The sequence below is a fragment of the Mustela erminea genome, chromosome 16, assembly GCF_009829155.1.
Source record: "Mustela erminea isolate mMusErm1 chromosome 16, mMusErm1.Pri, whole genome shotgun sequence".
NCBI lineage: Eukaryota > Metazoa > Chordata > Mammalia > Carnivora > Mustelidae > Mustela > Mustela erminea.
The window spans coordinates 56,625,068-56,769,246 of NC_045629.1; the positions used below are offsets into that span (position 1 = coordinate 56,625,068).

At 40.7% G+C, this 144,179-nt stretch overlaps 1 protein-coding gene across 1 annotated transcript; it reads right to left on the reverse strand.

Moving 5' to 3' along the window:
• Nucleotides 1-791: 791 nt before the first annotated feature.
• SYBU (syntabulin) lies at nt 792-113,563 on the reverse strand. Its single transcript, XM_032315824.1, is given in 9 exon segments — nt 792-2,873; nt 4,401-4,550; nt 6,065-6,268; nt 12,493-12,595; nt 49,480-49,677; nt 72,317-72,451; nt 72,454-72,517; nt 74,242-74,322; nt 113,462-113,563. Coding segments are annotated over 8 exon segments (1,983 nt in total). The 5' UTR covers nt 74,266-74,322; nt 113,462-113,563; the 3' UTR covers nt 792-1,768.
• Nucleotides 113,564-144,179: the final 30,616 nt, after the last annotated feature.

Sequence of the window (144,179 nt, forward strand, 5' to 3'; positions counted from 1 at the left end):
CCCCTGTCACTCTTGGTCAAGACACTTTATTTGCTTAGAGGTACTTACCATCTAAAATGATTTTCTTCATTTGTAGGCATGTTCTGGGGCTCTACAGACAGAACCTAAGCTCCCTGGGGGCAGAAGATTTATCTGCCTTCTTTAGTACTGATGGCAGGTCTGGTAAAGTGCCTACCACCCAGTAAGTATTTGTTGGATGAATTAATTCATTCAAAAGCTATTTTTAGAACCCCTACTATGCGCCACATACTGTTCTATGTTCTTGACATACATCTGTGAACAAAACAGAACACAGATCCCCGCCCTCAGAAACCTAATGCTTTAGTGGGAGAGATGGGCAATAATCAAGTAAATCAAGTAAAAACACAGTATATTTAAAAGTGGTAAGTGCTAGAGAAGGAGAGTTTCTGGGTGCAAACTTAGTCTATTGCCTCATCTCTTTTTCCTTTTACAGTGGAAAAAAAAATTTGCTTTGCAGACACTTGACATCTGGCTTCTGAGGTGAACCAAGGAATTGTGAGTGGTTTACCTCATTGAGATTTAACTCCCTTACCTGTAAAACAGACTAATACCCACCTCACAAGGTTAGTGCGGGGAATAAATAAGGTTATAGAAAATCAAATATTATCTCATCCTTCCTAGCCACGAACCCACCCTCATCTTATCATTCCAAGGGGAGGAAGCATACGGTATTAGCATGTTCTCCCTCTCTATATCCCTAACATACTAAAAAAAAATCAACCCAAACTTTTTTTGCAAATACTCAACACATCCTTGGGAAATAAATATATGACCAAACAAGTGTATGGGTAATTTCAGAGCAAACAATCAAAGCTACTTTTATTCCGAAGCAAAGTTTTTTTAAAGACAGTAGGAAACCCTCACCTTTCTTTAATAATTTTTCCCATCTTTCTCACTCCTTAATTCCATTTTATAGACCCCTATTGTTAAAGAAGAAAGGACCTATCCATTTAGTCTTTCTTACCATATACAGGAGTAAAACTAAACATAATTATTTTACAGGAGGATAAAACATTTATTTAAATGGAAACACTAATCTTTATTTTCATCATGCTGAAGTGTATGGTTACAAACAATTCCCAATAAAACACTATATAATAAGCAAAAAATAAGTTAATACATTGTGAACTTACATACAGTCTCATCAATTAACAGGTTTAGGAACAAACAAGCCATTTTACAACTCTGGAGCTACATTTAGTAAAAAACCCCAAACACTCAAACCTTATCAACCCCAAGTAAGACACTAAGGAGCTATTCAAGACTTCTTCAAACCAATTACACGAGTACAGTTTTATTTTTGGTTACAGTCCCCTGCTGCGCACAAGACCACTGGAATGCTGTAACAATTACACATTTTTAAACGGCACAAAGCGAAGCAAGGAGCGAACATGCCGGCCTTACAGAAGCTGTCTTGAAAGTGCAAACTCTGCATTTTCTCTTCCTGAACCATTAGGAGAAGCACAGGTACCTCGGACGACACGGCAGGGTCAGGAGCATGCTTTCTCTACCACTGGTGGGACATTGAACTTGAACCACGTCTCCATGCCTTTGAAGATACCTCTCGTTTCAGACAGCGAACAGGTGTCAACTAAATATAGTGCAAATCAAATACCGAGGAGCAAAACGACAGAGCACAGACCGCCACAGGTTGACCCGCTGTCTCCCCCCATCCTCCCCTCCCCCACCCCCCGCCCCAGGGCAGCACGGGACACGGGACAGACTGGCACAGGGCGACAACTTCTCTTCAGGTTTTGATGTGAAAGGCGGTGCGGCGGAGCGAATGCAGGGCGACCACGCAGCAGCCCCGCAGCAGCGCCCCGATGTTGTAGACCGGATCTGTCCCCCCTCTCTGAGTACTGAAGGCCCACAGAACCGTGGGGACCACGGGCGCGGCCACGGCCAGGAGATCCACCAGGAAGCTGCTGCTCCAGTACTGCCTCCCGGCGGCCCCCCGCGGCAGCGGGACGACCACGTCCAGTCTCTCCTCCACGGAGCCTGCAAAATCCAGCTCTCTCATGAGGCGGTTTGCAGGGGCCGCCGGACCCCCCGCGGCGGATGGGGTCTCCACGGGAGACAAAAGGATGGCGGAGTTGGGATTTCTTGGCGTCAGATCAACCAGGCATGCCAAGAAGGACTCCGGGAAGCTCTCGGTCGAGTCAGCCCCGGACTCCTCAGGAGACGCCGGGCTGGAGGGGCAGGGGTCCTGGAGCTTGAGCACGTGCTGAATGAGCTCGAAGACCGCGGGGCTGTAGGGCACCACGTCAGTCTGCACGGCCTGCTCCACCAGCACGCCGCCCTCTTCCTGACCCGCCGCCAGGGGGAGCAGCTCCAGGGCCTCGGCCCCGCGCGCGCAGCGAAGAAGCTCCAGGTCGGGGGCCTCGCCGGGGGCGGCCGTCACCATCCCATCCAACAGATCTGCGCCCTCGGCCCTGGCGCCTCCCGCCAGCAGCTCGCGGTCAGCCCCTTCCTCCACGACCTGCTCTTCCAGAGCCAGCCCGTCCGCCATCTTGCCAAAAGCGGTGCCGAGGGGCAAGCTCTTCCTCGGCGAATCGCAGGGGAAGTCCAGACACAGCTCGTCCCTCAGGGAGCCGCTGTGCGCCATCTCCATGCTCTGAAGCAGAGACTCCAACTTCTTGTTCTGGATGTTTATGTCCACGAAGTATTTCTGGATGCCTTTATCTTTATCAGCCAAGCTGCTCCGCATCGTTTCGATGACCTGCCTGAGCTGCTTGATCTCTTTCCTGGCTTCCTTCAGGGCCAGCTGCGCCTCCACGCGGTGGCACTCTTCCTCGATCCAGTCTTCCCTCATGCGGGCCAGCTGCGACTTGAGCTCCACGATCTCGCTCTCCCTGCGGGGAGAAGACAAGCGGGGCTCAGGGAAATGTCGGCTCTCAGCCGGGCAGACAGACGGCCATGCCCACACTCGACCAAGAGCCCGGGCTCTTCCCCCTTGAAACGCAGAGGTTAAATCAGTTTTGAGGGTTTTTTGTTTTGTTTTGTTTTGTTTTGTTTTTTTCCTCACAGGTATTAGTCTGGAACTGAATCAGAATAAAAAATGGTTTTTCTTTCTGAGGGCTTACGACCTGTCAGGCGGTGTGGTAAGTATAAGCACCATCCTCTGTTCAGTACTTAATATTTGAAATTTCGTCATAGGAATGCATTAGAGCTTCTTTGCCTGCTTGTCCATCCATCGCCTACCCTTTCCTACGTCTACACTGTGTGGAAGGAAAGTTCGTTTCACTTTTGGTCATCCACCACAGACACAAGGCAGACTGGTTAAGTTTTTGGCCTGCAGCCTTGTTCTGATCATAGAATAATCTGAAAATTTTTTAAATTAAAAAATGCTGCATGTCGCAAGGACTTTGTGAAACGCTGATTATTCTGACTCTTCTCAAGGGAAGAGGATAGGGGAGCCATGCGACACTGAAGAAGATCCATCCCACTGTTTCAGATCCTTCACGGGACCCTATCTCTAGATCTTTGTCGAAAAATTCTTCCTGACCTCTCATTTCTTCACAGTCAATGTAAATACAAGTCCTCAAAATCTCCGTGGATATGAAGACCAGGCAGTCAGGATCATGATCTGTATGAAGGGATGGCGTCAGTTTTGCTTCTCTAAATTCAGATTGGACTATTCTCTAGTTCCATTGCCTTCCCATGCTTCCCTGCCATGACTGCTCAACCCCTTCAGTAGATTCCCCAAATCATAAACAAAGATTTCCAGAAAGTGAGTCTGACTCATGCTACCCTCACCATGAGTTCACAGCTACCCTGGTCAGAGATTGGTGTGGCTATGCCAGAATGTTCCAGGGGAAAATCATTAAGCAGAAAATCTGGCCTGCCCCAAGATATCAAAGGTCTTTTCTGAGATAAGATCTCTTAAGCACGGGCTGTTTTTTGTTTTTTTGTTTTTTACCTTAACACTTAGCCAAGAATAATGAACCTCTTCCTTCAGCACAGAAATAGCCTGCAGGAATCACAATACACAGGCCATCCACCCTCTCAGAGAGAGAAACAGGGCTTGAGAGGGGCCCCTCTGTGTGACCCTTTCTGCTGGAAGTAGGGGACTGTTCCTGCCAGTGTTCCTGTTCCTGTGTAAAAATAGCCACGCACACGCCCAACACTTCACATCAAAGCTGTACACATGTAGAGAAAGCAGGGGATCCCCTCTAACCTGAAAGGGTCCCTCAACCTCCTGAAGGAGTAAATCAGGCAGGAAAATGAAATGGCTCTTTTGAAAGACCGATTTAAGGAATTTGGCAAAAATTCAGTGAAATCATCTTTCTTCTTGTCTATTTCTCTAGAGTGTGGGCTTGGATTTCACTTGATGGGAAAAGAAAGTGTCCCGCATGGGAGTGAAAGGCGCGCAGATTCACCTTTCATGAAGCCGCCGCTCAGATTCCTTCAGCTTGGTCTTCAAGTGCCTCACAGTGACCTCTTTCTGCTGCAGAGGCGTCAAATACTGTTCTGGGTTTGGAGGCTTGACACCGTGATTTTCACCACAGGACATGTACCTTCCAGAGCGCCTGAAACAATCCAAGCAATGAAATGTTCCTTCTTCTGTGAGAACAGTTAGGGCACAGCTAACAGCCTGAGAAGCTAACAGCCTGAGAAGGAACGGCAGCTGTGTCCGGGAGGTCTTCAACCTCAGTAAAGGTCCTTCACTTGGGAAGGGGGACTGGAACCTACCTGCCAACTTAGGACCTCACATTTCTTGGGAGACTGTGGGGAGGGTGTTTGTGGAGAAGGTGGGGACAGTGGAGAGGGAGGATTCTCTATGGCTTAGGGAATGAGCTCATACAAAATAATGCACAATTGTGCACGGGCCTGCCTGTGGGTTCAGAGTAACCCACTGTTAGATGAGAGGACAATGCGTGGGTTGGCGGGGGGGGAGGGAGAGTGAGATGTCCTGACTTTCCACACAGTGTGCCACTGCCTAACCATCCTGATGGTTAGGAGCTGGATTCAGATTGTTTCTATATCAATCCCTGGTGTGAGGGTGCCGATCTGCCGATCTGCCGATCTGATTTTTACCCATTGGAAGAAGTTTCCTTCTTCCAATGGGTAAAGGCTACCGCACTGTCACCAGAATGTGGTTTGTAAGAGAGGTGCCCAGGGTTCGAGAAAACTTCCTGAGCTGGAATGTCAGCCTCTCTCAGGCCTGGCCAAGCTTGGGGCATCCCTGCTGTACCAGAGCGATGAGCGAGAATGACCACCCAGAAGGAAGAAGACGAGGGAGGAAAGTTGCCAGCTTCTGCCCCGACTCTGGAACCCGTCCAGGCCGCTACACTTGCTCTGCTCCCCCGAGCATGCGCTCCGTCCAAGATGACCCGTGTCCAGCTCCCAACCTTCTAGCGCTTCTGTTGTGGCCCCTTAGCTTGCATAGGTCCTTTTTTCCAGAACCTCCTGCCCCCCAACCCCCACCCCCAGACTAATTAATTCCTTGCTTGACCTTCAGATTGCATTTCAAAATTATTTCCTCAGGGAGGCCTCCTCTGATCCCTCCAGACTGAGCTGGATCCCCTCCTGACCTCTTAAAAACACATACAGCAACCGGTACTTACAGGATAACCTTAAATGTGTTTTTGTCATTAAATGAGCAATGTCTTTAGTGTCCTCCGGGCAGTAGGCCCAGGGACCCTCTCTGCCATTCACTGTCCCGTTCCCAGTGCTCTACACAGTGCCTGGCACAATGTGGTACTCAAGCCATATCTGATGTTTGAATGAATGAACCAACCCCTGAATGACTCTTTCCTGTTCTGAGGGAAAGACGTCGGTCCCCCCTACTGCCCTTGTGTCATTTTCCTCCCTGGCCTGTCACTCCTCAGACTGTTAAGCCTTAGCAGAAACTATGCTTTGTGTTCTTTCTGCAGCTGCCCTTGAGGGATTAGCTCAGTTGGGGAAAGGAAAGAGAAGTGACTTTACTACAGAATAAGGCTCAAGAGTTGTATACCTTTTTTTTTTTTTTTTTTTCAAGTTTCTAAGTTTTTGCAAGAAAACTTACCGAGGAGGGCAAATTCAGACCCCGGAGCCCACTCACCTCATGACTGGGCTGCCGTCGCTTCCTTTGTAGGAGCCCGAGTTGCTACTACTTGGGGAGGAAGGCGCGTAACTGGGATGGATGTTAACGGGACTCAGCTGATTCCTGCACAGCATGGACAGAAAGTCCTTCTCCCGTGGGGAGGGCGGGCTGTTGCCAGACTTGTGTGACGAAGCTCCATTACTCCGCCCATGGGGCCCTCGGCTGGGAGAAAAGCATGTAAAATGTTCACATGCCTGGGGCGACCAGTGTTCCAATGCTAGTTACTACTAAGGAAATTCAATGCATAGAGTTGAAAGGGCAACATAATTACTAGCAAACTGTCCTTCTGAGCAACCCTCTTCCCACCTGCCCGAGATTTCTTTCCATCTGCCGTTAGCATGGACAACCTCATCGCCTGCCTGCCATTAGCACGGACAACCTCATCATCTGCCATTCGCGCAAATAGTTTCTGACCATAAAGCTTGCTTTGGATTAATCCCAAATGGCTGTTAAGAGCACACCCCGCGTCAAATATTGATTTGGTTGAGGTCCCCTCTGGAGGCTGTGCCAGGACACCTGTTTTCAGCTTCAGCATGTTTGGGTTTGGTTCATATTGGGGTAAGAAAACCAGGGTGGTTCATTTGGAGGATAAAGAGAAAGGGGATTGCCCACAGAGGAGGAGGAGAAAAGAGGACAGATGAACACAGCCCACACAAATGTCTCAAGTCTATAGTTTAACCACCTATTTTCTTTCCTTTTCTTTCCACCCCCAATGACTTAACACAGCCTTTATCATTTAGCTGCTGGATTGGAACAGCCCTCTCCTGGCTTCCCGGCCTGTCGTCCTGCCCCCTCAGCAGCTGGAGTGGCCTTTCCAAAATGGAACTGGATTTCACTGTTCTCAATGGCTGTCATGGCTGCCCCCATGCCTCATGAGGTCCAATCCCACCTCCCTGTCCAACCCATTCTCTGCACTCCTCCCTCCTCCCTCTGTATTCCAGAAGTCCAAACAACTTACAGTTTCCTGATGATCCAAGCTCTCCATCACCTTTATGTGTTTGAACTTACAGTTTTCTCTGCCTAGAATGTCCTCCTGCTCCCTACCCTAAGCCTTGGGATATCTCCAACTTCGAGACCAATGGGAACCTACTCCAGGCAGCCTTCCTGGATTCTTCCTTCTCTAGACTTGTGTACATGGGGCTCCTTAGTGGTCCCTAGTACTCTGAAATTTATCTCATGGCATCACAACCACACACTGTGTATCCTTCCTGCTAGACGAGGGCGTTCTGAGGGCCGGAGCATAGTCTTTTCTGTCCCCACTACTTACTGGCACATGGTGGGAGCTCCTGAAATAATGACTATTAAATGAATAAACTGGGTTGGAGCCTTGGCACTGCCACTTACTAGGAACTTAGGCAAGTAAGCTACTTAATACAAGGGGATCTGTAATAACCTTTCTTGCCTCCCTCGCAGAGTTGATGTGAATCAAAGAATGCATGCAAGTGCGTTTGATAAGATGTGAAGGGCGATTCCGCTGCAGGATAGTATGACAGGATCAACTTGTTTGGACTTCCCTATTCATTTACTTCCAGAGATTTGACACCCACTATGTAAGGAAGCAACTTGAGAATGTTGAAATTACTTAAATAGGGTAACAGTTCGGTGTCAGGAATATTTCTTGATGACATTACAAGGAAACAGAAGAGAACAAGATACTTTCACACAGAAGTACTGCTTTTTGACCATGCCCCCCCGCCTTGCAGTTTCGATTACAGCTGCACCCAACGGACGCATGTCAATGAGAAACGTGTGTAAATGTGCGTGTGCGTGTGGTAAACTTGGCTCCGAAACTGCACTTATTTAAAATCAAATGTAATTTCAACTAGCTGTCAACCCAGTAAATCACATATAAATGAAACATCACCAAATTCTAAAGTTAAAAAGTTCTTTCCTTTTGAAATCATCCAGATAGACTCTGCCTCCTTTTCGTGAGAAGGGGACACTTTATATGGAACAGATGGACTGATGGCTTTGTGACAAACCAACTTCAGCAGCCCAGGGGTGCTGGGCTGAGCAGCAGAAAAGAACACGGGCTCTGGCTTGGATCCGCTTCTCCACACTTCACTTCTGAGCCTACTCCAGCTGGCCTGACTATTTCTGAATGTGACAGTAAGAAATATGCAAGATTAACCACTACAAGCCAGGGCTGAAAGTAAAGAGCTAGCCCTGAGTTTGACCTGGGCAATCCCCTTCTGAGTCGACCTTCACTAACGACCTTCTGAGACCCTAGCCCTGTTCCAGATGCTTTGAGAGCACAGTTTTACTTAATTTCAACCACCATGCTATAAAGCTGGTACAATTATTACCTCTCATTTACATTACATTAAGTATTCAGTTATGTGAAATAACTGTGGTTCAGGGAAAAATCTGGTCCAAAAATGCACAGCCGAACTAAGATTTAAATACAATTTTTTTTTTTTTAAAACTCTGAAGAAATGTCTCCTTACTTTACACAAATAGAATATATTGTCTGGGGCTTTTAAATGGTATGTAGGTACTGGCTATGGATGTGGTTATTACCTGAAGAATTCACCACTGACTTTTACTGCAGAGCAGTCATTAAGATACAAATGAAATTAGATGGGGATTTTGAAGAACTCATCTGGTATACTGAATAAAGCAAAATCCCTTCAAGTACTAAACACTACTAAAGTACAATTAAATCTTCAATTATATTTCAGGAAATGAGTGGTTAGAATATAATAGCTAACTTATAAAAAAGAAACTATATGCTTAAAAGTATCAGTCTTATTCCTTACATTTAGTTCAGTTCAAATGCTAACACATGGAGGTACAAAGTCATGGCAAAACATTTTCAAGGAGAGGCCAGGGGTCCATGTTTGCCATGGCCATGGCCGGGAAAATGTGATGCTACTTTCCTCAGCCCACACTAAATCCCTTGGTGTGGTGGACAAGAAGAATGCAGTCCACAAGGAGGAGACAGAATTCTGCTGCCCCTGCCCCCTCCTGCACACCTGAATACAGTGATGGAAATGAAGAGAAAGAGAAGAAGGGAACCTCACAAGGGACCAAGGAGAATGTCTATTCGCCCGATGTTGTCCTTTACTCCACGGCAACATTACTATCATCGTCATCACCATGGTCACTGTTATGGGCTGAACCGTGCCCCACTCCCAATTCATAATATAGAAGTCCCACCCCCAGTCCCTAAGACTGTGACTGTATTTGGAAATCGCTTTTAAGAAAGGTAATGAAATCCAATGAAATCCTATCCAATTCGACTAGTGTCCTTATAAGAAGAGGAGACGTGGACACAGGCACAGAGAAAGGTTCTGCTGATGAAGCAGAGGCAAGATGGCCAGCTCTAAGCCAAGGAGCAAGGCTTCCAAAGAAGCCAATCTTGCAGACACCTGGCTCTTGGACTTCCAGCCTCCAGAATTGTGAGAGGGTGACTTCCTGCTGTGTGAACCCACAAGTCTGTGCTCTTTTGTGACAGTAGCCCAAGCAAAATAAGACCATCATCACCACCACCGTCATCATTTCATCCTCATGGCCATCAATATTATTCTTACCACTACTGATGAAAATATTCACTTATGGCCCTTTTACAAAATTCTGGGCAGAATGTTAAGCACCCATACGTTAGTTCAATTAACTCGGTGAGGTAGATGCCACTATTACCCCATTTTCCAGAGCAGTAAGGCTCGGAGCTCTGGCTCGTGTGCCAATAAATAATGGTGGCTAAACTCAAGCTATGTCTCTCTGACTCCAAATTCCAAACTTTATTTTTTTTTTCTTTCTCACTTCTATCTGCCCTTGGCCAGATTAGGATTTCAGTTTAAGAAAGAGAATTCCTCAGGGGCACCTGGATGGTGCACTCGGTTAAATGTCCAACTCTTGATTCGGGCTCAGGTCATGATCTCAGGGTCATGGGACTGAGCCCTGAGCTCAGTCTGGAGTCCGCTTAAGACTCTCCTTCTTCCTCTCTCCTTCCTCTCCCTCACCCTCTCGCTCTAAAATAAATAAATAAATCTTCAAAAAAAAAAAAAAAGAGAGAGAGAGAAAGAATTTCTCAGAAATGTCAGCAGAGTTGGCCTTCTGTAAGAAGAGATCATTTGTAAATCCTTAAGTCTTGTTTTTAAAATCCCACCAAAAATATTCTCACCAGATCCAGCTGTTGCTTACTTTTCCCACCCCTTCACCACCCAAGTTTCTGCTCACCTTCCTCCCAGAAGCTGATTCTCCACAGAGAAAATTCATTTATTATAGGAGGCACAAGCCATTTAAAAGAATCATAAACTATTACAAGGTTGACAAGGATACCCAACCCATCTAGGGGAGTTGTCCTTGATGCACAGCCCTGGAGAACACAAAAATTACGTGAAATGTCCAAGATACCACCTCACAGAAATCTACTGACTATGCTCTGTGCCTGGGTCTGATTAAAAAAAAAAAAAAGTGAATATAATGGATAGAATACTGCCAATTCCAATTTTCCATCTATTAAGCATGTATCTGATTTGCACATAATTCTCCTTAGCTATTTTAGGTTTCGCGTTTCAGTTTTCAGTCACTTGGAGAAACCACAGATTCCAGACCAGACAATTTTCTCTAAGTCACTCAGTATTGTAGACATTACCTTGGAACTTAACCACGAACACAAATTCTTTTGAAATGTTTAATAAAATTGGCTTCTTTGACAGGCCATTTCTTTTTTCCTCTTGTTCTCTGCTCTTTGAGACTTGTTCTATAGGTATGTGCTAATTTTCTTGAATGGGTTAGATAAATGGTTTATTCTCAGAGGAAGCCACAACTGATCTATACAGAAAATGTTTATATTCATATTCTGTGATCCTAGAGGTACTTTATTTCCAAAATAGATTATGTTTGGGGCTAGAATAACTGTGCTTTTTCATTGTGGACTTAACTCTTCTGTCACAGTTTTTTATCTGGCTTCAGTTTTGTTTTTAACAGTAAAACTCTGCACTATGGTGTCTCAGAGGTCCCTTTATAAACATCGGCTAAATGTTTTGCTCACTGAAGAGAAATGGGAAATATTTGCTTGCTGAATCCTGAGAATGCAACTTTTTAGTAACTAATCAGTTTTTCTCCATGAAGGAAGGGACCTTAAAAATTATGTGGTCCAACCCTCTTTTTACAAACTTGGACACTGTGGCCCACGAAAGTGAAGGGATTTGCCTAAAATCTAAAGACAAATCATCCTCAGAGGTCTTGCTGCTCACTCCATTGAACTGTTTGGGTCCCTGGCTCAGAGCTCACCGTATCACAGAGGTCTCTTGGAAACACCCCATCCTAAAGATGCCATACATCCTATTAGTCTCAGTGGCCTTTCTCTGTGTGTTTTTTAAAAAATGATTTTATTATTTATGTATTTATTGTCTTTCTTTTCCTACTAGAATGAATATAATTTCCATGAAGTTTTGTTTATTGCCCTATCTCTAGACCCTCATAGTAGATGCTCAATAAATACCTATTGAATGAATAAGGTCACTGATAGTAGGAGAGAATCCTAGGCTGACCACTTTTCCCGCCAAATGTGAATGGTAGCTCATGACTTCCCACAGCACCTCTCTTCCCGCAACCCAAATAGCATCCATGGTGAACATCTGTTGATGCTTGCTACGCTCTAAGCACGGACCCACACTCTACATGTATGAACTAATTTAATCCTAACAATAAACCCTACGAAGTGGGTATGACTGTAGCCCTATTTTATAGATGAGGAAACTGAGGCAAAGAGAAGTTAAGCAACTTGCTCAGGGCCGCACAGCCTGTAGGGGGTGGAGCGGGCCCTCACACCCAGGCAGCTGGGGCTCCAGAGCCCACATCTGTAGCACTTCTGCTCTCACGCCTCTTGTGGTGATGGCCACCCACGTCTATGAACTTTATTCTCTTTTCACCCCTTCCCCAAGTGAACGCTGGGAGTAATCAGGGCTCACTATGTCTCTTTCACGAGGATAAAATGCAAACTCAGCTAGTGGAAAGACATGGTGAAGTTAGAGGCTTCAGAGCTAAGAGATGACAGATTCATGAAGGGGAAGCAGGTAGGAAGTGGAACCAGGTAAGTACACAGTAGATACTCACCTGTGTACTTCCCTGTGAACCAGGTAAGTACACGGGTGAGTGAGGGAAGGGGAAGGGAGAGAAGGGCGAGTGGCCACACAGCCAAGGCCTGGATGAGAGACGGCCACGGGCAGACACACCCTAGCTAAGCCCTGTGACCGCTGCTGGGAAGACAGTGAAAAGTTCCAATTTCAAATCATTACAGAAAACAAAAACTGCTCACTGAGTATAACAAAATACGAAATGACAGTTCATCCAGGTGGTTCCACAGGAACGTAAAGGACAGGTAAGTCACCTGTGTAAAGCATCTTAATAATTACAGAGCAGGAAACTGTGCCTACTTGCGTGAAAAAGAGGACCGCTTGCTTCCCGGGGCAGACATATGGACCTCAGGAGCGGAAATGCTGCCCGTGCTGCTGGAGGAGCTAAAATCCGCTTCACTACCTGAAAAACAACAGGGGGCAGAGAGAGAGGCGTGAAGGAAGGAAACCTGAGAACAGGCTGGCCACTTCCCTGCCCGGCCAGGCCCCCAGGTCCCCAGCAGGGGCACACTCCAGCTCAGCAAGTGGCAGGATTCCAGACCTTCCCGGCTCTCAGCCCGTTCCTCAAAGCAAATAAGAGAAGGTGCGAGAACGAGGACAATATTTCATAAACACAGCTTAGAAGCCCAGCGGGGCTGGTTTCATAAAGACCGATCTTCCTGCGGACACTCCCTGGTGGCCGAGGTGGGGACAGACACGCAGCGCTCTTCCTGTGCGTCCTCAGCCCTCCCTCAGCCACAGGAACGTTCCGGCCCAAACTTCAGGCAGAAGGAAGAGCATGTCTGTCAGTCGCAGAGTCGTTTTTCCAGGAGAGTGTATCTTTGGGCTTTTGCAGTCAGCTAGCTGTTCCTGAATCTGGCTCTTTTAGGTCTGGGGAGAATCAGCAGGAGGCAAGCAGCGGGGAGGACAGTGAGGAGGGCTCCAGACAGGTCCTTGAACCTGCTTTCTGATGAGTGACTCTGACTGCTCTGATGCTTTTCTTTCTTTTTTTTTTTTAAGGTTTTATTTATTTATTTGATGGATGGAGATCACAAGTAGGCAGAGAAGTAGGCAGAGATAGAGGAGGAAGCAGGCTCCCTGCTGAGCAGAGCCCGACCCTGGGCTCGAACCCAGGTCCCTGGGATCATGACCTGAGCTGAAGGCAGAGGCTTTAAACCCCTGAGCCACACAGGGGCCCCTGCTGCTTTTCTACTGAGAACACAACCTTCACGGGGGACCTGGGTGGCTCAGTCATTAAACGTCTGCTTTGAGCTCAGGTCATGACCCCAGGGTCCTGGGATCAAGCCCTGCATTGTGCTCCCTGCTCAGTGGAAAGCCTACTTCTCCCTCTTCTCCCTCTCCCACTCCCTCTGCTTGTGCCTCTCCCTGTGTCTCTGTCAAATAAATAAATAAAATCTTAAAAAACAAACAAACAAACAAACAAATAACACATCCTTCACAAAAAGCCAGAACTGAACATTTCCAAGCAGAATGAAGAAAGTTCACAGCAAAAGTGATGGAAACTGGGGTTATTATAGGGATGTGTGACATTGTAGTTGGGGGAGGGGGAGGGAAATTGTTGATTAGTTTACAAAATCACGTTACATTTTGAGTACAGACTACGGATTGTTATGTAATTAGAAACATGTTGTGTGGCAGAATAATTAATATAAATTCATTTCTAACAAAAACATACAGAGTTCTGAAATGGTAATCATAGAACTATTCCATGGATTGCCTTGGGGAGTGAAGGAGAGTGGAAGAGGCAAAAAAAAGAACAAATGGGAAGAAGGAAGAGACGATTTTTTTTTTAATATTTTATTTATTTATTTGACAGAGAGAGATCACAAGTAGGCAGAGAGGCAGGCAGAGAGAGAGAGAGAAGCAGGCTCCCTGCTGAGCAGAGAGCCCGATGCGGCACTCGATCCCAGGACCCTGAGATCATGACCTGAGCCGAAGGCAGCGGCTTAACCCACTGAGCCACCCAGGCGCCCCAGAAGAGACGATTTTTTAAAAAGGTAAAATTCTATAGGCTTTTGGAAAAATAAATCTAGGTATACAGTTTTATTTGACCTTATCTCTCAACTCCTACAACAGTTTGTGACTCTTGTGGTCTAGAACCAGAGCCAGCACACATTTCTGGGTTGAGAAAAATAGGAATGACCTAAAACCTTTGAGTTTCTTTTTTTTTTTATTTTTTACTTTTCAGTGTACTAGAATTCATTGTTTATGCACCACACCCAGTGCTCCATGCAATACGTGCCCTCCACAATACCCACCACCAGGCTGACACAACTCCCCCCCCCCCCGCCCCTTCAGAACCCTCAGATTGTTTTTCAGAGTCCGTAGTCTCTCATGGTTCACCTCCCCTTCCAATTTCCCTCAACTCCCCTCTCTTCTCCATCTCCTCATGTCCTCCGTGTTAAAAACCTTTGAGTTTCTAACAAGCCATGAGCTATAATTATCATCACAATAATAACTATTTATTGAGTGCCTACTAGGCACCAGACCCTCTAGGACAAGTTTTCTATTCTTTGTATCTGTTAATCTTGACAGGTCTGTAAAGCAGACGTCAATCTCGCTATTCTACTACTGAAGAAATTCAAAACTGATTTGCCCAAGGCTTGTGGGGGACAAATCCTGGTCAGGACCAAGTCTCCATGCCACTTCTCCACACCATGCTGCGTCCTCAAGAAGGCAGTGGGAAGAAGGAGGGCGCAGAGGAACTTCCTGGATACACTATATAGTCCTGTTTCCCTAACAGCCAGGAGGACCACTGGTACAAGATGCAGCCAGACTGGCCCACTGGTGAACAGATCCTCTCACTGACAAGTTGTATTAATTTTGCTAGAAGGAAAGGCAGGGCAGAGACAGAAGTCCCTTCCTGGACTCCCAGCACCTCTCTGGAATTTCATCTTCTTCTGGAAAAGACACCAAAAATGGCTGCTTAGCACAGTTAATGGCAGTGAATCCTAATTCCCACCAGAAGTCCAGGAGAATTAGTCAGTTTATCAGGACTGAGAGTGGCTATTCCTTCCGGATTTCAGAGACTCCGTCTAATGTAATGGGCTCCCCAAATGTAATTAGTTCCCTCTGCATAATGCACTAACTAAACTGCAGTATTTTACAGTCTCAAGGATTCATGATTATTGGTAGTGCTATCCGGCAATATGCTAGTCCTGACCTCCTAATTCCACCAGTCCTGTCTGCTAGTAAATGCTGCTAGTTAGTGACTAAGTGATAAAGGCAGACAGTTTTCAAAAAACAGATCCTGGGGGTGCAGCCACCAGGCTCAAGAGACGATTTTCTAACGTAAGATTATGACTCCGAAACACCCAATTTACAGCCCTTAAAAGAAACGCATAATCCCACCAATTATAACTTAACTGCCTGAATAAAAACAGAAATTCTACAACAGAAACAGACCAGACAACTGCTGAAAATCCATTGTCTCCTCAAGATGCCTTTGATCTGTGGTAATTATGTACTCTGAACTGGAGGGACGAGTTCACTCTCCACCTCACTGCTATTGGAACTCGACATATTGACTCCTAGGTATGGGCGGGGCCCACGTTTGTTCCTATACTTCTCTATCTTACCTTCTGGAAGAGGTTAGAAGATTCATGAAGGGTACCCAGTGGCTGCATGCAGGACTGAGTAAGAGGATAGAGAAAAACATCGACGCTACTTAACGCCATTTCACTTTGATATATTTTAAAATACATTTTCAGTTTGGTTAATGCAAGGTAAAGTCAACACACTCTTCTTAAGGGATACGCGGAAAGGTCAATTGTACTACATTATCTGATACACAAACTCTTTCCATTTACTAAGCAAGATAACTGAGAGGAAGACTGGAGATCTGAAAGTCCCCGTTTACCTACCAGCTGGCAACAAAGACTCCAGGAAGGAGAGGCTTTCTCTACTCATTTCCTTTAATCAGGGTGTGCAACTAGGTTAGTGCTGTGGGGATTATAGCTCAAGAATTATCGGTATTATTCAAACCATACAAAGACGGCACCTAACCTAAAAATACAGGCCCTGCGTCAGACAGCCCGGGTTCAAATCCCACCACTACCGGTCACTAGATGGGGGCCTTCTGGCAAGTTACTTCGCCTTTCTGCGCTTCATTTTCTCCATCTGTTACACGGAGATGATAATCATGGATTCTGCCTCTTAAGGTTATTGTAAGCAAGGAATGTGTGTGTGTGTGTGTGCGTGTGTGCGCATGTGTGTGTGTGTTTACAAACACATGCATACACACACACACACATATAAACCACCTGATCCCTTGTAAGGTCTCAATAAATGTTAGCCATTCTTCTCCTGCAGGCATTAAAAAGACAACTTTTATTACACATTTCCTTTTTAGGAAATTTAGAAAACAGCAATGATCCGCAGGACAAAATGTAGTCTATTATTCCATCACCAAAAAATAAATAAAGTTAACCTTTTGGTGTATAATTACTCAGCATTCCTAGTTAATACATTACTATGTAGTCTAATTGCTTTTCTTTTAATATGTGAATATCTTCAAAATATACTACATTTTAGGTTTATATATATATATATATATATATACACACATATATATATATAAATATATATTTAAGATATATTTATATATATATTTAAGATTTATTTGAAAGACTGAGAGAGCAGGGGGAGGGACAGAGGGAGAGGGAGAGGGAGAGAGAAACTCAAGCAGACTCCGTGCTGGGTGTAGAGTATGAAGTGGGGCTCGATCTCACAACCTTGAGATCACGACCTGAGGGGAAAACAAGAGTCAGATGTTTAACTGACTGAGCCACACAGGTGCCTCTGTGTTGTGTTCTATTAAATCAGTGAGTATATAGTCTACGTTCAATTTTTCTATTATGAGTAACAAACACTATATGCCAGAAACCATTCTAAGCATATTTACTTATCAACTCATTTACTTCCCATGATAGTACAGACCTTATGAGGTAGAGACAATTATCAGTCCCTGTTGCAGACAAGGCAGAGAAGTTGAATGACATGCACAAGGGGGTACAAGTATCAAGAGGTGGAGGCAAGACTTGTACCTAGGCCAAGAAGGCCAAGGAGACTCCCCGCTGAGCTGGGAGCCCAAGTCAGGGCTACTGCAGGACCCTGAGATCATGACCCGAGCTGGAGGCAGATGCTTAACCAACTGAGCCACCCAGGTGCCCCCTTGTCTGCTATTCTTTAGAATCAATGCCTGAAAGAATTTTTAAGCCAAAGGATATGCTCATTTCCAGAAATTTCATATTGTACCGCATATATTTTTGGATGACATTAGCCTAAAGCAGTTTTTGTGGTCAAGAGCGTGTTTGTCTCCACGTGCCTGTGTGTAGATAACTGACCTCAAATCTGATGTCATAGAGAATACTTGGAGAGAGCGCAGGACACAGTATTTGCTGTCGCAGACTTGTGTTCGAACAGCTAAAAGGAGTTTTAAATGCATGCCTAAGTTATCCTCATCAGTATTGTCTCTGGTCAGCTGCTGGTGTCGGTGGAGCAGGATTCCAGGACTGAAAGCAGTGGATGACCCTGATGGCCTCTACCTCCTGATGCCAATGTCTTGGTGACTGCACATCGTGCAGCAGAAGGCATTCTCCAACTAGTGAGCTCTGCTCCCTGGCCTCCAGAAACTCTAGTGGCCTTTGCTTGTAGTACCGCTGGTTCTCTTGAGAGGCATGACTCTTTTTCATAACGTTAGGGCAATAAGCATTCTGTGCATGTGATGGTGAGGCCAGGAATGAGAGAAGGAAGGAAAAATGGAAACAAAAAGAGTATGTGCAAAAACTGATAACTAGACTTCTTTTTTTGAAACACTGCCTGCGAACTGGTCTCTTAGGACATTATTATTTTTGCTTTCAGGAGACTATGGAGTCCTCAGACATCAGAACATCACAAGCCTCTGAAAACAGAGGCTACTAAGCTGTGTTAAGCCATTCTAAACCACTGATTGAAGCAACCCCAAACCTTCCTTTATCCTTTGTCACCACAAAGCTATCAAATTAATTCAGATTGGCCACCTACATCCCTACCTCAAACAGAGGCAACAAATTAAAAAGGGAAAAAAATAAAAACAAAAAAATAGTTCCCCATTCCTTCTCCCCCATCCCCAACACACACACACAGATACACAGATCTTTTATTTAAAGGTCTCTAGGGAGGAGAGGAGCCATTTCCACTGAAGCCAAGCAGAGCTATTAAGGAGCAGCTGCGGAAGTGGACACATGTAATTAAAGAAGACACTATTTACAAAAAAAAAAAAAAGCTTCTTTAAAGTAGATTCTGTAGAACGGACTCTTAGCTGCGAAGCTCTGGGGCACCCAGCCAATGAATCCAAGAAACTCTTCACAAACTAAACAGGATTTTTGTTTTAGTTTCTGCAAACTATTCTCTAAAACCCCTGTAGGCATTTATCTTAGAAAAGGAATATTTGATCAAAAGATCAATAAACTGATTGGAGATATATATGCAAGTGTTCCTGCATTTCAGAACAGAAGACTTTCTGAAAAAGTGTAAATGCATTTGTATCATAATTTCAGAAAGGATTTATCTTCATTATGATTGAGGTTTAATGGATGGAGCCACCATGAACTTAAAAGCATAAATATATACACAATTAAAAACAAAAGGAGGTTCAAATTTAAAGTATTTGGAAGACAGTTTTGTATTGAAAAAATATGACTACCTAACAGCAAAATTGAAAAATATGACTACCTAACAGCAAAATTGAAAAAATATGACTACCTAACAGCAAAATTGAAAAAATATGACTACCTAACAGCAGGAAAATAGCAGTCAAAGACAAATAATAAACTGAAGGAAACTATTTACAACAGAAGACAGACAAAAGGCAATCTCCTTAATTTACCAAAACCTCATACAAATTGGGGGAAAAAGAAAAAACCCTAAAAGAAAAATGGGCAAAGGACATGAACAAGCAGATGGTAGATAGAGAAAAATAAATGACCAATACACATGGACAGACATTCAATCTCATATGTAACATAAAAAAAAAGTAAATGTAAACAAAGAGATTTTTTTCAGTTATCAGATTGGCAAAAAATTTAAAAATCTAAGTTTGAGAATACTAGCTCTTTTGAAGGTTTGAGAAAAACACTCTGATAAGAGTCAAGAGGAGAGTGAGGAGAAATTTCTCCCGCACATGAGCATTGAACAAACAACCTAAATGCCATCAGCAATGACTGGTGAAGTCAGGTGGTACATCCACCTAGGCGAATACCTATCAAGGAGTGACATGAACCTGTCCCTGCTCAATGAAAGCATCTCGAAGCCATGCGGCTAGATAAGAAAAAGAAGATGCAGAATAGTGGGTGTGGCATGTCTGCTGCTTCATAAATAAATCTTTAAATAATATATAACTGGCTACATCCACAGAACATTTTCACTGGGGGATTAAAAAAAGATCTGTTAATAGTCGTTTCCCTTTGGAATGGGACAGTAGGGATCTAAAGAGACCCTCATCTTCACTTTATACCTTTCTGAGCCATTTCGCTCCTCTAACCATGTGCTTATTACTCTTCTTATAAAACAATGATAGGATACACTAACATAATGGGCAATTGATTTTCCCTTTGAAAAAGATCTAAAATTTTTAAAGAAAAAGCACTTTATAGGAAAAAGCAATCACACCATTCCATGTAATGTTAAGAGGACTTTGGAGTCAAGTCACTTGGGTTTGAGGAATCATGCCTCTTCTACTAACTGTGTAAAGGCTTAGGCAAATTATTTACCTTCTCTCTACCTTAGTTTCCTTATCTGTGAAATGGAGATAAAGATATTAATAGTAAGCATTGTTAAGGGATTCCAGGAATTAGGCGATGCATACAAGAAAGTTAGAACAGTGCTTGGCACATAGCAAGCACTCAGTCTATGTTAGTTGTTATAATTTCTAGTTAGAACTACTGGTACAGTGGCTTGACGGCCAGAAAAAGCTTTTAAACATCTTTCCCTTAAAAAGACCCACAATACAAAATGCCTTATCCTACTTAAGTCAAACATTCTTACAAACACTCTTTACAAAAGGTGGTTTTCCTTCAGCCATTTGTCAGTGGAGACTATGTTTCTATGTTTTACTGTGTGTGTGTGTGTGTGTGTACAACAGAGTATGTCTCAAAAATCTGTGGTCCTAAAACAAACTCTCCATGGTCTCCTCCAAATGTCTTTATAGAGTTGCTCCTGGGTTACAACCCACTTTAAGTAAGCCCCAGGGAAAATGCACTTAGGTTGCTTGACCCATTCTTACCAAAGGTCAGTATCCTGAGCCAGGAAGCTTTGAAGGTCTGAGGAAGAAGGGTAGGAGCATGAGAGATGAGACCCAAGAGGACTGAGAGGGTCAAAGGCATCTCTATCTGTTCATCTTGGGCTGGTACAACTACTTGTCTTGATAGAAACACAGGGAATACACCTGCTGAGCAAGAAAGCAGATGAAAGAAAGAATAAAGCAATCTAAAGAAACTTCCAAAAAGCAGGGGGAGTGAACATTTCTGAAAGAAACCCCAGATACATCTAGTCTCCCTTTGCATCACCATCAGCGAAAATTAACACTATGCATTGGCCAACCTGAGTAGAGTACAGGAAAGACAACGGATGCTGTTTGGTTTTGTGAATGATCACCCAACTTCCTGGGCCTGTTCTCGTGATCAGTAATAAATAAATATGTGTCCCTGTTATCTTACCACAGATGGCCAAAAAGAGAACACTAGGCAAGAGATCTGTCAGTTCAACCCAAGGCCAACCAGGTGCCTCTGGAATCTTCTATAACCACTGCCACACACTACCCAGCATCACCAGAAGGAGGCGCCAGCCTGCAAAGTCACACACCAACAAGCTCTACCCAAAGAAGGCACTATAAACTCTGGCTCCATCTCTCAGCAGCTGTGTGTTCCTGTCCAGGCGATTTTACCCTCACCAAGCCTTAGTTTTCCTATTTATTATGTATATATGTATGTATTTTTAAAATGATTAACTTGCTTAACAAAAATTTATTGAGCATCTGTCATGTTGTTATGCGTCAGGCCCCACTCTAGGTGGAGAGAAGTTCCTATCTTGGAGAGTTGCTGTGAAATTGAAATAAATGAAAAGTGAAATGTGTGGGAAGTGCTTGACAGGCTCATAAATACTCACTTTATAATTATTATTAATAATGCAATGATTCCTAAATCTTACTACCTAAAGATCATCAGGAAAGTTAAGTAATAGCGTGTATATCTGGTTAACACTCACAAAAATTCCAGTTCAGAAAGATTGGGGAGAAGCCAGGAATGTGCATTTTCAGTCATTACCACAGATGACTATGTAACCAGCGGTCACAGACCACACTGAAGAGGAATCCAAAGATAAAGAATACATGGAATCTTTCTCCCGGTCTAGTCAGATTGCAAGGACTCTCTTCAACGGAAAGCTGAAGATGAGTGAGCAGAAGTTGAGGTGGACCAGACATCACCTTTGTCAAGGACCAAGCACCCAGAAAAGAGTCTACCTTCCAGAGTGACTTGCCCCTTCACAGATCTCCAGAAGCCCCTTTCTGGGCTAACTCCATCTTCAAAGAGTTGTAAGGGGTGACAGGGACATAGAGAAAAACGTGGCTAATTTGAAAACTGGCCCAGATCCAGCCAAACTTGTGCACACATGATGGTTTGTAGAGCTAGCGGGATATTTAGCAGTTGGCCCATGGTTTGAAGTCCTCATAAATCCCATTTTAAAGAGGAGGGACTGGGTCTTCGGGGCAGCTCAGTTGGTTAAGCACCTGCGTTCGGCTCAGATCACGATCCTGAGGTCCTGGGATGGAGTCCCACGTCAGGCTCTCTGCTCAGTGGGGAGTCTGCTTCTCCCTCTCTCTCCGCTCCTCTCCCTGGCTTGTATTCTTTCTCTCAAATAAAGAAATTAAATCTTAAAAAAAATTAAAAAAAAAATAAAGAGGATGGGCTGACCAGTTTGGAGCTGGGGGTGTCAAATACCATTCAGCAGAGAGAATCAGCTCACAATCTAGCACACTCCCTGTCTGGGTTAGCCCATCAGCCCTGACTTGCTGCCTTCAGTGTGGTCGATGTGTACATGGCTGACACGCTGAATGGCGCCAAACCCACCACACAACCATCCACCATCGCCCCGTGCTGACTCAGCACTGGGCACCAACCTTTTAGCAGGTGGGCACAGAAGCAACCATCTCCCATTGTCTTCCATTGAACAGGTCTGGGGAGGGTTACATCTATTGTGGCCACGAACTTCATCTTAATTGATTATTCTGGGAAACTAGTAATAACAGAAGTAAATCCGCCCTGAAGAATTTTCCAGACTCTTACATGTTCCTTATCTTTAAGTTCTTGGCAAGTTCACTGAACTGAACTGACTTTCTGCCCCTTTCAAAAAGCTAGCTGGTTCTATTTAAGGAAAAGTGTTTATCCAGTGATTACTAAAATGAAGTGCCTGCCTCCGTGTCTGGCAGGAAGACCTAAATCAGGGAAAAGCCAGCCTTGAGGTGGCGGGGTGGGATCAGAGCAGGGATGACATTGTGGGGGGAGTTAACAGGGGAGGAAGGGGGGATGCAGGGGTGGCAGAGAGAAATGGGAACTGACAAGTCATCAACACTGAAAAGTCAGAGCTGGGCTAGGAATGAGGTCTGTGACTTCAAGTCCAGAGCATAAAAGGAAAGGATGAGTCTTTTTTGAAGTCATCTCACCTTCCACTCCCAGTAAAGTGGTGTTGTCTGCAGGCAGTTCCAGACCATGAATGCAGCAAAAACACCCACTCGCTAGGAAGACATGACATAATCTACCACTTGCTACGGAGACTGGCAACAGCACTAAAACAGCACGGTTTTTCATTTTGTTTTATTTTATTTTTCTTAAGATTTTATTTATTTATTTATCTATTTATTTAAGACAGGCAGAGACAGAAAGCCAGCGCTCCAACAGTGGGAAGGGCGGAGGGAAAGAATCTGAGATAGACTCTGAGCTTAATCCCTGGACCCTGAGATCCTGACCTAAGATGAAATCAAGAGTCTGAGACTTACCCATCTGAGCCACCCAGATGCCCCCCCCTTTTGTTTTAAGATTTTATTTATTTATTTGACAGAGATCACATGTAGGCAGAGGCAGGCAGAGAGAGAGGAAGGGAAGCAGGCTCCCTGCTGAGCAGAGAGCCCGATGCAGGGCTTGATCCCAGGACCCCGGGATCATGACCTGAGCCGAAGGCAGAGGCTTTAACCCACTGAGCCACCCAGGTGCCCCGGGATGCCCCTCTTTTATGTATTTATTTATTTATTTAACCTCACTTCTGTCAGAAGAGCCATTTTCTTAGTTGACTTCAAGACCTAACAGTCTTGGCAGCCTCCTCTCGTCTTCCCCACCCTGTGCGGCAGCCTCGAGGCTGCACCACATGGTGTGTATTCTCTACTCACAGGCCACCCCCCCAGGGCTGTGGCCCCGACAGGGAGGGGTGCAGGAAGGGAAGGGTTGCCACAATCTACATCTTCGTTGAAGCAGCCTCTTGCACTGGACCCTCTCCCTTGACTTTCTCAGCAGCACTGACCTTCCCCTTTTTCTATACTGGAACAGTCTTCCAGGTAATTACATCACTGGACCTTGGCAACTCTCAGCCATGCTCTACTTCTAATATCTCGATTTCCTTTCCCCTTGGTTCATGCATGATATATCACCGCTTGATTTTACCCTTGCATTTTCAATCTCTGTGAAGTTGTTTCTTTTTGTTTTTTATGAGGTGACACTTTAGTAGCCTCAGTTACCAGCTGTGTGACCTTAGCAAGACACATAACCTCTCTGTGCCTTGCTTTCTTCTCTAAAAGGGAAAAGATAATAGTATCTATCTCATAGAGTATTGAAAAGATTATATAAGCTAATATATGAAAAAGTAGTGCCTGGCACTCAGTTAACACTTTAGAGGATTTTTTTTTAAGATTTTTATTTATTTATTTGAGAGAGAGCATGAGAGGGGGAAGGTCAGAGGGAGAAGCAGAACTCCCCGCTGAGCAGAGAGCCCAATGTGGGACTCGATCCCCAGACTCCAGGATCATGACCTGAGCTGAAGGCAGTCACTTAACCAACGGAGCCACCCAGGAACCCTCAGTTAACACTTTAAAATACTGCCTTTATTTTTATTTTTCTTCTTATGATCACCCTCGCTGAATCACATCTGGGTCCCAACATGTGTAACCAAAATCAGGGAAAAGGACTTGGCGCAGGAACGAGGAGTGAGGGGCGGCTGTCATCTGGGATGTGAGTAACAAAGCTAGCATGAAAACAGACAGAAGGTGGTTCTGACAGAGGCTGGTAAGGATTCTGCCTCCTTCCTTGAGATTATAAATCAGTGAGTAAATTCCTCAGCTCTGGGCTATGTTGACTGAACTCTCCAATTTCACACGAAAGCCTGAAGCACATCATAGAGAACTAACTACCGAACCTTCTCATAGAGGCTGTAGGTCACCACACCATGGGAGACAAGCTCCACCAGGGCAAGATTTCATGTGTTCCTACTGGAACGCCCCACAGCTCTCTGCACCCCTAGCAGGCGTCCAGTTGAGACAATGATCCTGATGTCGAGAAAGGGGCAAATCCCTTAGGATGGACACAACTTGGGTTCAAAAGACGCCAACAAAGGGAAATATTATTTCCTGCTGGCAGGATTAAGATTCCATGGAAGAGGCTCCCGGAACTACCTAGCTTTCAAAACTACCTATGACTATTCAACCCATAGACAAGGAGTGGTGGAGACAGTCGTCCAGGGCAAAGGGAGCAGCATATGAAGGCAGCAGCCCTGGAGGGAGAAGTAACAGCAGCGAATGATGTGATGAAGGCAGTTCAGGGGAGAGATAGTCGAAATTCTTTTTTTTTTTTTTTTAAGGTTTACTTATTTTAGAGAGAGAGAGAGAGGGAGAGTGTGAGCCTAGCGGGAAGGGGCAGTGGAAGAGGGAGAGAGAGTCTCAAAGACTCTCCACTGAGTGTAGAGCCTGACTCGGTACTTGATCTCACAGCCCTGAGCTCATGACCTGAGCCAAAACCGAGAGTCAAACACTTGCCTGACTGCGCCACCCAGGGGCCCCTAGTTGAACATCCCTCTAAGCCACGGGCCCCAAAATTTGTGTCCGACAAGTGTCTCGTACTGGACACAGTCTTTTTTTATTTTCAAAAATCCCTACACTTGTTTCTCAGAGAAAACATGTCAACATGTTACCTTCCTCAGAGAGGTAGAGATTAGAGAAGAGGAACCACATGTTTTCCTACCCTAGCGATACCGCAGCCATGGTTTCTTCTGAAGTGACTGCTGGGATCTTCCCTGGCCTACTGATACCCTCCTTCAGTGATCTTCATGTATCAAGAACCAACTGGACCAATGGAAATGAGACATGGGAGAAAGTGGCAAAGACTTCAGGTCACAGTGCTGTGCGGGAACCAAGCAGGGGCCCAGAGAGTCACTTTTCATTATTTTCTCTGCAGAAAACCTATGAATCGCGGTGCACAGGATTGGATTAATCAAATTCCTTGGATCCTGACACACTCTCATCATTGGTCCACGCAAGACGACCTTTATTTTAGTTCTTTCCTGACCGGTTTGTATGAGCCAGCATTCATGTTTCTTTAGTATTTATTTGTTGTACTTATGTTTTTTGTTTATTTCTTTACATTTAATCTTACAGTAAATGAAGAAACCACCACCCATCACAACAACTAAAATGTCTACACTAATTACTAAACTACACTAACTACTAAAATGTCTACACTACCTACCTCCACTTTCTATTCCGTGGTCACCATTTCCTTGCTTTCATTTTTACAAAGAATAGTCACATCTATAAGTATTCCTAAAAAGTAGATTCTTTTTTGTTTTCTGTTTTGTCCATCTTTCACTTTTTCATAAACAGGCTACTATGATATGTATCATCTTTTGGGATGATTTAGATTCAAAATCATATTGCTAAGATCTTCCATATATCTGTAGTACATTCATCTGACTGCTATATAATATTCCACTGTATCTTATACCACAATTTATTTCTTCATTCTCCTGATGATGAGAAAATGAACTGGGTTTATTCCAGTTACTCATCTAGCTGGAGTTTCCATTCTGATAAACAACTACTTATATTTCCAGAGGCACAAGTCTCCCTAAGGAAAAAAAACAAAAAACAAAAAAACAAAAAACAAAACAAAACAAAAAAAACCCCAGAAGAGTAAATCCACTTTTATGTAATATGTTCCATAGACAAAAAGAAATGCTCTGTGGACCATTTGTCTTTCTATACCTTTCCCTCTCGTTGTCATGGGGAGTCAAGAGCTAAAAGTAAAACTGGACTCTCTGCTTTACCTTATCTCAGTTTTACGATGATCTAACACGCCTAAGGGGATCTTCATTCTTGGGTCGTTCTGACCCTGACTAGCTCTAAGGGATCAGGAAGTCCATGATACTATTTTAGATTTTGCTTAAGTTATCTCCATGACCTTGCCCCTTAGCTTCAGCAATGAGACGGGCCCATGAACATGAGAAGCTGGCCCAGAGCTACTGTTTTATGAATATAACCTCATATTGTGGAGAGACAATCCTTGCTCCAGGGTAGGGAGTAACAGACACAAGTGTCTTCCTTAACACAGCCCAGAGTTGGTCAAGTACCTCGTTCTAAAGCCAAATGCTGGGTTTGAGTCACAGTCACAGCAACGATCTGGGTTTTTAAAAGACGCCACTGTTGTGGAGAAGGGGGAGAGACTGTAAAAGTTTCCAAATCAGAAAGACACTGCCCTACTTTGGAAAGGTTGAAGCTAAAGAAAAGATTTCTATCTTTTGATTTTCATCTAAGTATCTCCATGGTAGAGCTGACGACTTGTCACTTCTTAGTGTCTCTGTGAAGTTAGTAACTAGGTCTGTGAAGCAGGTCAGACAATTATAGCATAGATTTTAAACCACCCTCTGCTCCCAAATTCACCAATAGTCTTCTCATTCCTCTAGGAGGGTGGTTCTCAAAATGTGGTCCCAAATCAGCATCAGCATCACCTAGGGCCTTGTTAGGAATGCAGGTTCTCAGACCACACCCCAGACCCGAGGCAGGGGTGGAGCCCAGTAATCTGGGTTTTTAACAAGCCCTTGAGAAGGTTGGAGAAGCATTGCTCTGAGACACCCCTACCGAGATCCTGAGTACATAGCACAGTGCTGCATGGCTACCTCCGAGAAATAGACCATTGGGCTTGACTGTGACTTAAACACAGCTGTACACCGCTGTATACATTTCGGGAATTATTTTTACACATTTCACCTTCAAGATGAGTCAATTTCTCAGTTTCCTTGGCATAAATCCGAGTGTTACTAACCATGCTTCACATAACTGATAATGCCTAAGACCTGTACGTAAGAGCAGGGTCTAGCCGGGTAGCGTCTGAGTTCAGACATCTGATCTTTTTACTGACAATGTGACTGCAGGCAGTCCCTTGATCTCTCTGCCCCCGAGTTCCTCACTCCAAGAAGGGATTGACCATGCCTTGCCGATGGGATCACTGTGAGAATTAAAGGACGGACTGTGGACGACTGTAAGTGCACAAGAAATATTCATCATTGCTACAGTTGGCCTACTTACCCATGTGTTCGGTATGTATTGCTAAACACTTACACTTCCCTAAGAATTCTTGCATATGGGCACTATAAATTTGTGTGTGTGTGTGTGTGTGTGTGTGTATTTTAAAGTACCGTGGCTTAAAGAACAAGGTAAAGTGTTTATTACGTGACTAACGTCTAATGCAGGTGACTTAAGGTTTTTACAAACTACTGGGCTTTTGTCAGAAATGGTTTACCATGTTTGCATGCTGTTCAAAGTGGTTTACATGTATTCTTATTTAATCCTCACGGTAAGCCCATGAGACAAGGTACAGTTTTACTCTCATTTTACAGATGAGAGAAGGAAAGCACAGGTAACTTGCTTGTGGTTATTACACAGCTCATAAAGGGTGCAGCTGGGATTTAAAATCAGGCATATGGGCTTGAAAAATACCAAATAATAAAGGCATTAAAATATGCCTTAAGCACTAAGAAGGCACACCTGCAAGGAACTTCGAGAGTTGGGGAAAATACGGTTTTTACCATAAATGCTTGCTTGCTTGCTCTTGCAAAGGGCATGCTGAAACCTTTGAAAATTCATTTACAATCAATCTGCAGCAGAGGTTTTTAACAAGATTATCACCATTCTGCTCTGCTCTGTATCTCTTATGGAGAGCAAACAATTAGTGAACACAGACCACACTGGCAAGGAGACTGCCTTTTTTTTAAAACACATTAACCCTTGGGGCTGAGCCATTCACATATTTTCAACAGAGATAACAGGATTGAATCTTCATTCTTAAATGAAAAGTGAACATATTGTGAATGCACTTAAAAGAAGTATTGCCATTTGAAAACATCTAATAGAAATGGGTTTTTCATGGTGTGGTCTGAGGACACCGGCATCTGTGCACCTAGGCTATCTGCTGAAAATACACAATGACTCATAGTCCAGACTTGTGGACTGAAATTTCTTTATATGATTCCCATAATCTACATTTTTATAAACTGTCCCCAGGTGATCTTTTACACACACTAAAGTATGAAAAGCACCGTCATAAATGGCTCTTGTTTTTTAATATTTAACTATAAACTGCAAACCACCCGCTCAGAGCTGTTTAGTAACTCTGCGTTCTGCCTGCTTCTTCCCATCGGGAAGGTTCCACACCCAGGCCATCAGCGTTTCTCACCCGGAATTAACCGCAACAGCCCCACACTGCGTCCCAGCTACTCAGTGTGGTCCCGAGCATTCCATCTTCCATGCTGCTCCAGAGCATAGAGGTGACCCACCTCCTCATGAGGTGACACCCCCCCCCCCAACGCTGTTGAAACCCTCTAATGGCACTCATGTCCTTCAGATCAAGTCCACACTCCCCGGCGTGATTTCCAAGCCCTTCTGCCTCCCTTCAGCTGCCACTGCATCCTGGCCCAATGCGACCAGTCCCTCTGGACCTGGCTAACTACTACCTGTTCTTCAGGTCTCCAGCCTCAACCTTTAATTGCTTCAGGAAGGGAAGCAGGTGCCCCTCTAGGCTCCTCGGCCTACCCAGAATATAAAAAACATTCATCACACTGCAGTGCGATGTCTGTTTGCAATTTCCCGGCGTGTCATCAGCTTCTTGAGGGCTTGTTCGTCCTTGTATCCCAGTGTCTACGGCAGCCTTTAGCACACAGTAGGGGCTGTGGCCTTGACAGATTTCACACTGTTCAAGATCCTCCACTCTTGTCATTCAGCAATGGCTCCTGGAAAGGCTCTCTGAGTTACTTTCCTTTTTCTTTCAGTTGGATTGATGGACTAGTATTAATTACAAGTAGGAAAAAATAGTCCCTCCACTCCTATCTCCATCCCACATGCTCAAATCTCTTAAAACTCAAGGTTTCATCATAGGATCTCCCTGATATGAGGAAGTTGAGAGGCAATGTGGGGGGTCTGGGGAGTAGGAAAGGAATAAATGAAACAAGATGGGATCGGGAGGGAGACAAACCATAAGAGACTCTAAATCTCACAAAACAAACTGAGGGTTGCTGGAGGGAGGGGGGCCGAGAGAGGGTGGTGGGGTTATGGACATTGGGGAGGGTATGTGCTACAGTGAGTGCTATGAAGTGCGTAAACCTGGCAACTCACACACCTGTACCCCGGGGCTAATAATACATTATATGTTATTAAAAAACAAAACAAAAACAAAAACCTCAAAGTTTCGGCCCAAAACTTGGTAAGCAAATATCATGCAACCTGGAAAGGCCTCTATCTTACTCATCCTTGCCTCCTCAAGGCCAAGCACAGTGCCTGACAAATAGGAGATTCAAAAGAATATTTATTGAATGAGGAGAAAAAAGGTACTGAAAAAAACTTGTAGGCTTGACTGTGCAAATAACCCCACTAATTTCTGAGAAATTGCAAAGGAAGAGAAGCAGCAGGTTGGAGATGGACAAAAAATATACATGTGATTCAAAGCAGAGAAAAAGACAAATTCTGAAAATCACCAACTGCCAAGTTTGGGGTGGATCTGCCGTAAAACTGTAGAGGCAAGTAGGAACCAACAAGAGCTCATGAAGAACCAGGTACGAAAGACAATCCTCCCTTCCTCTTCTGACCGAGTTAGGGTTGCAGGCTGCCACGTAAATCACAGATGTGGAATTCGGTAGGCATGTCGTCACACACACTAAGGAGAGTCTTAGGACCAAGGCTGACATACTCACAGGATGATGGCACAGTCCAGTACCCACAGGATGTTGACTAATGGATTGCCTGTCAACCTCGAGGGAAATGTCTAGTAATGTGTCACCTGACTCTGTCCTTGTCTTAACCTATTTAACATGCTGACACGAATGAAAACATGAACAGCAGACTACGGATTCCACAGGCCTTGAAGAGATAACGAACACAACAAAGGACAGAGTCAGATACTAATGTGAGGAGCAGCTATTTGCTAAAAGCAGAATGTGCTAAAAACTCTATGTCTGCTATTTTGTTGAATTCTTCCTCTCAAAACACACAGGGTGTTGACAAGAAACTGTCTTGAGCATGATGAGATTTGTCCCAAGCCTGGAGCTAGTGAACAGCAGAGTGGGCTTGTCTGACTCCAGAGTCTGCTTTCTTTTTCATATCCTCTCAGCTTGGTACCTTGTGATCAGAATTCCCAAAGATCTAAGAACTGGAAACCAAGATGGTAACATTCAATTTAGTCCATTTCAAATATGCAATAAGCCTTGCACGTGCAAAGGCCCTGGGGGTAGGGCTGGGGAAGAGGGTCTGAAGAAGGAGAAGTCTGCTGCTCAAAGATCCTTTCAGGAGGAGATGAGATATGCAGACCAACAACTAGGATATGAGAAGACATGATGAGTGAAAGACAGAGGGGTCCTGAGGGAACGCAGAGGAAGAACTACTCCCAGCTAGGTTGAGGGGAAGAGGGGAGGGGATATGTCACAGACAAGAAGCCACTTAAGATGTTTCGAACACTGGGTAGAATATGAAGAAGTGTTGGAGGAAGCAAAAGGAGCAGACCCCAGGTGAAAGGGATGGTGCGCATGAAAACACAGGAAAACATGAGGAATATTCAGAATATACAGAATCCCTTGTTTGGCTGGAGCACAGTGATCAGAGGAGGTAAAGGAGCCACAGAGGTGAACTGTACGTGGAGAGTAGAAGAATGGGCACGTTCTGCTAAGGGCACTGACTCTGAAGGCAAGAGGGAGCCATGAGGAGTGTGGAATGGGGTGCTGATATGAACATATTTCATGCAGCCTTTGTGGCAGCTGTGTCTGGAGGAGAGATGGGCAGCTGGAAGGCAGGGCAGGGGACTATTACAGCTAGGAGGTGGGTCATATGGTAAAGGGGAGAGAGCCCCAGCAGTGGAAACCCTTTCTAGTTTTGAATCTAGTTCTTAGGTCTAGAAAATTAACTGCATTGGGTCAAAATCATTTAAAACTACAGGTGAATATGAAAGAATTTAAAACAGGAAAAGCAGAAAGTAAGTGAAGTGGTAACACCATCCTGTGCTCCGTGCTTGACTGCAGTGTCTGGACATAAAAGAACAAGTGAATGAAGATATGTATGTTTTCTGCACAGTGTGGAAAACCAAACCAAACAGGAACTACCTTGGTCAAATGAAAGGAAACAATATCGCTCCTGGTGCCTGAGGACCATGTGAAAAATTAAACAATCTAATCAGAATGGACTGAGATGCTCCAAGATCAATGCTAGATTTTAATCTAGCACTGTGCAATCTTTAATGCAAATATCTTTTATTTGCAAGCACGAATGTCAATAAACTAGAACAAATAAACTGGGTAAATTCTGGCCATTTCTGGCATCTGCACAGTGCTGAAACAAAAGCAAATGGAAAAATAGAAAGCCTAGAGGGGTTTGTTTTAATTCAGACATGTGTTCAAGGAACTACAGTGAGACTCGGGGAGAGGAAATAATAAAGGCACATGGAAATGTTTCCAGGAGAAAGCCTGGCAGCACAACAGAGAGAATTCTGGATCAGAGAACTGACTTGGAGGAGAGCAGGTGCAGGGCAGGTGGGCAGCTCCCACGCTCTGCCCAGAGACGGCTGTCCAAGGCCCCGCTGAGCAGAGAACCTGCCCAGGGAGGGCACTTCATCTAGGGAGCCGGTGCTTCCACCATGACCTTTTGGAGCTGGGTGCAGGTTGGGAAGAGAGACAAGGTATTATGCAAACCAGTTCAGCTTCCAGCCTCAAGCTGCAGCATTTCACCTCACACCACTGTTTATTAGTTAAAAACGATCTGAACTCTCAAGCTTCTGAACAGAATGCTTTTGAACGTCCCCCCCTGAGAGAGTTTTGCACTGATTCTTGTGTGTGGGTTTTTTTTTAGCACTTAAAAAGAATGAAGCACATTCACAATTAGATTATGCTCTGCACACAAATTATGCCCTGAATTTCCATGGACTTGTTTAATGAAACCTTCCCCAGGATCTCAACTCGATGTGACATCTGGCACAGAACATGCATTCCCAGGCCAACATTTTGCTTGCCCTGCCGTTCTGCCCCACGCCTGGCCCTCCACAAGTTAACTTTTAAATTCAAGTGTACTCAGTGTTCTCTCTTCTCTCCATCTCTTTCCTCCTCCTCGCCCCACAATGTTCTTGGAAAAACCAAAATGGAATGGAAAAGCAAAGGAGACCATCACAAAAATACTGAGGCCATTCTCTTCGGGACCCCTGGAGAATAACTGCTGGGTGATAAAACGGAGAAAATGGTAAGGAGGTACTTTGAAAACACCCCCAAACAAAATAGTATGTAATCAATTTCTGCAGTCTGTATCTATAAGCACCCCATAGAGGCAAAACTAACAAGGCTCAAAAGGAACAAGCGCACTGAAGCTGAACTAAGGTATCTCCCTGACATGTGGCAGTGCCACACAAATCTCCTCCGGGCTCTAGAGCATACCCATTCATTCACACACATCTAGGGAGGGCTAAGTTCTAGGCACTCTGCTCATTATGGAGAACACAAAAGCAAAGAAAACATGGCTCCAGGATTTTTAAGTTTACCCTTGTGTCTCCAACATATTTTTAGGGACACATGATTAAGCTGGTAGGTAGATTGTCCTTAAAGTGCAAGGAAATGATAAAACACGCATTTCACTATCGCGGTCATCTCTGGGGGAGGCACAGAATGGGATCTGGGAGATCATGCAGGCAGTTTTGGGGGTGGCAATTCTGAAAGTGGAAGGTGGGTCACAAATATTTATTATTATTATTATTATTATATGGTTAATATTACAGTGAATGGCTTATGTGTGTATTGTATATATATTCTTTTTATGTGTCACATTGTATACGTAATATCAAAAAGAAATAGGGAAGCAGCTATAATGAATTTAAAATAAAAGATAATAAAATGATAAAGAAGGAAAGCCGACATTGTTTATGTTCTATGAAGGCTCATACCCCCGCAGAAAAAAGAGCCATTTAAAAAATAATGATTAGGGGCACCTGGGTGGTTCAGTTGATTAAGCCTTCGGCTCAGGTCATGATCTCAGGGTCCTGGGATCGAGCCCCACATCAGGCTCTCTGCTCAGCGGGGAGCCTGCTTCCCCCCCCCTCTCTCTGCCTGACTCTCTGCCTACTTGTGATCTCTGTCAAATAAATAAAATATTTAAAAAAAATAATGACTAAATACAACATGGTAACCATAACAATAGAAATATAAAAGAACACTAAGGGAGCACACAGCATTTAAATTGACAACCATGGCCTGTGAAATTCTGATACCAAACTGTCTTTGCATTTAGGAGCCTGGTTTACCCCTTTGTAAGTGTCAGTACGACATTACTTCCCCTGGGATGCCTTCCAGATCCCCAAATTCTGGGCTCCACGGTCGGTCCTCCTCTGTGCACTGGTGGGATGCTGTACTACCCCCAGAAACATGTTACACTTGTTACAGGGGGCCCCCGTGTTTACTATTACATCCCAGTACCGGGCTCATTTCCTGGCTTATCAGTAACTGCTTGTTGAAAAAACAAAGGAGTAGCATTCCTGATTCGGTTCTTTTAAGCGGTGGCTGAGATCAAAGAGAGAAGGGTAGGGTGGAAATGTGAAGTTGGAGACTCCCATCCAAAATTCAAGAATGCCCCAGCTTTATGCAGACAAAACTGCTCTGCTATCCCTGGTAAGCGAGGCTTGGCAGGGTAGGACGCTGACAGATCCTAACCCAGGCCTCCGTACGCCCTAGAGCTTCTCAGCCTGTGGCCTGGATCCTTCCCTTCTTCCGTTAACTGAGGGGGAAAGCATTGGATGTCAGGCTATATCAGGTTCAGGCCAGCCTCCATCTCTCAGGAACTGTCAGGCCTGCCCACAGTCTCGGCAGAAATCAGATCTTCCTGGCAGCGGCCCGAGGAGCCTGCCTATCTCAGCCACAGGGGTGAGCGCAAGAAGCCAAACCCTCAGGAAGATCCAGTTTCCCTGAATAGTGCTGCTGCCCCACAAGACACAGAGGCATCCCTCCCTCTGAAACTGCCAAACTCTGTCTGCTGAAAAAGGACTCGGCAAACAGAACTGAGAGCTCCAAATGCTCCTCATATGTCAGCAAAAGGATGAGAGCCACGACTCATGCCTGCAGCCCCAAGAGCCGACCGAGCATTCAACCAACTGCATCATCGGAGCACGTGACTGTATGACCCACAACAATGGAAAAGAAAGTGGGGCATTATTTTGGTCACAGACCAGCACAGTACAGAGAGAGAAGGTCACCGTGCTGGTGGGGAGGTTGCTAAGGATTTACTGTTTGCCTTGAAGCCTGACAACAGAAAGCTTATTCTAGCTACATTATCTGAGTGATATTGCATATGAAATCATGTTTAGCATCATATATTTAGCTACCTATTTGCACATCCGTGGATTCCCAAGTTCCCCAACTCCAGAGAGCTCGTTTTTAAATCACACCGTAAAAATGTCTTCCCCTTTTTTCCATTCCAGTGAATTGGTATAGTCCTTGTTCCACATGCCACGTTCTTTCCAGGGCCAACAGATGGAAAGAGAGGCTATGCCAGAAAGAAATGGAAAATGAAAATGACATAAAAATAAAAATAAAGTTGCAAAATGTAATTTGGGTTAATTCCTTGTGCGTTTTTAAAATCAGCACCAGCAGGCTCTGTGCATAGGGCATTGGATTTTTACATTTTTTTTTTTTTTTTGGCTCAGATGTCACACAGGATTAGTGCAAAAGGAAAAATCCCAGCATGGGGCCTATTTTTATACTTAATCAATCATTGCCCGTCTCTTCCTCCCATCACTCCCCAAACTTTCAACTTCATGAAACTGGTCTCTCTTCAAAGTATGTCATTTACTGCCCTCTGAACGGAAATCCTTTCAGGAAAGGAGGTGAGCTTAAACTCTGAACCCAGATTTTTAACTTTCACATTTTTAATTTATTATAAATACTAACAACTTATGCTGATATTTAATTCCTTTTATCTTACATATCCATTGTGGAAAGCTACACATCTATTAGTAGCAGCAAAATGAATAGGCAAACATTTGATTACATGTACACATAGCCATTTAACAAAAAGAGCAAGGCACACATTGGAAAAGAGAAAACTATTATATACGTCTCACATTTTGTGAGGCACATAATTATGTACACTGAATGCCATAATTCCCATCAGAATACCAAGCACACAGTTAGGTTCTTCGTAGTAAGTATTGGACAGAAAATTTGATAGCCTGAATGGAACCAAACTACAGAACTGTGCAAGCTCTGAGCTATCACCTTCCTTAACCACAGAGATTGCAAAAATGGTCATGCTCATAGGAACGTAATACAACGTAATACAACGATGGTAGGTCATGTGCCATCGATTACGTCACTGAATTTTCAAAACAGCTTTATGTCATAGGTACTATTATTATCCCACTCTACAGATGAGAAAACAGTTATAGGGAGGGGATTTACACATTCTGAAGCTGGAAAAAAAGTCCTACATTACGCTGGTCTGCAGAGATGAGCAGGAGAATTTATCGAAGGCACACTGAAATGGGAAAATGGGGTCTTAGGTTACCATTTGGCTGAAAAACATTGGGAAAAGTGTCATCAACATTGTTTCTATGTCTCCAAAACCAGGATTGCAACAGAGTTCACGCCCCCTTATTTGTCTGTTGTTCCTTTGAAGGATGGAAGTCATATTTTAAAAAAATATTAAGGCAATGACCCAGAGCCTGACCTCAAGGACAAAGTCAGGTGCAGACTAGTCACACACAGTCCATTTCACATCCTGAAAGGGTGGCACCTTCTCACCATTTGGGGCAGTTATAATTGAGGCATGACTAACAGTTGTCCTTTGCTGAATGGTCAGTCATAAGTACAGAAAATAAGAGACACTTACAACCTAGGAAAATATTCTGTGCTCATTCTTGTATGTGATTGAAACTGAATTTCTCCTATACCAAAAAACACGTGTTATGTTTTTTGTGTAGAGCTGCTAGATGCTGTTATTTACTGTGGGTAGTCCAAAAACCTAATTTTACACAATTTCAAAGCTATTGAACTGCATTTAGGTTCACCATAGGTATTGTCTTTCTTTGTTTCTACTAATTAATTTTAACACCACAGGCATTAATCATTTGCCCACCAGATGAAAATCGCTTTAAGATGACTCATGTGTTTTACAACATTGCAAACCCAGCCCGTATGTTCTTGGAATGTAGAGTAAAGAGGAAGTGTTAGATCAAATCAGTTAATAATTAAAAAAAAAAAAAAAAGAACACCTTCCCTATCCCAATTCCATGAACATGAAGAGTTTCAGAATTTCTACCGGATGCCATGTGAGAAAAGTAAATTAAAACTGGACAGAGATGTGCTCTGAATAATTTCCATGAACTGGCAGATCCGAGCACATGAGCAAGCTCTCTCTTGATAATAAATACGTCGCGTCTCGGCCCACACAGAGGCCCATAGCAACTATGTGCGGGGCCAATTAGCATTAATTGTGGTTGTGCTCATCTATTCCCACAGCACACGACTGAGTAAGGCCCGGCTTTGCATTTACAAATACAGCGTGCAATGCTCAGAGTTAGACGAGCAATTCTAGAACGTCAAAGTCCATTTTTCTTGTTTTGGCTTCAAATTGCACAAACAGACTCACAGATGACAAGGGGTATTTCAAACAATAGACATGTGTGTGTTTAAAAGTTTAGGTATAGACTCTGCCTTTGGAATATCTGAGAGGCAGAGTGGAAAATTTTTTTCAGTCTACATTTTTAGCCCGCCACAACGAACTTTACACACGCATCCATACAGAAAGAGCCTATCCTCTGTGATTCGATATAATTACTTACTTACTGTGACTAATACTACTTACTTAGAGGGTAAGCTCCGTAGACTTTCATGGCAAACACTGCCTCTGCAAACAGCCTCCCGCCACAGGCTGGGGTATGTCTTGTGCAGAAATACAGTGTGAGCAGCTCATCTCTCCGTGGAGTACAGTCTCAGAGTGGGGTATCCATGGAGACAGAGCAGGGCAAGGAAGTTACTCTGCTGGGCACCATAGCAACAGGAGGCAGAGGGATGGCTGGCCTATCAGGGAAGAGCAGAGGAGCTTCTCCCTGGTGACTGCAGCATTCCAAATGAAACCATCGCCCTCATGAATGGACACAAAGCATTTAAAGAAATACCAAATTGTCAAATAGAAGGAAATGCCTACACAACAGTCAGGGCTAATCTGCTAACAACACTGGAGTGAAACACTTAGTCTTTCTATAATGACTATCTCCCAATGGGCAAGGAAGAAATGACCTCAAAACCCCACATATTCTGAAGTTTAATGGCAAGCATGTGAAGCTTTGAAAAAAAAAAATGCATGGTGTACTCCATGAATTCCAGCTATTTCAAAATGCAAGGCAACTCACAGAGCGGACCAAGAGGGAGGAACGGGAGAGATCTGTTGTTCTGAAGGGAGAAAAGGGAATCCAGGGCTCTCTGGGACAACCCTCAGCATAGTCCTTCCAAATGGGTTTGCTTAAAGTAAACACATTTATTAAGCTTCCGCCAAAGCCCTCCATTATATCAGAACAATTCTTACGAAGGAGGTATCTTTGATAAAATCAGACCAATGCAGAGGAGATGGTGAGTGGACACTCAAATGCCTTAATACTGTGCTATCTGTTAACTTGCCCCACTTCTTGTTTAATAGCAATGGCACCAGTGATCATTTATGGACCATATGGTGTATGCCAGGCAAATACCATCACTGCAAACATCGTCCTAACAACGATTTTTGCAAAGATATATGACGATATATGTGTACAGTATGCATTTGCTCTGCTATATAACCAACACACTTTGTGATTCTCACAGTAACCTGCAAAAGCTAATTATTAGTTATTCTTCCACATTACAAAGAAAAAGAAAAGATTTTTTTTTATGTTATAAGAGAAACCCTTCTGCCCTCGAACTTCCCCTCCCCCACAGCTCTGCAAGTGGCCTGGTCCACCCTATTCAGTGTCTAAATATAAGGTGATGTAATTTACCTCCCACAATTTACCTCTCAGAAAAGAAGAAACCCCATATATTAAAGTCTTTCCAAAGCCTCTGATTACAGAGCTTTTGCTCATAATTACCTTCTTTGAAAAAAAGGGCCATTTGAAATAGACACATCAGTCTGAATTGACCTCAGTCTGTGCTAGTTTGGGGTGCCTTTGGAGGTCAACTGATGGGATTGTTTAAAAGGAGGGAGACCAAGAAATTAAAAAAAAAAAAAAAAGATTTTGTAATTCCTCAGACTCTTCCAGCCTTTAAAGAACACTTCAAATAGCAACATAGTCAGTGGTTAAATTGTACAGGTCAGAAAAACCTCATCCCCTTTGCTAACTGAACTCAAGAACCAAGCAGCTTCGGATAGTGAAGGATACTCACATAGAACTACAGGAAAACAGAAAAATCCGCTCTCTCCATGCTGTACCTCAGGTGCTATGACAACCTGTAGGTTATCCTTCATTCTTCCTTCTTCTGCTGTCACAGGTGCCTACTTGACTAAACGTCCTGGGATATAATTGCAAATGACTTCCGTGTCCTGACCTTAACATGACTGAGTGCCCCTTGGTCCCTCTCCCCCTCCCTGCTGCCTGGTGGATGACAGCCGACCTGACGTAGCTGCCTCCCAGCCTGGGTCACCCAAATCCCTAGGTTTTGTTTAGTAAGAGACAAATAAACCTCTGTCTGGTCTTAACCTCTGTATATTAGAGTCTCTCCTTTTTTTTTAAAATAGTAACTTAACAGATACCCTCACAATACTTGTAGGCTTAAAAAATGTCCAATGAGGGGTGCCTGGGTGGCTCAGTGGGTTAAGCCACTGTCTTCGGCTCAGATCATGATCTCAGGGTCCTGGGATCAAGTCCCGCATCGGGCTTTCTGTTCAGCAGGGAGCCTGCTTCCCTCTCTCTCTCTCTGCCTGCCTCTCTGTCTACTTGTGATCTCTGTCAAATAAATAAATAAAAATCTTTTTTTTTTAAATGTCCAACGAGAGCACCAGACACCGATTCAAAATTGTTTCATATCAAATGAATTGGGTGAAGGTGAAAATGATGTGCTCTAGAAAAGTCAGAGGAGTTGCAGAGTAGCTCTAGGGAGGAGAACAACTGAATAAAAGATTTTATATTAGACATGAATAAAAAAAAATCAATGTTTCTAGGGGCGCCTGGGTGTCTCAGTAGGTTAAGCATCTGACTCTTGATTTCGGCTCAGGTCACGATCTTGGGGTCTTGGAATGGAGTCCCACATCGGGCTCTGTGCTCAGAGGGAGTCTGCTTGGGATTCTCTCCTCTCCCTCTGCCCCTCATCCCACCACTCTTCCTCTCTCTCTTTCTCTCAAATAAATGTCTTAAAAAAAATCAATGTTTCTAAATTAATAATATAGTATAAGTAAGAACATTTAACTAAGACAACAAATTAAAAAAAAAAATCAGATACAATTTCATCCATATCTCCAAAGATTTACTTGAGCTAACAAATGAACTAAAACTTTTTTGTTCTCATTAGGGAAGTTGGGAGACATTATATTCAGTCATATACACTGTATCCCTATACTTTTCTCTGTATCCGCTAACTCCTTCCTAGGCTAAGCTATCTAAATGTAGACCTCCTGTTGCACCACTTGATAATCCAAGCTCTACAGAGTAGCCAGAAGGATCTGGACTATTTACCTTAAATTATGTCTCTCTTCTTAAAAACTCTCCAATGGCTTTCCAGTACTCTAACAATACAGACACCTGCTACTGCTCTTTACCTTCCTAACTCACCGCCCTACCCCGCCCTTTAACCCTCCCCTAAACATAAAGGAATATGGCTACGTTCTCAGCTCAAAAGTCATCACCCCAGACACACCCTTGTCTCATCCCCACTCAGTCACTGTCTATATAGCATTTCCTGGCTTTGCTTGTTAGCATCTGAACTCCTCTTGTTTGTCTGCCTGTGTATCAGCCACCTCCCCATGTTAAAGGCAGAGTCCATGAGAACAGGCATGTTGTCTGTTTCTTCTGTGTATCCTTCATGTCCACAGCAACAGCATCAGCACAGAGTAAATGCTTAATAACTGTTAATTGAATGACTGAATGACTGACTGAATGAATGAATGCTGGTCAATGTACAGTCAGGATTCAAGCCTCGGTTTAACAGAAACCCCTTATGTGTAATAAAGTGAGGAAATCCTTCCTTTCCTTTACTTAGACTGACATAGACATCACTTTCTGCAATGCCATACACATTCTAGTCCCTGCATCTCCAAGTATAAGCTCACTGCAGCCAGGTTCCTGAAGGGTTACCTCGGTTAAGCATGACTTGCAGCCTTGGCTCTCAGAGAAGCTACAAGCTTAGGGGATAAAAGTATGTTACCCACACGAGCATACTATGTAGTTCAGCACATAACTTTTTATCAGTAACCGTGCCGTACACCAAAACATCACACAACAAATCATACCAGCAGAGAAGACAGAGAGAGAGCGGGGTATTTACCCCTCTGGCTCTTTTCCTATCCTTTGGCTTCATTCCTCTACCAAAGTGCACAGCTGCTCCACATGTGGCCTCAGAGTTCTCTCCCTCTGGCTTCTGGCTAACTCTACCCTGTCCTCAGCCCTTCAGGATGTGGGAATGTCTCCAAGCTCCTGCCAGTGCCAAGCATTTGACCATGCCTTGTTGGATCCCCTTAATTATGCCCTTTGCATGCAGACAGTCTCTTCAATAAACTCACCCCAATTAGCACAAAAAAAGGTCCCATCTAAAGCATATATCTGCATGATTTATAACTCAGTTTCCAAGTTTATGTACAGAATAAGTTTCTAGGTTTATTTCTCTTATGCTGGCAGTGGGTAACTATGTTCCGCGGTGGGTGTGTGGTCTGCTGGAACGTCTACCATGTATGGGAGACCAGTAATGCTTCGTTCTCAACACGTTAGAGCACTTAGTAAGCATTTGGCAGGCCCCCAAACCAGTGGCTAGAACTGTACATGAAATAAATCCTACAGGCCCACGATTTGTATGGCAGTCACCTTTGGGAAGAAGAGGATTATAATTCACTAATTCTTAGGGGGAACCATTAACGGGCCATTTGGCACCATTACACTGATCGGGTGCACCGTCAAAAGCACAGATGGGAGAAATGCTCAGAGTAGATACGTAGCCCTGCCGTAAAGATAAACACTCATCCCATTTAAGCTTTATTTTACTGGTCTGGTCTCTGCTGGGGAGAAGTGATAGATCGTACAAGAGTCCACCGCGAAACATTCTCTGCAGTAGCCTGGGTGAGCATTCTTTCTCTCAGGGTGGAAGAAAGGTTCAGAGACCCATTTCAGTATAAACACTAAAGCTCTTGCTACGTTGGCAAAGTGTAATGATCTGTGCTTAGGAAAGTATTCATGATATGCAGGGCAGCACAATAAACATCTTGACATGCAGGATAGGACGAGAGGATGATGAAGTGGAGAACACTGGAGACCTGAACATTCCTCTGATGTTCATATCCTCAGAGTTTACTGATCTGCACCCGGTCTTATGTGTTCAGTTCTGTGGACTTTATTGAAGTTACACTGAGGTTCATTGAATCTGTTATCAGCAACAGCCAGCATAATCTACATACGGGCTGTATCAGCTAATTTATGAAAATTAATAAGAATTTTTAGGGCTTTACAGACATTAAAGAAAAATAATTTCTATCTTATTGAACATAATCTTTCTCAATAGTCAAGCTCCCTTATTATAATTAAAATGATTCCTTTGAAGGCAGGCCTTACAACCAGTGCAGTGGTTAAGAGTTAGTAGCAAGACTGCCCTGTTTAAAACCTACCTACAATCTGTGCCACCTTGGATAAGTTACTTAACTTCTCTGGGCTTCAGTTTCTCCATCTGCAACACAGGGGACAATAGTATCTTTTTCTCCTATGGATGTTAGGATTAAAGAGTAATATGCTTAGACTTTTGCCCGGGACTGTCATTGCTCCATAAATGTTAGCTAAAAAATACATTTTTAAAAGATTTTATTTTTGTAAGTAATCTCTATGCCCAGCATGGGGCTCAAACTCACAACCCTGAGATCAAGAGTCTCATGCTCTACTGCGTGAGCCAGAGAGCCGCCTCCAGACAATAATTTTTAAATCCAATTTCAGACAGTTATTCAAGCCCTACAATTACATCTAATATATCCTTCCAGATACTTTCATAATGTTTTCAGTATCTAAAATAGATCGTAGTCTTTATATGAGGCTGGGCTTTGCTGCTGCAAGACCTTTGATTGGAACTATAAGCTATTAGAAAAACAACGCTTTGCTAAGAAGGCTGGAAGTTTCCTTACAACCGAAATCTTCTAGCACTAAAATTTTAATTTTTTCCACTCTATGAAAATATTTCTAAAATGCTTTAGACATTTTTCTGCCCTCAGACACATCATTTTCTGCTGACTCCACCATCACAATGACTCACTGTGTTTCTAGAACATTAACTACTTCGCATAGTGCTACAAAGCACTTAAACCCTTAAGAGGCCACCGAGCTTTTTAACCGGTCTTTTGTCTGCTCTTTCATATTTTCCCATCTCCTTGTTGTCAAGGCATCAGCTGTCATTTCATACTGTGGTCAGTGTCCTCCTAGAGGAAACACTGCTCCCATTTTATTTGAACTAGGAGCCCAGGACAAGCTAGAATACTGTTTTAAATAAACACAGACTCTATAGGAGACTTTTAAAGGGTTTTCTTCTAAAGAAAGTGCATGGAATTTGTGACATGCATTTTAGAAGCTACAAAGGACCACTATGAACATTTACTGAGGAATTATTTTGTGGTGGGTCTAACGATGGGCACTTCCCATTCGTTAGTCTATTTAATCTTCAAAACAACCCATTTTACAGATGCTGAACAAGAGGATTCGGGAAGATAATAAGCAGCTGAAGAACGCCTGGTTGTGAAGTGGTGGCTTGAAGACTTGAATCCAGTAGGTTGGACACCGGGCTCCCAACCCTGACACACACTTTCTTCCCCCAAGGACAAGCCGAGCCGGGTAACCTGGCGGGGAAGCTGTGCGTGTCTCGGCTCTCAACTCCCCTCCAGGTAGCTCACGTTATTTTAAGAATGGCTTCTCTCAGGTAAGTTGTCTAGCTCTCTTTTATCTCCCAGGACTAACTTTGAAATGAAAGGCTTGTGATAAGCCCAGGAACATCTGTAGCTATCCGCCGTGGGAGAAAGAGCTTCTATCTGCTTAGGGAACCTGGTTGGTGCCTTTTGAGCTTTCCAGCAGATGCTTCTGAATGTGGGAAATAGTCTTTTTAAAGCAACCAGGCCTCTGTTATTGTTGTGAGGTTATTATAGTTCATCTGGTCAGGTCTCCAATTTCCATAGCCCTGGGGGTGTCAGATGACAAGGGAATACTACCTTAGTTGGAACGCTGATGGCACCCAGTGACATGTTTCAAATGCAGATTTTAACATTTCAGTTTCTAAAAGTGTATTTCTTTTAAATTATAGTGACCCTAACCATTTGCTCTTTATCTATCTCCTCGATCAGCTGGTGTTGTTTTTTTTTTTCTCCCTTTCTTGTCTTCTGATTATTTGTTTAAATCTTGTAACTGTTTCCCCAGCTCTCCACCAAGCCTGGTGGAGAAAGGATTTATTATTTCTTTTCGTAAAATAATGACAGCAGGTCTCTTTCTTCCTTGGACTAAGACAAGTAGTAGATCGGCATTATAGGAGCCCCCGGAATGTCATTTAATGTACCGGAGCAGAAATGCAATCAGGCCTTGCGGTTTTGGGTGGAAAGGTCAGGAAGGCTGCAGACCAAACTTGAGAGGAGCCCCTGGGGGCGCCTCAGAGCTCACAGACAGAATGCTTTCGTTCCTTTCTTTCCCATGGGCGCTATAGGCCAGGTTTATCGCATGGTACTCTGCCTTCAGCTACAAGCTCCCTAGATGCAGGGATGACCCTGAGGTCTTCTTTGCCCTGTCCCTCTGACGCTCTTCCCACGCCAAACACAATTCCTTGCATAGGGTGTACACTGTATTTTTCATTTAAGTATTTATTGGACACCGACTTAATGACAGGCACTGTATCAGGCTCTGAAGATTCGGTCTTGAGTGTTTGCTGAATTGACTTGCAGATAAAAGGAAACCATGGACTTGCAAAGCCATTATCCAGCTGGACCGTGGGGATGTTTTCTTTTGTGCTTTGGTGGCAATTTTTAATTAAGCCTGCCTAAGCACTAAGTGATGGAAGCCAAAGTGACAGAAGGCTCACTGCCTCCAAGAAGTTCCTGAGCAAGCCCGGCCTGAGGAAGGAAGGGGGCCTGCTGTGTGTGCACGGTGCCCAGCTAGCAAGGTGCAGGCTCGTTCGGTCCACCTCTCTAAGCTTCCCCAGCATCCTGTGACAGATCTCCCTTCTCCTGCACCAGATCTCAGTGAGCATTCTTCGCTCTATCTGAATGACTGAACGGGCATGTCAGGAACTCCTTTTTGAGGTGAAGAGCAGTTTTCCAGAATCTAGAACAACGGACCTAAAATTAAATGGGCCTGGGTGATTTAACGTTAAAGAGGCCCAGAACGTCCATAGGAGCGACACTAATTGCTTGCTATTTTAATAAATTGGTATTGGTTCTAATGAGTTGATTTATTTTAAAAAAGTAGAGCGCACACGGAGAGCGCAGGATCGGTTTGGGCTGAGTGGAGATGGTCACTTGGGGTTGGGGAGGACGGAGAACATTTTAACCTGACAGCAGCATTGCCTTGTGGTTTAGCAGATGATGTCTCGGCATTTTACAAATTGTGGAGTCATCCAGGGGCCTCGTTTCCAGCATTTCCTCTCCTCATAGTTATGAGACTGACAGGTTTATTCTGCCGCAAGTTCAGAGAACTATAGGTCACGGTGCAGATTTTTCTACAAAGAGCTTGCTGTACAGAATTGAGTCCCCTCAAAAGCGCAACCAACTTTTTCATTGATGACGTTGGGAATTTTAGGCAACTAAGAAAGAAGCTTTAGGGATCCCTTCGACCTTGGTTAAATGCAAATAAATAAAAACACCACGAGGTAAAGACAGCTTAGGTGATAATGTCTGCTCATGAGCAAGGAAATCAGAATTCTGGTGACAAAAGCTGGTGTTTGACCAAAGTAGTGTTTCAGGCTCTGCCTCTGGGCAAGGGTCACTATGTTAGGATCCATAATTGCTAATAAAGGAGGTCCAAGGAACCTCAGAAATAGTAAGTGGTATTTTGTGCACATAGGTATTTTTTCAGGGTATGGGTTCATGGCCTTCATGATTCTCAAAGGATCCATGAAATTAAACAACATGAAGGGGCGCCTGGGTGGCTCAGTGGGTTAAGCCTCTGCCTTTGGCTCAGGTCATGATCTCAGGGTCCTGGGATCGAGTCCTGCATTGGGCTCTCTGCTCAGCAGGGAGCCTGCTTCCCTTCCTCTGCCTCTCTGCCTACTTGTGCTCTCTCTCTTTCAAATAAATAAATAAAATCTTTTAAAAAAATAAAAAAACCCAACAACATGAAGAACTGTTCTAGCTTTCATCCATTTTTCCATTCTTCCTTCCTTCTTTCTTCTTTCTTTCTCCCCTCCCTCCATTTTTTTTTCTTTTTTGTCTACATTTTCTTCAGGAGGACTGAGGGCCTTAAACATTCTCAGGAAGTCAAGTGGTTGATCCTTAGCTAGTTGAGTACCTACTATAGGATTAAGGACTTGCTCAGTGTGATTTCTGCATACAACACATAGGGTTTTAAGTCTTATGTTAACATATGATTATTCCTCTTATGATTATTGAAAAAAGGATGGGCAATAATAATCGTAACTCCCATTTAATCTTGGTTTGTTCTTGCTGCACTATACCTGTCTCCTATGTCCCTGTTTCCTTGTATTGTCACCACTGTAAAAAGTTTTCAGAATAAGGTGGTGGGTAGGAAACCAAAATGAAATAATTTTAAGTTGCATTCAAACCCTACTACACCTGCACAGTGAAATCCCTTTTTCTTTGCAACTCATGAAGCTGGCATTCTTTCCTGCACCATTTTATTTTTTCAATCTCATAGCCTATCTTTGCCGTCGAGCCCCCACAATGCACTGGACTCTGTGTTAGGAATAGAAAAAGAGGATGACAAGGCTCCTGCTCTTAAATACATCCCATATGTTAGAGAAACAGATTCTGCGGTTGAGTACTCTCAGGTTAAAAGAAAAGTGAGAAGATTTTTCCAAAGAACATTGTACAAATGGCCCATAAGCACAGGAAAAGATGCTCATTGTCCTCAGCCATCAAGGAAATGTAAATCAAAAGCACGATGAAATACACTTCACACTCATGAGAATAAGTATAATAAAAAAGCCAGGAACAGCCATCAACAAAGATGTGAAGGAAGTGGAACCCTCATACATTGCTGGTGGGAATGTAAAATGGTACAGTCGTGTTGGAAATGTCTGGCAGTTCCTTAAAGAGTTCAACATGGTCACCGTATGACTCAGCAATCTCTTTCCTAGATATATACCCAAGTGAACCGAAAGCAGATTCACGAAAGACTTTGCCATGAACGCTCATAGCGTCATTACTCAGAAGAGCCAAGAAGCAGAAACAACACAAATGTTCCTCATCTGTGAATGGATAAACAAAATGGGGGTATAACCACACCAAAACAAGATGTTAATGAAGAAAAAGCTGGAGGTGGCAGGGGTGGAGAGGTATGTGAGAACTCTCTGTACTCTCCATTCAGTTTTCCTGTAAACCTAAAATTGTTCAAAAAAGAATCCACTTTAATGTGTGGTATAGCCATGCAATGGAATATCATTGAGCCATAAAAATGAATGAAATTCAAATGCATGCTATGTGGATAAACTCTGAAAACATGTTAGCTGGGAGAAGCCAAACACGGAAGGCCACACACTGTATGATTCCACGTTTACAGGATGTCCAGAATGGGCAGGTCCACAGAGACAGAGTAGGTTAGTGGTTGCCATGGGCCGGGGAGGAAGGGAGAGTGGAGAGGCGCAATGGGCAGGGGCTTCTTTTGGCGGATGATAAAAGTGTTCTGAAATTCGATAGTGCTGATGTTTGCATCACCTTTTGAATATTCTACAAACCAGCAAATTGTATACTTTAAAAGGGTGAATTTTATGGTATATGAATTGTATCTCAACTTTAAAAAGAACCACTCGGGGTGTCTGGGTGGCTCAGTGGGTTAAAGCCTCTGCCTTAGGCTCAGGTCATGATCCCAGAGTCCTGGGATCGAGCCCCGCATCGGGCTCTCTGCTCAACGGGGAGCCTGCTTCCCTTCCTCTCTCTCTGCCTGCCTCTCTGCCTACTTGTGATCTCTGTCTGTCAAGTAAATAAATAAAATCTTTAAAAAATAAAATAAAATAAAATAAAATAAAATAAAATAAAATAAAATAAAATAAAAAAGAACCACTGGTCTGGAGGGGAGAGGGAGATTCTCCTTCTGGGTACACAAGGTAATAGTTTATTTGTTGGCTCTAATCTCATGACATTCTTTAACTCATTGTCTCTGTCTTAAGTATTGAAGGTAGCCAACATCCTCTTTACAATAACCATCTTTCTCTTTTATATGCTGTCTTCCCCACTGTGTATCACTCCCTTTCTTTTCCATATTATCTCAAAGCAAAGGACTGTTAACAAACTCATCATGACTACCATTTATCAGTTGCCTAGGAAAGAGGGGATTTCCTTTTCACAAAGTTTAAAATTTTTCCCTGAAACAAGACAACATGGTCTTTGGTTGACCAAAAGCAAGATGAAGAATAATTCATTAAGATATGCTGTGCAAATCAATTATTCAGGAGAAGAAAAGCAGACAGAGATGGAAGAGGACATAGGACCAAGCCTTGGCTCCACTGAAAAAAGCTGTTTATTTCTCCTGGCACAATAATGTCATCACCAAAAAAAAAGAAAAAAAAATGAGAAGACAAACATAACGAATGAGAACTCATGCAAGTCACTGATCTGTCTTTACAGGCTCATAAATATGCACAGCATTAACTTGGATTTTGAAGAAAATAATGCAATATATAAGCTGTCTTTCAATGCCAACGCCCAGGGCTTTTAAAGTTATAACTTTAGTTTTATTAAAACTACACTTATTCATATATTGCACATATTTCTGCGATATAAAAAAAATTATTTATTTACATATTGCAAATTCTGAGAATCGACCTTTTCTGGCATTTATGGTATCTTATCCATTGCAATAAAAATCTCCATTTCCCTTATTCATTGCAATAAAAATCTCCATTTCACCTCATGTTTTGTAACTGTGGAACATCTATATTATATATATAACATCGGACTCATATTAAATTCTTTAAAAGCAAATAAAATAACTAGGTTAGTCAGTCTGCCCAGCCCTATAGCTTTCCATCAAGATAACCTGTTCTTCTCATAATCTGTGGGCACTTTAGACAGTATCAAGTAATTTCTTAGTAAAATTTATGTTAGAATTTGATAGTTTAAATGTCTGTTAGACCATTCAGTTTACATGTCTCCAACTTTGCTCCTTCTTCCCATGCCTCTGTAATGCACGTATGCCCCTATACTTACTCAATTATCAACAATCAATACAGAAAATATTCCACTTTTTGCCCTACCTCCCTAAAAAAAGGGAGATGTTTTGGGGTACTGGTACAGCAACAAACAATACGATATTCCCTGTCCTGGTGTACAGGTGTTTCATTTCAAACGTGAAATCACTCCAGTCATACTGTTCTGAGAAAAACATGAAAAGTAAGTGCATTTACCTGGCTTTACAAGACCTGACTTTGGTTCCTTCTTATATCGAGATGACTGGATGCTTCCTTCACCAACCATTCCAACTGTGCATTTCTTTCTGGAAAAGTCTTCATCACTTCCAGGGCAAAAACCAATAGGGCTATTTCCAGTATCTGAAGGCGTCTTCACGGGAGACACGGACTGGCTGCTAGGACAGCCCGTGTCATCTGGAAGACAGGAATCAGTAAGTGATTAATGAGGAGGAGGAAATCAACAAGGACAGAGAGAAGCCATGCACACGCGCACTCACCCACATGTACTCTGCTTATGAGGACCTGGACTGACGCCTGCAGATGCCCCTCCTTTTATTTTCCATATGTTGGTCAATTTTGTTTACAAAGAAAATAGCAGCTATCATGAAACCTATCTTAAGGCAAAACCTTCTGAAGTTTTTGGACCACAAATACTTCTGTAACTTTCATGTTGTCAACACTTAAAGGTTTGTCCATTTCAACATTTTAGGCAGTATACTTTTGGGTCAAAACTGTCCATATATTTTTTGATGCAGTTAAGTAACAAAAAGTTCACCAGACAATTCGGGGGCATCACTGGGAACACTTCAGAGTTGTTTGTGTTAGAAAAAAAAAAATTACTTGACTATTATTGACCACACCCAGTTTTCGACAGTTGCCCTATCAACTGGTTAAGAGAGTTTAATAGGTAAGAAATCTGGCTTTTGGAGTTCAAAGGAGCAGACAAAAAGGTTTTCTTTTTTTTTTTTTTTTTATTATGTATCCTGTTTCATTAGCATACACACCCTCTCCAAAATATATCAATCCAGTATCTTGCTGGGTGGGATAAATGGTAAAATAAAAATGATAGTCAAATTACAAATATCCCCTTAACTTTCAAGTTTCAGATTATTACTATGATCATTATTATAAGCTAATATGCATGATACGAAGTGATCTGAGTAGGTGCTTATGAGGCAAACAGGAAAGTCATACTGCTGACTCCTATAAATGCTTTCATATTTATTAAATATTCATGATGCTTGGTTAATTCATGTATACTTTGAGGAAGAGAATTGTATGGGAATTTAAGGTAAATCAATATTACCTAAAAGTATGTCTCTTCCAAAGAGTCAATTAGTGGCAAATACTCATTACTAAATAATTCTTTTTTATACAGAAATATTTTGATGGCGGAGCTACTTTAGTAACTCATTAGACAAAAAAAAAAAAAAAAGAATAGAAACTATTAGTACTAATAATTTTTAAGACTATCACACTTTAATGAGTATTAAAGGAACAAAAATAATTTGCCATCTGTGAAAGGCTCTCTCAAACTCCACAGCTTTAATAAAGACAGAAACAGAACGAAACATGAATAAAATATACTGGTTGCCTGAATAAAGATGACTAGAATCCATCTAAAAAAAAAAAAAAAACATGGCCTTTGCTTCATTTTTGGCTTCCATTTCAGATTTTATTATGAAATAGCCCCAGTTTCTGGAACAAAGTGAACTTGGCACTGGTAAGATGATTCATTTCTCTGAATATTCTTTTTTTTTTTTTTTTGTACTATTGGACTTATTAGTATACACAGGACCTTAATGGTGCATTTCTGGAAGGGAGTAGTTTTTAGTGTACTGCTCATGCCTTCTGCCTTTGCTGTTCTCTTTCAAGTTCCCTGTTATTACCAAACTCCGGAAGAAACTTTGGCCATGAAGGAGAGTGCTGAGAGCCCCTCCTGGCTGCTATGGGTCAGCTCTTTCATCACTTATTGTCCCTGCCTTTCTGTGACATTTGCATGTCCCATGCTGCAACCCAATAAAAAGCCTAGCTCCCCTCAAAAGGTGCAAAGCTGCTAATTACTCAGATTCCAGCACTCTTACAAGGTCTTACAAGGCTCAACAGGCCTGCACATCGCCTCAGGAGGTCCTCCTTCTTGATTCTGATCCCAAAGCAGATAATCCCAAGCAAACGAGGTCTAATCATTCGAAATTACCCATTGCCTTCAAAATTATTTCCTTATGAGTCACTTCCATAAATTAATTCTTTTGAAAGAGAGATGGCCCAAATAAATAAAAAGTCCATGCTTCGGAGTCTCTAACCTGAAAAGCCATTTTTCTTGAAAACACTCAGACTCAACAGGACAAAATCAAATGATTTCCAGTATTGAGAAACACTGTCAAAATTATAATTTAAGTAAATAGAAAGCAAATGTGTTTTGTTGGTTCTATTATCATTTAGCCAGAGTTAAATGAGAAAGAATATGTATAAGCCATGCTTTTAATAATGTCAAGAATTAAGTGCTAGGGTCTGGTTAAAAATTGGGACCTGCAATTATTTAGAATAGTGGCACTTTAGGGAAGGCAGCAGCAACTTTTTTTTTTTTTTTTTTTTTTAACCTGGAATGTGTGCTTTACAAATCATCAATATTTACAGCTAGTATCTCCAGGGGAAGGGTTTGAGAAGGTGAAGACCTAAATAAACCTTTAACTTGTGGCACCTTGTACAGCATCTGAATCATGATATAAACTGGTGTTCCCCCAACATCTCTTAACTGTCTAGTATTGTGCTTTATATTGAGAGAGAAACAATGGGCATAAGACATGATCTTTCATTGGTTAAACTGCATCTTGGCCCTGAACCAGCCCACAGACATTATGCCCAGCGCCCATACCAATGGAGCTTATAAATAAGCAAACGGAGCTGGATAAATATCACGTACAACACACAACTCCTATAGGCTGGCAAGCCCGTCAAAGCAAATCCATACTCCAGAAAATCAGTGTGTTATCAGAGAAATTCAGGGTATTCGCCAGTTTCATCCTATGAGATCAACACTAACCAGATACCTAGTTTGGAAAGTGCAGGGCCATTGATTTTCCTACTAGAGAGAACAAACTTTAAGTTATGCAAAGTAAGCCTCAGAGCAAAGGCAACAAAGGTTCATGGACCAGGGAGTCATCTGGTAACCTGGGACACCTGCAGTGTTTTCCTCTGTGTGGCACTGAAAAAACGGTCATTTTTTCAACAAGTCTTGCTTAAGGCTCCTTTTCCCTTTCCCTCCCCTTCCCTTCTCTTCTCTTCCTCCCTTTTAACTCCATGGTCACAGCTGGAAGCAGACTCCTAGTCCAGATGAAAGTAATACTCCTTCCCGAAATTCTATGTAAAATACGTTTCCTTCACATTTACTCCAAGACTCTAAGAAGACGGAAGCCAAGTAGATGCCCCTTGGTTATTCATGTCTAATGTTACCATGTGCCAAACTACATGTGGACCAAGCACATGTTAAACAGATTTATTTATAAAGCCCACTTTGGTTAAACCCTTTGAGTATGCCTCCTGTTTCCTGCTGCTACTAGCTCGATTTGTCCCGTGGAATCCATGGATTTATAATTACAATATGTATAATTACGGTTTTTATTATGTTAGTATAAAGAAATTATCAATGACAAAAAAATTTTAATAGGACACCATGAGGAAACTATTTCAGAGAGGAAATGACAGAAATCCTGATTGACCTACCCAAAACAGTGTAGAGTGTTTTAAATTTCCAGAAAAATGCCTGAGAAAAATAAGAACATTTTGGTCTGGTTTTGGCAGAGGGAAGCTTTGCAGCAAGACTTTAGGTAGAGCATGTGGAAGACTTTCAGTCTCTGGAGAGAGAGGAGTTTTTCTTTTAAAACACACACACACACACACACACACTACTTTGGTGCTTACATTATTGAGCTTTTACACTTCTTCATTGTTCATGGTAAGTATAACTTCATTAAAAAAAAGAAAACATAAAACAGGGACGGCTGTGTGGGTCAGCCGGCTGAGCGCCTGCCTTCAGCTCAGGTCAGGATCTCAGGGTCCTGGGACAAAGGTCTGCATTGGGCTCCTGCTCAGCGGGGAGTCTGCTTCTCCTTCTCCCTCTGCCCCTCCCCCGATCCTGCTCGCGCGCTCTCTCTCTCTCTCTCTCTCAAATAAATAAATAAAATAAAATCTTAAAAAAACCCAATAACCCTAAAATCGTGTTTCATGTTTTACACACTGTGATCCATCTGAAAATATAGGATAACTTCCTTTTGGGGTCAATAATTTTAAATCCCACTTCAATGAGCCCAGGACGGTCCCTCGTGCGACACGGGTAAAACTAGCCCATACTAAGTCTACTTTTGATCATCATCTATCGTGAAGGAGACTAAGTTACATTTCGTCCTTGATATATATTAAGGAATAGGCCATTTTTGTTCTTGTTGTTCATTTGCTTTGAATCTGTCAACATACAAGTTAAGGACACACAAAGAATACTCACAGACCCAGGAAGTCCCAGAAGTTGCAGCCCTTCTCAAGCACTATAAGAAATGTACCTACTAAATAGTTTCCAAATTGTTGTTAAGGGAAAAAAAAGTTAAGATCTGTAAGGACAGATGAGAGAAACAGGCATCTGTTGTAGCCTGCAGGTTGTTAAAAAAATGTTTTTAAATCTATTTCTCCTCTCTCTTTATATGACAAGCTCTTTGAGAACATGCCATATAGCTAATAACTGTACAATTACTCTACTGACAATTCTGAAAAAACATGTTAAGTATCTTTTAAAATAATTTGTATCTTATTTTAAATGCACTAAAGGAACTTGCTCAATTAAAAGAAATCTGTTGGGGTTGTTAAAATGTTCATTTAATCTTTGATATTGTCAAAGTAATAATTAACGCAAAGGGTCTAGCTTGAGTGCAGAAGAGTAAAAAGAAGGAAAGAGAACATAAATGGATAACAGTTTCCTGGAACTGCAGTACCCAGAAAAAATATTATTGATCTTTTAATTATGTGTATAGTTTACTTGCTCACTTGCTTTGTGTTGTTTCCACATGTAGTATATTCAGTTTCATTATCCTGCTACTGAGCACGTTCCCCTGGAATTTATTAAGCTATAAAGAAAGAAGCTATTGAAGACTGACAGGAGCCAATGCAAAAGGGCTCATAGTGGCCAAAGACAATAATTCGAGCATCGGAAAGAACAAATAATTAATGCAACTGACTGATAACAACTGGATATTTAAAAAAAAATCTGGGGGCACCTGGTGACTCAGTGGGTTAAAGCCTCTGCCTTCAGCTCAGGTCATGATCCCAGGGTCCTGGGATCAAACCCCGCATCGGACTCTCTGCTCAGGGGGGAGCCTGCTTCCTCCTCTCTCTCTGCCTACTTGTGATCTCTGTCTGTCAAATAAATAAATAAAATCTTAAAAAAAAAAATCTGTGAGCTCATGGCTATTAAAAAAAAAAAAAAACAACTAAAGATGAAAAGAAAGACCCTTTCCACCTTAAAGAATCTCAATGCACTGGCAATCATTGGCAGCGACCCAGGGACCCATTCTTTGTGTTGAAATTCAGCAATTAAAAGGAAAGAAAGAACTAGTATAAATCCTGATTGAAAAACCATTCCTCGGGGTGCCTGGGTGGTTCAGTGGGTTAGAGCCTCTGCCTTTGGCTCAGATCATGGTCTCGGCGTCCTGGGATCGGGCCTTGCATTGGGCTCTCTGCTCAGCGGGGAGCCTGCCTCCCCGGCTCCCCACCTGCCCTGCCTCTCTGCTTACTTGTGATCTCTCTCTCTCTCTGTCAAATAAATAAATAAAATCTAAAAAAAAAAAAAAGAAAGAAAAACCATTCCTATACAAATTATATTTCAGTATAACTGAAATCTCTCACTGATGTTGCAAAGTTCTTCCTTACAGAAGCTTCTGTTAATGAAAATAGATGGAATAATAGAAACAGAAAGTCACTATTTTGTAATTATTTCTAATGAAACAATTGATTTAGATAATAGACATAATGGATGAAACCATTAGACAATAGTCTGTTAACGAATTTACAGTGAAGGGATCAGGCCTTACCCAACTGCACCCATTCTCAGCATCGCCAATGGCGGAGAACAGACATTATGGACCTCCTGACGGGATGCCAGAGGAAACGCACAGCATTCCCCATGAAGTAGTCTTGCTATAAAAATTGTCCCTGCATCTAACCAAGCTTTAAACCTAGTGTCCACCTTCTAAAATATATGGAGAACAGAGAGTAATGAGTCAAATCATGGGCTGGCAAGCGGCAACCTGCAGGCAAATTCTGCTTGCTACCCGCTTTTGTAAATAGAATGTTACTGGAACACAGCCATGCTGAATCCTTTAGATATTGTTCACTGTGGCTTTCAAGCGACAATGGCAGAGCTGAATAATTGTGACACAGATCATCTGGCTAGCAAAGTCGTAAATATTTACTGTTTTGTTCTCTACAGAAAAAGTTTCTTGGCCTCTGGGTTAAATGCTATGAGGAAGCAAACAGACACCTTCAAGACGACTGGGGCTATTTCGATGTTCTTTGTCATACCAAGGAATTATGTTAATTGTGTAGTAATGAAAATGGCACTGTGATTATGTGAGAAAATGTCCAGTTTTTAAAGAAATGCAGGGCTGAGGTATGCAAGTAGACATGAAATGACATGATGTCTGGATATCTGTTTTTTAAAATGCTTCAGCAAAGTAAAAAAAAAGAAAAGAGGAATAGATAAAGCAAATATGAGGATATCTTGTCATTACCTAATCTGGACAAAGTAGATTAGCAGTATATGGGGATGCATTGTAATATTATGTTTTTGAGTATGTTTCAAACAGGTTCAAAATGTTTTATTAAATTTCTCAAAAAAACATTATTTTAGAGCGAGTATCTATTTTAAAAAGATGTAAATGCATTATTTAAAAATCAATTCCATCTTGTATTGTTTTTTAGGGTGTTTCCAATTTTGTCACTATTACTGAAATTGTTTCAATAACACATTTTAAAAATAAATCTTTGGGGGCACCTGGGTGGCTTAGTCAGTTAAGTGTACGACTCTTGATTTCAGCTCAGGTCATGATCTCAGTGAGATCTCATGAGATCAAGCCCCACGTAGGGCTCATAGGCTGGGTGTGAAGCCTGCTTAGGATTCTCTCTCTCCCTCTCCCTCTGCCCCAACCCCCACTTACATATATGCAAGCTCTCTCTTTCTCTCTCTCAAAAAACAAAAATAAAAAGTAAAGAATAAGGGTGCCTGGGTAGCTCAGAGGGTTAAAGCCTCTGCCTTCAGCTTGGGTCATGGTCTCAGGGTCCTGGGATTGAGCCCCGCGTCAGGGTCTCTGCTCGGCAAGCAGCCTGCTTCCCCCCTCTCTCTCTGGCTGCCTCTCTGCCTACTTGTGATCTCTGTTTGTCAAATAAATAAATAAATACTCTTTTTAAAAAAATGAAAAATACATCTTTGGTCAAATATTTTATTATCTCATAGAATGTATATCCAAAATGGAATTTCTAAGCTTTCAAAAAAGTTTGAGACAACTTAAATTCTCCTTATTATTGAATGAGCATACCCTACTTAGAAAAGTCCTGACAATATTAAATACTATTTATTTGCATTTTTGCCAAGTTAATAATGAAAAACGTATTTTTGATGTTTTAGTTTGCACATATATAATTATTAGTGAGGCTTAATATCTTTCATATGTTTTCTGGCCTTTTAAACTTATTCTATGAATTGTTAGTTTGACAATTTTCTACTAAGATGTTAAGAATTTCTTATCAATATGTAAGAAATCCCTATATAGTTTTTAATTTATAATGTTTTGACATTTAACCTTTGTATTTTCTCCATATTTTCCTTTGTGATTTCTTCCAGTGTTTTTTTTTTTTAAGATTTTATTTATTTATTTGTCAGAGAGAGAGAGCACAAGCAGGGGGAGCAGCAGACAGAGGGAGAGGCAAGCAAAGGGAGAAGCAGGCTCTCCAATGAGCAAGGAGCCCAATGCGGGACTCAATCCCAGGACCCTGGGATCATGACATGAGCTGAAGCCAGACTCTTAGCCTACTGAGCCACCCAGGTGTCCCTCTTCCAATGTTTTAATACTTAGAATATCCTTCACTCCAAAAAATTAATATTTACTAATACTTTCTTCTAGATATTTATAGTTTCACTCTTCATATAAATTTAGTCCATCTCAGGTGCCTGGGTGGCTCAAGTGGTCAAGCATCTGCCTTTGGCTCAGGTCATGATCTCCAGGTCCTGGGATGGAGCCCTACATCAGGCTCTCAGCTCAGCAGGGAGTCTGCTTCTCCCTCTCCTTCTGCCTGCTGCTCCCCCTGCTTATGTTTTCTCTCTCTCTCAAATGAATAAATAAATAAAATCTTTAAAAAAAACCCAAATAAATAAATTTAATCCATCTGGCATTCATTTTAAAATGCAGTGTGATGTTAGATATAACTTTATTATTATTTTTTAAAAATTTAGGAAACTTATTCTTTCCCCATTACTTTGTAATGCTATTTGGTAAAATTTTGAAAGCAATAAATAGTTCTTGCAAAATGAATATATATATATATATATATATGCTTTTGTGCATATATATTTTTAAAATCCACATTTTTAAAATGTTAAGATTGCCTGAAGTGTGCGTGTGTGTGTGTATTACATAATTTCTTGATATTTAACTGAAGTGCCTACCAGCCAGTGTCATCAAACTTTTGGTGGAAATTATGATGACCAAGTATCTACTTGAGTAACTGTGCACCAATTACATAAAAGAATAAAACACGAGGTTCTGAAATTTACAAATAAAATATTTCTTCAAAGTCCAAGCAACAGTTCTAGAACTTCTGGTTCACTTTTGAATTTAGATATCAGAGCTCATTTGTTTTCCAAAATGCTGAACTAAACAATTCCAGAAGATGTACTTAAAAATAACATCAGGCGGAAGAAAACGTGGTTTTGTGCCATAATGTCTTGAAACATTCAGTTATGGTTTGATGCTGTTCAATCTTCCGTTGCATACTTTGTGGGGGAAAAATCATTGCTATTTTAAGGAAACATTACTTTAAACTATTGGGAAATCTAGTTGATTCTCATGAATGACCGAAGCACTTAGAGACCACTTACTCATCCATTCAACAAATATTTATTATCTACTACGTGCTAAACACTGGTCTAGGTGTTTGTATTCTTCCTGCTCCAGATACTGACATTTCTTAAGACACTATGTCTTTCTGAAAAAGACATAAAATGTCACAGCCTAAACTCATTGTTAATCTGAACTCTGTGAAATTCTTACCACAAACCATTCAAATACACTGAAAAGATGTAGGTAAAATAAGAGAAGTAATATTTATTAAGTAGCTATCACATAACACTAGTTTTTTTTTTTTTTAAAGATTTCATTTATCTACCCGACAGACAGAGATCACAAGCAGGCAGAGAGACAGACAGAGAGAGAGAAGGGGAAGCAGGCTCCCCGCTGAGCAGAGAGCCTGATGCGGGGCTCAATCCCAGGACCCTGGGATCATGACCCGAGCTGAAGGCAGAGACTTTAACCCACTGAGCCATCCAGGCGCCCCAACACTAACTTTTAATAATATTTTATTTTATAGGTGGGACAACTGAGGCTCATAGAGGTTAAGGATTCCATAGTCACACAGCTATTAAGTTACTGACTCAAGATGCAAATTCAGGTTTTTCTGACTCTCAAGTCCTTGTTTTCCCCACCACTACAAGCTAGTTTCTTTCTAAAATTTTTTACCTATGTTTGTTCCAGAGGAAACAGCAGGAATTCTGGGAAGGCTCAAATTAAAAACAGACAAAGGAAGCTGTTAGAGAGAAGCCATCCCATAATAAACAGGCCACAAAAATTTGAGGCAAGAAAACTCCTTCTGGTTCTAGTTTTCCAATATTCTTGCTTCAACACAGTAACCATATAATGCTTGTCATTTAGATAATTTTGCGTTCTAGGTTTTGAACAGGAAAACTTGAACTTCTATTCCTTTACCTAATTTTAGCATCCTTTCTGGAGTGAGAATTCACAAGTCTATTAGGCTCTACACCAATTTTGCTTCAGTATTACGCAATGTGACAGTACCCAATAGCAATGAAGTGCAAGAAGCCCATCCATCCATCCATCTATCCAACCAATCATTCCTTCCACAAATAGTTACTGATTTGCTATTATGTTCCAGTAGCTCTCTAGACACTAGGGATGTTATGATGATCAAGACTCTCTAAGAGCTTAGTCCTGAAGTTTACATTCTGGTGGTGGAAAGAGACAGTAATAAACAAGGAAAACAAGAAATAACGTAGAGAAGATATTTGATGGTGACGTACTGTTTATGAAACAAAACTGGTTGATATCATATAGATTAGCTAGGCTGGGGGCGGAAAGGCACTTCATTAGACCGGTTGTTATGAAAGGCCCTGAGGAGGTAACCTGAGCTGAGACCAAAAGAATGAGAAGGAACTAATTGTGGAAAAGGCAAGGAAAAGAATTTCAGGCAGAGGGAACAACAAAGAGTTTGGTGCACTGGGGAAACTGAAAGGAGTCCAGGAAGGCTGAGAGGGCTAACAAGGGCTAACAAGGACTAACAAGGAGGCTGAAGGGACGTAGACGTCTGAGCACATGCAGGATCTTAGACCAGGAATCCTAAGTTTGTTAAGTGTGCTAGAAGCCATGATGTGCATTAAGCAGATGACAACAGTTTGGTTTGTGGAGAACAGACTATAGTAGTGATAGTATGTTTGGCTAATACTAACTGAGTGCCTACTAAGTACCAGGCATGTTCTAAACACTTAACACAAGTCTTAATTAACGAAGTGTAATCCCCCTTCGAGACAGGCAGTAGTATCATCCTGCTTTGCAGAGGGCATCTAAAACTAGTATTAGCATTTATACCACCTTCCAGGGTTGCAGTCAGTAAGTGGGAGAGCCATGGTAAGAATCCGAACAGCCCAACTCCAAAGCCTCCTTCTTAGCCCCTATGATGTGGTTGAGGAAGGAACTCACCAAAGCAAGTAAGTTGCAGAGGCCCCTGCCATGGTGGGAATCAGAGATGACAGTGGTGTGACAAGCTGGTAGCAGGGAAAATTGAAGAAAGTAGATGGATCTGGGATATATTTTGGAAAAATAATCCAAAGCATTTAACTCATGATTATGAAAAATAGGAAGAGATCAAGGAAGTTTTTAAGGTTTTTTGCATAAGCATTATTCCACGGTGGTCATTCCTGAGTTGGAGAAAAATGGGTTTATGAGTGTGTAGGGGCTGAAGCCAAGAATTCTGTGTTTGAGGCGCGTGTGGCTGGCTCAGTCAGTTAAATGACTGACTCTTGACTTCAGCTCAAGTCATGGTCTTAAGGTTGCAAGACACAGCCCTGCATCAGGCTCTGTGCTGAATGTGGAATCTGTTTGAGATTTTCTCTCTCCTTCTCTCTCTGCTCTTCCCTCACCTCATATTTTCTCTCTTAAAAAAAAAAAAAATTCTGTTTTTGATATGTTAAATTTGAGGCACAAATTAACAATGACCTTGAAGATATCAAGTAGGCAGCTGAGTAGGCAGCTGAATAGGACAGGCCGGGAACATCACCAGCCTATGGCTGAGCAACTTAAAGATGGCCGCCCTTGGGGAGAACTGGAGAAGAGGGCAATATAACATTATGGGGACAGGGAGAGTGAGGAGCCAGAAATGGTGCCCAAGGAGTGACTCAGAGGCAGAAGGAACCTCAGAGGTTTGGAACCACAGAAGCTGAGGAGGAAAATCCTTCCTAATGGAGAGGCTAGTTCAGTTGTGTTGAGTGCTGCCGAGAAGTCAAGGAAAATGAGGGCAGACAAGAGAAAGATCTGCCAGCCTGGTCACCCACATCCTTGACAAGAGCAAATGATGGGAATTTTGCTGTGAAAGAGAAGCAGAGAAACATGATGGCAGGCACAAGGAGATGAGAGGTCAAAGGCAACTTATTTTCTTTCAAAGGTGTGTATACTCGAGTGACTGCATGTGTGAGCTGATGGAGATGAGCTGGGGAAGGAATGAATGCAAATGAAGCCCTTCCACCAAGGCTTGTCACCTACATCTAAAAAAATGGAGACTGGAATAATTATTTAATGAATGTCTCCCTGGTTTCTTGGAGACAAAATAATCATCTCACATGTAAACATTCCCGGGATTTCTGAGCTATTTTGGAGCTTTGAGTGCTCCCACACGTCACTCTGGTGCAGCCCTCAGCAGCAGAGGAGGATGAAGTGAAGGGAGGCAAGCCTCCATTTCTTCACAGGACTCATGCTGTCTTGGAAACAAGGGCCTCTCCTTGTTTTGTTTGTTTGTTTGTTTGTTTTTGTTTTTTTAACCAAACTTCAAGTTGTTGTATTTGTATTAGCAACCAGAGGGGAAGGAATTTGGAAAGGAAAACATCTTGGTCCCATTAGTTAATGTGGTGTGAGGAAAGACTCTCTGGAGGAGTTCTGGTGAGGGAGGAGTTGGTGTGGAAACTAGGGAACAGGGTGGCTGTGTCACTGCCCCAAGACAGGTGTGCCTGGCAGGGGCTATGGGGAGGGACTCTTGTCCTGCAAGCTTCCGTTTCTCTTGCTCTGTCCTTTGTGGGGTTATGATCTTTCCGAAATAGGCATGATACGAATACCTCTGCCCTTCTCTCTCCTTAGCAATACGAGTTTATCTGCAGTTTCTAAACCACGCCTTCTTAAAGACTCTGCTGTGTATTTATTTATTTGGGTTCCTTGGTGGAAGAAGGTGGGAGGGAGGGAGACAGGGAGACGGAAAGAGAACTGGAAGGATCAGGAGGAAAAGAGGAGTGAGAGGCAGACACAGATCAAGAAGCCATCTTGTAATCTCTTGAAAACGTTATAACCAGGGCCCTGCAAACCACTCTAAGGACCTGAACTACAGTTAGCTGTCTTGTAGCCATGTAAATATTCTCCCTTTCTGTTCTATTTTTCTCACATGGAGAATTTGAACAGAGTCATAGGAAGGAGTAAGGGATACAAATGGATGAAAGTTAAGGAAAAAACAATACTCAGTTCCTGCAATGGCTGCATTTGGGTTTTTTCTATTTGAAAAAAAAAATGTCTTAGGTAATATCATGGTATTTACTTTGTTTAAAAAAGGGAACAAAGAGACAGAGAAATATGCTCATATACCAGCCTAATTCCAGTGATACTCATAAAATAAGATTCTGAATTTTGAAGGTTAAGCCCACGGACAAAACATCCGTCTGAGGAAGAATGGCCGAAGACATGATGGCCTTCTCCAGGGTGAAATACGTGCCATCGTCACAATGAGTGAGGGGACTTTGCTGTGCCGACAAGCAATGACATGGACAGGTACTGCCTGGACACCCGGTCCTGGAGGGCAAGAGTTCTGTCATGATTGTCCCTCATTCTAGATCAGCTCTTGGGACAGTGCCCTGCCCACAACAGGTGTTCAAAAAATATTCACTTAACAAATAAACAGGAAGGATCACAGACCATTATAGCATGATCCTGCTTTGACAAAAAGCAAAACAAAATAAATCCTATAGATGCGATTACATCCACTCAATATGCTTGCACATTTTTATTACTTCTGAGTTTAAAAAGTACAATAATTAGCCTTAAAAATATAATCCTCACAAACACCTCAGAATAAACAGAAGGGTGGGTTAGGGTCCACAGACTCAAGAATTCTGAGGGTTAGGTTAGTGTCAGCAAGGAAAGCGAACTCTAAGAGCACCCACACCAAAGAAGACAGAAGAAAGCCTGAGCCAGCCAGAAAAGGGGAGGGGCCCCAGGAGAAGTCACACTGAGCCAGGAAAAGCCTGATGAGTTTCTGCAAGGATTGGGGTGCGGGCCAGGTGAGCCCACAGCTGAGCACTGGTCTGCACTGGAAAGCTTGCTTTGGGTTCCCTAAAAAGAGAGAGCAGTCATTCAGACCCACAAACACAGAACAAGCTGGTGGTTGCCAGAAGGGAGGACATGGGGGGGGACGAGAAAAGTAGGTGAAGGGGGAGTGGGAGTTATAGGCTTCCGGCTATAGAATGAACAAGTCACAGGGATCAAAGGTCCCGCACAGGGAATATACTCCATGGCATTGTTGTCGCTCTGCGTAGCGACAGAGGGTGGCTATACTTGCGAGCAGAGCATAAGGTACAGAGTTGCTGAACTACTATGTTGTACACCTGAAGCTACTGGAACATATGTCAGCTATACTCAAATAAAAACCAAAAAAAAAAAAAAAAAAAAAAGGACAGTCAGCCTGAGGATGTGACCCCAGGCAGTGGAACCTAGGGCACTCTGTCCAGCCTCAGGAGGAGCAGCGGAGCAGGTGTCTCTCCCCTCTGGCGGGAGAGGGGAGCAGCGGAGCAGGTGTCTCTCCCCTCTGGCGGGAGAGGGGCTGCACTCTGTCTCCAAAGCAGGAGACAGCCAAGCTGAGAGGCAGGGCAGGTGTGGAGCAGTTGTGTGCCCGGGGCCAGCAAAGCCACCTGCCAACGCAGGCATACTCAGCAGCCTTGCATACCTGAAGTGCACCAGGTTTCCTTCCCCTGGGTCAGTGGGAGGAGACTGGCGCTTTCTCAAAAGCATCCCAGTAGGGTGGGGTGGTGGTTCATGTCCAGTTGTAGTCCTGGGAAATGTGGGTGTGTGGCTTTGTGCTGGCTTCCTTCTTCACTCCAAACTGGGCTGCTGGTTTTTCTCATGGCTTGCAAGTGCCAATTCGTGAGTGAAGTATTTTCTGATTTTCCTAGCAAAAGATCTCTCTCCTAGCTACCCACAGCACTGGAATCATGGTTCTATTAGAGAGATTACTCTTTTTGACATTTAGAGATGCTGAACTCTCAAGGATAGGAATGTTTCTTTCACTTAATAAGCCCATTAAGTTGAGTATCGGGTACTGTTCTAGTTTTTCATTCTCCCAACTACGAAGACAGTACACGCTCTCAATAAATTTTATGAGTGAAAATACTTCTCCTGTTCTCATAATTGTGCCTTCTACCAAATTTCAGTGAATACTTATTAAGCAACTGCTCTGTGTCTGGTATAGGGCAGGGAACTCTACTGTTCCTGCCTTCATGAAGCTTATAGTCTACTGGGGATTCAGGTAACTTAAATATCAAATTTAAAAAACTAGGTTGATCATGTGGTGTGACAAAGGAAGCATCAAGGGGCACCTAATCTAACTGTGAAATGTATCCTTCAGCTACGTCCCCAGCTCTGACATTTACCTATATTTACATCCAGCCTTTTTTTCTTCCTATACATGTCTTTTTGGGTCCACCGGAGTCATGTTACAAAGTTAACACTTTTCTACTCTCCGCTAATCTCTCTCTCTCTCTCTCCCTGTGTGTGGTGTCTGTGTATGCCTCCTTTTTCTTTCTTGTCTATTTCCCCTCAGCCTAAAAACTTTACCAAAATAACCGGTCATTTGATAAATGTCCTATCTTTGCTATACATGCAACACTATTTTTCTTTTTGGTGTAGTATTCATAGATTTATTAGTTGTGTATAATGCCCAGGGCTCATTACGCCACTTACCCCTCCTTAATGCCCGTCCCCCACTTTCTTCATCTCCCCACCCACCTGCCTGTCCACAACCCTCAGTTTATTTCCCGAAGTCAAGGGTCTCTTATGGTTTGGCTCCTTCTCTGATTTCTTCCCAGTTTTTTCTCTCTTCCCATTTGATCCTCTGCTCCATTTCTTATATTCTACATATGGGTGAAACCATATGATAATTGTCTTTCTGTGATTGGCTTATTTCACTTAAGCGTAAGACCCTCTAGTTCCATCCACGCCGAAGTAAATGGTAGGTATTCACCCTTCCCATTTCCTCTTTCCCACCCCAGTTAAGTCTGTTTTGTAAAGTTGTCTACACCCCATTTGTCACCTCCATTCACATCTCAGCCATCCCTACAATTTTGTGGGATTGTTTCTGCCTAACCTAGTGGTTTTATACTTTTTAGTGCACCCCTTCCTTCATCTTGCTGTGACATCAGAAGCTGTTGGCTACTTTCTTCTTGAATCTCTTCCCTTAGGATTAGAGACACGATCATGCCTGACTCTCCTCCTTCCTCTCTGAACTCTTTCTTGGTGCTTTGGTTTCCTTTTTCTGTCTACTCTTGTTTTATCTCAGAGGTCTAGCCGAGGGCCTCTAATCTTTCTCCAGGCACCACCCTCGGGTAATATTATCAATTCCCTGGACTTCAGCTACCAACATCTCTGACTTCTCTTTGGAGCTCCAGACCTTTCCCTTTATCTCAAATGCAACACGGCTTAATCTGGCTCCTCAACCTGACTCCGTGTCCTTCTCCCCAGTCCTGCTACTCTGTTTATGTTCATCCAGTGGAAATTTAGATCTAACTCTTCCACTTGCAATTGGTGATGAAGACCCATAAGTTCTAGTCCCCAAATCCTCTCCCATATCATTTTATCATCCTTAACGAGACAGCCACGATGGCCTTCAAACCAGGCAGGCATCTTGCCATCATTCCTGCTTCCTTCCATCCACTGTCCAACACGTAACCAGAAAGATTTTTCTCAATTCTCAATCACAACTCTTTCTTGCTGAAAATCCTTCCATGACTTTGCAAGATCTTCAGGAATTGCCAGATGGCAGCCCATAAGCCACACTCAGCTATTTATGGTACTTAGCTGGCAGAGTTCATCAAAAACCTGAATTTTTAAAATTATGAATACTGTTAGAAGGAGCACATGCTGTCCAGGTCTAGAGTCCTCTCTATTGTCCTCTGTGCACGTGGCCTCACTCTCTATGTTACTAGTCTAGTTTCTGCATAGATCCTCGATCTCACCAACTGGGTTAGCACAACATCTAAAACCTTTCCTGACGTGGCCTGGCCTGGCTAGTCTCATTTCATGCTCTGAACTCAGGTCTGTGATGCCAAGGCTCATGTTTATCCACTGCGCCACGCTAATTTATGTCACTTCTTTGAATGCTTGGGTCTGTGAAATGTGAAAGGCCAATGTTGATAATAAATGGAGCAATAGGGCGCCTGGGTGGCTCAGTGGGTTAAGCCTCTGACTTTGGCTCGGGTCATGATCTCAGGGTCCTGGGATCGAGACCTGTGTCGGGAAGCAGGGAGCCTGCTTCCCCCCGCCTCTCTCTCTGCCTGTCTCTCTGCTTACTTGTGATCTCTGTCAAATAAATAAAATCTTTAAAAATAAATAAATAAATGGAGCAATAGATTCCAATTATGAGGAAGAAGTGTGCGTATTGCGCATAGATAAAAAGGACAGGGAAACAAAACAGGTGAGTCAAGATAGTCGTGTGGGAATTGCATCTAAAGATATGTTATCCCACTTATTTTTTGGCACCAGGCTTAAGGCAGTAATTGATTTTTCGACCTCTGTGTTTTATTCATTATGATGGCTTTAGCACAATTCTGATCCTCAGCAGGCATTTAATAAATGCTTACTGGATACTCCATTTTCGTGGAAGCTTGCAAAAAAGTGGCTGTCCTGTTGCTCCTAGGCTACGGTTCCTTCTTTTTTCTCTTTCAGTGAGTCCATTGGGTATTTACCAAGAGTGGACCCAATATATCTGCTTTCAGTATACCCCAAATCACCTTCATGCCAAAGAAAGTAAATGCGGAAGAGAAGTGTGCTAGGGATGGTAAATCCAGAGAGAGAGGATTATACAGGAAAATAAAGGAAGAGAATGCTTTCTCCTTCCCCTTTACTTGTCTACCACTTGGACACAAGTTACACCAATAATGTAGGTGTCAAGAATATTAATGCTAAGACTAATGACACGGCAGTTGTAAATACAGAGTTGAGAAGCTATCATTTCCAGGGAATGTGGAGGCAATTGCCTTGTGCCGTGCCCTGAGTTTAAACAGCTTGGCTGGCCATCGCTTCTATCATCTTCAATCTTTCCTCATCTCGTGAAGCCACTGGGGGGTTACCGTTCACATCTCTTCCAAAATTCCCAAACCCACAGAGACCACAAAAGACTAAGAACTTCATGAGACACAAGAGTCATCTGGAAAGCCTATAAAATACAGATTCCTGGGTCCTCCCATCCCGTGATGATAGGTAAGGGCAGGGCCAAGGTATCTGCATTTTAAACAAGTTTTCCTGAGGATTCACAAGTAGACAAACACCATTCTCTGAAACCGAGAAACAATTCCCATTATTTTAGGACCATCTTAGTATTCTCTTGTTAAGTACCATAAATCTGCTCTCAGGCTTGCTCTAATCCCATCGTGATTAACATTTACTGTCCCCGCTGCAGAAACAGTGTTTCTGTTATTAAATGGCAAAAAATTTTGCTCTTGCCCTCTTTGTTACAGTCACCACACCCTCAAAGAACTATTTCCCTTGTGCCCTTCATTTGTAACCTGTATCACTGGGTACTTACTCTGCAGCTGAAGCAGCTAAGCACTTGAAATACATATTCCACAACAGTGCCTGGGTCCCCTACTCATTAAAATGATACTAAAGTCTTAGGGACTTTGTTTTTTTTTCTTCACAGCAGGTTGGCAGGCATTCAATTATAGAATAATTCTGTACTGCAGCTCACTTTAGTTGAAGCCGTTCATCTCCATTCTGATTATTATGTTCAAAGGTTTACTCTATCCAGATGCCAAGTTTCCTCAACTGGACAAAAGCAAAGCAGAAATAGTTTTGTTTGGCAAGGCCTGGCAAATTTTTGGAGGTCTTGTCATGTCACAGCAGGGCACTAGTCAGGTTGTAATTTGCCTTAATTGTTCCTCCCACAAACAGCAACAATGATTACCTCCAGGTCACTGGCACTCGAAGAAGAATTTCTTCCAGCCACTGTAAAAACCAAAATACTTTCCACAAACACCTTACTCAGGATTCAGCTGCAGAGAATCTTAGAAGCTGACCCATTAGGGGACTGACCCGGTATATGTGTTTAATGGGTTAAGTCACAAACTTGCCCATGTATCTGTGTGTGCACATTAGCAACACGGAAATAACTGAGAAATCACTGGTCTCCCATAAAACCACCAGTGTTCTCGACACATAATTTGTTCCACCTGCCATGTTTACAAGGCACCCCAAGGAGAACTAGAGTAAAACCCGGCAATCCATCTGCCTCCCAGCCTCAAGGGGTAATTATGACCTCAACTAAGACAGAGGAATGCACAGCAGGCTGCTGTGTCAGGTGTGCGGCGGAGGGACTGACTGACTTATCCACGTCCTGAGCTTTGTCAAGGGTGGCTGGAGTCACGGTAGGAAGACAAACCCAATGCACTACCACCAAAGTGGAAGGGAGAAGAATGGACAGGGGACTCATTCCACACGGAGGACACAAATCACAAATAGGGGTTTGAACATGTGCTACAACACAAAACAAGGGAGCAGGAGTGTTGGGCGGAGGAAGATGCTGGCATGGTATCCTCTCAACCGCTGGTTACAAGAACTGTTTAAAAGTAAAGTGGGCGGGACCCCGGCTGCTAAGTGGCTGAAGTGTCCAACTTTTTGAATTTGGCTCAGGTCAAGGTCTCAGGGTTGTGGGATGGAGCCCTGAAGTGGGCGGAGGGGGCCGGGCTCAGCTCTCAGCGGGGGAGTCTGCTTGAGATTCCCTCCTTCTTCCGCTGCTCCCCCTCCACTCTCTCTTTCTCTCTCTCTCCCCTCCTCTCTAAAAATAAATAAATAAATAAATAAATCGTTCAAAAAAAGAATAAAAGAGGGGACATGAAAGCATGTTTTGTTTCTATTGACTTACTATTAAATGTACTTCCTTACGTATGCTTCTTCTTTTCTTTTATTTAACTTTAGTTAATATTTACCAAGAATATATAATATTTTACTTGCCATGCACACTGAATAGGGCCTGGCCTCCAAGACCATACAAACTGAACTATGCCCAATTAGGGTCACAGTGACGAAGACTAAATACACACTGTAAAGGACAGACTGCTTTATCAGGAGAATGATGTCGGAGTACAAAACGTATGTGCCGAGGAAGTGCACAAAACAGGCATATCTGCAAAGAAAGTCGGCTAATAAGACGCTATTAAAAGAAACGCTCTTTGGGGATACACCCCAAATGAATTGCAAAAGGTCACACACAACTCCCTTCTCTGAAATGAGAGAGATACAACATACAAATTAGCATATAGAATATCAAGTCATTAAATGTTCCTTGTCAAGACTCCCAGGGGAAGATAAGGGGAAGGCAGTGGAGTGGGGGAGGGGATGGAGAGAGTAGGCAAAAATGGACAGGTCACTTTGAAAATACACGGTTCCCGGTCTTTTCATTTCACAGATCAGTAAAATTAAAAGAAAAACATAATGTGGAGAACACACCAACGTGGAGTTGTCATTTGTTTTGCTCAAGTTTAACCGCCACCCACCATCATGACTTTTGTTATGACATTACAAAACAAAAATACAATATACTATCTAAGGAATTAGGAAAGCCAGACTCTCAAAAGGAAGGATAATTCTTTATATTAGGTAAATTTAATTTCATGTAAACTCACCACATCCTTCTTTTAAAAACTGAAGATCTTAGAACATACGACGTTCTTCATAATTAACGCCTTTGATACAAATTGGGGGACAGAGTCTCTAGTTTGCAGTTCTGAAAATGTACTTTTCAAATTAAATTGCGTCGTGTTCCTCCATAATTTCACTACCTGATTGTAAGACTCCCCCTAACTCTGCACGTTCCCTTTCGCATTAGTGAACGTGATGATTTATAAAGAGCACAAGCTAATGCAGAATGATCGCTGTGAGGCTATGAAGCTACAGGAGATCTCTAAATTATCTTAGTTTAATCCTAGCAGAGGATGGGCATTTTTAATGTTTGCCTGTAGCTTGTTCTCTAACTTAACGCCGCGATGAGCCAATACATATTCCGGCCTCAGTGTTAAAGTGGCTGGATTAAAACAAGCTATTTCCCCCTGCTGGTTGGACATGTTGTACATTCTCTACCTCACTGCCTGCAGCTTTAATGCTCCCCATAGTACCAAACCCATTTATTTCCCATCCACCGACTGACCTCCTAAAGCATTATTAACACGCCCCCAAAGGGGGCTCCTGTCAATTTTAGTCAGCGCAGCACTCAAAGCAGTCTTGGGGCCTGTGGGGGCTCCATAGGAAAGGAAAGCAAAGAAGGAAAGGCACCGACCCAAACCTTGGGGAAGCACCAACATAGAAAGATGACGCCTAGGAACAGAGTCATCCATCCATCCTCGAGACAGGATGTGAGGCCTCAAGACGGAAAGACAGGTTTACAGATGCTCATAATTAGGCGCTCTGCCACTCAATTCACAGCTAGTTAATGGCAGAAGGATCAATATCTACTTCGATTTTATGTACAGCATTATGGCCTTAGTGGAGACAGGTCCCTGGGAGGAGAGATCATCCGAGAATGGGTCTTGGTGGAGTGAGTCATAACCAAAGTTAATAATCTTATTGGTTTGCCTAATATATTTCTAAAATATATGTGGAGGTTTTTTTGTTTTGTTTTGACCATCTTTTTTTTTTTCTTCCTTTTCTTCCTAACACTACTCACCCTGAAGTCAGTCATAGAGAAAATGATTATGCGGAGAAAATATCAGGAAAAATGTGGAATGGAGCTATGTAAACAAGTGTGTTAGTTTGAAATGACATCCTCTGGTTCATCCACACTCAAACAGAGTGAATCCTGAGCTCCAAAATGGAGTCTAAAGCAAACAACACTGCCTTCTGCAAACATGGTTCCAGGTTCTAGGTATCTTTGTGTTTTCTTCTTGCAAGAGTATCATGCAAACCATCCGTGGGTCTCCATTTTAAACTAGATTCATGTAATACCAATGGCAAGAAACAAGCTTTAAGGCATTTTTATAGAATTTTTTTCAGAATCAAGCAGAAAATCTGAGACTTTACAGAGAAAAAAATGTTGGCAGCATAGTATTCCTAATGTACAATTTCTGCATGGGATAGAATTATTTCATGAAATTATGCAAGGAGTCCAAAGCTGGACTTTAAAGAAACCTCAAAAAATACATTGATACTAAAAATATTAGAATACTGTATCTTGCTAAATTTGGGAATTAATCACAGCATCTTTATCCACATGTCCCTTTGCATACATGTGTGAGCCTTCTAATTAAATGTTTCCCTAAATAAACCCTAAAAATTATCCACTATGAAACATTCTTCATTACTCAGAAGACAGTCATTCTTTTAAATTTTACCCAATTTTCTAATACTTCTCAAAGAATACAAGTCATTCCAAGTCATGTGCTTTAATGGGATGTAATGGGCTCTGTCATTGCTAATGGTGGCACCTTCAGAAGCTATGAAGAGATTTGTGCCTTTACCAGATGTGCTCACAACTTTAAGGAAACTTCCTTAACCATGCACCCAAACTGACATTGCCAGTTTATCTTTTAAGAACCATCATGGATTAAGCACCTCTATAAGCCAGGCACTGTACTAGGAGTTCCTTTTGGTCTCATTCAACATTACAGCAACTGTACAAGGTTGATGTTACCATCCCATTTTATGGATGTAACAACTGAGGCTGAAGGAGGCTAAGCCAGTTGCCCAAGGTCATTCAGCTTATAAATGGTGAGAAGGTCAGAGATTCCATCAGGTCTGGCAGATTACAAAATCTGTACTCCTTTCCTCTAAACTACAAGGTCAGGCTGGCCCTGGGATATAAACCTCCTTGATCCTGACCTCATTCATTAGGAGTTGTTTTGTCTTTGGGGATTCTATAATCAGAAGTACACAGCTTTATAAAGGTTGCTATTATAAAAATGCAAGCTAATTCATTTCCCAGATTTATTAAGGAGTCATTTTCTAAACAGTCATTGAAACCAAAGTCAGATTTCATGTGGTAAATTATAAACTAGAATAACATAGAAAAACAGGTGCAAATGTCCATCAGGGTCGAACCATTTGAAACTGCTGTATGTGAAGGTCAAAAGTGCCAAAAAGGTGCAACCTATCATAATTCATCCTAATAACAGAAGTGTAGACCCAGGCTCTAAGGGGCACACCCCGGTCCATTCACAGTGCACCAGCAGAGCTCACACTCCATGACTGGAGGGCTTCCTTGGGTACTATACCTGAGCAGAAGCTGTTGCTGCTTATGGTCCTCGCCGAGCGCCCAGAGCTGCTGGCATTGAACTCTCTGCTCTCTTCCTCAGAGAAGGGAGACTCAGAGGCTGGGGACACTTTGTGCTGTTGCTGGGGCAGATGGGCCGCAGAATCAAACGGGGAATTCGGCTTCGGGAAATCTCCTTCTCATGATGCTGTACTCTCTGCTCCTTCTCAAAATTGGACATTAAAAAGAAAACAAAAGGAAACTTGTTTCCCCCTCTTAACCTCTGTTTGTCCCTTCTGGGCTCAGTGTCTAAGAAATCACATTTCTGAATATTGAATTTTCACAGAGCAGTCCTTATCTCGGTTGCTTAAGTGAACACCGAAACTCTGTCTAATCCTTCCAATCTATTTAAGAGCACATACTTGAGTGTGGACACACACACACACACACACGAACACTTTCCATTAGCAGAGAAGCCATTCCATTCACCTATGCTATGCCTAACTCACCTTCCCACTCTGGCTTTTTCTATCACATTCAGCTTCTGCTTTCTCTCAAAGGCTCTTTATTACTCAAAGCACACTCTGACTTATTCCTTTATTTCCTCTAGACTTCCATTTTGCTCTCCCTGAATTAGCTGTGACAATCTGATTTCTGCTTTCCTATCTGCTCACTAAGTAGACCCCTATACCTGGAACAATTCTTTCCTGATAGATCATGCGGACTTATGTTTCAAATCCCTCCTCTTCCGGCCAGGATCTTAATTATTCATTAATATCTTGGTACAAAAAGGCTTGTTGCCAACAGAAAAGCAAACAAAAATCCAATACCAGTAGATGGCTCCACCTTTTACACCACGTTTGGCTTTTGTTTTCCTTACAGGACACCCAGGGAGAAAGAGTTTTCTCTCTCTCCTTAAAAAAAACACAGCATTAAACACAGAGGGGCGATATCTTGGTTTTAAAAATGCATAAAAGTAATATTTTGGCAAGGTTTTCCAATTTTGCAAAGAGTTTTCCTAACCATTATCCCATCTGACCTTTACAACCCAGGCCATAGAGAGGACCCCAACTTAAATCCCTATTTACAGATGAGGAAACTGAGGCTAAAGCCTTAGGCAACAAGGCATATCATCTAGAAGCAGAAGGAATCTTAAATTGTGTTTTTCAGGGTCACCACCACCCTGCCTTATTAAAATGGATTCCTAGGAGGAGCTCTTTGCAAAAAACTCACCGCTCCCTCCAACCTCTGCAGCTGAAAAAGGCCTTTCCATTGGGCAACAAATACTATTAGGAAACATGACCTCCTGCCCATTTCCACGACGCTTACCAGGAAGGGTCGCTGCCAAAGTAAACACCTCTGGGGGATCTGCAGAGTGCAGGAGTTGAAGGGAAAGCCTCCGCCTCGGGGAACTCCTGAGGTCGCTCAGGCGTCCACCCCATCCGGGGGCGAAAACCGCACCCAGGCCTCGGGATTGTTCTGCACATCAGTCCCCCAGCAGGTATCACGTCAGCCACTCTCCGCACACCGCAGACCCTGAACCAATGCTGGGTCGCTGACATGCAAGGGACCTTATTTCTCACTCACCAGAACACCCAATCCTTTTTATTCACATCACACTCCGGACATCCTCTGAGAGCCAGATCCCAAATCCCCAATTTCAGGAGGCGGGATTAACTCTCCAAAGTCAATCCTTTAATCCTCATGTCCACCCCTCAAATCTTTTCCTCTAGTGCCATCTTCCCATCTCCTGGGTCTCATCACCTGAGCAAACGCTCCTCTGCCCTCCCAACGTCCTCACTACCTCCTTGTCCCCATCCCCCGCGACTCTGAACGCCACCCCTCCAGCCCTCACCTGGCTCGCCCGCTGCCCCGCGGTGCCCACTTCCCCTCTCTCCGGCGCCCGCGGACGCTGCCCCCCGCGCCCGCACGACGTGCCCTCCTCACCTTGGTCTCTCGAAGGGGTCCCATCGCTCTGCTGCCCACCGGGTCCCCGCGCCGCCGCTGCCGCCGTCCAGGAGGAGGCACCTGCGGGCACGGGAGCGAGGACACTGCGCTGAGCCGGCGCGGGTTGCGGGCGGCGGCTGCTGCGGGGCCCACACGCCGCCGCCGCCGCCACCGCCACCGCCACCGCCACCGCCGCGGCTCTCTCGGCTCCGAGGGCGCGCCCCGGCGCCCCGCCCCGGCCGGACACGTGTGCCGCGGCCGCTGCCCGCCGCCGCTCCCCGGGCGCCGCCGCCTCCCCGCCGCCTCCCTCACCTGCCGGACCCCCGGGTGACTCGTCGGGCACCCCGACCGCCCGATCTCGCCGCGGGCGCTTCCCCCCAGCGCCGCGCGCCCCTCCCTCTGTGCGGAGCCCGACCCCAGGGGGCTGGCCAGGGCCGCGAGCATCTCCAGCCGGGAAGTGCCCGACCCCCTCTCTTCGGCACCTGGGGTCCGGTTTTGAAGAGGGTACACGTCTGAGAGCAGAGCGGGGAAAAAACTGCGACATCACCGAGGGCCAAAATGGAGAAAGTTTTTCCCCTCGCGGCCCCTCCCTGCCATCTCGGTTTTGAGTCAACATACGGCTCCCCACAATTACCTCGCCCGAGAGAGATGGGGCGGGTCCCCCCGCTCCCGGACCCCAGCCAAGCCAGTGCTGCAGGACTGACACAGCATCTCGTTCAGGGATCTCAGAGGCCGATTCTCCTCGGGGGATTTGCAACAGAAGGGCCAGGGAAAGAACCGTGAGGCCGCTTCCCAAGGACTTGGGGGAGCCAGACTGTTTTAAGCTTCAGAGCAGCCTTTTCTCCATCTCTGCCCCGCAGCGGCTGGGAATGGGCCCCGGGCATACTGCTAGGGGAGGGCCACTACGTTTGAACTCAGAAACCCGGGTTCGAGGCAGCACTGGACTCCCTCCCAGCTGAGTGCGTTTATGGTAAAGTTGACCTCTCTGAACTTCAAAGTTTATGCTCCTTAAATTGAGGGTTGACAATAATATCTACCTCAAGGGTAGCTGTGAGGATTAGAAGGGGCAAGCTAACAGCTGTACCCAGTTTATGGAACAGAACTTTACAAGGGGGTCGTTAAGTCAGGTCCAGGTCACCCTTCAGTATTTGCTGAGGCCTCCTATCTGACAGGCAGAAAAAGCATCTGTGAGGCAGACAGATTTGTTCAACTGAGGAGTTAAAATAGAGATCATCAGCTGGGTAATGGGCCTTACTTAGGACACCTGCTATAGTTAATATTTCTAGTGATGGAACTCAACATACATGATAACTTAGATGCCCTTCATTCAGAATTGGAGGAAATTCTAAGCAGCAATGTGGATGGGAAACAGATCTTACCCCAGTGTTGTACACGAGGGGTAAAATCTGTTGTATAATCCTTGAAAATTGTATTTGAGCCACCACCATCCCCATTTGCCTGCCCTCCAAACAGCATTTTTCTGAGTCTTTCCAATTTCAAATCCAGGAATAAGCAACGTGAGTTGAGAGCGAGCCTGAAAATAGTGAAATCAATATGCCCTTTTCCTATATCCCTAAGGAAATTTTATCCCATACATCTTCATGTCTTTTCAATCTACTTAGACTTCTTAAACAGTGAGCTTGGTCATCTTAGAATTCTTTACTTGGAGGGAGGAGTGATTAATTCATACTTTCTATACCTGCCCTGTCTTAGATAAGGACTTCAGGAAAAGTGATGATCCAGGATGATTCCTACAATCGACTATTTCCAAAATTATGAGCCCAAGGACATATACTATGGCACAGGAATAGACTGTTAAGGGCAAACGGTGTTTCTGAATTCTCTACTGAGAACTGAGAATTGAGTCTAGGGGCCTAAGAATAGAAACACCGTGCAGTGAGCTGTCCCAATCAGAACCTTATTCTTGACTTTTTCGTCTCTCTCATGTGGCCCCCACGTAGCAAAAACCACAAGTCATCCCCATGCTACTCTAATAATAATACCTTGAATCTGAATACTTCTGTCCACTGTTTAACTCTACCGTCTTCATTTAATATCTAAACCACAAACATCCCAGATTATTGCAGTAGTGGTCTAACAGGAGTTGCCTTGCTTCCAACCTTGCCTCTTCTTCCTTTCTTGCCAGTTTTTCAATTTTTCCACAAGGCCTCTCAGAACAGCCAAATAAAGCCGTGTTTCTTTATTAAGGCTCATGAATGACTTTTGGGTTGTTCTCCCAAGTAGTACTCAAAATCCTGAACGTAGCACAGAGGCATTTCAGAATCTACTCTTGTTTACTTCTCTGATCTCATTTGTTGCCACTCCTTGTGCACCCATCCCCCACCTCCACCCCTTGGCTACTCTGCCTCCCCACACACATGGATAACTAACTCAAACAGTAGAACTTTCAGTTCTCTGGAGGTATCATGTTTTCTTTTTCCTTTAGACTGTTCACATGCTAGTCCCTTTGTCTAGAGCATTTCTTCCACCTCACTCTCCTTAATCTCCTACTAGACTCCTAAAGATACATAAATTTCACTTTAGAGACAGCTTCTTCCAGGAAATCTCCCCTGATCCCTCAAGGTCTGTCCTTGCATATTTCCAGGATACCTGTTTTTAATGTACCCCAGGAGAATTGATATGCCCTTCTATCAGAATTCCCCATTTATCTGTCTCTACCAGGAATCATAGGCAGTGCCTAGTACAGGTCCTGTCATACAGTAGGCACTCAGTACACAATAGTCAAATGAACAAATGCATGATTGACTGAATTCTCGAAGCCCATAGGGTCTCATCAGTACAGCATAAAGAAAAGAGACCCAACTTCTGTTTTGCAAATGACTCCTAAAGCTGCTTCCAATATGTCTTTGTATTTGATGATGGGGTGTGTGCCTAAAAAATCCAACATGTGTTCAGTGAAAGCTTTTACTGCAGAAGTGCAGGCAGTGAGAGGCTGTGTGGTGGCCCTGCTGTCACCATAGCAACACTGCTGAGGGAAAGGCTGATGATTTAGTGTTCTAACGTCTCTTAGCTCTGTACTTTTGGAACCTAAGCCTGTTTTTCTGCTGTTCTATAAGGCAAGTTGTACAAATGATAATATCTATGCCGTCTTTAGTTTCATTCAAGTGTTTCTCAAGTCATTAAGAATAATGTCTTATAACGTTTGTGTTACACCATCAAAGAGATATAATCTAATATAGTGTATTATATTCATCTTTCATTTGCTTTAAAATACTCTAATGCATCATTTCTGTTTCTAGTTACTTATTTTGTTGTTTTGTTTTGTAATTTTGCAGTTTTTCCTTTAGAAATGAATGTAATGCTGGTTTTTAGAGAATACTGACTGCTTTAGAAGGCTAGAGCCCTTCAAGATTATAAATAGTATCCCTGCCCAGGTCTCGGAAAGAATAGGAGATAGAATGTTATAGATTGGTGGGGAAAGAGTGTGTATGGGTAATTACGCCCCCAAACAGGAGATATATTATTTAATTCTTTGTTTATGTAAAATTTATAATTAAATGAATTACGTCTTTCATTTACATAAAACTTTATATTTTCAGAGCTCTTTCACATATATAATCTCATTTGAGCCTCACAAAAATCCTGTGAGGGGCATGTGGCCAATCCCTGAAATCAGATGTGATAAAGAACAGATTTTTATCTATAGGAACCTCCCCCCCCCCAAATGCAAACTTAACAGAAAAGATAATACATACAAATGCACTGCAAGGAGAAAACGTCTGCACCATACAACCGAGATCCATCACAGCCCCCGACATCCGCTCTCTCTCACGGCTCACCTGCGTATGCTGAGGGCTTCTCTCGACTCAGTCAAGGCTGACAAAGCACCATCTCCTAATCCTATCAGCTGTGGGAGCTGCCTTCTGTCTCAGTGACCCGATGTTGGGTGATCTGCACAGCAACAAGAAGCAGCTGACGTGCTTCACAACACGTCATGAGGAGAAGAAACTGCATTCTGGAGCATCCTGGGATTTTTTTGTGGTGGGGTGGAGACCCATATTTTTCTTACCGGGGGAGAGCTGCCCATTTTCCCTTAGAAGCGTGTGTGAGTGATCAATCCTCCTCTTACTGCATGTGTGTTATTGTCACTATATGGTTAAGGGATTTGGATGCTGTAAAACTGTAATGAGTAGAATTCTTCAAGATCACTCCCTGAGGAGGGGGCCCAGAGAGTAGGGCACAGAGAGGGCAGTGGGTAACCTGCCAGAACTACCAGTGGGTTCAGAGTGTTTCAGTTATCTCTGCTCTGCAAATGAGTCTTCAGTGAGAGGCATCCTTCAGATGAACAGGAATTAAGGGAAAGTCCAGGTAAACAGGGAGAGGCTGAGGGTTGGGGACTTTAAAGGATGATGCGGATATAGTCTTCCACCTACCCAATGGGGTAGCAAACATGAGGTAATCCTCCCCAAATGCCATCTCCTCTTTGTGGCCTTTTGCCTATTTTTGAGAATAGAGGGAGATACTAGCCAAAGACATAGGGATGGTGATTGTATTGAACAAACTGGGAACACGTGTTTGAACAAGTACGTATATACTTATTGGGACAGTAGATTAGAAGGACTGAAACTAAGATGCACTGGAAAGTATGAGAGTAAAGGTTGTCATCTGGAAAGGAGAAACTGAGTCATGACATTTACCTAATAAAAAGCTTCAAATGACTAGACAAGACAGCAAATGTGTGGGTCTTACAGACTTGTAGAAAGGGCAAAGAAAGTTATCTCTATGGTAGGCATAGGAAGGCCTAAATCCAGAGGCTGAATTCTGAGCTGAGAAAAGTTCACCCTCCATTCTTAGGAGAACAAGAGACCAGAAGCATGAGAAGCACAGGGTGGTTAAAAGCTGCCTGAGCCCAGTGGGAGAACTCCCTACGGAGAAGATGAGGCTGAGACTCTTTTCATATGAAGCAGGGGCAGAGCAGGTATCCAGGTTAGAGACTCTGAAGGATTCATTCAGCATCCACATCAGTCTTGGTTTAGAAAAGAAATTTATAATCTGTGTTCCCAGAAACGAGATCTGTGGCTAGATTTGAGTTACACTAAGATAAAAGAATCTGTTCTCCATTATATTATTTATTTCCATGATTTTGTGCTTGTTTTCCGCTCAACTTTCAACTAAGTGCTCTTCTTATTACTACTCATTTATTTTTGTAATTTTGCCTTTATTTCTGCTAAAAGATGGGAGGAGGAAGGATTTTGAGATTGTCTACTCAAAGGGTGCCAGTAGTATTGCAAGATGGAGCAGAGCGCCCCTAGCGGCCAACTTCTATCACAGCAGCTGCAGAAGTCCAGGGGAAACCAAGAAGCACCAAACCCCAGGGGAATTTGGGAGTGGGGTAGGGGGAGGGGTTGCTTTATTTCCACCTCCTAGGTCATTGCTGTGAACCCTCTTCCCTCATCACCTGAAATCCTGTGACCTAATGAGTAGATTTAGCCCCTGATAAATTTCCAATACACTGCAGAAAAATCTGTAGCAAAATATATCCAGAATTTAGGAAACTAGCCGATGTTTTTTCATCTGTCTGTGTCTTCTTTAGCTATTTCTAGAGCACTGTTCCATCAAAGAAGAAAACAAGTATTTTTCTAAAAAGATAGCTTTAATATTTTCTTTTACAAAAACCATGCCAACAAAATTTTGAAAAAAAAAATTATTCATAATCTCATTGTCCTAACATCAATTATCCATACTCCTTCTGTTAGCATCTTTGGGTGTTTGTTTTCAGGCTTATCTATGGTGCATCAAAAACAGGACTTTTAAAATAAGAATAAAATTCTCACTTGGGGCCTCGTGATGCCATCACATCTGGCTGTTTCTGGATGGCTGTGGTAAGCTCCCATGCCCACTGTTTTCCCAGAAGTTACCTCTGTTTTCCTCTGATTGGGCAAGGATATGAGGCTCTTGGTCCTCCTTACCACTGTTGACAAACAGCTGGGGCTGCATCCAGAAACTCAGAAGCTCAAGGTAGCTTCCTAGGTTCCTGGCCCTAGTGTTTACTGGCCCAGCCAAATATTTCAGGAAGAGCTGCCAGTGGTATGCTAGAGAAGAGCAAATTCAAGGGTTGAGAAATGACCTCAACTCAGAGGCTGATAGAAAAACATCTGTGTTCCTTTCAATTAGAAGCCCAGCCAGTAACCTGCTATAAGGTGACGCCGATTCAAGGGGCCACAGGAAAGTGAAAGGAGTTTCCGGAAGTCTGCAAAGACAACTATACTAAAAAAAAAAAAAAAAAAAAAAAAAAAATGCAGTTTAATAAAGAACATGGCTTCTCATATCCCATAGGGCTGGTGAGTCCTTTTTTGCCTCATTGTAACTGGTAGTCTTAGACAAATAGTTTAATCCCTCTAGGACTCAGTATATGGTAAGTGCATGTTAATTAAAAGAAGAAGGAAAAAGAAAAAAATGAAAGGAAGGAAGGGAGAGAGGGAGGAGGAAAGGTTGGTTGGCTGGAAGGTTATGTTGAAACCAGTTAATGTCTTTGGGAAAATCAACTTCTCTGATCCTCATTTTCTCACCTATAAAATGGACTTAATAACAGTAATTACTTCATAATACTGTTGTAAGGATTAGATAAGAATATATGCGAAGCCTATCATTTATGTTAGGCACATGGTAGAGCTTAATAGATGCCCTATCTTCCTCAGGATCAACCACCATTTCTACCTCTTGTTTGCTTTTTTCATATTCTCCATATCTCGAAGATTTTTATTTTAGCTTTTATTAAAAAGAAACATTAAGTTTTTCCCCAGGTGACTTATGAGATAGAAAGAAACTGAATTTTTCATGGGAAAAGATATTGACAGGACTTTTGTTCCCAAAGTAAGATTTAAAAGGTAGAAGGCATGATAAATAGCGGGATTAGTATTTATTTCATTCTTATTCTGAGCCAGGCACTGGCTCAGGCACTGTTTCCAGAGTATTAAAAGATGAATGGTATTTCCTGTCCTCAAGTATCTCACAGTCCAATAGAGACATGGGCAGGGCCATTGGCTGTTACACTACTCGCTGTGTTAACATCCTGACAGATGAATTCCCTGAGGGTTTGCCAGTGTCCAAGTTAGTCCAGGTCTGAGGCTTCTAGGGATGAGTTTTGAAATGAATTTCAAGGGATGAATAGGTCCTCTTATAATTTTGGCTCCTTTAGAGTTCCTTTCTCTTTTTCTCTCCTGTCTTTTCTGTCTTCTTTCTTCCTTCCCCTTCCCTCCCTTTCCTTGACCTTCTCCCTGCCACCCCCCACCCCTTCTTTTTACTCTGAGAGACCTGCTGCCCTATAAACTGGTCTATGCTGAATTGATACAGAGAGAAGCTTTAGGTTTCCCCTTGAATCTTTACTGTTTGACTCTAACCTTCTGGAAGAAATGGGCTTGTCTCAGAGTTCTGATTACCTAGTATAGCATCAAGCACATACCTGGTGCTTCAATCAATATTTTAATTAGCAGGAATACTTAAAATTTCAAGAACACCATGTTATACTGCCACCTATTGGTTCATTAGTGAATTTTTCTCCTGACAGGGGAAGTCTGTTTGGTTTTCAACAGTCTGTCTTCATAAAAAACGTTAGCAGCGTCTTTTTTCAAACTTTCATCATTTTCAGAAAATTTTCAAAATTTAAGGCTACACATAACTGAACACCAATGACTAGACTCACTATCCAGTGGGTATGGGATAATAAGTATGTGCTTTGTAGTGTGACCGATAATGGTTTGTTCAGAATGATGTTCTTTTCTTTTATCTCCTGAGCCACCAAAATAGACAATCAAAGTGAGCCATTTTGTAAGTCACATTCAGAGAGTCCCTACTGTCTGTATTTCCAGACATATTTCTCAAAATTTTAGACTCCATATTTTCTGAGCAGTTTTAAGTTTATAGAAAAATTAAGCAGAAGGTATAGAGTTTCTATACACTCTTTCAAAGGAAAAAATATAGATCTTCTAATTTTGGACACAATCCATTCCCTGTTTTTTTTTTTTCCTTAATCTTTGGACACAATCCATTAAACTCCAGTTCTGAAGAAGGTGGAAGTAAGTGCCTATAAAATGATGGATCTACACCCCTCACTTCTTCTCTGCCCTTCTCCATACCCTCTACCTGCATGGTTTGCCTTCAAGATCTTTTAAGTTCATGGTAGACTCAAGGCCAAGACTTCTGGACCTTTTTCAGATACTCTGAACAGCACTAACTCGCCCTGAAGCTGAGCTTCAGGTACACCCCACACACCTGCGGATGGATGACACAGCTAGCCCTTGCTCTCCAGCTGCAGTGGGACCTCGGTGCTGCCTGGCAATCGCTGTATGCCCCTGGGTCAGCATGCTTTCCTATTCTCCACAGAGTCTCCTTGAAACCCCCACACTTCAAATCTACCAGCCTACAACCTCCACTCTCATGCTATGTCATGCCCTTATCTCCTGATTGACAGATAAAATAAAAGCTATTAAGAAAACTCAGTCTCTCGGGACACCTGGGTGGCTCAGTTGTTAAGCATCTGCCTTTGGCTTGGGTCATGATCCCAGGGTCCTGGGTTTGAGCCCCTCATCCAGCTCCCTGCTCAGCAGGAAGCCTGCTTCTCCCTCTCTCCTGCCCCTGCTTATGTTCCCTCTCTCCCTGTCTCTCTCTGTTAAATAAATAAATAAAAACCTTAAAAAACAAAAAAACACCCCACTCAATCTCTTGCCTCCAAATCTACAAATTCATCTGCTTTCACCCCATCCTCTCTATTTCTGGTCCTTTAGAACGGAAGTTCTCCCTCTTCTTACAAGGGTAATTGCTTCACTTGGGCTTTGGATCCCACCCTTTCCACCGCTTCAAGTTATCTCATCAGTCAGTCCTTCTAAGACTCCAGGTTTCTATTTCCTTATCTGTAAAATGGAATAATCACAGTACTTACCTCACAGGGTTATTAACATCAGAAGAGTTAATATACATGAAGAACCTGGAGGACTGTGTAGGGTATATTAAGCACTTAATAAGTGTTCTCTGTGATTATTAGCTATTTCTCCCTTTTTGCTTGTTAACTTTAACTTTTCTATCAGCGAATTCACATCATCATTTGAACACGCTGAGTCCTTTCACAACTACGTAAATGGCTCTCTTAAACTCACATCTCTCGAGTACTACCCAGTTGCTTCTCCCCATTCATCAAATTTCTGAAAAAGAATCTATGTTCACATGCTTCATACTCTCCCTGCCCCTTAGCCCAAACCAATCCACTCACGTACGTGTACCCACCATTCTATGTAGAGTTCAGGCCCCAAGTCAAAAATTACCTCGCTATGGTTTGATCTAATGGTTAGTTTTTATCTCAGTCTTGACCACTCATCGACCTTTGAGATAAACACTCCCACACTTCTGAACATTGTTTTCCTTCCATACCTCAGTCCTCCTGTTTTTTCCTATTCCATTGTGTATCCTTTCTGGCCATTCCTTAAATGGCTTGTGTTCCTCAGTTTCTAGCCTTGACCCTCTCATGTCTTCATCCTACCTTCCCTCCCTAGGTAATATCTTTCTTTCTAATTGCTTCAATTACTATGTATAGGCAGATCTTCCATAAATTTTACAAATTCACATCATCTGTATTCTATGACTATGCCCTAATCCATCCAGGTATCTTGACTTTCATATCCCATAGGGTACACAAATTCACTGTATTCCAAACTGAGTCTATCATAGTTCTTCAAAAAGCCAATCTTCTTTCTGTGTTCTCTAATTTAATAAATGCCATCATTTTACAGATCTGGGAAGCTGGGTGACACTCAGAGAGCATCTCTCTCCTTCACCTTTACAACTAATTGGAACCTAAATCATATCCGTTCTGCCTTTTAATTATCTCTAAAACATTTTCATTTCTCTTCCTGCCTGGATTTCTTCCTTCCTTCCTTCCTTTCTTTTTTAAGATTTTTTTTTTTTAATTTAAATGACAGAGATCACAAGTAGGCGGGGTGGTGGTGGGGGGGGAAACAGAGTAGAGAGCTAAGTAAAGAGCCCAAAGCAGGGCTTGATCCCAAGACCCTGGGATCATGACCTGTGCTGAAGGCAGAGGCTTTAACCCACTCAGCCACCCAGGTTCCCCCTGCCTGGATTTCTAATCAGGCCTACAGACTTGTTCCCCTTCAGTACATTTTTAAACAGTAGTCAGAGTGATCTCTTTAAAGTGCAAATCTGACCACCCTCCACCCGACCCTGCATTTCCGGGCCCCAGTACAAGCCCTTCAATGTTCACCATTGCCCTGACAATAACAGTCATACACTAACATATGGTTTATAAGGTCTTTCATGATCTAATTCTTGTATTCTACCTTTGACTTTCACAAATGTTGTTTCTTCTACGCAGAACAGTTCCTAATCTCCAACCTCCACCTCCCACCACCACCATCTGGCTCCTACTACCCTCCAGCCAGACTCATTCGAAAATATGACTTGCAAGGGTCATGAATTTACTCCAGTCCTAAGTGTGAAATAATGATGAAGACAATGATTTCTGGCTTTGAAAATTCTTTCTGCTATAACTGTAGGGGTATATAGTATTAGGGATATATATTAGGGATATATAGTTATAAAGTGATATTAAGGATAAGATGAACACAGAAACTGTGTTAGCTTTTGGGCTAATCACACGAACTGAAGAGCAATTCAAAAGAATTTTTTAGTGATCAAGTGAAAAAATGACTTCCAAATTGGTGTATCTTGAAAAGCTTCTGCCCGAGAAAATACATACGTTTCATCCTATTTATTATAAAATATTAATCTTAGCTTCATTATTCTAATGGACTCACTTCTCTTGAGTGAGAATTCAAAGAATGCTCTTTGAAGTATTCCCATGACTCCTTGTTATAGTTTTCCTCCTATTTTCCCCTACCACTTACTTGACTTTTTGTATTAAAATAGAAAACAATTCTAGATGAGAATTTAAATTTTAAAAAGACACTGGCATTTACAGTTTTAAATACTCATATGGTTGCACTGCTGCATTTTTTTGTTATAATAAACTCAGGAAAATGTTTAAATTTTTCAATTGTATATACGACTTCAGCAGATCTATTTTGAAGCTTGGAATATTTATAATAAATAGTTACGGGAGCAAGACAATATTAGAACACTCCACACTGCCAACCCCTCTTTTATTTTTAAGATTTTGTTTATTTAATGCCAGGACCCTGAGATCATGACCTGAGCCGAAGGCAGGCTCTCAACGGACTAGCCACCCAGGTGCCCCACTACCAACCCTTTTTAAATACACTTGAGAGCAGCCAATTTCCTAATGCTTGAGATGCTAAATATAGAAGTGTGAGTTTGTTAAAACCAATATGCTTGCATTTATCATAGTAAGCACCTGTAATTTCTACATATCAATTACTGTTCTTTTTCTGCCTATGTTAAGGCTGTAGTTCCTGCCTTGAGTTCTAAATTCAGAAACACCTCTGTGAAAGGACTACGAAATGTTGAAAATGGGGAATAAATACAGACCTAAGAATTTTCTGGTTTTCATTTTTGGATTTTAGTTTTGCAATAACAGATATATGAAATGATATATTTTGAAAATATTACAATGAAGATGAAACAAATAATAATTAGGCAGTTTCTGTAATGCTTACCTAAGAACTGCCTTGCAGAATTATACTTTCATGGCCACAAATCTTATCCTGTGAATTCCAGACTATTTATAAGTAACTGATTTTATTTATTCAACAAATATTAACTGAGACTTTCCTTGGTAGGTACAAAGAACTTAGGTAAATATTAGGGGACATTTAAGTAGTAAGCTTGGTAGTAGGAATAGGTGTGATCTTTTAATTTTACTCTGTGCCCTCAGCAGTGTTTGGACATGTTCTAAGGCCATGGAAAATAAAGGCAGAATAATGAACTCCACCCAACTTAAGCCACACTGCATCCTTTTGGGCAATTTCTAAATAATAACATAAAATATAATCACTTTAACACTTACAGGATAGTGACATGACCTACTTCATATTAACAACATCAAGAGACACCTGGGTGGCTCAGCTGGTTAAAACTCTGACTCTTGGTTTCAGCTCAGATCATGATCTCAGGGTCCTGAGATCGAGCCCTGAGTTGGGGTCTATGGTCAACACAAAGTCCTCTTGTTCTTCTCCCTCTGCTTCCCTCCACAGATTCTGCTCTCTCGAATACATAAATAAAAAATGTTTTAAAAAATATTAAAACCTCGATTTCTACCTTTAAACTATATTTGAAGATAAAGTGAAAAGTGCAAACATAAACATAATTAAAGAATGTTATTTATTAATACAGGACTTATGCGTATTTTTTTCCTCCATAATGAAGAAGTGGGAAAATCAAGAAGGCAAGGCTTTCTTCCCTTGGCTGAATCCCTTGAATTCCTTTTCGGCAGAGCACTGTTTCTATAAACACTAAAAACTAAACAGGCACACAACAACCTCTTAATGATATGAAATGTATTCACTTCTTCATTCTATTTTGCCAGAGTAGCTCTATTATTACACTTGACTACAAACCAGTCCCTTCTCCATAATTTATAGCTAGAACCAGAGATAATGGTGATTTACAGAGGGAGTTTGAGTAGAAAATTCTGCTTCTTCTTCTTTTTTTAATTAGGAGAATACGGTTCTCCTTCAAAACTGAGGTTTTCTGAGGGTCTTTTCCTAAAAGGTAATTTGTTTGTTCTGGTGAGCTTTAGTAAGGAAAGGCTGACAGCAGATCTGTAGTGACACAGTCCTGACGCTGGGCCTTCTGCAGAAATGCGCATTTCTGCACTTTCAAGCCCTTTCTCAAGCATTTTATTCCTGTAACCTGACTTCATCCTTTCCTCTCTACTGTTGCTGCTGAAACTGGAAATGACTGCAGAATACAAATCATATGATAAATATTTGGGAATTTGTCTTTGTCGTTTTTCACTGTCACTGCCAAATTTCTGGCCTAGAGAGCTGTGGGAGGCTTTTCAACCTGAAACCTTTGAGCAATCCCATTCTCTAGCCAACTGGGAAGCAACCGCATGATTTAGTTGTAGTAGCCCTTCAATGGGATTAATAAACACTTCGAGTTCTTTGTGTATTCAAGGCTTGCTTGTTTCTGGGTCAGAGTTTTATATCCAGTAATTTTAAATACTGAGATGCAACTTCTTTATGGAGCCCCCCCAAAATGCGATACACACAATTTTGAATTACATTAGTATAATTGAGGACACTTTCTCTAAAATTTTTAATCATGTTATCTCCCACTTAGTCTGGTCCTACTGAAAGATGATACTTTGGGGTTTCTTACTGCATTCATTAGTAACTCACTGAGTGCACCATGTAAGATCCCTTTCTTGATGGTCATGGGTAAGGCAGCACATCTCAAGAAGTGATATGACAAAGAGCCAATCACACTGTCCCTCTGGAAGACAGCACTATTTGGAGAATAGATCTACTATCTCAATAATAAGTAGAAAATGTAGGACAAATTTTAGACTAGTCAATATCTTCAGGTAGCCCTGGATTCTCACTGTAGGAATGGACTTGCAACCTTCTCGATGACCATGTTGGGTTTTGTTTTTTTTTTTAAGATTTTATTTATTCATTTGACAGACAGAGATTACAGGTAGGCAGAGAGGCAGGCAGAGAGAGAGGGCGAAGCAGGCTCCCCACTGAACAGAGAGCCTGATGAAGGGCTCGATCCCAGGACCCTGAGATCATGACTTGAGCAGAAGGCAGAGGCTTCAATCCACTGAGCCACCCAGGTGCCCCCCAATGACCATGCTTTTAAAGAGAGGGACTGGGGAGCGTAGGTGTCTCACTTGGTAAAACATCCAACTAGGTTTCAGCTCAGCTCATAAGCTCATGGGTCATGAGATTGAGCCCCGCATCAGGCTCCGCACTCTGCCAAGAGTCTGCTTGAGATGTTCATCCTCTGCCCCTCCCCCTACTCATGCATGCGCTGTCTTTCTCTCTCAAAATAAATAAATCTTTGAAAAAATAAACTGAGGCACGAATGCAGGAAATTGGGGCTTTGCCTGCTTATTTTTTTTTTTTTAATGTTGTAACTAGTGCATCTCATCTGATTTCTTTAGTATTGTTAGTCTTCCACAAATTCTGCTGAAGCCTTTAATTCACAAAGACAAACGGGATATTTGATGGAAGCTATAAAGAGAAGTGTGGCAAAAATATCAACAAAGTCGGTGTTTTCAGTGTGTTCACAGCTGCTAGCTCTCTAAGTGGTAAAGACAAGGCATTGAAACTAGGAAAGCCACTTCCTGCTTGAGGAAACTTCTCTCTTCACTTAAAATTAGCATCCCTGTTACACTAATACATTTGCTTTTATATCTATCCCAAGTTCTGAGACTGTGTTAAGAATTACCCCTCAAATCTTCTGTATTCATCTGCTTGGCCTCTTTTAAGTCCCATAATTTAACATTTGGCAAAGGAGTCTTACCCATATATATAGAACATATACTTCCTCTCATAGGCATTAGTCTTTGTGTTTTCCGACCCATTAATAAGGTTGGAAAAGTGCTGGGTTTGCTGAACAGTTATCATCAGATCGCGTCTGACGGCTTTTCTGATGAGGTGGGTGAGCCTTATGTTTACTTTCAGCAGGCCAGTCTTGCCCCAGGTCTGCTCCGCGATGGACTTGCAGTTGGGCAATGAGAGAAAATTAACCAAGGGAATTTCCAGTTCAGCTATTGTGTAGGCAATAACAAACAACCTGACGATCTGCTGCCTCTTGTTTTTGCCCCAGCACCTGTAAAGTTTCTATTCACGACTGTCAAACTGAAGTTCTCCAGTGTAACACGGTAGGGACTTTTCAAAGCTGATAGCTCTTTGTAGCTTTTCAGTGCCTACGTCCTTTCTTACGCTGTCCCTTTTCAATGAGGAACCCAGAATGCTGTTGACAAAAGCAGCCTTGTATTTCACGGTAGCCCAATTTGAATTTTTTCTTTTGTACACAGAGAACAATAGATTTTTACTAACCATAGCTCCACTGCCAGGTTCACAGGGCTCTTGACTTCTGCCTGCCACATTTAAACTCCTCCCAAACTAGGTGCCACTCGGTTGTTCTCTTTTACTGTTCTTCATTTAATTTTTCTTCTCCTCTCTTCCAAATCTTATAGCCCTTTTGCAGTTCCCTAGAAATAGGGGCAATCCAGTGACTGTCAGTAGGAGAAGGGAGAAATACATATTTACTATTATTAATTTGTTCTGGAAACAGAAGTGTTCTTATAAAACTGTTTCACAAGTTGGTTTAAAAAAATTACACTGCTAAGATCCTAAGTACATCTGTCATGCGAAAATACAAATGCTACATGGAAAGGACAAAGAAGTTAATTTTGCTCCTAAATCAACTTGAGTGTTTATGAATCAAGTAGCCAATTAGCCAAATAGTTATGATGAAATGACGAAAATAGACCTAATTCTGAACCATCTTGTAGCTAATCCATTTGGCTTCATTTATCTCAATAAGAAATAGGTAGATATCTTTCCACACTGATTTCGAGTTCAAAGTAAAATCAAACCTGTATTTTTTGTTGCAAATCAAAAAGTAAAAGCTCTTTTTCTTGTTAGGCTAGGAAAAAAGTTGGCCCACGATTACTTATGAATTTGTTAACTTTTTCCTTCCATTGATAGTTACAATAAATGGCTTTTATCAGAACGATGGTAGAAGTTACAAGTTATTTTAGTATCTGTTTCCTCATTTATATATATTGGAAAGATGAGTATATCAGGCACTTTCTGGACTGTGTTCTTAACTATGTCAGGACTGTGTCTTATTTCAAAAAATCCAATTGGGGTTCCCACTTATTGTCTGATATCTGAATATTCACACTTACCATTTTTCAATGCTAAGTTTTTTTCTACAGCTCAAATGAGAATACATTTCCAAGTGCAGCATGGTCATCCTATCTGTGAGATTATCTGCCCAAGCATAGGAAAACCTTTAATTCAAGACTAATGAGAACAATAAAATGATCAACAAGAAAAAATAGAAATAAAAAATAAGATAGAAATTTAAAATAAAATAATTATCTAAGATAAATAATTAAAAATAAGAAAAAATGAAATAAAAATAAGATAAAATAAAACAGTAACCTAAATAAAAATAAAATAAGACATATAATTTATATTATTTTCTACTCACCTGATAAGGATTAGTAAATATTTTTGACATTCTCATTTGACTCTAACCTCCAAATTATTTCTCTCTGAGCAAACGTTTATTGAGAAGTTCTGACTCTGCTATTACTTTTCTTTTTTAAAGATATTAATTTATTTATTTGACAGACAGGCTCCCTGCTGAGCAGAGAGCTAGATATGGGGCTCAATTCCAGGACCCTGAGATCATGACCTAAGCAGAGGCTTAACCCACTGAGCCACCCAGGCCCCCATTACTTATCTTTTGATAAAATAAAAGGGAGGAACTCATTTCACAGTGAGTGGAACTGAAAAAGACATGAATTTCTGGGTATTCTCAAAGGAAATTCTAGAAACATACAGAGACTATAGATCCTTATCATACAAATCTATGGCAGCTTACTCTGAAAGTAATTATGAAATTCTTGACATCATATCTCAAAAAACATAAGATGAAACAGGAGAAGGCTGAAACTAAAGTGATTAAAAGGAGAAAGGGAAACTAAAATGTTTAAAAAAAAAAAAAAAGTGAATGTTGCATGAAGAGACTAAAACTCCAAGGCCTCTAACTTGGGAAGGACCAACCCAGGTGCGTTTTAGACAGGAGTGTGCAGTTACACGGCTCTCATACCTGTCCACGCAGCAGCCTCCAGTAGAGGCCTATGGAGGAAGCACCTTCTGACCCTTGAGAAGTTAAGACAAAATCAGTGATCTCCAGGTGCAGAGAAGTTCCATGGTCAGTGGAGGACAGCTGGAAAAATTATGCGTATGGAAGTGTCAGTGTGGCAATTTGCAAATAAGAAATTACGATATCAGGACGCCTGGGTGGCTCAGTGGGTTAAACTCAGGTCATGATCTCAGGGTCCTGGGCTTGCATTGGGCTCTCTGCTCATCAGGGAGCCTGCTTCCCCCACTCTCTCTGCCTGCCTCTCTGCCTAACTTGTGATCTCTCTCTCTGTGTCAAATAAATAAATAAGATCTTAAAAAAAAAAAAAACAGAAAGAAAGAAATTACAATATTTAATATGTGGAATGAAACCAGTGCCCTAATTTAGTTCCCAAGTCAGATGTTTGATTCCACCTATGTAAAAAATGCAATGCGAATGAGAGATCTACTGTCTAAAGTTGTAACCAAGTGCAGTTAACATGGTCCTGGATAGTACAGATTAGTTTTAACTCAGAACAAATGGGTTTAAAAAGTAGTCTGCAGACACAGATTGCATGGGGCACTGGGTGTGGCGAAAAAATAATGAATATTGTTATGCCAAAAATAAATAAAAAATAAATTAAAAAAAATAAGTAGTCTTCAGAAGAATGGCAAATTGAAGTTCCTCTTCAAAGTGCAAGGAGAAGCAGACAAGGAAAGAATAGAGCTGTGTCTTCTCCCAGTATGAACTCATCATTAGCTTCATTATCAAGTGAAAACAAAGGAGAATAAGTTACATACAAAAGGGCGTATGCTCAAAAATGGTGTCTTAGAGGTATGTGACGAAAGAAGTTTGTAGAGCACTGGTCTAGGGTCATAGAAAATGAAATAGCCAATATGCATGCTTATCAAATTCATTACCTATGAGAAATAATACCTATGCAAAAATGCAGTCTTTGATATCCCTGATGTATTTTCTTCTCTAGAGAAATTCTGAAATCTCTGTGACATATACTTGTCAAATTTAGATCTGAAAGCTGAGGGCTTTCATTTCCAAATCTTACCTGGACGCATGTACTTGCAAATACTGTCCTAAGTCCAAACTTTATTTCAAATATAAGTCATTATTTCTTACTCTCTTCAAATTAACTCCTCATCCCAAACTTATCTATGTCACCGTCTCTTCTTTGAACATGAGACTGAGACTAGTATAGATGTGAAGAGTATGGGATTTGAATCTAGGCTGCCTGGATCAAAATTTCTGTTCAAGTTCTATTTCCTCTATGAATTTGTTCCCTCCCTAATAAAACAGGGGAAGTATTAGTACTTACATCAATAGATGTATCATGCAACTCAGGAAAATCCATGCAAAGGACACAAAACACTGGCACAGAGCAAATTCTCAAAAACATTATTATTTTTTTTTAATCTGTGCTTAAAACTTTGGGGTCATTTTGACCATCTCACCCACATGTTTTAATTTTCTGTTTCAGTCAGTCACTGAGTCCTACCTGTTCTCCTCTCAAAGCTACTTCTGGCCTAATTCCATGGCCCCTAACCTAAAGAGACATGCGCCCTTCCAACTTTGGCTAAAGCCAACGGTCTCTGACGTGGTCTTCCTTCTGCTGTCTCTCCCTGCTCTAATCTGTTTCCCAGACTGGGCTGTGTGAGTCAAGAGAACCCCTCTTGTGGACTGTCTCCTCAAAACTCCTCATGGGCTCTCTGATGTCTACCAGAACATAATGTAAAACACGCTTCTGTCTTTAACAGCCTTCAAAGTTGCCTTCACTTTGCGGACCGAGTTCCTCGGTTTCAAGGCCTACTTTCAGTTTCCCTTTTCTGAACTGAAGTGTATGTCCCCTAGAACTTCACTCTCACTCTCCATTTGTTTCCTACTATCTGTTTCTCCTTTTTTTCTCAACCCTCAATTCAAAGAAAGCAGGTAGTTTACTTTCTTTTTACCTTCCCAAAGCATCTGGCCCCAAACACAGTAAACAGATTATAAATACATACTTGTTGATCAGTTGATTAAATTATTTTACAATATAGGGGTGCCTGGGTGGCTCAGTGGGTTGAAGCCTCTGCCTTTGGTTCGGGTCATGATCCCAGGGTCCTGGCATCGAGCCCCGCATCAGGCTCTCTGCTCAGCAGGGAGCCTGCTTCCTCCTCTCTCTCTCTCTGCCTACATGTGATCTCTGTCTGTCAAATAAATAAATAAAATCTTTTAAAATATTTTACAATATAGAAAAAGTCATGGAAAATATTTCTCATGTGTTATTAAGGGAAACTTGGATCTTCACATATGCTCTTGACTTTTGAGGTGGAAATCAAGAAAACAGCGATCCTCTTCTTCAACACAACGTTTAATGCCAGTGTCAGGGACTCTGCAAATATTAAGTGAATTGCACCAGGCACCAGAAATATAGAAAGACTTAAGACAATCTCTTCTCTGTCCCCTTCACATATATTTTTTGGGGGGAGTCATGTTTAGAAAAATATATGAATAAAAACAAGGGAATAAGGCAGAGAAAAGACTGACTGTGATAGGGACAATAAAGGATGAAATGAGTAGGACTGTCTCCGGGTCAAACCTAACATGACATTTCCTAGGTACCATCTATCACGTTTAACCCTTATGACTGGCTTAAATATTGTCATTTTCATTTGCATGTACATGTAATAGTAATAAATCAATTACCCTTTTGAGTTTGGTCACTGAGTGCATATTTTTGAAAAAATAAATTAGAGTTAATATATGGCCAAATGAATATTTGATAGAGGTTTTTTTTTTTTCACTGCCATGTAATTAAAATAATTCTGGTGATACTTTATTATTCAACTTTGTCTTTCCTTCTTCCTAGCACACTTTTAAAGGTCTCTCTTTCACTCTCATTTTTACATCTTCTACTTGACCTCCAGTTTATATTTTCCAGTAACTTACCCCTTTTGCCCTCAAAGAGTGAGCCGAGGTACTTAGTGGCTCTGTTTAGTGCTGCTGATGGTTTTCCCTATTGAGTATGTTGCAGCTTGTCCTATACTCCTCCCACTAATTAGAGTTTAAATTTGAAAGTAAGAACTATAGCATTTGGCTTTACTGTAATGTCCACATAATATTGCTCTCACCACAAACAGGACTAACACATCACAAACAGGAATACATTTCCATTTAATGTATTAAGCTAAACCAACAGGTAATGCAACATTTTGCATAGTGTTGACCAAAATGATTTCTGACTTTGGAAAATCATATACAATGTATGTTAGGAAACAATAAATAAAAATTTGAGAACTCAGGTAAAGGTATAGAGTTTATATAATGGCTGAAATCAAGAGAAAAAAAGTACAGAAGGGTATGTGCTGATCAATGGTATATGCATTATTTCTCAAGATGTGTTTCTAGAAACTCAGTTCTGTGAAATGCATGGAGGAAAAAAAAAAACACCCCATTATCAAAATGGACCGGGAGAGTCAGTCTGTTAAGCGTCTGATTCTTTGTCATGATCTCGGGTTGTAAAATCCCGCTGAGCAGCACAGGGCTCCACGCTCAGAAGGGAGTCTGCTCGAGATCCTTTCCTCCTGCCCCTTCCCCTGCTCTCTCTCTCTCTCTCATAATAAATAAACCTTAAAAAAAAAAAGAGAGAGAGAAAAGGACTGAAAAATGCTATATATCAAGTAGCTCTTTAAAAGTCCTTAATCCAGATTAAACTATAAGGGTCCCGAAGAAATCCTGCAGGAAAGAGAATAATTTGACTATTGAATTCACTATTTCCCTAACCCATGTGACCATGGTAACTTTTCTCCTCAGAAAACGTTACTCTGGCAGTCCCAGTGTAAGAAGTAACACACTTCAGGAAAGGCCATTACAGAGTAAGTGCTGAAGAAATTTAGGAATGAGACCACTCACAGTTGTAAAAAAAAATTACTAAAATGTAATATTTTCAGTTAGATCTTTTAGACTGAGGTGAAGACTAAGGTAAATTGAGAAGGGGAGGCACCCCAGACAATGGGCACATTGTGAGAGGAAAAACAGAGGAGAGAAGAGAAGGTATTCAAGGGTTGTGTGGAAGAACCTCTTTGGGAGAAGCAGGAGGTTGCTGCAGGGTAGAAATGAGGAAATGGGAGGTCAACACTATGTAAATGATGATACATAGAATGATTAGCAAACTAGGTATACATTTTCTCTCACATAACCATAATTTCTAAAATGCTTGCTTGATCATGAAAGTAACTATTTAATTAAAACCTGAAGGGTCTAGGCCAGTGCTGTCCAATAAAAAAATGAGCTATACACATACTTTTAAATTTTCTACACGCAACATTAAGGAAATAAAAAGAAATTGGTTAACTTAACAATACATTTTATTCAACCCAACATATCCAAAATACTGTCATATCAACATGCAATCAACATAAAAATTATTGGAATTTTTCTGGTTTTGGCCACATATCCAACACTATAATATTGCATAGAACAGATCTACCTATTTGGATAAATTGGATTAAACAGTTAATTTGGATAGTTTTCTAATACCATTGACCATGACTGTCAAGTTTTAAACTCTTTAAATTAGTATGACACATTTGCTTTCTTGGTTTTTGAAATTTATGTTTTATTTTTTAGCTGGATTTGATATAGGCAATTTAGGTGTCATTATAGATTGGAAGTGAAAAGCTCAATGTCCTCTCCAAATCAGCTAATTAATGTAAATAAATTACCTTCTTGTTCTCTTTTGGCTCTCTGAACTATTAATAAGTCAGGAAAAGTTAGTGGATTTGTGACAGTTAAACGCAAAGTCTCTACTACACATGCCAGCAGATTTGTAACCATATACATGTTCTATGAAACTGTTTTTCAGGTTTTTAGAATTTTAAATGATTCCTCCTGCTGGTACAATTTCTTCACACTTCATCACATTTCTAAATAAGTGATCATGTAACTGAAGATTTCATGTCCTGAAGGCATTATACCCATGCTTCCAAATGCTTCGACTTAAAATACAAAGCAGTGTTAATCATACTTCCCATTTTTGAAACCACTGAGGCCATTTGGGGGAAGAAAAACTAGAAACCTGCTCTTCTGTTTTTGTTTTCTACAAATTTTCTCTACTGAGAGCTTGTACATGTCTTGCGAAGTTTCCAAAAGCACATTTAATCCCCATCAGACACTGAGTGAATATGGCACATTCTTTAAATGGAAGCTCTAGAAAATCTGCTGCTTTAAAAAGGGAAGATGAGCTCCAAGGCAACTGCTGTGCTTCGGGGCCCAGAGCTCTTCTCTAAACAACCAATGTGGACACGGAATAGAAATGGAAAATAGCCAACAACACAGCATAGTCTTTGAAAGTTCATGGCTTTACTCCAGGGTTTCTGAGCATCAGCACCATTAACATATTGGGCTGGGTAATTCTTTGTTGTGGGGGGCTGTCCTGTGCCCTGCATCATGCATCTCTAGCCGCCACTCACCAGATGCCAGCAGCACAACCCCCACACCTGCCCTCACCCTGGTCCTGACAAATCAGAAATTTCTCCAGACACTGCCAAATGTCCCCTGGGGGACAAAACTCTCCTTGATGGAGAACCACTGCGCTCTTCAAAGTCTGAAAAATATAGACTTAAAATTATACTAGAGCTCTAGCGTCAGGACAAACCTATTAATATATTATTATCTACATCTGCTTTTCCTGAGAACTTGCAACTTTGGAAAATACATTAGTTTCATATACTGTTCTCTCGTGTCCCACCTTCTCAATCTCAATGATCTGGTTTTAGCCTGCCTTCTAATTTAAATTTAAATACCCAACCTCATTCTTACCAGGAATTAGCATCTCATCATGATATCATATGTGTATATCAACATATCATATATCATGATGATATGCTGACTTTCATATACAATCAATTGTTATATGCAACAGTGAAAAAACGTAGCAGCTTAAAACCCCTTAGATATATGTAAAGGGTATATATTGAAATTGTTTTTATAATGACCTGTACTCCTTAAATAAACAAGAAAAGCACTAAAACTTTGCTACCATTAATTTGGTATTCTTCAGTAATACCACAAAGAAGATGCAGTAATTCATGTTTTAATTAGTACCCAAAACCTTTCCAGCTATATAAAATACCAAGTATGAATAAAACACTTCAAAGCAAGAAGTATATTTCTCTATCTCCTTTAAAATAGTTCCGGAATGAAGCATCTTATACTTACTACAGACTATTCCTTGTCATATGTAAGATTTGGATATTTAAGAATAGTAAAAGTATATTTCATGTTTTCAAGCTTATACATTTACTTTGAAATGACAAGACAGGCAGGCAGATGTATTATGAGGACAAGAACATGGCAATTTCATAGAGACAGCACCTGAACAATGTATACAAACTATTTGTTCTCTACTACCCTCTGGTGGTTTGTTTTAAAAAAAAAAGTAATAGTTAAAAACAAACAAAAAAACCCCCAACCTTAAAGAACCATCCTAATCACTGATAATATCAATAGATACCATTTACTGGTCGACACTGTAGTAGGCTTAATGAAAATTCTCTCATTTAACCCTTACCAGTGGCTTGAGGTGGGTATTATGACCTACATCTGATAATTAAGGAAACCGAAGTTCTAAGTGTTGAAGTAACTTGTCCAAACTAATGTACCTGGTAGAAATTCAAATTTGTCTCTTTTTAATGCCAAGGCTCAAGTTCATTGTGTGTGTGTGTTGCTGCTTCCTGGGCAACTCTTAATGAGAGCTGGCCGGACACCATGAGCCTTGTAATTCCAGAAGGCTAATGGACTTTTTGGCAAAACAGTCAAGTCTTGTCATATTCTCATTTACATAAATCAAATTCAACTATTCAAGTTAAGAGAGAGGGAGAGAGAGATTTTTAATAGTGAAGCATTTTCCAGCTTGGGCTTGGGAGTCAACTTAGGCCTAAAAATATAAGCAATATGTTGTTTAATATTGCTTGTTTTGGGGCTTTATAAAAATGGTATCAAACTGTAAAAGAACTTTTTTTTTTTTTTAAATGGGAGATGTGAATCTGTTATTTTTTTCCTTCTCACATCTCACTGAGCCACATGTGTTTCTAATGGTTTAGAGATACGAATATATGTACAAGGGTTCTAATTATAAGCCAACAAAGCCACCTGGTATTGAACTAACAAAAAGTGATGCTAGAAGGAAATTGGATGAATAATGAACTGACAAACAATTTAAAGAATTTTCAAAGATAATTTGAATTTTATTATTATTGTTGTTGCTGTTATTTGCCCTGCGTGCTTTCTTTCCAACTTCAACCCAGCAGACAGTGTGATCGTGTCCCTTTTGTATGCACGGACATGTGTGAGGAGAATAGGGGGTAAGAGGTGATTTTAAGGGGTTATCACTCCATAATTTTTTGACAAGAAAAGTGAAGCCAAGAAACATATTCTTCAAGGTATCATTTTAAGCAGCGAAATAGCATCCTCTTTTTCAGACCATTGATGGCAAAGTTGAATACATTTTAGGGGTTCTCAAGGTGACTGAGTCAGGGCAACACTGAATGATAAATGTGGTTTTATTTTCAAATAGTAGAGTCCTTCAAAAGAGTCACAGTGAAAAAGATTATGCTGATAGCTCAAGCTCAGTAATTTATAACTTGAAATTCCCCTTCATTTTGCTTATGTGTATTTTGTGAGGAAATTATAAATATGTGTATTCAATTCAATTACATTAGACTTTAAGTACAAATGGACTGAGATTCATCACATGTCAAATATTTGAGTGCCTATGAAAGGAGAGACACTGAAAACAGCAAAATTTTTACCAGGTAGGAGAAATGTAGGCTTATTTCCCCGACTTATTTAACTACTCTGTGAAGTAAGCAATCTCTGAAACTGAAGATAATTATTGGCCCTGGCATAAATGCCTATAAAATCTGATTCAATCAATTACATTTACAGAGTATTATTATATAAAACATATCAGTGTGTTGAATTTCAAGTGGAAAACCTCTTGTTGTCATTTCTGATTTAATACCATGTGAGGTTTTATTCAAACACTATGTTTTAATTTCTGGAGCGCAAGTTAGAGATTTAGAGATTCTACTAATGCAAAGTTCCTCTGGGGTTATTCTTTCCTCATCCCACTCCTCTTCCCCAGTCTGTCCAAGAAAATGCAAGGCAGTTGGAAGCTATGTTATTTATAACAGAGAAGAGCACATCCATTGATTTTCAAGTTTCCATGAGAAGGACATGCATTTGTTAGCTTAAATCAGTGCTTATGCCTTGATTACAACTCTCTTTTTGTAAGTACTACTGACTGAGCTTGGATCCTAGTTACGTATGTAAAACATGGGAAATTCATGCATGCTTACGCTGTCCAAGCCCTTATTAACGATGGACTGTTCATCACAGGTACCTTTATTTTCAGTATAAATGTAGAGGATTAATTGGCTTAAGCCAAATGAAGAAAAGATTAGTGATAATAGGATTTTGAACAGAACTCTAATAAATACATTAAATTCCATGATGTAGAAATTAGATTCTGTTATTGTCTATTACATATCTATACCTATATATATACATAGAGAGAGAGAGAGAGATCGTATACCAATAAAGACATCAAAACTGAACATGAAAAAGGTAACATTTTTAAGGAAATTTTAAAATTCAGACTTTTTGTATTTACAAAAAGAAAATCCCAGAAAAATACAACTTTAAACATATTATCTTATATATCTTAATTTTATATATCTTAATCATTTTCATGTACACTGGCTCATTTAATTTCTAAATGCCTCTTGATCCTTATGATGTTTTTCCTATAATACTGTTTTAAAAGAGCCTATTGTGCAATTATCTTTTTATCTTGTGAGTACTACTGAATGAGTATATAAATGGTAGTTCACTTCTATCATCAGTGTTTAAATATATCTTTTTTTAAAAGATTTACTTGAGAAAGAGAGTGAGGGTGCAGAGGAAGAGGGCGACAAGCAGGCTCCCCCTTCTGAGTGGGGGCCCTGACTTGGGGCTGGAATCCAGGACCTGAGATCATGACCTAATCCAAAATCAAGAGTCCAGTGCTTAACTGACTGAGCCACCCAGGTGCTCCTAAATATACCTTCAAATAATATTTTAAATTAAAAAACTTTTGCCGTATCTCTGCCAGGATATCAGTTTTTACCAAACAACCCTGATTCCTTCCTTTCTTTTCTTCTCCCTTCCGCTTTCCTTCCCTCCCTTTCTCATATATAATATCATTCTGGATATAACATAATTTTCTTTGATTCTATTTTTCTCTAATGAAAGGAAAGACAGGGAGAGAGATGTGGGGAGAGACACAGAGAAAGAGGGAGACTGGTTTAGTTTATGTAGATATCAAAGGGAATCTCAATACAGAATTGCTCCTCTTTGTATTCTAAGGGATAAAAGCATCTACAGGTTCTTTTTAAAGGACCGACTGAGAGAACACCTCTCAAATTATAAATCTTCTAGATGGAGCTACTTGCTCTTTTCGATTCACAGTATAGTAATTAGGTGTGAAATTCCTGACTTCAAATATGTAATGTTGGTTTTTTCCCCCATAATAATTCTTTTTGATAGAGAGGATTCAAATTTATATGCAGAAAACCATTCTTTATGGTGAAGTCATATAAGTTCAAGACAAATTTTATCTCAGGTTTCTTAGGTTTTCTCCTCATTATGGGTACGGCATAGTATTTTTTTTTTTTAAAGAGAGGAAGGTTATGTGATTGCATATTTCATAAGCTTCTTATTCATTATTCATAGCATTAGAGATAGAAGGAATATACACACATGGAGAATTCTCTCTGATGTGTCCTCTGAGAAGTACACTCAGCCTAAACCTCAAGGGTGTCTTTCAGTGGAGGCTGGGAGGAAGCTCAAGAAGAAGCAGATGGCCTTCCTAGAAATTTCTTAAAGTAATACTCTGGTGCGTTCCAGTTCCACTGGAATTTAATTTTTGGCCACATCAATTAGGCCAAGAGCACTTTGCCCTAAAATACTTAGAGTAATAACAACATTTGAAAAGTTTTAAACTGGTTTTGTTCCATGTGTTTCAGAAATATTATTTTCTGAAATATGAAAACAAAACAATCTCATTTATTTTGGAAGGACTCATGTCACTTATTTATTTTCCTTATATAAATTGGACTCATTCTTCTTGCTTAGGCCTAAGAGTTAATTAATATGCATTGAAGATGCTGTGGGTACTTTATAAATATTTTATTATAAAAGTGAGTATAGAATGTTCCTCCTCCCCTTGATTTAAAAAGGAGTTATTAGTGTAAACCTTTTGAAAAACTCATTTATAAAGTCAAAATGAACGAATAAAGAGGGTGCTAGAATATACTATGTAATGTAACCATAGGTATGAAAATCTTTTTCCTTAGTATTAGATTATATTTTCTCTGAACGATCTACCTAATCTCAGCAATAAATGAAATATAAAAAAGAAAACAAATAAATAAGAATGAATTTTATTCATTTTTTCATTAGTGAATTTTATTCATTTTTTACTACACCTCAATTCTGCATATACTTGATATAGATTCTAAGTTACTTTCTCAGAAAAACATTTGCTGACATTAATAAATTATCATGTAGTTGATTATCGTTATTCGAAAGAACACAACAAACACAAGTAATTTTAAGGTTGCTGTACATTTAAGAAACTGTGGTTGAGCAACTCAGAATGTGGGTCTTAGTATCAGCGGGAATTGTCTAACTCCAAGTTCATGGCCCAGCATCAGGGTCTTCACACACAAACTATAAATTAGCAAGAATTCAACTGAAATAGACAAAGCATAAGTAATTTGTGTATTGAGATTCATAGCTTGATGTCCAAAGGTTGTCAGATTAAAAATGACTTAAATATTTTCTTAATAAATTGAGGTTGGACATGGCACCCAACAGGGAATGGGATTTTTTGTATAATTAAGAATGTGTCAGTTTGGCATTCAGTGGATTGCTTTGGCAGGAGTCAGTTATCAACATGTAAACTGGCTAAGATCCTAGAGCATACATTGTAGAAAAGTCTCTCTCTCTTTCTCCCTCTCATTCCCTCTCTCTCTCTATTAAGGGAGATAAAGAAAAAAGCAAAAATATGTATTTGGTTAGAAAGAGGCAAGTGGTATGCATTAGTATGCGTTCAGATTTGAGTTGGAAGCTTCTGAAAGAACTGTCAATAAATGACAACGTTCACAAAACTAAAAGAATTGAAGATGCTTTAAAAATAATATATAGCGGGGCGTCTGGGTGGCGCAGTGGGTTAAGCCTCTGCCTTCAGCTCAGATCATGGTCTCAGGGTCCTGGGATAGAGCCCCACATCGGGCTCTCTGCTCAGCGGGGAGCCTGTTTCCCCCTCTCTCTCTCTCTTTGCCTGCCTCTCTGCCTACTTGTGATCTCTGTCTGTCAAGTGAATAAATAAAATCCTTAAAAAAAAAAAGTAAAAATAATATATAGAAATTAATCCCTGACAAGTTTACCATTAATAATGAGACAACTCAATTTTAAATGATTTCTGCAGCATTTAAAAATAAGGATTTTTTTAGTCATTTCTCTTAACATTTAGGCAAATTAATAAACCTTGCATATTATGCATGATTTCTTAGTTACTTTGAATTCCTTAAATATTTTGAAATGAATTACAAAGACATACACATCATATTCCAGGCAAAGCTCTGAATTAATCCATTTTAAAAAACGAAAGAGGAATAAACATAATATAATGGGACATAATAGCTTGTTCATACCCATTGCCTGAAGGTTAACATGGACTGTTTTAATGTCAAAATTAATTGGCTGAAGAAGGAAGGGGAAAACTAACTTAGGTCCAGCCTCCACTGTGCATCAGACATCATGCTAGACATCTGGACATGCATTGTGCCAGTAATCCTCTAAGTAAAGTAGTAATCTAGCCACTTTTTCTAGTTGAGGAAACTGTTTTAAGTGTTGCCCAAACTTCAGGATGAGACATGTCTCAGGGACACGAGAAGTGTGACAAGCATTGCTGAATAACTCAAACACATTACTTTTTATATTTAGTTATAAATATGTTGAGATATAGAAAAGTAAAATGGAACACCCTTTTACATTTTACTTTTCCATACATGACTCCATATACATCAGCATTTAGATAAAACATCTGGCTTTACATCTTAATGCTAAATATGTATTTTTAAAATTTTATTTATTTGTTTGAGATAGAGTGAGAGCAAGAGAGCGAGAGAAAAAGCATAAGTTGGGGGGGAGGGACAAAGGGAGAGGGAGATCAGGTTCTCCACTGAGTAGGGAGCCTACCACAGGGCTTAATCTCTGACCGAAGGCAGACACTTAGCTAACTCAGTCACCCAGGCACCCCTAAAGCAAAATATGTTTGCACCCCTATGAATTTCATTTCATCATTCCCTGCAACTCAAGATTGCTGGATCAACCTTGATACCTCCCTACTTTTCCTACAAGTAAATAAACCCCTCTCCTATCTGATATTGTTGTCTGGGGTAGAGAAGAGAGCTGTGGCAAAGGCCTTTTAACAATTATACAGGGAAATGGTTCTTTCTTAGGCAGTGGTTCTCAACCTTGACTAAATCTAAGTATTACTTGGGAAACTAACAAAATATTGATGCCCAGGACCCATCATGTGATTGTAATGTGAAGCTAAGGTTAGAAAACCTTGCTCTTAGTTTCCATCCACAACAAGGGCACTGTTCTTTCACAATTGCTTTGCTCTTTCCTTCATGTGACCTCAAATAAGATGAGTTTGGGGACACCAGGTGAGTGTGGGGGGTTAAGGACAGCTCTCTGTTATTAGTTAGTGATGAGATCCCTCAGATAGTAACAATAATCACCATCACTTTGGGATAGCTTTCGGAACTTCTGCAAAAACAGTATACACCTTAATGGAGAGAAAGCTGCCATAGGGCAGCAGGCAGCAACCTTTTTCCTCTTTGTTGAGGTGGGGGCTTAACTGCCATCCAACATGGACTGGACCCCCTAAGAAAGCAGCTACATTTAGACTCACCTGAAAGAGTCTCCATCAAGTTGTAAACTAGACTATTAAATTCATGGCAGCTACTTTTGAAAATCTACATACTAGATAGTTTAGCAATAAATAATATAGCACTTCTACTTAATGGCTGATGGGACACTTCAGTCCTAATCTGTGACAGTTCCCACCCAGAAAAGCAGGCCTAAACTCTCATGGGCTACTAGAAGCATTCGATTTGAACAACCTCTAAGCAACTAACAAATCCCACTCAAATTAATTTAATTAAAACACTTCTAGAACAAGAGCATTATTTTTCAGTTATGTTCTAAAGCAAAGTCTGCAGTATAAAATTATCGGGTCTGGAATAAACTCTGGATAGAAACTCACTGAAACTCAATTACTCATTCAACAGCTATCTAGTTGGCAAGTGTGGGAATGGCCAAATGCCACTGTAGTTAGCACTTCTTTCTTTGTCAACCAGATCAGAGATACTCACAGTTTATAACACAGAAATATGGCTTTATATGGTTTGATAAAAGGAGTGCTTCCCTCTACCAAAATGACAAATTGATTTGTAATTTTTTTGCAGCAATTATAAATCAAGCAATATAAAGTCTTTGCTGCTTAAATGCTCATCTGGAAACTCAAATTTCCTCCAGATGCCTTCCACCTCCAAAACTAGGCTCTTCTGAAAAAAAAAAATCAGTAACATTTTATAAAATGCAGTTTAGTTAACCACATCTTCCTTAATTTTTACAACAAATCCCTGACAAAAATATAACCCCTTCACAAAATAAAGAGTCCTCTCTCATCATCAGAAGCAAACTTACCTATTGAGAAGGGGAAGTACTTAAAAAACCAAAACAAACAAACAAAAAAACCACTGGCTCAGGCAAATATAGGCTTCAGGTATGAAGCCAAAGGTTAGAGACTTGTTTAAATGAACCTCAGAATTAAAATGGCTGTGGCTACCCCTAAAGGTAAACCAGAGATTGGCAGGTGGTGCTTCTGGTCACCTCCCTTTGCTCTAAGTAGAATGCTAATGCTAAAGCTGTACTTTATATTCCTGCTTGTTCAGGGAACACCAATGCCGTCTGACAAAGATTCCAGTTTAAATATCTTTAGAAGGAAAAAAAAAATAAGTCCCAGAGATGGAACCTCTCTTGTGTACTAGCAAATCTGAACAGTTGGAAATCTGTGGTAACATAAATAGTACCTCATCTCCTTGAAGATATACCGGGGACACTGAGAAAAGAAATTTTTCACTTTTTGTAAATATCCACTAAGGTAGGAAAAGATGTGCCTTCGATTTTTTTTTTTTTACCTCTTTCTTCTCCTTGGTGTGCAAAATTTTCTTTGGCAGATAAAAGCAGGTAGTATAAAAAGAAAAAAAAATTCCTCAGGGCAGTGAAATATAGATCAAGGCATTGCATAATGGGATAAAAAATGCTATGAGAAAGTTAAAGCCATGAAGAGGCAACAAAACCTAACAATGTAACTTATTCATGTGTTAACATGGTATATTTAAAGTAAGAAGTTTAATTTCAAATAATTTTTAATGCTGTTTTTCATTGTACTGGAGGAATATAAAACAAATCAAAGAGAAAGCATTATTATGGGCCTAAGAAAAGCTAAAATGAAAAGTGTTGAGAAAACAAATAGAAATTGATAACTGTTAAATATTACTGATGTTGGTATATCTTAATAAATAACAGTGTGTAGGAGCAAAATTGTGAAAATTCCCAAGCTGTACTTCAAATGAGTTAAAAACAAATGTTTGCTATTTCAGCCTCACTGTTGCACATTATTCAAATACGCAAACCTATGGTACAATTTTTCTTACTATGCTGATTATAAAGCTGAAAAATACACTAATTTCTAACCCTTATTTGAATTCTTATAAGTCATGAATTGGGACAAACATCAATACTTTTGCCTGGCTCTATCTGACCCTGTAAGTGGGGCCACCGAGGGAAAAGCTGGTTTCAGCACCATGGACAAAGGACCCAAAGTTCTCTGCCTTCTTCTTGGGACCCACAGGAAACGTTGCCCTTAGGTTAAAGTATATGAAATAACTTTATAGTAGCCATCTTCCATTTTAAAATATTTTAAGAATCAAATGAATAAAAAAATAATGTTCAGCTAGATAATATAAAGTTTATACTTTCAAACCCCTTCTATCTTATGGAAAAACATAATGGCCCTTCTAAAGACATGCATCACTGTGATGAATGCATTTAAGTGTCATTAGGTTTAATGGCTCCAACTCACTCACACTATTATACTTTACCTTTTAGAGTTAACTTAATGCGTATTAATGGTGTGAAATTGAAGAAATTATGAATTGAGTTTCCCTGGGCACAGGTTAAACCAAGGAAGAAAGGAGAGGACACGTTAATATTACCTTCTACCTCATTCTTCATTTGTACTACAAAAGATGTCAGCTATACCCTTGGGAAAGTAATACTCACTATTAGTAAGTTGAACTTAAATGGATTTTTATGGTTTTAAACTCAGGTAACTGTCTTTGGTTGGGTCACCAAAGGTTTACAGTTTTCTCCAGGGAAGAAGAAAATATGTGCACTTCTGAGATTAAGTTAATATTTCATTCCATAGTTTTAGATAAATAGATAACTCTTCACTTTCTTCCCCTTCTGTATTCATCTTACAAATTCAACTTAGAGGGCTTTTTAGGGCATTTTTATATGTATTTTTAAATATACATTATTTTGTAATCTCTCCTTCACATTATCACCATGTATCACACAAAAGAGTGATGTTCAATCAATTTAAAATCTGAGTTACATATTATAATAATAAGTAGTATTATTAATGCAAAAAAATGAAAAACGCACAGTTCTGATCCCAGGAACCTTTGATGCAGCAAAACTATGGTTCATAGTAACAGAAAGACCACAATTTAATTTTGAAATCTGACCTTCAAAAATATTAAGAATGAAAACAATACTCATTGCAATTACGTTTGGAGGAAAAAAAGCATAAAATCACTACTTGTTGCAGTTCATTTATTATTAATGGGTGATTAAGAGAAGATGTAACTTTGTAGCTACTCTTTTACTTCTCTATCATGCAAAATGATCTCCAAACTAAAAAAGATAGAATAAAACTTGGAAAAAGAGAGTAAATCTCAGGCCAAGTGATGTTATTAGCTTCTCTGGAGATATTTAATTCGTTGACAGATAAATTATGTCCCAGGCTTTATAATCTCACTTTTTACAAATAGGATTATGATAATACTGTTAATGTCTTTCAAGAATCTTGGAGATGCCCAAAGGGTACAAATCTAGAAAAAAAGCATATAATTCTGAGTTTCAAAAATTAAAGAGTCTCTAAAACATTGGTGAGACTAAGTGAGACATCAGGCAACATTCTGGCACAAATTAATAAAAAGATGGTCTGCGAGCTCTTCGGATAGCAAATGCATTACTTAGAAATCAACTTGGGCTCGAAACTGGGGCAAACCTAGTTTCTTCTTCTTCCTCTTCTTCTTCTTCTTTTTTTTTTTTTTTCTGATGGGATTAAGACTAGTAAACCTGAGAAATAGTTAGGACAGAAGTCACAAATTTAGAGGCTTTCTTAGTTTAAGTAATTAACATAAACAAGCTAAATGACCCAGTGTACTATCAGGTAGAATGGTAATGGGCGCTGTGAAGAAAAGAGATTAAAAGAGATTGTGCTCAGCTACCACTACTCAGCTCTAACTTTATTATTTATTTTCTAGGGAAATCAGAAATATGGGATTTCTTTGCAAATCCTCTTGATTAAAAAAAAATTCAAACTGCAAACTTTTACTAGTGAATACACCCCTGGCTTTTAAGACAAAACAAAAAATACCTGCAGACTGAATCTGGCCCATAGGCTGCCAACTTGGGACACGTGGCAAAACATACGGACATCAGTGAGGAATTTGGCAAGGTTTCACATGACATCATTATTAATAATTTCTGGTTGGGTGACAATAAAGACATTCCAGTTAGTTGAGTTCAAATTTGATCTCAATATAAGGATAATTAGATCTTCCCAATGATGAAATGGACTGCCCTTATACTAGAAGAATTCACCTTAACCACAATTTAGCAATTCACAAAATAAGCTATGGCTGAATTTTGAATTTAAAGCTAATATTTTTTCATAAATTTTAATATGCTTATGTGATATATACATGTATTCTTTTACTCACTTATTTGTTTGAAAATATTTATTAAAAACCTATTATTGCCAAACATTGCTCTAGGCCCTGGGAATACAACAGGAAAAAAAAAAAAATCTCTGTTTTATGGAGTTTGCATTCTCTATTTGCCCCAGTATGGACATTAAATTATATAAGCACTCTATAAATGTGCTCTTGGTAGGCTAACTTTATATTGGAATTTTCCTATGCACTCAGCATAGAACACGAAATTACTTTAGGGTGAACAGCACATTACACTGTGACAAATAGGTGTTTTTAACCTAATGTATTTATTCATTCACTTACATTTTTTTTCTAAACTATTCATTACACAATTGCCACTTTGCTGAAGCAAAATGATAAACCAGATGGAATACAGAGTCAACAATATGTATCTATACATAGTTGTATTCCTCATGCACCAACATGTTGAATACTTTGCTGACTCAGCAGCCCAAACATCCTACATTATCTTTGATTGGCTTTCAAACTCTTAAATAATTTAGAGGATGAAGAATGAAGAGGATGAAATCATCTGTCACCTGGCAGTGACTGTTCCTACAACAGTATCATCCTCCTTAAGAAAAACATCTTATCTTCGTTTTCTCTTCATGCTGTGGCAGACTGTAATTCTAAAATGAGGTGGCTTAGTGATAGACCTATACATGATTCTGTCCCAATCTAACTTCTTGCTTTTCTATTTATATTGATAATAGGATAAAGAAAAAATATTTTTAAAGATTTTATTTTTAAGTAATCTCTACACCCAACATGGGACTTGAACCTACATCCCTGAGATCAAGAGTCATGTGCTCTACTGAACCAGCCAGACACCCCAAGAAAAGATTTTTTTTCTTTAATTACCATGTATTGAAAATAATCTGATCTGACTGTGTAAATAACTTAGCTTTTCTTGAAACAAAGGGTCAGAAATAACTGGTGGATTTAGATTGTGACTTAGTTAATTTCTCCTTTTATCAATTCAGTCATAGTCAAAGACTGAACGTTCAAATATGGATTTTGTGGTAGGTAAGGTCTAGGAAGATATTTTCCAACTGTCCATGAGGCATGCTAGTATTTCTTGAGAAACAAAGTTAAAAACAAAGCAACCAATCCTTTTAATATTTGCAAGAAGATTATTTAAATAAAAAAGAATCATAGCCCTGAAGAATGCCTTTGTAAGCCACATATTGTTACAGTAAATGTTCTGCTTTTCTTTCTTTCTTTCTTTCTTTTTTTTAAGATTTTAGTTTTAAGTAATCTCTACATTCAACATGGGGCTTCAACCACAACCCGGAAATCAAGAGCTACCTGTTCCCCCAACTCAGCCAGCCAAGTACTCCTGTCTTCTTCTGTGATGAGTGGATATTCTCACTTAAGTTTGATGGTTGTAAAAGTTCATTTTGGAACCAGTAGAAGCCCAAGGAGTTTAAGTTCCTTGAAAGCATTTTTAGGAATGCTGGTTTGGTCCTTCCATACTATCTACCCTTCTTTTGTCATATAGTTTTTAAAATTCACTTGAAGTATGTAAATATTTTCTTATCCATGATGTTTTTCAAAGGGTTCTATACCAAACCAAATGCCTTATAGTTCAAGTAAATGAAATTAACCTACTCTGAGAAGAGAGACTGAAAAAAGCCCACGTTCATATTACTTGGTGATTAAGCCCGAGAGACAACTTGCACAATCATTACTATAAATTGTAGAAAGTAAAACCAAATATTGCTTCTAGTTTCTACAGAGCTAAATATACTTGCTGAGATGTTTCACTCCAATAAAGAATGAGAGTACTTTTAGGAATAGTATATAATTTAAAAAGTTTAATGAAAAAATTTTTTTTTTCTAGAAGGGATAATAGGACAGTTTTGAAATGGCTCCTAGGATGTAGAAGCAACCTAGTTCTCTCTCCATCATACCATTGCTCATGAGCCGCTCTGTGGAGCTAGGCTTGCTTCCCTCACCACTCCCTGGGGGGCCTCGTAAAGTTTTGCTATTGTATAGTGTGCCTGTGTCCTGAGTGTACCACTGGTGGTACACTTTAAGTGCTTTATGGATAGGTCTCTTTTAAATTTATACATTTAATTGTACATACTGGAAGAAATATAAATAACACATAAAACCTGGTATTTCATGGATATTATTCCCAAGATGAAGGCTAAGTTAAAAAAAAAAAAGTGTGTCAATATAAATTTTGGTAAATTAAGTTAATAGTAGTACAATTTGTATTTAGAAATGGTAGAAATTTTGAAGTATACTAGAATAACTGAGGTTCTGAAATAGATCCTCCTCCCATGGAGAATGGTATTTCTTTCTTTCTTTTTTTATGATTTATTTATTTATTTGAGAGAGAGAGCATGAGCAAGCTTGCAAGGGGGGAGGGGCAAAGGGAAGGCAGAGAGAGAATCTCAAGCAGACTCCCCCCTGAGACCTATGCAGGGTTTGATCTCACCACCAGAGATCATGACCTGAGCTGAAATCAAGAATCGGTCACTCAACCAAGTGAGCCACCCAGGCACCCCAGAGAATGATATTTCTTTGGTCAGAAGTGTGTAAACAAGAATCTTCCTTTCCTTTTTCATGATCTACAAGGATCTGGGGCTACAAGACCACCAAAGCTTTAGTTTTCCACTTCCTTTGGAATGTGTTCTAGGGCTTCTGCCATTGGCGGCCAACCCCATAAAGAAAACCTCATCTTGGAACTGATAAGGTAGCTCATAAAAATCCACAAAAAACTTTTCAGATATTTTAATTAATTTACATTCCTGAATTCTCATAAAGAAAAAAAATCATTATGACTATCAGTTTCTTTCTAAAGGAAGCCTATGTCTTCCCACCACTTCCACTTGGTGATATCTAACCATTTAATCGCCTGAAGCACGGAAAACATTCTGCTAAGGAAAGGAAAGACCAACTGTAGAGCCAAGACCACAGTATTTCTTTTTTTCTAGGAAAAAAAGAAGGAAAAACACCTGTTATTTTAGCACAATAACTTCTTAAAGGAGACACTTTCTGCCTATTTTCTGAAATTTTAAATAAATTATGTTAAATTGCATCTCTTGCTAAGATGCTATTTAGCATTTCCAGGATATATGGATATCCTAGCATGAGCAGATATACATTAGGAGTGTACATGTTTTTTTTAAATATCAAATGAACGGGGGCGCCTGAGTGGCTCAGTGGGTTAAGCCTCTGCCTTCGGCTCAGGTCATGATCTCAGGGTCCTGGGATCAAGCTCCACATTGGGCTCTCTGCTTAGTGGGGAGCCTGCTCCCCGCACCACCCCGCTTCCTGCTGCTCTGCCTACTTGTGATCTCTCTCTCTCTCTCTGTGTCAAATGAATAAATTAAATCTTTAAAAAATATCAAATGAGCAAATATGCAAGCATTAGTTTGTATCACATACATAAAATAGCACATACAGCAAAAAAGGGTATTTTGTGTACAACTCAGAGTCAGCAAAATAGTCAAGATTGAATTTTGAAGTACTTACAAAATTGTTTTTTAAAAAGACTTTTTATTTTGAGATAATTGCAGATTCATAGGAAGTTGCTAGGACAGTATAGAAGTCCATATGTCCTTCACCCAGTTTCCCCCAGTGACTGTATTTTACATAACCACAGTATAAAATGAAATCTAGGAGGCTGATGTTAGTCCAATGTGTGTACACAGCTGATATTTTATCACATTTGCAGATTCATATAACTACACTATTCATATCAAGATACACAGCTATTCCATTATCCCAAGGATCTCCTTCATACACCTCTTTGTAATCACAGACCTCTTCACCCATCTCTAAGACCTGTCAATCACTAGTCTGTAAAATTACTTATTTATGCTTATCTCTTACATATTTTTAGTAAAATATGGGGAAACCACAGGACTGGGTGTTAGGAGGTGGCTGATTCTAAGTTTGCTTACTCACTTACTCTCTATAGACTCAGTAGCTCATCTACAAAAATGAAGATTTGGACTCTGATTTTTTTTAGAGGACCAGCATTTAAGAACACTTGTGATTACTGTTCCCAATCATGATATTATTTTAAAGATTATTAAATGCCAACAAAGTTAAGAAATCATGATTTAAATATGTGGAGATCAACAAAGATTGAATATATTTAAATGTATTCTGCACTAAAATAGTGTCACTACCAAACAACTAACCAAAAGCTGCATTATGAAAAGATACTGCTCCTCTAAAATCTGAAGCAAATGAAAACATGATCTGACTTGGACCCATCTCTCAAGGGGACGGGCTACCATTCTTCCAAATGTACAGGTGGAGAAAACCTGGCATTGGGATTACTTGACTCTCTTTGCTCCCAAGAACATCCTTTAGGGAAGAGGAAGCAAACATCCCTAAAATGTGCCTGGTAATGCATCTGAGTAGGCAGTGCTGCAGCAGAAACTTCAGGTTGAAGATTCTGAACCTTGGGGTTCACATTTGGCCCTTTTCTGAGAAGGGACTTTGAGACACAAGCAGCATTGCTTCTGCTGCCCAGGGTCTGGGGTCAGGGCCAGAGGACCTGCAAGGAACCTAGCAGTGAAGTTTCCTGCTTTCTCAGAGATCACTCCTTGCTTCACATTTCAGAACAGGATAAAAAAAAACTGGAAAGCCGTTTTCCCCAAGTGACTCCTTCCATTTAAAGCTTTAGGAATCTCTTCCTATGCACCATGTTAAGCTTACCGATCTCTTTCTCTACAATTTACTCATTTTAATTTGAACCTGTTGATGCCTTCCTGCATGAGGACATGTTGAGCGCATCAGCGGAGTCCTTCAACAACATACTGAGGAAAATTCGTCCTCCCTCCTCACCTCGAATAATCTGCATGAAAAATCCCCAAGGGAGCAGAAACTTGAAAAGTGTCGTCTGGGGACTTTGGGCCATCCGTGTCGTTTGAGAGATCTACCGAGACTTTCTTTTTGGATAACACTAATTCTTCACTGAATCTTCCTTATTGAAAGGCACCGCTTCCAAGCTCCACTCTAGTTCGACTAGTAAAGAGGAGATCCAAATCCTATGGCCTGGTCAACCTTGCCTGCTGTGATGAGGAGTCTAGCTCAACCACCTCAATGACCAATAAAGCTGGGACACTGTCACCTCCATCCCTCTGCTGAGAGTCCCCATTTTCCACGATCTCCTTCTGTGGGTCCCCGAGCGCCCAGATAACCCCACCTCACCCACGCTGGTCTGGAGTATCCTTCTCCGCTCTCCTCGGACCCAAGAGGACTAGTCGCTCACGATCAGTGACACTGGAACCCGCGCCGCTGCCCGGTCTTACCTTCTCTCTCCCAGAAGGGGCCCATCGCGCCGTCCAGGAGGAGGCATCCACGCGCGCGCGGGAGGCCGGGGCCCGGCTGGCCCGGGGTCGGGTGCGCAAGCGACCCGGTGGAGCCGCCGGCGCGCGCTCAGGCTCCAGGAGCCGGGCCCGGCCCGCTCCGCCCGCGCCAGCCCGGGCGGGACACGTGGTGCCTGGGCCGCCCGCGCTCTCGGGACCCGCGGTGCCTGGGCCTCAGCAGCCGGTTCGGCCGCCGCAGGAGCCGCGGACGTCGTGAGGGGAAGGGCGGGGACCGAAAGGGTCGGCGCCGGGAGGGCCGCGCGCGGGGGGCGCGGGGCGCCTGCCTCCGGGGTTCGCGACGCGCGGGCTCTGTGCGGGTCTCCCGAGGCGAGCCGTTGGTGTCGCCGCTCTTTCCCGAGCCACTCGGGGCGGCGGGCGGCGCCCTTCGGAGGCTCCGGGGTCCCGCGGGTTGAAGGGAAGGGCTGCGGGCCGGAGGGTCCGGGGCACAACCCCCTTCTCGCGCCCGCCGGGATCCGGGAGCAGCGGCGAGCCTGGGGCCGGCCTCCGCCTCGCGCTCCTCGCCCAGCGCAGTGAACAGGGTGCTGGCCCCGGGTGGAGACGCAAACCCCTGAACGCCGCAGCGTGGACCCGAGCTCTCCTTTAGGACAGTCGCGCCCGGGAAAATTCCTCTCGCGACCACAGCCTGTCGTCTGGGGAAGGCTAAGGAGACACTGCTCAAAGCTGGGGACGGAGACGTTCCTGAAGCCGCTGCTCTTTCCAACTTCGCCAGTGACCTTGGACGCCTCTCCTAAACAAGGTGTCTCTTCAATTTCCTGATTCTGGGGATAAACGTAGCTATTCATTTTCTAACTCTCAAGAGGTAATAGCGACTGGGTTAAAAACAAACAAACAAACAAACAAAACAAAACAAAACAAACAAACAAACAAACAAACAAACAAAAAACCACTCCAGACATCTTTAATAACAAGCGCAATATACATACAATTTGTACTGACTTTAGGAGAGGCTGAAGGAAGCCTTAAGACCCGGAAGAAAACCGTTCTGATTTATTAGTACAAATGCAAAACTAATTCATCAGCCCCTCGACCTGCTTTTCTGGGAAGGTAGTTTGAAGAAATTGGCGGGAAGATCCTTTGCTCAGAATTGCCAGAGCCCCATGGAGCTCCATCCAGAACATGCAGCTTTACTAAAGTCTCATGATGAAACCGATTTTATCATTCTGCCCTACCATAGGTGAGGGTCAAAGGGCACCACCACAGTTTGGCTAAGGGGCCCTTCTTGGTGAGTTTCTGGATATGTTATTTGTTTACTCTTAGATCAGTCTTCATTTTTACCCCTAAAGGGAGCTTTCTTCGCAGAAGAGTGCTTCTGGAGAGTAGCATGCCAGTGGTCCTTAACCCTGACTGCCTTCTCCTTTCCCTGGCTCCCCTACTCACCATAGTCCCTAGAGGTTAGCACATACAGTCAGCGTAAAGTATAACAGACTTCTAAATATGTGTGAGAGAACTCTGTACAGTTGAAACGCAGTCTCACGTTACTTGGCTAATGTGAAATGCATGAAACATTTTTTATTCTGTTGTTTCAGCTCATTTTCCTTTGGTTTATCTTCTATTTCTGTCTGATCATAAGGCTCAGACTTTAAGATTTCTTCTCTCATATTTTCTAAGTCTTGGAAAGACCCTCTTGCTTGAAAAATAAAGATTCATAGCATAATGGAACCTCAATGCAACACATTTTTCTTTTACCCAATCTTGACTTTACTAGATGGTAGTTTGTACCTTGTGATCCCACCCTATTTGCCTCCATTCAAGGTCCTATCAGTGATGTAAGCCTCCTTTGACCTTCAACAGAGATAAATTTGTCCCTGTGGCTTCTCCTCAAAATTGCTGTCTGTACCAGCATTTTCTTCACTTTCTTGGTTTATGGTCTTTTGGGACAGGGTCCTAGAAATTTGTTTTTTTCCTCTTTCTTCTCCTCACAATCCAGGCTTCCAGGTGCTCTGCATCAGACATTCCTGCGTTCTTCCCATTGAATCCCTCTTAGTTCTTTCTAAGATTGTTTTGAAGCTAAAAAGGGAAGTGCCTGGAAATTGCCATAGAAAAACAGGACTATCGGGTTAAAGATAACCGGTCTCATGCCCTTGCATGAGATTTTAAAACAGGGATTCCCACTTATTTGGAAGGAAATGTTATTAGATTTTTATTCTGAAGCCTTCAGATCATAGGGAGTGTGTGTGTATATGCACATGAGGTAAAATGGAAGGCTCGAGGGTGGGGAAAGGAGAGGGAAAGTGGAGAAGGGGGGGTGGATACGGTACTGATGTGGAGTTTCTGAGTGGGAATTCTCAAGTGGACTGCAAGATGGGAAGAAGAGAAAGGAAAGTCCTGTCAGGAATGGATTTCGTCAGAATAGGCCCAGTACTGGCTGTCATGGAACAAAATTATCCATAAGAACTTAGTTTCTCCTCATTGTCAGTATATATCCTCCATAACGCATCTTCTCTAAGTTGACCTTCTGAAGGCAAAAACACAAGAAATAACTCTAAATATTCACCATCCATCTTATTTAAGAACACAAGAAATATCTCTAGATAGTTATCAAACCACCAACTACTTAACTCAAGCTGTCCTGGATATACTGCAAGAATACAAGATAATTGTAGAAACTGTGTAGAATTCATTTTAGAAGGAACGTTTAAACGGAGATGTCTATAGAGTCTTGGAGATCAAGAAGATCTTAAAAGATAATCTAATGCAGCTTTTGAGATGTTACGATAATCATGCTTTTCAGTTTTTGAGTTCTCTGTTTCTTTTGTCTGGCACAGAAGTCCTCCTCAAAACTCATAAGTATGCAAGCCAGGGCATCCTTCATGGCTCCAAAAAAAAAAAAGAAAAAAAAAATCCTCTTCCTTACCAGTCGTTTCTTCCCAGATCCTAGATTTGAATCAGACTAGAGAAAATTCTCCTTTCATTTCTCTAGAATTGAGGATATTAAAAAACTAGCTCATAGGTAGGAGGATTCAATGGGTGCCCAGAAGCTATATAGTCCTATAAGAAACTCCCAAGTTATAGGAAAATAAATTCACTTAAAATATTGACAGAAAAATGTAAGCCTTTTTTTTTTACCCCCCTGGGGCTAAAGTGTACTTTTCTTGTGCTGAGACTATTTGAAGTCTAGTTTTTCACTGTTTTTATCAAAATATGTATAGCTAGTACCTGTCTATAATTAATTTAGTTGTTCGTAACATTTACCCAATACTGTATTCTAGGCCTATCTTGGTTTTCCTTTTCCTCTTTCCATTTCCTTAAGGCTTATTTGTGAAAGTGTGATTAGATGGATAGGTTATTTCTCCAAGTAACTGAGATGAGGAGGAGTTCTCATTTGCTGAGTGTGTACTGTATACCTGGCACCAACTTACATCATTTAATTTAATTTTACACTTTTCTTAAGAAGCAGTTAGTACACTTTACGGATGCAGAAAAGGAGGCCCATGACTTGTTGACAGTGACAGAGGTGGTAAATGATAGAGTGGGGATTTGAACCCAAGTATTTCTGATTATTCTTTATTCCTATTTAACTGCGGGGGCTTTCTGGAGGCAATGCCTTTCCTCAAAGGAATAAGTAGAACAGGAAGAGTGTTAGATGCTACTGCAGGATGACAGGGAGTCGAGCTGGCCCTGGCTTCTCCACTCAATTAAAACATGCTAGAAGCTTTCTCTTTTCTTATAGAAAGGGCAGGGCTGGAGTCTAATCCAAACTGTTGGAAGACTTGGAAACTATGTTACACTCTCTTGAATTATATGATGATTAATATTTATTGAAAAAAATTTGGAGAAAGGTCATTTATTATAACTCCTACATATACACCATGACTATAAAAACATGTGAAGTATTAACCAATACAGATCGGTTAAGTGAAGTAAGATGGATGGTGAATTTGGTTAATTCATATACCCCCTCTGAGTTTATAGTTATTTATAAAACAAATTAAAAAAAACAGAAATAATAAATGTAAGGCTCCAACAGTTTAGGTATCAAAGGAAATAATGAAAACAAAAGTGTTTTGAGAACTATGATTATGTATACATTATTGTATATGTCAGTAAAGAAAAAGCTAAATGGAAATCCCATGGTGAATTGAATAGGAAATGAATATTTTATGGCAAGTAAACTTTGATCATAGAGTCATGAAATTTTAGCATAAATGGGAAAATTACTGCTTATTTAGCTTCCCCCATTTGTAAATAAAGAAACAAATGCCACCCCCCCCATGTACATTGTCCATAGTCAAAGCACATCCTAAAAAATACTGTTGGAAATTCTAAAAGAAGAAAGTGGTATCATAGGAATAGGCAGAGTCATTGAGTACCTACTATATATCATAGGAATAGGCAGAGTCATTGAGTATCTACTCTATATCAGACACTATTTTAGATGCTGGGAATATAGGGGTGAACAAAACAGATTGCATTCTTGCCCTGAAAGAACTGATACTCTAATGGACAGGGTCAGATAAAAGGTGTGGGAACAGACAAGCACCGACAAATGTTTAAAAGAAGTTGAAATAGGCAATGTGGTAATGATGCCAAGGTTTTTGATCCGAATAGCTGAGTGGGTAGGGGAGGTGGGGCAGGATGTGATTGTGATGGTGGTCGTGACGGAGATGGGAGAAATGATTGGGTTCTGTTTTGGGCATATGAAATGTCAAATCATGATCAGGCATCCGCATGGAGCTGTGGCATGGAAGTCTGAGCTCAAGGAAGAGGTCCAGGCTGGAGAGAAACATTTGAGAGTCTTCAACACAGAGACTGCCTCCAAGCCATGGGGTTAAAAGAAGAAAAGGGCGGGGGTAATTTGTTTCTATGTAAAGGGCTTTCTTGGTCAGGTTGCTGTGTGAGCAAGGTGATTTCAATATGTCTTAGCTTGTCCACTCAAGCTAAAGCCACCCAGAGCTGCTCAGCCATAGGCTAGGGGACTGTCACCATAGCAACAGTGTCCTGTCAAAGGGGTAGGGAATCTTTTTTCTCATTTTGAGGCTAGAGTCACGTCTACCATTTTAAAATGAAAGTGTTCATGACCACGCTATTATTCCTTTTATTAAGCCCCAAATGTGTGCCTCAAATTCATTTCAGGAACTGTTGTGATGAGGAGACTACCCGCTCCTCTGCAGAAATGGGTTTTCATTAGTGTATTATTTGTCCAAATAACCCCAACTTCAGAGCTGAACTTAAATGATGATGGCTTCATATTTCTATTTGACGATATATACATAAAACCATCACTCAATTTATATTTTCTTATCGAAATTCTCCTGACAGTCTATTTTTTGCTTATTTTAAAATTTTTATGGGGTGTTAGAAAATTTACCTTTCATTGTTTTCACAGTACTTTTTATTTATTACTCTGGTAACTGTTGCTGTACTGTGCCAAATGGAGTTGTTCTTGGATAAAAGTTCTTTTAGACGAAGAAATAATGAGGCTAGAGATTATTGAGTTCAGGTATAGTGTTTTTCAAGGTGCCATCTGTGATAAGAAAAGGTACTTAATGCTCCCCAATATCCAGGTTTTACAATGACTTAATGTTCTACCTTTAGAGAATAATTTTTATTAATCCAGCTCTAGATTTTCTTTGTAGGTCTGTTTTACTTTCAAAAGTAAAATCATACATGTTGTTATAGAAAATTAAAAAAGAAGAAAGGCACCAAGAAGAAAAAAATCATTTGTAATCTCTCACTCAAAGATAAATACTAGTAATATTTGTGTGCATGTTATCCCCGTATAACTTTTAAAATAAAATAGAAACATACTGAATACACTGTCTTGTTAAATAATACCTTTTTCTGATCACAAAGTACCACATTATAGAAAATTTTAAAAATACGTAAATGTAAAAAACCCAGAAAAATAATAATTACTTATTATCCTATTATCTGAGGTAGACAATATATGACAAATATGACAAATATTCCTATATTTTCAAGGAAGATATGTATTTTATTTTTTACTTTAATGTTTTTAATGATTTTATTTATCTGAGACAGCACATGTGCACAAGTTGGGGGAGGCAGGATGGAGGAGAGGCAGAGAGAGAAGGAGGGTCAGAGGGAGAGGGAGAAGCAGCCTCCCCATCAAGCAGGGAGCCTGATGTGGGGCTCAATCCCAGGACTCTTGAGATCATGACTTAACAGGATGCTGAGCCACAGCAGATGCTTAACAGACTGAGCCACCCAGATGCCCCTCAAAGAATATATGTATTTTATATGTAAACATATGTGTGGTATATGTGTACATATTTTATGTTAAAGTGGGATTTCCTGTTTTGCAACTTAATTTTTCCACAGAATATTATTCATAAGGTTGTGTTTTATTCTGCTCCACAATTATTTTAACAGCTTTACAGTATTACCTCATATATAGCCACATGATGTAATTGTTCACTAAAAATATAGTCACTCATGGACAGTGCCATGATTTCACGCAAAGGGGAAGGTTCATATCAAATTAAAATGAATGTCTTCAATGATTTCATGTGAGGTAAGTCAGGACAGTAGGCTATCAAGGTAATTTATAAAGGGAAAATAGGTAGTAAGTGAACAAGTGTCTAAGATACAGGTCTGAAGGGATTCGGGCAGCCCCCCAGCTTGTTGGTGATGCATATAGGAGCATAGGGTGTGATTAGGGCATCTTACTGTCATTCAGCTATAGTTAGAAAGGGTGCTCAAAGCTATTGAACAATGTTAAAGCACCAGTGTATTTTGCACAATATGCTTATACACACCTGCATAGATACGGGATATAGACATACAACATCATAACCGAATTGATGGGGTTTATGGAATTCATGTTTCAGCGTACAGAATACTTCAAACTGGCGCTGACCACGGAGGTCTGGATGGACGAACACCCCAAGTATTCATTCTTCTGGAGACCAGCAGACGAGAAACCAGGTTCGTACATTTTCTGCAGCCTGTGTGGCGCTTTGAAAGTGTTAGTAATGACTTTCATAATGAAGTTCAGGGAGTAGTACTTGCATCAGGGATATTTGGGGGCTTATTAAAAATTCAGGTTTCTGGAGCCCACTTCACACCAAATAAATAAAATTGTCAGGATTAGCACATTACCTAGGTGATTTGTATGGAAATAAAATTATTAGAATGGTAGAGAATTAATGTAGGGAACTAAGGGAAAAAAAAATGCCTGTAAGCTCCTTAGCATTAGAGATTTTTTAAAAAAGACATTTATTTATTTAAGAGAGAGAGTGTGTGCAAGTGGTGGGGGTGGGGGGCAGAGGGCAGGAGGGTCCCGCTGAGCAGGGAGGCTCTCTGCTGGTCAGGGAGCCTAATGTAGGACTTGATCCCAGGGTGCTGGGATCATGACCTGAGCTAAAGGCAGACACTTAACTGCCTGAGCTACCCAGGCACCCTACATCAGGGATTTTTTTGTTGTTGTTCTTATTTGTGTCTCTGGCACCTAGCATTGTGCCTGGCTCTGGAAATTGATATATATATGTTTATGACTTTGACTATTTGTTTTAATACTTGCAATGTTGTAGTAAGTTCTTGCCGGTATATAGCATTTTTCTTCAGAACATCTTGTCATAACTTTTCAAACCACTCTTATAATCTTTGTGATTGTGTCATATAGTAAGAACTTAATGGTTGTCGACTGCATGAATGAGTAAAATAATGTGGGGTAACACCTACTCATTCTTACCTCAGAGTGGTGTGCTACCCCCAATTACCTGGGATGCTGCCTTATGTCCCTGAAAGTATCACAGCTGGGAGTCAAACCTTCTGTGTTAAGTGTTTGCCAAAATTTCCACATGACCCTGCTGAGCCCTACTGACTTGGGCTTTGTAATCTATAAATAAAGAAAATTGCAGTGATTCAATGAGATAACACCAGTGAGGATACTTTGAAATCAGTAAAGTGCTTTGCAGAAGTAAGTTATTATTATTCTTATTTTCTCCGTGAAGGTCATCCCCATCAAGAACTTTTCCACCTGCCTCAGTTCTAGGGAGAGCCGGTCCACTGTCCATTCACATGTGGTAAGCTTGGGGGCAAGAGTATATTTAAGAAATTTGTGAATGTGACATCCTTAAGGGTCAGGGGTGGCAAATAAGTTTCATCTCTGGTATCCAAGACCAAAGTCACTAAATAATTATAGTTCTTTACTTCTTTTTTTTTAATTTATTTTTTTATTATGTTAGTCACTGTATAGTTCATCATTAGTTTTTGACGTAGTGTTCCATGGTTCATTGTTTGCATATAACACCCAGTGCTCCATGAAATATGTGCCCTCTTTAATACCCATCACCTACTTGTTGTGTGCTCAGAAGTTGCCTCCCAAACTTTCTCAACCCAGTGCAGCCTCTGTGATTAATTGTCACTGACCTTTCTGATGTAGGATAAATTTATATGTAAGTATGGATGTATTAGATTTGAGTTCCGCACATATTTTTTAGAGATATGAAATTTCATTTTATGTATGAAGGATGTGTGGGCTGTGTATATTTATATATATTGTATGTGTTTATATATAGAGACAGAGGTATGTATTATTTGAGAAACAGTATTGAGTATAACCTAAGACTGTGAGTGTATGTATATATGTAAACTAAAGAGAAACAAGAGGATATTGAAGCCTCTTCTTAGCTAGGCCTTAACATTAAAAAAGCACAATAAAGTCTTGGGGAAAGAAGCTGAAAGAACAATCTAAAGACTACATAGGTCTCCCAGCCATCAGCAAGTGTTACAGTCAGCCTCTCAGACTAGGCACCAGAATCAGATTTTCTATTTTATTGCTTGAAGAACCCCAGCTGGAGTCTTACCTCTTTGAGACAGGCTACAAGTCTGAAAAATTGGGGTAATTTAGGCTTTACAATGTGATAATTGAGGTTTAGTCCCCTGTAGTAGAAACATGAATAGTCCTTTGGAAGAGTGTCTTAATTACATCTTAGCATCTTGCTCTAGTATTTCATGTCCTCAATGAATTCTTCCCTTCAAAAAAATTAGTTCACTTTGAGAGCATCTACTAGTATGGCAGCCAGTATTAGATGCTAGATCAAAAACCTTGATCCCCCCAATTTTAGATTAAAACATCTATGTGCTCCAATAGCAATTTTAATTTCTACTATCAAAATACATATCACGTTGTGTGACAATTGTCCGTGTCTCCCACTGAAGTATAGATTCCTATGACACAGGGTTGATTTACTATTATATCTCTATTGGTTAAACCAGGGATTGCCAAACTTTCTATAAAGGGTCAGATAATGAACATTTTAGGATCTGTAGACTATATATTCTCTGTTTTAGCTTCTCAGTTTGCTAGTGTAGAGAGAAAAGCAGACATAGACAATATAAAAATGGATGGGTATGATTGTGTTCTAATAAAACTTCATTCACAAAAGTTGGTGGGTTGAAATTTGTTTTCTATTGCTTGGCCTTTGGTCAGAGCTCAATAGATTTTTATTAGAAGTAGTAGTGGTATGTTAATTTTGTTGAATTCATAAATGAAAGTCTAATAAAACACAATGTTTGCTTTGGTGGATCTTATATTCCATTGGAGATTAGAATGATCCCAACATGGTGTGAGAAGTCTTGCAATGGACCATGAGTGGAATATTATGGCATCCCAGAGAATAGGCATCCTATGAACCTGGGGGAGTGGATTAGAAAAGTCTTCCTGGATGGCTTTATATTTTTTAATTTTTTTAAATAAAAGAATATAGAGAAGGCAAGAGGTAGAAAGGATGTTCTAGGCTAAGGGAATAGCTCCAGAACAAAGGCAGAGCAAAGCACAAGTCCATGACACATTTTGGAGACCTGCAGGTGGTTCATTATGGGAGTCTTAACTATGGAAGATGGTGTTGCAGTTGGGTTCTTCCACTTGTGCTCTAACCTCCTTGTCTATTTTCCTTTGGGACCTATTCCATTCTTTTTTTTTTTTTCTTTATTCTCTTACTCTTACTGGTTCTTTCACCTTAGTGGATAAACATGCTCAGGTAGTCTCTTTATTTAAAGCTGTTATTTCCATTTCTACTCTCACCACTACCACCATCATCCCTGCCTGCATCATCACTTAAACCACCACCTCCCACCAGCATCTTCTCTGTCACCATCACTATCTCTGCCACCGCTACCACCTTCATCACCTCCAAGACCCCCACTGCCATGACCACCTTCATATCTGTCATCTGCACCACCACTTCTGTTACCTCCTCCACCACGATCACCACCATCACCTTAGCCACAACGAAGACTTCCTTTCATGCTCCAGCCCTTTAAATCAGTCATGGCATCTCCCTATTCCACAGACAACTTTCTTCAAAAAGTAGTGTGCACTTGCTTTTTCCTCTTTAGCACTCATTTGCTGTTCAGCCAACTACAGCCTGGTTTCAGTTCTTGTCACCCCGTTGAAATTATTTGAAATAAAGTCACTACTTGCCATGATCATCATATTGCCACACTCAGTGGACTCTTTGGTCCTTAACATATTTGACCTCTCAGTGGCCTTTAATTCGGTTTGAGTTTTGTAAGGCTAAAACCTCGGGTCACCTCTTAATTTAATTTTTGTCTTCTTTTCAGTCCTCTCTAAAACCATCATCCAGTTACATTTTAAATGTGGGTGTTTTCTTTGGCTGTCCACTGAGCTCACAATCATTAATCAACTGTGTGTGTAACCTCTCCTACTCAGTTCCTACCTACAGTAAGTAGTAACGAGGGGGTTTGTTGCAAGTGAGTAAGAAAACTTAGGCAAAGATGTGTTTGGCATAGGCACTGGAGAACATGAGAAAGGAAGTGGGCTAAGCTGTGCTGGTTGGAGCAGAGATCTCAGTGGAAGTTGCAGATCTTAAATTTGTAATGTTGTGAAACCACTCAGTGATGTATTATTTCCAGCATGCTAAGACTAGGAAAAAAATTGATTTGGTGGATATTTGGGTAGGAAAACGTGTAAAATTCCTAAAAAACTTCATTAATTCTCTGCAACTTCCCTGGGACTGCTCCCTTCACTGATATCATGTCCTCAAATCGTTAAGAATGTACAGCTACCAAAAGCAGGAATCTCTAACCAATTTGTAGTTAGATCAACACATCCTTCTTGTTTGATGTGATAACTCTTTATTCTTTCTATTTTTTAAAAAAGAATATTTATTTATTTATTGGACAGAGAGAGAGAGAGAGAGAGAGAGAGATCACAAGTAGGCAGAGCAGCAGGCAGAGAGAGAGGGGGAAGCAGGCTCCCTGCTGAGCAGAGAGCCTGATGTGGGACTCAATCCGAGGACCCTGAGTTCATGACCTGAGCTGAGGGCAGAGGCTTAACCCACTGAGCCACCCACCCAGGTGCCCTTTGATGTGATAACTCTTTATTCTACCCTTTCTTCATTTTCAGAGATGTTGTAAGGTTCATATTTATTTTTAAAAAATTAATATGTAATACAGTTAGATTTGTCTATAGCCTTTGACATAATCTTCATAGACTTTAAGATGATTTTTAAAATACTAAATCCTGGAAGATACAGAATAAATTTTAATGTAAACATTTGGAGCTATCCCCTTAAAAAGGGACTCCCATGTATTTTTAGAAATGGTCTGAACCAGCTCATTATTACCCGGAATCTTTATCTGACAATGCATGGATAATTCCATGTCTGAATTCATATGCGTTATTTGGTTTTCTAGTTCACGTTGCATTTTCTGTTGCAGATGCTTGATATATTACATAAAATTATTAGAAGTCAGAGAGAATTATATTTTGGATGAAATCCAAGTATTTCACAATGACGTTTCATTAGAGGTCTCCAGTCTCTCTCTCCAGCCGCAACCTTCTCAACCTCACAACATATGCTCTAGCCATACTGAGTTACTTCTGAATCTTCAGACATGCCTTGTCTTCTCTTGCCAGCTTGTCCTTGCATGTGCTACTTGTTCATAGTAGATTACATTCTCTCTAATGAATTCCTATGAACTTTTCAAAGCTTCTCCTTGGGATGTCTTTCTTGGCACCCTAATGTTAACTGTATCATAGGACTTCATGGATCATACTGTAATAATTCCATCTTTGTTACTCCTGCTAGACAATAAGATCCTTGGAGATTCTGTTTTTGTCCTGATACAGTGCCTAGCACACGACTTGGCAATTGAAGGCATTCAGTAATTGATAATCAGCTGAATGAATGAATGAATGAATTTGTTTCATTCTGTGTTTTGTTTTTCTTTTTAAATCATATTACTCTTTTTCATATTTTTCAATCATTTGTCACAGTTTCTTGAATAGAAAATTAGCTTTAATAATAGAGTTTTAGAATAGAATGAAAAGAAAATTATGTTTTAATAATACTTAATATAAATTATATTTAATTTATTATATTATATATTAGAAATTATCTTTGTATTTATTATATATTATTTTATTATAATTATATATTATATATAATTAAATATTATTATATGTAAAATTCAAATATTGTTTGTGAGTGGTTTGCATCTTTGTAGTTGTCTAGAATTATTCACCAGAGATCTTGTGCTATTCCGGCTCCCCTAGGAGCATCACTTCCTCTGTTTTTGTGCATTTACTTACTTCCATCTGCTGTCCTAGATTGGTTTTACTGCAGCAGAAAGTATAAAAGGCTTCCTGCCAGGGACTGGAGGTTGCCTTAAAATCAGACTCTCCATTTGCTGGTACCTGGCATCTTTTCTTCTCATCTAACTTGTAGGTCACCTGAATCCTGCTGACCCGCCTGGGCTTTGACCTTCTTTCTGCCTTCAGTTCCTCTATACCTTCTTATCTCTGCATTCACTTGCTGTTTGCTCTGACCTTCCTTGCATGCATTGATTTTTCCATTTCTTCCTGGTTTCTGACTTACTGCAATGTCTGATCTCTGACTTATTTGTGTGTTTGAATTATGGACTAAGCAATGTGGTTGCTATTTCTTATTGCTTTGTCTGTATCCCTTCCTTTGAATATACCTTGGCTTTCCTGGTCTTAGATGCATGCATTATTCATTATTATCTTTAGGTAAGGGCCTGGCTCTATACAAGAATGTGACTTCATATTATGACGATGGAAACTGAGGCACAGAGGTTTATAAACTCCAAGTTAAGTACTATGTTATTTATGATCTATAAGCAAGACATGTATTCTAATGAATCTGAAAGTGGTGTTTAATCTATGATATACTAATTAAGTATTCTTAATTGTGGCTGTGCATGAGAATTACTTGTGGAACCTAGAGTATATGCGGGTGATTGGGCCCTCTGAATGAATCAGAATCCTGTGTGGTGTGGCCTCAGCATATATACTTTCCAAAGTTTCTTGATTCGTTTTGCTGGACAGCATGGGTTGAGCCACACTGCTATACTAATGATTACCCTAGATGTTGTACATTGGATATGACAACGAGGATCTCAAATCTTAGAGGACTAATGAAAAGCATCACTATTCATTGCTTACTTTATGCATCTAATTTCTCATTTAATTAACATTCAAATCAACACTATGAGCTAGGTACTGTCCATGTAGAGGGTGATTAAACTTAAATTGAAAGATGTTCAGTTACTGGGTCAAGGTTACATGGCTAACTGCAGAGTAGGAATTTAAACCCATGTCTTTCTTATGCTTAGATGTTTTGCTGTATAGCATGCCAATAACTCATTGATTGTAGGTCATCATAAACAGTATATTGTAGCTGTTTATTGTAACAGTATATTGTAACCATCATTCTACTGCTAGAGCTAATATGTTAAAAAAATCTGATTTCTTATTACCTTGCTGGAGTATTCCTGTAGCTTCTAATTGCTGACAAGATAAAGAAAACTTTCCTTTTCATGATTTAAAATCTCCTTCACAATCCATCTTCCAACTCCCTCTTCAATTCTATCTTCCCCATCATTTCCTCTATCCATTAGTTATGCTTTATTTCCTACCATTTTTGTTACACATCCAACTCAGAAACAATGAAATACCTTTGCATTAGGATTTGAGAGTCATTTGAAGAGGAGATAAGTTCTCCTTTCCAGATTGTGAAGCAACTGAAGAGTCATATGAGGCAAGGATCAATAAATCAACTGTAGTAGGAGTAAAGCAGACTAGGAAGACACAGCTTGGGTCCAGTGTCCTGAACTGAGCCCACTCAGCGGGTCATGGATGAAGTAACTGGATAGAATCAATGAAGTGTTACCATGGAACAAATTTTTAAAAACCCACTTAAATGTCAAGCAAAAGCTACTGAACTAGGCATCTGTAAGATTCCATAGGTTGTACAGGATTAGTCCCATAAAATATAAACACATGCTCTCAAAATATATATACATGCTCTCAAAAGTGCTATTGATCATGCTATGTAACTAATAAGAAGTGTCACATATATTCCTAGATATTAGCTCGTGGGAAATTTATTCATTTGTAAAGCCCTCGTTCTGTTAAATGGAAGCATTAAAATTTTCTTGGAAATACTTAGGCCATCGTATCTTCCCAGTCCACTCTTACAACTTTGCTCATATTTCTTTCAGACTGGCACTTTATTTGAAATGTTTAAGTTTCTTAGGTTTCAGGAGATAAGTCTAAACTAGGACACAGTCATTCTGAAGTGTTGCCATGTGAAATAATCAACCGAAACAAATATTGGCATGGAATTAGTTGTATTTCTGTGCCCATGAGTCAGTTTACTTCATCCTCTGGTCCTCTGGACTGGTCAATGATATCATTGAACAGAGCAGGTCAGCATGCTTATACTTTACATTTGCCCCTCTAGACATGGACTGTGGAAGCAAATTTCTTTTCTTTTCCCAGAAAATCTCTATTTTCCTTCATACAATGCTAAATATTTACAGAGAAAAATAAATATAATGTTAAAGTATTTTCTTGAAGCTGTTAAATGTGAGAAGGTAGGTAATGCACAATGCCTAGTATGCAGGAGATGATGAATTATTGTTGCTAGTTTTGCCTTACAGCATATTTCTCTTCAAATTTTTAGTTTTGTAAGTTCTTAGAGGCCAATAACCCAGTCTTACTAGCCTTTGTATTCCTTGCACCACCTCACACAGCCCCTTGCACATATGAGATATAATAAATTTTGGTGAATAAATGAGTTAGTCAGTTAATTAAAGAGAGAATTGAATGGGACAACAGGTGTGAAAACAGCTTGCAAATTGTAAAATGCTGCCCTTGTAGGATATTACTTATTTTTAGATATTTATTTATTTATTTGAGAGAGAGAGAGAGAGAGAGGGTGCGTGTGCAAGCAGGGGAGGGGCAGATGAGAAGGGAGAGAGACTCTGAAGCAGACTCCACGCTGAGTGCCGAGCCCGTCGTGGGACTTGATCCCAGGATCCTGAGATCATGACCTGAGCCGAAACCAAGATTTGGATCCTCAACAAACTGAGCCATCCAGCTGCCCCTATTATTTTTGATGTTGAGTTACTTCTAAAAGTTTTTGAACTATGACTATATTCAGAAAGTATAAGATCATTAGTGTGAATTTACAAAAAGTGAACACACTCAAGTAACCAGCCCCCAAATAAAACACCCCCAACATCTCAGAAGCCACTTCATTCTTCCTTCCAGTCACTATCTACCTCCAGAGGTAACTTATCCTGACTTCTAACACTGTTGATACATTTTGCCTGTTTTTGAATTTCATAAAATTGAATCATACCGATTGTTTTCTTTTTGTACCTTACTTCTCAACATTGATGAGATTCATTCATATTTTGGGAGGTAGCAATAGTTGTTCAGTCCTGTTGTTATATAGTATCCCTTTATGTGAATATATTTTAGTTTATTTATCCTTTCTACTGCTGAAGGACTTGTCTCCATTTTTTGACTAGTATGAATAGTACAATAATATTCTTCTACATATCTTATGGTGCAGATATGTACATATTTCTTTTGAAAATAGTGTACCTAGAAGAGGAACTGCCCCTGGGTATAGATATATTCAGCTTTACCTGATGCTGCCAAACTACGTGCCAAAGAATTTGTATCTAGTTACACTGCCATCGTCAGCACAGGAGAGTTCCAGTTGCTTTTTTTTTTTAATTCCTTCCTTAAAAAATTTTTAATTTTTAAATTTCTTTTCAGTATACCAGAATTCATTGTTTATGCACCATACCCAGTACTCCATGCAATTCGTGCCCTCCATAATACCCACCACCAGGCTCACCCAACCTCCCACCCCCTGCTCCTTCAAAACCCTCAGATTGTTTTTCAGAGTCCACAGTTTCTCATGATTCGTCTCCCCCTCCAATTTCCCCCAACTCCCTTCTCCTCTCCATCTCCCCATGTCCTCCGTGTTATTTCTTATGCTCCACAAATAAGTGAAACCATATGATAATTGACTCTCTGCTTAACTTACTTCACTCAGTATAATCTCTTCCAGTCCCATCCATGTTGATACAAAAGTTGGGTATTCATCCTTTCTGATGGAGGCATAATACTCATCCTAGACAAGACTTGATATTGTTGGGCTTGTTCATGTTAGCCATTCGGGTGGGTGTCTTGTGTCTGGTATTACAATGTGTTTAATTTGCATTCCTAATGAAAACAAAGACTTTTTTTTAGGATATTCTCTTTTATGACGTGCCTGTCCAAGATCTTGCATGTTTTTACTGGGGTTTCCTTCTTTAAAAAAAAATTCTGTATTTGCTCTTTGCATGTTTTTGTTATATGTTCTTTGTCAGGTGTAGGTATTTCAGATGTCTTGTGGGTGAGAGTTTTAACCTGCAGTCCATTCAGAGTGACTAACACCAATGACTGTGGTGTCAGAGGAGGCTACAATAAAATACTTTGAGTAGATTTCATTAGATATCGATTCTCATTCCTGAACAACTGAATCAGCATCTGTGGGGCTGGAAACGGCTTTACAAAGTCTTCATCATTCCACAGTCTTCATCTTCTACATATTCTTCATCTCTAGTGCCTAGCAAACAATACCTTTTTTTTTTAAGATTTTATTTATTTATTTGACAGACAGAGATCACAAGTAGGTAAAGAGGCAGGCAGAGAGAGAGGAAGGGAAGCAGGATCCTTGCCGAGCAGAGAGTCCAATGTGGGGCTTGATCCCAGGATCCTGGGATCATGACCTGAGCGGAAGGCAGAGGCTTTAACCCACTGAGCAACCCAGGCTCCCCTGTAAACAATATTCTTGATATTGAAACAGATACTTAAAATTTAATCTCAGTTCAAGATTCATTTTTTTTGCAAACTACATGCAATATAACTTGAATGCACTTTTTCACATGATTAAAGTAAACTACATCATTTATAGAACTTGATAAATAGGGAAAAATAAAAATTTATCTTTGCATGTTTGCTCTGTAGTCCTGATTATAATAAAACAAACTTTCTAGCAGAATGTTCAATAACATCCTCGTATAAAATGGAAGAATCGTTTAAAATTACTTTGTATCTGATTCTTCATAAAATGATGTCATGATTTAAAACATTTTTAAGGGAGAGCATACAATTTTATATTTTAGCAGAGAAGGTTTGTGGTGCAAAATCAGATGGAGTATGTTTCTCTGGAGGAGCAAACGGGTAGAAATAAAAAGGAAACAAGAGGAAACCAGAGAGGGAGACAAACCATAGAAGACTCTTAATCTTAGGAAATAAACTGAGGATTGCTGTAAGGGAGTGCGGTAGAGGGATGGCGTAACTGGGTGATGGACATTAGGAGGGTATGTGTTGTAATGAGCACTGAGTATTATATAAGACTGATGAATTACAGACCTGTACCCCTGAAACAAATAATACATTATATATTTGATATGAAAGAAAAAGAAAAAGAAAGTCTGTAGGTTGAGGCTCATGATCAAGAACTTGGGGGGAGAGGCTGCCCAGCAATGCAAAGGATTCCTTTCAGGAGACCTTGAATGACCCATTATGAAAAGTAATCTCAGGGAGTTTGAATTTCCATTTGAATGGAAATTTCCACAGTGGGTCAAATTAGATGACCTTTAACAGTGCCTTGCAGCTTTATATTCTGTATATTTCTTGCAATGTAAGGCACTTGATATGGCGCAAACACAAGTCTTCCCAACCCCATTCCTCTTGGTACTCTGGCGGTGGACGCAGAGACACACACTGACCTTAGGGTTTTTAAAGTCACCCTTTGAGGGAGTGTTCACCAAGGAGATACCTAACTGTTACTGACTTAGCAGAGAGGTTCTTATTAGACTTCTTCCTTTTGGATTTATTTTTGCTCTGTATTTTTAGGGACCTCCCTCAGCTAGATTCAAGATGTTCTGTGAAATGAAAATGTAGCCGAATGGAAAGCAAGATTGACAGTGAGAATCCTCAATCTGCCATTTATGAAGGATAATTTGTTCAACATTAAATATAAAAAGCTCTGCCTGATGGTTGCTTTATAACCAGTGGGGTGTCTTGTCAACCCACGTGCTGGGAAACAGGTTTATACAACTCACTCTTTTCAGTAATTATTGCCTTTTAAGTGAGAGCGTCCAAGCATGTTAAATGAGACTTAGTTCATAATTGTCAGATATTTGTATAATGGATTCAACTAAAAGGATTTTAGACATTTGGGCCAATTTGGCCCTCTGTTCTAGAAACTGCACGTGGCAGGGGATGAACCTGCCCCTTGAAACTAGAGAGAGGAGGATGTGAATGACTGAGTGCCTGGCTTTCCTTTTGAACATTTCCTGACTCATTTGCCACCCAACCCCTCGTCACTGCACTGAAGCACGCGTACCTCTAACAAACAGAGACATATGGAGGAAGTTACCGACTCCAGGGTGCACTAAAACCAGAGCTTAATGCTCAGGCTGAAAACCCACAATCAAAAATATTTTCACTTGGCTTCTTAGCTTGCATTTCCAAGTGTTATATGAGATTTGTTAGGCAGTTTTTAGTCTTATGTTAGGAAGTGAGCTGTTCCTGAATTCCCAGGATATGTCCTGAACTACAGCATATTGTGCCAGTCCCTAGGCTTGTAAATGTTTCCGTATGGAAAAAAAAAAAAAAAAAATCTCCAAAACCCATGACATTTCAATTTACATTTTTTTTTTTAAGTCTCTCATGTACAGGGTGTGAACCCACAACAGGGAAGTCACACCAATTCTTGTGGTAACACAGTCAGCATGTCTAGCGGTGTTGGCGTGTTATTTACAGAGTTAACCATTTGAAGAGCTCTTGTAATATGATGTCAGGAACATTTTGAGGATTTCAGGGAAGACACGATTTTTTATTTTTATTTTTATTTTTTAATATTTTATTTATTTATTTGACAGATAGAGATCACAAGTAGGCAGGGAGGCAGGCAGAGAGAGAGAGAGAGGAGGAAGCAGGCTCCCCACCGAGCAGAGAGCCCGACATGGGGCTCGATCCCAGGAACCTGGGATCATGACCTAAGCCGAAGGCAGAGGCTTTAACCCACTGAGCCACCCAGGTGCCCCAAGACACGATTATTTTGATAAACACCCATCTAAGACCTGCGACCTTCAAGCACTTAGTGATCTCTAATCTAACCTCAAAGAATGTTTCAAGGGGGACAGAAACTCCCGGGTGTGAATATTCATTTTAGAATATCCCTCGGTTATAGTCATGTCTGGAAATCCTTGAATCTATGATAAAGTTTTATTCCACATCCGTGCCCGGATCCAATCATAGACCAACCACATTTACCGCCCCCCCATCTTTTGCAAAGTACTTATTAATCTACGCAGGTAACACATGAATGCATTCCTGTGGGAATATTCCAAACATCGAAGAACTGTATTCATGATTAAAGAGTCTCTTTTCACTCCTGCCTCTAATCCCACTGACACCCTAGAAATAGTTGTCAGAGTATAATTTTCTGTTCTTTTTAATGCATTTAAATTCATATGTCAAGAAAACATACTACTATATACATTCTCAAATATTAAAGGAATCACAAAGTCCACACTTTTCTGCTATTTGCCTTTTCATTAAAAAAATACAAGTCGTATTTAAACCAGAAATCATCATGATTTGGGAATGCGTCCCTATTTACAAACCCAGAGCTGAAGTTTTCCCAAGGCCTCCCTCACCTGTGGCCCTGACTGTACTGTTTCATTTCACGACCCTCCCCCCGACATTGTCCTTCCCATTGTCCCACAGTCCAGCTGCATCGAGGGAAAATGTTCCATTCAGTGCCTTCAGATTAAAGTATACCTAAGATTTTTGAACCACAGGGTGAGAAAATGGAAACACTAACGAAGATTCTAATTAGAGCTAAACAGTATACGTAGATAGGCTGCTTCGGCAACAAGGGAATATTTCTCCTAGCCTCAGAGATGGAAATGGGATAATTGCTAAGAAAAATGGGTCCATCTAACCTATTATCCCTTATGTCTGCCAAATTCTAGCAGCTTCCTTAACCCTTCCTTTATGAGCACTTGACAACTGAGCTGAAGGCAAGAGCTCTTCCCTGAAACATTGAGCTTGATTGCTTACAATCTTCTGCCCCCAGGGGTCCACGCCCCCCCTTGATTAGGAGAAAGGGCCCCCTGCTTATCCTGTCAAGACTCCAGGCTGCACAGTGAATGGGGGAGAAATCTCATTTTGGAGACAAGCATTTTCTGTGAACTCTATTAAGCAACAAAGCAGCCAGGCTTTCACGGGGGTCACATTTCCAGGATATAATCACCAACTTCTTGGGTCCAATATAAGGCCCCTGCCGGAGTCCACTCTTTCCATGTTCGTCAATGTGATTATTTGACGATAACAGCTTTCTCGAGGGAGTCAGAGATGCTTTCTGCACATTTTAATGAGCCTGTCATCCCGCCTCAATTTTTTCCCCTTACTCTTTATTTCTTTTCTGATTCCTTTTTTTCATGTTGTGAGCCACATGTATTTGGAAGGCCGAGAGGACACACAGATTTTAAATGTCATCCCGCATAGGTGAAAGTCCATTGTCTTCCCCTCTTGAAATTTAGCAATATTGCAGGGTTTTTGGGTTCAGCAGGGTTAAAAATATTCTGTATCTCTGTTCTGAGAAAAAATAATGTATAATTAATTAGTCATGGAATTTCAGTATGTTCCTAGGTAAAGAATAATTTTATTTTTCATGAAGAATGGAAACACATGTTGAGTACCATTATAATAAAGAACATTACAACAAACATCACTGTGTATTAAAAGATTTCACAGTCCTGCCCAAAGACCAAGCAAATTCAAGATTCCATAGTTAAGGTTTTACTAGAATTTATCAAAAGAACTAGATGAGACACAGTGATTTGAATGCTAACCTTTTTAATTTTTAGGTATTATTTAACAGCAAATACTGAATTGGGGATCCATAAAAATTTGGTTTTTACTTTTAAGACTGGGGGAAAAAAAGAATAGATAAAGGATGTTCAGAATATTTGATTTCATTTGTTACTCATACTACTTCCTATTTTTAAACTTTTGCTTCATTTTCAGTATGTTTAATTGTTTTTGTTTTCCTTACACTGGACTTTGATTTTTATAGCTAAATCTACCCTGAGATTTTTTTGTGAAAAAACAGTAGAATAGGATTTGATTTTGTAAATAAATTTACCTTGAGATTTGCTAAATAAAGACTATGGATTGGAGTGTATTTTAGTGAATTTCAACTAGCCATTGATGATTTTTTATTCTAGTTTTTTCAGATGGCTTTTGTTAATGAATGATGTCTGTGACTAATGCTCCCTGTAGCTTTACATACTTAAATTAATCTGGCTCTTTATCCTTTGTAAACATATGTATGATCTGCTTCAATCAGATTTTCTGAAAACAAAGGGAAGTATTCTCCATCTTTTCTCAGGAGGCTTACAAATGATATGCATTGAACTAATCCAATTGGACTAATATGATTATTTTTGTGTGTATATGCAAAAGGGCATAGATTGCTCAATAATGTATGAGAAAAGAGAGATGATTATTTTCCTGCCAGCTTCTTTGTGTCTGGATCCAGGCGAGAAGGTGTCTGTGCGCTGAGAACCCATGTGGCCACTAGCTCTAAGACTTTTCCTTCAGAACAGTGTTCTTTCTTCCTCTAGAACTAATGATGCATTCCCCAACTCAGACAAAGAAGATACATTGGCTCACCTTCACTTACACTGTTCTTTTAGCAATGATGAGGGGCTGGTAGGCACAGACTTAGGCTTCTACTTGGCGGCAGAACTGAGGCCTGGGTGTCCAGGCTAGTTGGCTGAGGGAAGGACATGCCTTCTGCCTGAGCCTGGGTGTGGGTCCATGAAGTCACTCCTCAAAATCTCCATGGTGTGTGTTTTGGTCTGTTTGGGCTACTACAGTAAACTCGAGTAGACTTGGTGGCTTATAAACATTGAAAATTATTTTTCACAATCCTGGAGGCTAGAGGTCCAAGATTAGGGTGTTGGTGTAGTTGTACTCTGTTGAGAGCCTTCTTCCTGGTCCATAGCATTTATCTTCTTGCTTTGTCCTCAAATGGTGGAAGAGGCTAGGGAATCTCTATGGGGTTTCTTCTAATAGTGTTAGTTCCATTGCAGGGGGCTCCACCCTCATGACCAGTCTCCTCTTAAAAAACTCACTTCCTAACACCATCACCTTTGGGGGTTAGAATTCAATGTATGAACTTGGGGGAGACGCAAATATTCAAGCCACAGCAGTGTGCTTCCTTCCTCTGCTCTCCCTTGACTCACTGGTATTCTCAAAGCTCCTGTCTTGGTTCTTCCCTCTTCACGATACATAAATTCCCTTCACCAAAGCCAGATTTTCACCATCTCCTGTTGACTCTGAAAAATAGATCATCAGCCCGGAATCTCTCCTGAGATCCAGACTCAAATATTCAACAGTCTACTGGATATTTTCACTTGAGCAGACCATTGATTCCTCAAAACTGTCAGGTCCCAAGATGAACTAATCATCTTTATTCTCAAACATTATTTTGTAATTCTCATCTGAGGGAATGATACCACTGAACTGCAAAAAATGGAGCATATATTCTTTCCTCGTTACCTCCCACATACCACATCACTACAATCTATAACTTTCCTCTCTTAAATATCTCAGATTTCTCCTCTGTTTTCCCTGATCACCTTCACTACAGTAGACCAATTAATGAATTTATTTATTTTTTTGTGGAGCAGGGAAGGTAGTGAGGAGTGTTTTTCATAAATGTGGTACACAGTCTTGGTTGGGTAGATCCTGAACATATTAATATCCCCATTTTTGCTCTTCTTTTGGCGCTTTTGTGAATATAACTTTAAGACTGTAAATTACTTTGAGTAAGACAAACCATTTACCTATTGATGGTACATTCCCTGCATCAATTTATCATTCCACTAACATTATATGAAAGTGTTCTTTTATACACACTCTAAATATTATCAGTTTTTAACAATCTGGATGGGCAAAATGCTGTAGATCATTCTCTTAAAGTCCTTTGTTCATGATCATCAATAACTTGCAGTGTTTTTATACATTTGTTATGCTTTTCTGTTTTTTATGTGAATTAAAACTCATGTTTTATGTTAATTAACTGTTCTCATGACTTTTTTTCATGATAATGTAATAAAATTGAAATAATATTTTTATTGAGTTGGAGGAGCTCTTTATGTATCAATCATATGAACCTTTTCTGGGATGGAAGTACAAGGCTTTCCTTTTACTCCCCCACTTGCTTTTAAAGATGTTTATGTGACCCTTGTCATTCAGAAATATTTTGCATGTAGGTTTTTTTTTTTTCATTGAAGTATAGTTGAAATATGTTGCATTAGTTTCAGTGTACACATAGTATACATTATACTGTGCTTACCATGGCAAGTAGTTACCATCTGTCACCATACAATGTTAGTACAGTATTATTGACTATCTTCCCTTTGCTGTATTTTCCATTCCTGTGACTTGTTTATCTTACAAATCCAGTATGTAGTTTGAGTGTGGTCTCCTGGTCTTTTCCTTTCTGCCTCCACAATGCAGTCTAACTGTTCTCTCTCTTATGGTCTCCTTGTCTTCCTCTGAGTTCTAAGTTATTCCAGAATTCTCTTTTACAACACAAATCAGCCTGTTACTTCTCACTTAAAATCCTTCAGTGGCTTCCTATTGTCTACATTAATTTTAAAGTGCATATTAATTTTAGTACAGCAAAGTAAGTCTTTTGTGATGTTACCTTGAAGCCTCTCTGACTCACAGGCTTTCATTCATCCCTACCAGCCACTTGAGCCCACCAGTGCTCATATATACCAAGTGTAGAGCTCATGTCAGAGTCTTTTTACATAGCTGCCTTTGTCTGAAAGGCTTTTCGCCTTTCTTAGTCCTTTTAGGGAATTCCCTCTAAGGGAATTCACTTTGGGCTCAAGCACAACCGATTATTCCTTTCTTTATGTCTCTATACAGTGTATATTCCTATTTTGTATCCTTTCCCCAATTTTTGCTGTGACCTATAATCTTATTTACTTAATAGATTTTTCACATAGATCCATTCTTAATTTAAATAAAACTATTCAAAAAGGAAATGTTCTGTTTCTGCTATGAATGGAGATGCAACGTTATTTGCAATAGATATGAGAAAAACATAAAAATAAAAATATAGCTATTATAAAAATCTAACAATCGCCCACGTAAAATCATCTTGTACATCAGTGGCATAAAAAGCGGCATGCTACCTTTTGGAGAATGCTGCTCAAATTGTCCCGCTTATCAAATTATCCAAAGATGTATAGACCATAGTACAATTGTGGCTTATAAAAAAGATATAAATATTGAAAGGTTTAAGCAAATCTTTAAATAATCACATTTATTTCTAGTTATCACCATGGTAAAAAACATTACGCTTAACCTTATACAAATGGAGTAAGTCTTGGTTGACTATACACTGACTGAATTCTAAACAGAGTGTGGTGGAAAGCCTTAAAAGTGTTTTCTTAGTCCCTCTTTCCTATGGCCTTTGTCTTAATTCAGGAGAGAAAGTATTAAATACAGATAAAAGGAAATGAGATCAGCAGGGCAATGAAAATGGGATGTCGTGCCTCAGGGGGCAGATGTCGTTATGGAAAACTCTGTCAGGCTGAATTTGTTAGATTATATGGTAGGATGAGTATGAACTTAGAATAAAACACTGAATTATATTTAGATTTGGGAATGGTCAAAGACTCTTGCTAGGCTAGACTTAATCACATGTGTCGTTTAACTTTGCGGTGCTCTATATTCACAAAAATCGCAAAGGGATCCATTATTTATCTTAAAAGTGTAAATACACAATTCGCATGGCTTTTCCTTATTCTCCTTCGTGTTCTTTTCATTGGCAGGTGCTGACTTGTACACTTATTAGAAATGGGGTAGCAATAGTCTATACTTAAATGTTTTTATTATTTGAATTTGTTGAGAATAAGTCAACATAGAAACTGAATACCTAATAAATTGAGAGCTAGAAACAAAGAAAATTGTTATTTAAAACTTTCTGAATTTGTTACACTTCACATCCCAGGATTATAAAGTACCAATTTTTACGAAATGCATAAAAGTGCTGCCAATACAAGAAATTTCAGAGAGAATAGTAAGCCTTAACTAGTAGTGTAAAAATAGAACCTTGTGACCAGTAATGAAAGGGTGTTTATTTCTCTGAAATGTATAATTTTAGTTGTTCCTTTTCAAATTACAACCGGATACAAAAACCTCTTTTCATTCAGAAAGGATGTTATTAAGTTTTCCTTAAAAACAAAACAAAACAAAACAAAAACCCAAAAGATGAATGCAATAGCTTATTAACATGGTTCTATATTTTAATGAGTGAGGTCATACTGTTTAATTCTTTATTCTTTGTGCTGATTTTATTACCATTCACCATTCGTGATCTGAAGTTGTGAGAAAGGCATTTAGTTTAGGCAATGCTGAAATTGTACTCACGAGTCCATGAGCTTTTGGACCGGTAATGGTGTCTTTTTGTTCTATTAGTCCATCTGTGATTTCAGACTTTTTCTAGACCTGGAGCTGAAGTTGGAGATCCCATACCAGCGAGATTTCCCTTCCTTCTGTGAAAGGCATCTGACATCCTCAACAGTGGGCCCTAGAGTCTTGTTGGGTCTCCCGTGACTCTGTGTCATAACCCCTGTCCCCCAAATTATACACAAGACTGTGTTTTGTTTTGTTTTTTTCCTTAGAGAGGAGTTCCATAGCATTCAGAAGATTCTTCAAGGGTCCATTAATTTTAAAACTTTTGAAAACTCTTGTAATACCTCATTTTGTTATAATTTATAGTCCTAAATTAACTCAATCTTTTTATGCTGATATTGATAACATTTCTTTTTTTTTTAAACACATTTTGGTATAATCTATATAGCATAATATTTATCACTTTAACTATTTATAAGTGGATAGTTCAGTGGCATTACATATATTCATAATGTTTTGTAATTATCATTACCATCTATATCCAAAACATTTTCATCTTCCTAAATAAAAACTCTGCACCCATTATACAGCAACTTCTTCCCCACCCCCCAGCCCTTTTTAATGTCCATTGTACTTACTTTCTCTATGAATTTGCCAGTTCTAGCTAGGCACCTCGTATAAGTGAAATCATGAAATATTGTCTTTCTGTGTCTGGTTTATTTCACTAAACATGATATTTTTAAGGTCCATTTATGTTGTAGCATATATAAAAATTACATTTTTTTTATGGCCGAATAATATCCTATTACGTGTGTATACCACATTTTGTAATCTATTCATCCACTAATGGACATTTGGAGTGTTTCTACATTTTGGCTGTTGTAAACAATGCTGCTGTGAACATGGGTATACAAATATCTGTTCGAGTATCTGCTTTCAGTTTTTTTGGATTTATCACTAGGAGTGGAATTGCAGGGTAGACCTCTAGTGGATTAAAAATCTAGTTTCTTCTTTTCACCATCAAGAAAAGTTTTGGCCACTGAGGCATTCAAAGTCCATTGTTATTCCATTGTTATTTCCTAATCAGTTTGCTATGTAAGTTCTCCGATATGAATCCACCTGGATGGTCTTACTGATCACACCAGTGTTCTCTCGTGAAACGCTTGGAAACAAAATTCATCAAAGAAGAAGATAGTTTCTTGACAAGTTTGTAGTTTCCCTTGAGTATGAATTTCATAGATCCTCTACTGTTTCACCATTCATGACACAGATAAGTTTTTATTTCATTACAAAGATATCCTAGATGTATTTCCATGTGATTTTCAGAATTTATTTTGCAAATTACTTGGCATGGCTCCTGTCACCAACGAATGGGGATGGAAAATAAGGACATGTCATTCCTCTTGTGGAAGTGATTATTCTGGACATGATGCTAATTTACTGACCCTGAAAAAGTCAGTTTTGTTTATAAAGACCTTGACATATCTACAGAACTGAGAATTTTAAGTAAATATCATGAGCTTGTGTTTGCTGGTTCTTGGGGTAACTGGTTAATACAAATTCCTCCAGAGTTCTTTATCCTTAAAAATCATACTAAGACAGTGACATTAAGCAAGGTATGGGAGGATAGAAGAAAAAAAATAAATATGGATTTATAGTTGGAGCTCAAATCAAGGAACTTATCTTCGTAGAGGTATTTTGTCATTTCTCCTAACCTCGTCCTTAGGTCCATCAGAGAGGCAGTAGAGAGGGAATGGGCACATCCCTTTGAGACTTGTAGTTAATTATCCTAAATAATGTGGGAGATGCTGTCCATTAATGGGAACAGAAATCAAGTAATCTCAGGAACCTGCAGTGCCCACATCACTTCTCTCACTCCCTGCTGTCAGATGTGTTCTGGATTGTTTTCAGGTTCTTTAGGTTTGCTTCTATTCTGGAGAACAATGGAAACACAGGATCGAAGGTTTTGGAGGTGTTTGTACTCATGTGTCTAAATTCCATCTGTATCTCTGCCAAGTGGATCTCTGGATCCCAGAATTATTCAGACGGTGAGCTATATGGGGCTGATGTTTCAAAGTGCCCCAGTGTGGGAGTTAGACCAATTTGGAGCTGAAATGTCACTTAAATATCCTGAGCCTTGGTTTCCTCACCGTAATACATTTTTAATAACAGTTTGCAAGATTGTTAAGAGAACCAAAGAGAGCAAGGTTTGTACACTCCCATCGTCACTGAGTAGCTGCTTTGTTCTCAGCACAATAAGTACTTCACATGCATGTCATCCCTTGTTGGAACACTAAGTAGGTGAGTAGCGCCTAGGCCTTGAGTTATCACTCAGATTACTCCAAGAGTTTCTCAATAGCATTAAATCACACCTCACCCCCACCTTCAATACATTCTCCAAAATATGTATGTCATGACACGTGAAGAAGTTTGGTCATATTATTTCCCAACTTGAAATATGTTGGTATCATCTTATCTCCATCAGGACTCTGTTTACATTCTTCTGGCCAGACTCACATGTCACTTCTGCTAGACAGCTTCCTGGATACCTTCGCATAAGGTCACTGTAAGCTTATTTGGCTTCCAGTGAGCAAGAGCTGCCTTTCATTTCCTGTATGAAAACACCAAGCTTCAGGGCACCTAGGGGGCTCAGACGGTTAAGAGTCTGTCTTTAGCTCAGGTCATGATCTCCAGGGCCTGGGATGGAGCCCTGTGTCAGCCTCCCTGCTCAGCAGGGAGTCTGCTTCTCCCTCCCCCTCTGCCTCTCCCCTCCACTCATGCTCTTGTCTCTCTCTCTCAAATGAATAAATAAAATCTTTTTTTTTTTTTTTTTTAAAAAAAAAAGGAAAACACCAAGCATCTTTCCTAGCCTTTGGTAGCTCTCAACTAATATTTACTGAATTGAATAAATGCTAGTCAGTCCTTTGAAAGTAATTGGCATGCCATGTTTCCTCATGTCTCCTGTCCTTAACTTTTTCTTCACACAAAACCAGAGACACACATACGGTTATACTTATTAATATACCTGAGTGGACTCCGCTGCCCACAGGATCAGTCCGAGCTTGGCTTATGATTCAGCTGGTACCCTGAACACAGGGTTTCATCTCTCCTCCTAAAAAACCCACTGAAATGTCGATAGAAAGTACAAAAGGTGATGCCGTCTTACAAGTACAGAGACCTGGAGTAGGGAATCAGCCAACCAAAAATTTTAACCAATTTCTGGGAGACTAAAAATAGATGGTTCACATTGCCAGTTAAATCAGAAAGAAGCCGCATGGCTCAATTTGTGTGGAATGAAACCAGTGTGAGGTGAACCCGGTTTTTTTCATGATAAATGGATTAGTTTGAACAGTGGGACCGAGGTGGCTAAGAAGTGAGGACCAGCAGCTCCCCTGGGTCCCTCCCACCTTCTTTCTCTGCTGCTGTGTGTTCAGTGCTGACATTTGCCCAGTGACTGAAGCCAGATGGGTACTCTCCACAGAAATGGTACCACCCATCCTGGGAAGAATGAGGCCTCTTGGATGAGGGCGAATCGGGATCCTCTTTCTCTGTCTCATCCTTAACTCTCTTTTCAGTTTCGTGTCCTGCTGCTCTTCTTCCTCCCCTCCCCTAGCCCTAGACCTGAATCACGCAGAAGCATTGGCTGTTTGAACGCTGTTTGTTTTTGTGTCTTTCCCAAATGATTCCCCGGCCTTAATGTTTTATCCAGATTATCCCCAGTCAGCTCCTTATCATTCTTTAAGATCCCACTTGTGCATCTTCTGGGAATTCTGGGGAGAGTTAGGAGGTCCACGGCCCCATGGAAATCCTTTTATTAGAATGCTTAACACGTAATGTGATAGTTTCTACAGCGATTATCCTCATGAACTATGAGCTTCTTGAAGATAGGGATTGTGTCACATTTGTATTGCATTTCAATGCCTGGTCTTGTGCCTGCAATAGGGTAGGTCTTCATAAATGTTGGTTGGAAGGATGAATGAATGACCACAGCTTTGTTTTGTGCCTCCTACTGTTCTGGCCTCCCTTGCGGATTATGCTATGGTTGATAAAGTTTTCCAGATACGGTCTGAGTATATGTAGGGTTAGGCCGGGAATGGGCAAATTCCTAATTGAAATTATTTATTTTAAAAATATTTAAATAAATATAATTTTTAAAAAAAATTTATTTTAAAAATATTTAAATAATCATATTGATAACAATAATAATACCATTTGCTGGTTGTTATGTGATTGTCACTATGCTGTAAACTTTGTGCAGAAAATCATGAATTCTCATAGCCGCTCTACAAGATAGCTGTTATGTTTCTGTTGCATTAGTTTCCTCTGGCTACTGTATCAAATGACCACAAACTCAATGGCTTGAAACAGTAGAACCTGTCAAAGTTCTGTCTGAAGTCCAAAAGTCAGTGCCACTGGGCTGAAAGCAAGTGTCTGGAGAGCTAGTGAGGCTCTAAGGGGGAATCCATTCCTCGCCTCTTCAAGCTTCTGGCAGCTGCTGGCCTTCCTTGACTTGTGACTGCCTCACTCTAAGCTCTGCCTCTGCGGTCACAGTCCCTCTTTCTCCTCAATGTCAAATCTCCCTCGGCTTCCCTCTTGTAAGGTTATATGTGCTTGCCTGTGGGGCCCACCTGGCTCATCTCCCCATCTCAAAACCCTTAACTTAATCATATCTGCAGAGACTTTGCCACACAACGTAAAAATTATAGCTCCAGGGATTAGGACCCTGGTATCTCTTTGTGCAGGGAATATTTTTCAGCCCACCAAAGCACACTTTACAGATTTAGGAACAAAGGGATTAAGTTCACTTGCTCAAGTACACACAGGCATTAAGCAGTCGAGTCTGGATTTGAATTTGCATCTATTCCATCTCAGAGCCTGTCCCTT